The 122,353-nt window shown below is 35.6% G+C and overlaps 2 protein-coding genes and 2 long non-coding RNA genes across 4 annotated transcripts; 1 reads left to right on the top strand and 3 right to left on the bottom strand.

Moving 5' to 3' along the window:
• The first annotated feature begins 18,354 nt into the window (after positions 1 to 18,354).
• On the top strand, positions 18,355 to 20,129 carry LOC127864172 (uncharacterized). Its single transcript, XR_008041555.1, has 3 exons — positions 18,355 to 18,478; positions 19,536 to 19,636; positions 20,012 to 20,129. It is a non-coding gene; the product is annotated as an uncharacterized LOC127864172 (long non-coding RNA).
• Positions 20,130 to 39,871: 19,742 nt separating this feature from the next.
• Positions 39,872 to 43,998, bottom strand: LOC127864821 (uncharacterized). The gene is made up of 4 exons (XM_052404717.1): positions 43,993 to 43,998; positions 43,457 to 43,696; positions 42,761 to 42,935; positions 39,872 to 40,081 (listed from the first exon to the last, which is right to left on the bottom strand). The coding sequence occupies exons 1-4, from the start codon at positions 43,996 to 43,998 to the stop codon at positions 40,068 to 40,070; spliced, it is 435 nt and encodes a 144-aa protein (XP_052260677.1). The 3' UTR covers positions 39,872 to 40,067.
• An 838-nt stretch (positions 43,999 to 44,836) lies between these two features.
• LOC127864166 (uncharacterized) lies at positions 44,837 to 58,508 on the bottom strand. The gene is made up of 6 exons (XR_008041549.1): positions 57,719 to 58,508; positions 56,945 to 57,093; positions 54,659 to 54,888; positions 50,544 to 50,782; positions 49,594 to 49,678; positions 44,837 to 45,057 (listed from the first exon to the last, which is right to left on the bottom strand). It is a non-coding gene; the product is annotated as an uncharacterized LOC127864166 (long non-coding RNA).
• Positions 58,509 to 58,549: 41 nt separating this feature from the next.
• On the bottom strand, positions 58,550 to 98,328 carry LOC127864814 (uncharacterized). Its single transcript, XM_052404705.1, has 7 exons — positions 97,744 to 98,328; positions 85,503 to 86,464; positions 62,405 to 62,491; positions 62,292 to 62,359; positions 61,448 to 61,513; positions 59,665 to 59,846; positions 58,550 to 58,571 (listed from the first exon to the last, which is right to left on the bottom strand). Exons 1-7 carry the CDS (start codon positions 98,079 to 98,081, stop codon positions 58,550 to 58,552), a joined length of 1,725 nt encoding a protein of 574 aa, XP_052260665.1. The 5' UTR covers positions 98,082 to 98,328.
• Between the last annotated feature and the right edge of the window lie 24,025 nt (positions 98,329 to 122,353).

Below are 122,353 nucleotides of genomic sequence, written 5' to 3'. Positions count from 1 at the left end.
TATAACAAAACCTGCCCGAACTATAGTAATTCAAGGGCAAATAACTCTTGCACATCTTCACGTTATTGTGATTAATAAAGTTTTAATTTAATCGCTTGAAATTTTTCTAGGAGAAGTTAGGTCTTAAAAATATATGTTGAAAAGCCGACCGACTGACCAACATACTGACTCAAATACACCTCCTCTTTGAAGCTGTATACTTGAAACCTTCACATACCTATATAACCGTGTAACATAATTCAAATAAGGAAGCGCATGTTTTCATAATTGCAATGCCTTATTACAACTTATTCATAATTGCAAAGCAGTATTACAGGTGTATGCATCCGCATATCTGTGTTTTTATCTTATTACAAGTACTTCTCCATGTGATAGATGTTCTGTTTTATTTTGTTATTACTAGCTCTTGATTTGAGTTTAGAAAAAAAAACATAAAAATTTAATTCTGGGTATTAAAACGCATACAATAAATTAATCCAAAAATATATATCAATGTAAGGACTGATTTGAATTTCAGTTTCCAAGCAGTGATATCATATACATGTATCATATTACCAGTTTGATCAGTGCTTTCACACTCTCTTGAACGCAATCAAGCATGATCTAAATCCTAAAGTGAAACTTTTGTTTCAAGGACAAATCCTCTTAAAACTAGCCCAATTTTCCGGTCTTGTTTTACCGGTATGTCAATGTAGAAATTCATTCATATGAAAACATCTTCATATTACGTGAGTCGCATGTTATAGCAAGCACACTGCACGCCGCATTCTGCCGGACATAAGGTGTTCACAATAGTTGGCTTGAGCTAAAATGTTTTGAAATTCCCACATACATTAAATACAAAACAATTAATGCATGTTAAACATATTTATGAAGAAAAGTTTAGGAGAATATCTCCACACAAGTCAGTGTCTCAGTGCTCCAGCTAGGATTTGAAAATGGCAGGGCGGGGGTGGGGGGGGGGCTTTTTTGTCGAAAGGTCACTTTGAACGCCCAGCATTTTCTCAAAAGGGCACTTTCAAGCGCGTGGTCGTTTCAGGAATGCATGTTAATTTATATGTAATTAGTAATTGTTTAAATATATTATTCCCATTATTATTAAAACATTATTAAACCATTCAAATACAATGTCTACAATGAGGAATAAATTAAATACAATGTAATAAGAGATCTATTAATTATCATATATAAAAAAAATTGAAAAAAAAAAAATAAATTTGTTAAGGGCAGGGGGGGCCTTAGGAAGCGTAGGGCCGAGGTTCGGAGGGGCAGGGCGGAACGCCCTTCAATTAAGGCCTAGCTGGAGCACTGGTGTCTACAGACGTACAGACAGACAGAAACACATGATGATAAAAATATACCCCCTTTAGATTGTAGAGGTGGAATAACACAATCATCACAGCAAACATTTTGTTTATCTATATCAGTACCTTTAATTTGTCCACTCTGTGAGGAATGGGCCTTGTACTAGGCACAGCATCGTCTAAGCCAGCCCTCCTACCAGGCCTCACTCTGAGAGGAATGGGCCTTCTACCAGGCACAGCATCGTCCAGGCCAGCCCTCCTACCAGGCACAGCATCGTCCAGGCCAGCCCTCCTACCAGGCCTATCATCAAATTAGTTCAGAGTTAGATTGATGCAATATGCACATACCATTTCTGAAAATATGTTAATGTATGTGACAAACAACTTTTATTTTTCTGCATTCAATTTGTTGATACGAAAAATCGCTGTTTTTACAGATAATACATGCATGTTTTTACCTAAGTTGGTATATTACACAGGAGAGTTACTTGAAATTGAAATATTGGGCCATAAAATTCCAACACATTCTGTTTTTAATAAAGTCACTTGTATGAATAGCAATAAGCAATGCTGATTGTAAAAACGCCCATTGCATGAATGCCTGTAAGATTCCCTTGTGTGCCCATTAGTCGCCGCTAAGGTGATAACAACATCACTGGTACAGGCTTTATTCTTGATAAAAGGGGCCATTAGGGACAAATAAGGAATAAGCGATGGTAAGCTTATTCAAACAGATTTTGAAAAGCTAGTTTAAGAGTAAAATTATAGAACATAGTGTTTAAACAAATGTCACAACAAATCGTCTCAAATGGAGACAGTGTTACAAACAGCCCAAAAGCAGGACTGTCCCGCTAAAAGGGACATACAGCATGTAAGGTTATACGTGTCTTTGAGTGGTCCCCTTAGTGATTGCATTTGGTTCCCTTCGTGATTGCATTTGGTCCCCTTAGTGATTGCATTTTGTCCTCTTATTGATTTCATTTGGTCTCATCAGTGATTGCATTTTGTCCCCTCAGTGATTGCATTTGGATATTTGTTATCAAATTACTATCATTAACTATGGAAGGAGTTTCAATGGTAGGACTTGTACTTGTTGATGTTTGTTTATTTCATCACGCTTGCTTAAAAATATCTAAAGTTTTCGTTTGGACAGGTTTTTGCTTAGGAATCTTTTCACTTTATATTTCAAATTGTGTGAAATATTTGTTTTCCATTCAGATGAATCACAAAACGCTTGAATCTCAAATATATAAGCAGCTGACTAACAACGGGAATATCGGGCGCACAAATAATGTTGACGTTATCCAAATCGAGGTACAGTATAGTCTAAAACCCGTACCAGACCGGATCGGATTTTTAAAAAGCAAAATTGCCGATGTAATTTGCATTTTTCTTCCCGATTGGGAATATTTAGAAAATTTGGGAAAAAAGTATACTTTATAATGCGATAAGGAATATAGCCTAATTTCGGCTATAAAATTCGGGAAAAGAAAAAACCTGTTGACAATATTCACGTGTCATGGTAAATATTCAAATGTCCTGCCTCATGCTCATAATTGTCTCCTTTTGGCCTACAAACAATTAATGACAATTATCTTTTGAACTTAAATTAAGAAAAAGTTGGCAGAAATCCAGGAAAAGTAGCAGTGTCTATTAAGAATGCAAGAGGTTACGAGAAACATTAACAGGTTAACCTTTTCCATAACAGGTTATTAACTGAAAAACCTTTAGTAGTAAAAATGTTTAAGTAAAAGTTAAACATTTCATAACGCTTGTTAATGTTTTCTATTGACATGAAACTAATTTGAGATTGCTTGTGTTGATAACATATCAGTTTCTTAATAAAAATGAATTTTATCATTAATTTTAATAACTTTAAAAATGTATGCTTAATTTTGGATTAATTTTTATTGCGTAAAAGCATTTAAGTTAAAAGTTATGTTGTTTTAACTAGTCCCCAGCGCAAATTAGTGCAAATTGGTAGTATGTCGCACGCAAACCGTATAAAATCATACAAATTATTCCATGAAAAAGCAATACAAAAAAAATCAGGTTAACCTTTTCCTGAAAATGTAACCCGTAGTAGTTTGGTAGTTTAATCGTCAAAAGATGCGTATAATGGCTATATTAGACTATGGTTAATGTTTAGTATTACTGTTTCCTCACAAATATCATAACTTACACTAAAATTTGCAAATCTGAAACAACTTTTTTCAATTTTGTCAATTTACCAAAATGTGAAAAGATCCTTTTAAAAATGACATTGATGTCCAAGACTTTACAAACACAAGCATTTTTATAAATACCTGGAGTCCACTTTGAATTTTTGTGAAAGGCTGTCTTCTTCTCTGGACACTGGCCATTTCACTCCATGTTCCTTTCCAAGTACATTATGTTTTGTAAACAAATTGTCATGTAAGTCAAGACACTTTCTACAGAAGAAATATTTACACCTTTCACAGTAAAATTCTGCATGAATCACACTATTTTTGTCTTTGCAGGTACTACATAAGGAGTCAGGCACAAAGTCACATCCCTTCTCAATAGAAGACCCAGAAAATGATGCCATTTTGTGAGTTATTTGTTAAACATTAACTGCACTTTCTAATTGCAAGTAAAACTACTTAACCTATCTCCAAATATAGAAATAAATTCTACACACACAGATGTTGCTTAAAAGTTCACTTTTTTATAAAGATTTTAAACTTATCAGGAACAATCAGGAACAAATCAGATATACAGCTAAGATTGCTATGATCTCTCTACTAATATGCGGCCCAACTTTGTGTTACCAGTAAACAATGTAACCATGTCAACTGACTATCACGTGATTATTAAACAAGTTAATATCCTATCAATTTTCACTGAATCTATCATGCATACATTGGGGAGGTGTTGGGTTGCATAAAACTGACAATCACAGATATGAAGTGTTTTGGTTGATTTGATAGTTATACATTTTTATTCACAATTGATCACTTAATTTAAAGGGGCATATTGACATATACTAATTTTAAATGACATATGCATTTACTAAATTATATTATCTTTGATAAAGTATGCATTTAAAATTGCCCTACACATATGTCTTGATTTTGTAATTGAACATAATATCAACAAAAGGACTTTAGGGTTGTAACAAAAGTCTCATTAAAGAAGGCTATTTTTGTAGGAGAGTTCAAACCACTTGAAGAGTGTTACAGTAAAATATTAATTGTTTGGCTTGGAATACATTTTGTCTCAACCAGTTCATAAAATAATTGTTCCTAGATACACATCTGCTTCAAAAGAGGTAACATGAATATAAAATTTAATACATATCTTTATTACAGAGGTGATACGATCAAAATGCCCTTTTAATATTTTAAAAGAGGCCCAGCGATGTCATCTCACAAATTTTGTTTCTAGGCCATCAGCATCATCGGATACCCACGTTCGACCCATTCCGTTACTCTCCATTTATCGACCTTGGGACATTACGAGCTCTTTTCACCGTTTTAGGGCGTGTCAAATCCAGTAAATTCTTTGGATCCCTCAGCGCTTCATGAGGATATTTTTTATCAATGATACAACTCGTACTATAGAGGCTTCGGTTTTGTTGTCAAAATTGCGTCGTCTGTAGAAATGGAATTTCGTCGTGCATGCGTATACTTTAAAATTGAGAATTTAACCGACTATCAGAGTAAAAGTATCTCTAGTCTCTTACATGGACGCGATGCCTTTTTAAGCACTCGGACAGGTGGATGGAAAAGCTTGGTGTATCAAATCGCAATTATCCAGGCGAAGCATTGACACCGCCAAAGCGAAATTCTTTTTGTAAACTGCGATTTCGTCGGTCTACTGAAAGGTTACAGTTAAGGTCAAAACGGTGTGTTTTGTTTATGTCCCACAGCTAATGCTGGAGAGTAACGGAATGAATCAGTCGTGGGTATCTGACGATGGGCCTTCAGTATCATTGCTGAAATAGTGAACATTGACAATAAATAAATACTTCAAAATTGTGCAATTTTTAAAAACCTATGCAATAAATAACCAATTTTTAATAATTCATATCTCCATTTCAAATTTTGGTATTGACATAAGAAATATTATAAACTGCCACCTCACGCCGGGTATGCGAATACTTCATTGATGGATGGCACTTCACTAACAGAGAACAACAAACGCCACGCGCGAGAGGTTAGTTCCTCTGTTTTATTTAAAGTTATATCCTAAAGATTAGTTTTTAAGACAAGACACATGGTCGAGTTGATAAATGGTGTACCCTTCTGTATTGGAAATACACAATTGCACGGAAGAATGGTACAGTTTTGCCCCAAAAAATAGAAAATTCGATCTGAAAACAGCATAAACTGGATGAACAGTAAACATTTTAACAAAATAAAACTACTAAGAATTATTGCAAGAAATTGTTTGCTATTCCAGCATGTAGAGTAATCACTGTGCTTCAAATACTGAAATTTTGATAGTATTCAATGAAATATAAACAAAGATAGTGCATGTTGTAATAGGTGGCATACATAAAGTTGCAGGCACTTTGTTTACTGATAAAGGGCACTTCAGATTACGGAGACTTTACACAAAGCGGGCACTCTAATAACTGAGTTTTATCTTCTACCTTAAATGCATTTATTAATATTATGGCTATTCATACGAAACATTTTGAAAATATTTTTTTTCAAAAATCACATTACTATTAATTTATACTATGTTAATTATAATTGCAATTTTCAAATAAGACAATATTTATTATTAAATAAATGTGTACATAATGAACTTGTTTTTTATTGGTAACTTGAGATTCAGAGAAATGAAAATACAACGGATAATGCGGATCAACACAATCGTGTTTAAATTTACTTATAGCAGACCTCTAGATAACGGTAGTGAAGGGGTCTTTATGAGGCAATTACACATTTGTTCTTCATAAAATCCTATGTCGGTTGTGCTTATTTGAATCGCATCATCAAGACGATACTTATGCGTAGCAACAAAATTAAAAAGAGAATGGTAAAACTCCCTTAATTTTGAGCCCTGCTTATAGGGAGCACTTCCCTTTACGCAACGCTAACGTTTGCTCGAAGTGCGATTCACCTGACCCTAAATCACTGTATTGGTTGAGTTTAAAGAAACACGGGTAAAATTAAATCGTAAAATCAACTGATTCTGGAAAAAAGGAATGCGTACATAAAATGTTTAAATGTCATATTATGTAGTCAGTACTTAGTATACCCCCACAAACAAAGTTTAGGGTGCTATATAGGATAAAACTTGTCCGTCTGTCGGTCGGTCCGTATTAAGTGTCCGCTCTCTCGGTTTTCATCCGATCTTCACCAAACTTGGTCAGAAGTGGTATCTAGATAATGTCTAATTCAAGTGTGAATATTGGTTGTGACGAGTCAAAAACTAGGTAACGGGGTCACTTAGTGCGTTTTAAACATTAAGCATGGTGTCCGCTCTCTAATTTAAGTAGTGTTCATCCAATATTTGCCAAACTTGGTCAGCAGTTGTATTAAGATGATGTCTAGGCCAAGTTTGAACATGGGCCATGCCGGGCCAAAAACTATGTCACGGGGTCACTTGGTGCGTTTTTTAACATTCAGCATGGTGTCCGCTCTCTTATTCAAGCAGTATTCATCGGATATTCACCAAACTTGGTCAGAAGTTGTATCTTGATGATGTATAGGCTAAGTTCAAATATCTCTGTGAGGCAGTTTAAGCAGAGTGATTATTCTTGACATGCTATCTAATATATAAGTAAATAGGCTTAGTAACTTCATTTGGACATACAGATAAATGCTTTAGATCAACCGTTTAGAATGTAATTTAAAATATATGGTCATGTAGATTTTACTCATTAGACATATCCAATTTTTTTAACATTTATCTTTCACATTTATACCAAATCATAATCATATTTCAAAGGGATAAGAACATGCTTCGGTAATTCATTTTTTATTTGCGTACTAAGTACATACATTTTTATTTATTGTCTGCTTACTTTAACAGTATTCCACAGCGAATTCTGCATTTTTGATTCACAAAAAACGAGTGTGTTATATCTGGAAAAAAGTGTCTAGATGTCGGGAAACGAAGTGCCATTTTTTTTTAGATGATCGGTAAACGAAGTGCAGATGAAAAATGTGCATGCGACTCTTAAAACATTTGAATTTTCTCAAATACATTAGTAAACTAAAATGTAACATGTTGTAACATTACTAGATATATTGATGTTTTAATTCGAATAGTAAGCACGTTCTTGATTTATTTCCAAGTATGTTTATTTTGTTAAAATATGAACTAATCATTCAATTCATGATATCGATGGAATTTTATCGTTTTTTTTTAATAATTCATCGTTTTTCCGCGAATTTTTTTCTTCGCAATACGAAGTGCTATACCATTAATCACCCAAACAATGTTCTGTGTCTAAAAACCAAATAAACAGAACATAAATACAAAAAAGCTGAAGAACTCACCTCTCGCGCGTGGCTTTTGTTGTTCTCTGTTAGTGAAGTGCCATCCGTCAACGAAGTATTCCCATACCCGGCGTGCACCTTCATATATAAAACATATAAAATCATCATTTTCAAATATCAAAGTATATACATACGAGTATTCTTGAGATTCAGTTCCAGTTGATGTTTTAAACTGAATAAACACTGAAATCATACAAGAATAATAAAGTCCTGTATCTTTTTTATATGCACATATGGTGGTCTCATACCTACAAAAAGACCGCCATTCTGCAGCAGTACACATCTATAAGTGAGATAGTCATCTGAAGCTGGGAGAGTTGTCTGTATGTACCATTAGGAGAACAAGTTGGCCACACAGTCAAATTGTTACAATTATTATGATGTTACAGATAAAACACCAAACCTCTGATCTTTGTGATTTCAGAGACTTTTAAAGCAATATTTATTAAATTCTATGAAAACAATTTGACACCTGGGCTTGGCAACATTTGATCACTGGGAAATTTTTTGAAAACAAACCGTCATAACCACAATATTAAACTAAAGAGCAAAGATTTTTGTAACTTCCACTTAATACATAATACAAGGCAAACAAGTACTCCAGGACATTGCCAATCTTGACCTCTGTGAACTGTTTTAGAACACTTGTTCTAGAAATTTTTCTCATTTAACGTTCAACAACTGTTCTTTTATAATTCTACGCAGTATGATTACAGAACAGTTCTAGTCGGTGTGTCCTAGAACTGTTCAAGGACATTTTCAGAACTGTTCTAGAATGTTTTTTCCAGACTTATTTGAAGCAAACCTTCGAAACTGTTCTTAAACATAGTTCCAAGTGAACTAGTCATCAGGATTAACCTACTTACCTTACATTATTAAATAAAGTTTATATAAGAAAATATATAAGCTTTATTTAACTACAACAATATACTTCAAATAGTTACAGAATTAGAAAATACGTATAATATTGTTAACATCAATATTATGTATAAACGATAAGCATAATTAATATATGAAAAAACATTTTAAAGGGAAATTCTCCTATCATTTAGGGAGGTAATACGTAGAACAATTGTACAACAATTGTAGACCTTGGTTCTAGACCTGCTCTATATGGGTTCTTATTCCCCATTAGAACTTTTGTAGAACTAACTGGTTCTTAAAGAGTTCTAAATGTGTTCTAGAACTACATTTTAGAACATTTTTAGAAATGTCTTGAACATATTTTGTCCTTAAAATGTTCTAAACATGTTCTTAAATATTATTGGAACAGTTTCAGAGCCCAGCCATGTTCCACAATGTTCTGGATTTATTCTAGAAAACTGTTTTGGAACAATTCCAGAACATACGTTCTAGAACTTCAATATGGAATATTCTAGAACTGTTCTTGATGTTCTAGAACAGTTCCAGAACTGTTCAAATTTCTAGAACAAATTTTCGCAGGGTGTGTAAATAAATCATTATATATCTTATTAGGTAACAGGGTTTTTTTTGCCCGATTTTATGGCCGAAATTCGGCTATATTCCCACTCGCAAAAAGTATATTTTTTTCCCAAAATTTGCTAAATCCCAATTGGGGAAAAAAAGCTAATGACATCGGCTCTTTCGATTTTTAACAAAGCATAGTCCAATCCAGTCTCATACAGTTTTTTTACTATACAGCGAGTTGGATAACATCAGCATTATTCGTGTGCCCGATATTCTCTGTGTTGTTCAGGCGCTTTGTGATGAAATTTAAGTGTTTTGTGATTCAGCTGAATGGAAAACACGTATGTCACACAATTCAAAATATTACTTGTACAAGAGATGTGTTTGTCAGAAACACAATGCCCCCTATTGCGCAGCTTTGTAGCCATATATTTGACCTTTGACCTTGAAGGATGACCTTGACCTTTCACCACTCAAAATGTGCAGCTCCATGAGAAGTAAGTAAGAGATTAAATGGAGATTTTTTATTTTTTTTTATTTTTGACCTTTGACCTTGAAGGATGACCTTGACCTTTTACCACTCAAAATGATCAGCTCCAGGAGATATACATGCATGCCAAATATCAATTTGCTATCTTCATTATTAAAAAAGTTGTGGCCAATGTTAAAGATTTCGGACGGACGGAATATTTGACATTTGACCTTAAAAGATGACCTTGACCTTCACCTTTCACCACTCAAAATGTTCAGCTCCAAGAGATACACATGCATGCCAAATATCAAGTTGCTATCTTCAATATTGCAAAAGTTATGGCCAATGTTAAAGTTTTTGGACGGACAGACAGACAGACTTGACGGACAGTTCAACTGCTATATGCAGTGCTCCAGCTAGGCCTAAATCGAAGGGCGCTGCGCCCTGCCCTCCCGAACCTCCGCCCTGCCCCCCCCCCCCCCCCCCCCCGAACCTCCGCCCTGCCCCCCCCACTCAAAAAAAATATAAAAAAATTTTTTTTTTTCATATGATAATTCATAAATTTCTTATTACATTGTAATTAGTTTAATCCTCATTGTAGACATTATATTTGAATGGTTTAATAATAATGGGAATAATACAATTATTTATAACATATAAATTAACATGCAATAGAAAGCATTCAAGAAACACCCGCGCGCTGGAACGTGCCCTTTTCACAAAATACTGCGCATCGAAAGTGCCCTTTTCACAAAATACTGCGCGTCGAAAGTGCCCTTTTGACAAAAAAGCCACCCTGCCCTTTTCAAATTCTAGCTGGAGCACTGTATATGCCACCATACCTGAGGCATACAAATAATTCGACTATGTAGGTCATTATCAATTATGTGACATTGGAGCATTTCCGCTTAAGAAACCCGGGGAAAATAGCAAGAACAGTCTTTCTAGTGGAACACGTTAGGATTTAACATACGAAATAACAAAGCTGTAGACATTGTGGTTTAACAGAAGAAGTTATTATGCTAAATAAAACCATAAAAAATGTGATTCTTGTGGAATGGCCAATTTGTATCCCAAGATCTCCATCTTAACATGTTTGTACAGATCTACCAGATATGACATATCAAATATTTGGTCTGAGACTTATGACAGAATCATATTTTTTAAGTCATAAGACTTTATTAATCATGGGGCGTGGCCAGTCTTGACATGAAGGGCATGATTCGGACGAACTTTGCAGAGGACAACAAATGCGTCAAAATACGTATCTATGTGGGAAAAGGTTAATTTAATTCTACATTTACATTTAGTTGTGCTGATTTCATTTGCAGCTGCACAAATGCTTTGCTTTTCTTTTACTTGTTCCATGTTTTATTTGCATGACTTATGTATTAATGAGTGACACATGGTCTGGTCGAGGAAGAAAATATTACCAATATTAAATTAAAATACTCCTAAGCATGTTTATGTTACAAATAAGACAATTTAACCTTAGAGCATGAAAGTTTTTTGTGACACATTGTCAGATAGTCAGGAAAATATAGAATATGAAGTGATATTAAAATCCTTCTAGGAATGCAAACATTACAGAGCTGATATTAATTTCAGACAGAATACTCACACACAGCCACACACACACACACACAAACTCTGCAGGCAGAGGGAAGGTGTGACTAATATTTACCCTCCTTTAGGGCCCTTATACCATGCCCAAATATGTGAACAAGTCCCTTTAATGGCTGATCACCAGTGGATTTGTAATTGAAATTTTAAGACAATGTTCTCATATTGCAACCATTACTAGTCCATTCTTCGAGTGATTTGGCAGGTATTATATGAAAGCAATTCAATTGATTGTAGATCTTTTCAAACTGCCTGACACTCACACAAAGAAATTTGCGAAGCGATTATATCTAATTAATATATTACAATTTACAGGTACCGGTATTCACTCGGTAGGGTAATCTCATTGTAGGAGCTATTGAAGCATGGGTACTGAATAATTTTCAAATGTCATAATTGGACCAGAGAACATTTTAAGGAATAACATTTCCATTATAATTATTCAAGTGTGATATCAATTCAGATGATCAAATAAGCAATGTCAGTGTTCTGCCATTAGTATATTCAAGATAAATATGTTAATAGATCTGTTATTATGCGTTTAAAAATTACTTTCACATTCCAACAGATCTACGGTGAGTTAAATTAATATACTCTATGGACATTTCTGTTTTGCAAAATTCTTTTAAAGCTATTGAGTTGGTCACAAGTGAACATTATCTTATGCAACTAAATTTCTTATGTTTATAATCATACTTCACATATTTATGTATAAACCATTAACTGCTACTGACATTCAATTATTAAGTAATTTGAGTTTACAATGATGTATCCATGTCAATTTTTATATGTATTTAAATCAATCTTGTGTGGCCTCCTAACAATGTACACCAATCAAGGACATAAAAAACAAGCAAATTGGTTGAATTGATATCCCCATCAAATAAAGTTTGTTTATGGATGGGTGCTCATCTCTTGAAATACAGTATAATTCTTCAACAAAATAATTAAGTTTAGGATAATTGTTTTTCAGCATTGAAATTTTCCTCCTTAATATCTATAAACCCATGAAGTTGCAATTGTTGAAATCTTATAGCTTATCTGAGACAAAGCCCTGAAAAGTTATATCATACAAAAATAACAAAGGCCAATAACTACTATTTGAGAAAGTGTAAGGTTAGGGCTCTTGTGCAAGGCAATGCTCCGTATTGATATCTATACACCCATATTTAATCTAGAAGGGCAGCGGGGCATGGCGCATGACTTAAAACTAGAAATGGTGCAGCAGAGGCCGACACGTATCCCCAACCCGCATGTTTGACCCAGGGGCGCCCTAGGGTTGGTAATGGGGCCATGCATAGTTGAGATTGACCGTATTGTCATAAGCGATGTTCAGTATCACTTTGAAGTAAATCGGTGTAGAAATAAAAAAGTTAATGTAAATTAACATAAGAGGGCCTGAAAGGCCAAAAGTCCCTCACCTGAGATGACAAGATATTATTGGGACAAATCTTCTGACCAAGTTTCATGAAGATCGGAAAATAAATGTGGCCTCTAGAGTGTTAACAAGGTTTTACTATATCCACATAAGCAAAAATGCCCCGCCCCCTGGCGGCCATGTTTTCATCCAACCAACATCATTGTTCAACTCGTCCAAGATATTATTGCGATCAATCTTCTGACCAAGTTTCATGAAGATCGGACAATAAATGTGTCCTCAAGAGTGTTAACAAGATTTTACTATAGCCATATAAGGAAAAATGCCCCGCCCCCTAGTTGCCATGTTTTTAAAGCACTCAAAACCATTTTCAACCTCATCCAAGATATCATTGGGACAAATCTTAGACTGACCAAATTTCATGAAGATTGGACAATAAATGTGGCCTCTAGAGTGTTAACAAGGTTTTACTATAGCCATATATAGCCATATAAGGAAAAATGCCCCGCCCCCTTGTGGTCATGTTTGTAAAGCAACCAAAACCATTTTCAAACTCATCCAAAATATGATTGGGAAAAATCTTATGACCAAGTTTCATGAAGATCGGAAAATAAATGTGGCCTCTAGAGTGTTAACAAGGTTTAACTATAGCCATATAAGGAAAAAAGGCCCCGCCGCCTGCAGGCGGCCATGTTTTTCTAAAAGGGACATCATTTTTAAATTATTCAAGATATTATTGGGATGAATCTTCTTATCAAGTTTCATGAAGATTAGACAATAAATGTGGCCTCAAGAGTGTTAACAAGATTTTACTATAGCCAAATATAGCAGGAAAAATGCCCCACCCCTTGGCAGCCATGTTTTTCAAGCAAAGGTTATCATTTTCAAACTCATAAAAGATATTATTGGGACAAATCTTCTGATCAAGTTTCATGAAGATTGGAAAATGAATGTGGCCTTTAGAGTGTTAACAAGGTTTTACTATAGCAATATAAGGAAAAAGAATGTGTTTGTCGGAAACACTATGTCCCCTTCTGCGCCGTTTTGAATAATTTTATTTTTACCTTTGACCTTGAAGTTTGACCTTGACCTTTCACCATTCAAAATGTGCAGCTCCATGAGATACACATGCATGCCAAATATGAAGTTGCTATCTTCAATAGTGCAAACGTTATGGTAAATGTTAAAGTTTGCCCAAACAAACCAACGACCAACCAACCAACCAACCAACAAACCAACAGACAGGGCAAAAACAATATGTCCCCCACTATTGTGGTGGGGGACATAAAAATGCACCGCCTCCTGGCGGCCATATTTTTCAACCAACCGGCATCATTTTCAACCTCATCCAAGATATTATTGGGATGTCTCTTCTGACCAAGTTTCATGAAGATTGGACAATAAATGTGGCCTCTAGAGTGTTAACAAGATTTTACCATAGCCATATATAGCCATATAAGGAAAAATGCCCCGCCCCTTGGCAGCCATGTTTTTCAAGCAAACGTAACCAGTTTTGACTTTATCCAAGATATCATTTAGACCAATCTTCTTACTAAATTTCATGAAGATAGGAAATAAATGTGGCCTCTAGAGAGTTAACAAGGCAAATGTTGACGCAGCACAACGGACAACGGACGACGGACAAAAGGCGATCACAAAAGCTCACCATGAGCACAACGTGAGCTAAAAAGATGAAGTTTTGTGTAAATAATGCGTTGTAAAAACGTAAACTTTATCTGCATCTAAGGAGATGTATGCATCATTAGTTATTGTATGATTGACAGAATGTTCTAACAGGTAATTAGTGAGTTATCGTCAGGGATCATATTTGTTCAGTTTTGTCGGCCTTGACCGATTGGGGTCATGAAAGACCGATTGAAAATCCAAAGCAGTAGGTCTGATTCTGTTTGCTAAAATTCCCATGTCATAAAATCGACTGCGAGTTACAAAAACAGTGCACATGCTAACACACCCTAATTACATTCTTATCTCGATTAGCTGTGATAAAAAATCGCCTCAGTCTCTAAACAGGTCAGGACCGGTTCATTACACGTCAGACAAGAATCAAAAACTTGTGGACAGCGGATTACAGATGTGTCCGAAATTAATGAGGGTCAGTGATTTTTTTTTGCTGTTTTTTGTTACAGCCTGTGCCATTTGGATTGGGAAAATTAGCGCGATAAACCATGAAATTGGGAAAAATAGCGCGATAAACCATGAAATTGGGAAACATTAAAAATATGATAATAAGAACAGAATTAAAATTATTAAAGAATGTTTGACAGCATTTTTATATTATAAAGTGCTTATTTAATGTGTTCTTACAATGAAGACAATGTTAAGTTAATATCCTTCCACATGCATATTGAACTTGCAATAATGTATCAAGATTCTTAAATATACCATTTAATCATAACCTCTTCAAGAGTAAGAATTTAATTCAGTATTTTTTTAAATTAAATATCATATGGTGAAAATATTAACAAATATTTTAAAAAATAACGCTTTAGTGGTCTTGCTATGTCAATGATGTATTAAATGGAGTTAAAATAATTTATTTCATTTCTTTACCTTTCAACATCTTGCACTTAACATCCTCCGTTCAATGCTATTTCAGTAAACTGTAAAGCGTGACAAATATAATAAACAGGGCAAGATTAAGCTGTTTTGGGGCCCAAGGCTGCATATGTTTCGGGGGCCCCCTTCCCTCTAGCCCCTTCTGTATATTGAAAACCATACTTGATACTACAACTACAAAGATCAGAAAACTTGAATTTGTATACAACAAAACAACATTGACAATGTTAAACTATTTTATTATCTGAACTTAAAATGCATGTTACATGTAACAGATTCCAGCCTATAAGTTTCTTTTACGACAGCTGTGTAACGTCTAGTTCTCGGAGGACTTGACATTCAGTAGACAGTAGCCCAATGCTGTCAACCTTTCCTGAATCATGGTGTTCCGTAGATAGTTTTTCACGCGTGATTATGTTGAAAATGACTTCCTTGACAGTTATCACTGAAATGATTCGTAAAGAGATCGCAAAGTTGTCTGTAATTTACCGCCATCTAACTTTAACAGTTCACTTATGTGGGTGATGGTTCTGTCTTGGTCCGCTTCTAAGATGGTTTTGAATGAACGAGCCCATCAAAAAAAGACGCCTCAATGTCATCTGGATTAGATTCCAATAGATGCGTTGCACATTCTCGCAGATCATCCAAGGTGAAAGACTCAAACTATGTCATGAAACCAAACAGTTTGTCAAGACCAGAATATGCGCTCAACCGCTTGGGAAGTTCAACAATTAATGAGACAATCAACTATGCATGTCGTATGTGTGAATTAAAAAATTGTCGCGTGCACTTACTCCAAATTTGCATCTGGTGTCGAACTCTCGTCAAGAAATAGTTTCCGCCGTTTCTTATGCGTATTCGCATCCTACTATTCGTTGATTGCTACAGACGCTTTGGTCTTCTCTTCAATGTCGTCAGACATGTCCAGATGTTGGCATGACCATAAGGGCAAGTCGTATACTAAACAGAGAAATTAATGGTTCTGAATGGATATACAACACAGAAAGAAAACTGATAGCATAGTTAATCAAAGCGAACTAAACGGTAACAATTCGACTTACATCGGGAAACTTGTAAAATTACAAAGAAAATTTCTACTGCATTCCCTTTAGAGTCGTTCAATGGCGTAATAAAGAACGACTATACATTGGGAAACTAGTCTGCTGTTAGGGGCCCCTTTAAAATCGGGGGCCCAAGGCTGCAGCCTTGTAAGCCTAGTGATTAATCCGGCCCTGATAATAAAGCAGAATATGCATATGAATCTGATTATACACAGACACTAACATATAAATCATATCATGTTTGTCTCTTTCCATTTTCGAACGATACTCATCTTAAATGCATTAACTATGTGAGTACCCGTAGACTAACTCCAATTTCCCAACACTGATTTCCGTAATGCACATTCACTGTGAAGATTTCTAATAAATATTTGTTGTTTTTATCTCAAACGTTGTATTTTGCGTTAATGGACACACACAATACATTTTTCCGTAATAACCATATGATATCCGTTGTTAATTTGAATGTTATTTATCATTTTCACCGCTCATCTCAAATTTCTTGTCTGCTTGCTGCCATCTTGGACATGTGTAAAAACAGGCGTTTACAATCGGGATACATCGCCTATCATCGGTATCCTCCGCAATATACCCGTCTGTAGATCTGCCATAGTCATTAGCACTTTTCTATGGAATTCCATAGAAAATATTATGGAATTCTACGGAAATCGATGGAAATCCATGGAATTTGATGGAATTCCATCCACTTGCCAATTTTCCATCTGAAGCTGTTATGGAATTCCACGGAATCTTGACTAAAATTCCATGCATTTCCATGGAATGTATGGAAAACACCATGGAAAGTTGGACTTAGCCATTTTTTTCAACGGAAATCGTTATGGAAAATAACTTATACATTTTCTTGGATGGAAATCAATGGAAAATAACTTAGAAAATGTTCGCTGGTTGTCTGAAATGTATTTGTAGTTTAATACATGTATGGATTTATTTGCATCATGTATTTTGTATTTAAAAGAAAATGCAATAAAGATAATTATAAATTTGTTCTAGAAATTGGAACAGTTCTGGAACTGTTCCATATTTGTGTTCTAAAACGTATGTTCTGGAATTGTTCCAAAACAGTTTTTTTAGAATAAATCCAGAACGTTTGTGGAAAATGGCTTAGGACTGAAACTGTTCCAATAATTTCAAGAACCTTTTTAGAACATTTCAAGGACAAAATATGGTCAAAAATTTCTAAAAATGTTTTAAAATGTAGTTCTAGAACACATCTAGAAAGCTTTAAGAACCAGTAAGTTCTACAAAAGTTCTTATGGGGAATAAGAACACATATAGAACACCTTACACTTACAAATAGCCAAATAGACTTCATAGTAGCGACAGCAGCAGCAGCAGTAGTAGTAGTAGTTGTAGTAGCTGTATTAGTAGTAGTAGTTGTTGTTGTTGTAGTAGGTGTTGTTGTTGTAGTAATTGATGTAGTAGCAGTAGTGTTTTTTATATCAGTAGAGGTTGTGGTGGTAGTAGTAGTAGTAGAAGTAGTAGCATTAACAGTTTCTGTAGCTTTAGTAGTAGCAATAGAAGTAGCAGTAGTAGCAGTTGTTGCTGTAGTAGCAGTTGTTGCTGCTGCTGTTGCTGCTGTTGTTGTTGCTGCTGTTATTGTTGCTGTTGATGTTGTTGGTGGTGTTGTTGATGCTGTAGTAATTAAAGTAGTAGTTCTGCAGAAGTAGGAGTAGTTGTTACTTTCAAAGCAATTTCTAGAAGTTTAAATTCCTTAACCCTGTCCAAGTGGTATACACACTGTTTTTTCTCAATATCAAACTCAGCCAGTCCAGGTTGTCAAATAACAATCTATCTGATAAGCCAAGCATGTGTTGTACATCAGATGTTGGGTATGTTTGCTGCAAATCTATTGGTTATAAGATATAACAGCCTTTTCTAATTGGCTGAATTCAAATACTGAAAGTTTACCTGTTAGATTGAAACATGAAACATGGTGGACAATGTACTGGTTTAACTTGTTAAGATAAAGTTAAAGACATTTAACAAACAGAAGAGTCATTATAGTTTTTCCATTAAAAACACTTTCTTAAAATACTTATGTATTTATATCATTTGGAAAGTGACATGAAATATTGTTAAAGAGTGATGCATACAGTGTTTGAGCAGTCTGTCTAGGAATAGAAAAACAACTGAAGGTTTGTGATTTTTATTATTTCTAAATATTCCTTTAAATTTAATCTTCTTATGAAATTATTGTAGACCTTTTTATGTGATATTTGAGGTTTTAGTTTTTTTTTGGCAAATATTAGTTTAAAAGCAGCTGTCACCCAAATTTCCGCTTAGTGGAGTTTGCAGGTTGAAAAAGGAAGTAATAAGACCTATGTGGAGAAATTAATAACGTTGAATGTAGTATCGGAATTTTATCATGCAAGGTTATGGAACTGCAGGCTAAGGAAGTTTTTTACTGTGCATGTTGAGCACTCAATGCTCATTAATGGTGTTAATGTTTATTATTATCCCCCGCCATAGGCGGAGGGATATTGTTTTGGCGTTGTCTGTCCGTCCTTCCATCCTTCCGTCTGTCTGTCTTTCCATCCGTCCGTAGTCATATCTTGGAAGTGCTTTGGCAGATTTCACTGAAACTTGGTATGAGTATGTATATGGATAAGAGGATGATGCATGCCAAATGGCATTGTCCACCATTAGTTAATAACAGAGTTATGGCCCTTTGTATCTTGAAAAAAATGCTTTTTGTGTGTCCAAGGCCATATCCTGGAAGTGCTTTGGCGGATTTCATTGAAACCTGGTTCGAGTATATATATGGATAAGAGGATGATGCACGCCAAATGGAATTGTACACCATCTGTTAAAAACGGGGTTATGGCCCTTTGTATCTTTAAAAAATGCTTGTTTGAGTGTCAAATATAATACTTATGTGTCCAGAAGCATGTTGGCGGGGGATATCAATTCAACGTATTTGCTTGTAAATAAAAAATTAAACCAATGGAATTGGTTTTTAGGTATCTGAGTGTGCATTTTCATACCAATAGAATTACACATCATTCTAATTATAGCAATAATAAATTTGTACTAATCATACCAACAAATTAAGTTATGCTTAGTGCTTTGCGATGTATTCACTTCGTTTTTAGTTCTCTTTCTAAAGACCATTTAACAACTTAATATTTAAAACAATTCATGAATTACGTTCCCTATACATTTTCATTATGTGCTTTATTAACCATTGACCAGTTGATGGAAGATACTGCAGAGTTTGGCAGGGAAATAATCCAACAGCAAAGCGGCTCTTTAAGCGCATTTACCTAGAGGACTTACAGGGCCACAAATTCATGGTAAATATTGGGGTCATGCCCTGGGCTAGATAAATTATTTAATGTTAACCACCTGAAAGTATTTTGTCTTTTTGGAATTCAATATATTAGTCTAAGTCATTTACACTTTTCTGGATCCTGGGATAACTTTAAAAGTTCTAAGTATTTTTTCATGAAACTTGAAACATGAAAATATGACAATAAGGACATTTTGCACGTCATTTCATGTTGTTTATAATGCAAGAATTCTGGTTGCTATGGCAACAAATATATTTAACAAACTTAAAATAGTGCAGTTTAACAGGTAGGGGACCATATTGCTTTGCAATCTCTTGTTATAGTTTGAATGTAAATAACTCTTTGCTTTAGACATTTTTATGATTTTTTATTCTGTAGAGCACATGTGAGCAGTATACAATGTACCTCATACCAAAAAGGACCCGGAGGCAGTGACTGGTGTTCAATATTCTCAGAAGAAAAGGAAAATGGCAGTGGAAGACTTGGACAAACATTTTAAGCCTCTGTGTTAAGCCTGGCAGTCTGTGGCTGGTGACATGTTTTATTTTGGTTACTTCTAGTATAAAAAAGACCAGTTATTTATTTTGTGAATTGTATTTTGTGTTTGTTTTTTGTCTTAATTTATTTGTTTGTTTTTTTTAATTTAGGAATTTGAAACTTGGATAATTGAATTAAGTGCGTGTTCAACAGTACTAAGCATAGTATAATAAATAACAAATTTACAACAGTTGTTAATTTGTTATGTATTATTATTAACTATGGTCAGTACTTGAATACTGGCTGTCTGCTTTGGAATTTGTTTTTTAGAAAGTTGGTTTCAGACTTAAATATTTGAAGTTAACCTTCGGAACTTTTCTAGAATTGTACTGGAACACATCAACTAGAACTGAACTTCTGTAATCGTACTGAAAGTGTTCTAGAATTAATAAGGAACAGTTGTTGAACGTTAAAATTTATGAGAAAAAACTCTAGAACAATTGTGCGTGATGTGTGTGTGCATGTAATTGTGTGTGCTTATGAACATATGTGAGAAAGGAAGTATACTTGTCATTAGAGAAATGTAAAATTCTACTTCTATGTTTTATATTGTGCCTTTTATAAGTTTTTCTGTTCTCACCTGTATATGCGTGCATGTTTATGGATGTGTTTTTTAAAATGTGTGCATGCATGCCTGTGGTTAAGAGAGTTGGTACTTTATGAAAATGTAAAACCACTCATTTTTGAATATGTACTGTGACTGCATGTGTGTGGTTAATGATTGATGCCAGATCTTGTTCTTGTTTAACTTCTATGATGAAACCTTTAGTTACATTCACATTTGTTTTTCAAAATCAATAAAATGCCTTTGATCTATAATCTGTTTTTTTTTCTATTTTATTCCAGCTTTTTATTAAATTCCATAGCTTTTCACGGAATTCCACGGCATTCTATGGAATTCCACGGCATTCTATGGAATTCCACGGCATTCCATGGAATTCCACGGCGTTCTATGGAATTCCACGGCATTCTATGGAATTCCATGGCATTCTATGGAATTCCACGGCATTCTATGGAATTCCACGCCATTATATGGAATGCCACAGAATTCTATGGAATTCCACGGCATTTTATGGAATTCCATCCCATATCAAGTCCCCCTTCTGTTGTTTTTTTCACTTTTCCATTGATTGCATGGAATCGGATGGAAAGTTAGTGCCAATACTCCACGGAATTCCATCTAATGATTTCCATAGAATTCCATATGATTCCACGGCAGATCTACAGACGGGCAGACAGAGATGTGGATAGCAACGTAAAATCGTATTCGGCTAAATTCGCAAACAATATGTAAGTCAGTTGTCGTCGTTCGGCGACGACTCGACAAGCTCAATCGGCACTCGTCCGAAATTATTGCTAAATTACATTGTAATCATATTGGCTTTATTGGGAACATTTTGTCTTTTTTGGGGAAATTTTAATCAAATTTTTGGGAAAAAACGTCTGTTTTTGCAATTGGGAAGCAGCCGAATATCGGCTGTAATTTTGGGCAAAAAAAATCACTGAGGGTGGTCGAAAATTTTGCAAACTGTAAAAAGCGCAAAATAATTTAAGACACTTAAGGCCTGTGATGTACATAGCTATCAATTATTTGTTATATTTTATAGATGTATTGTTATCACTGTGAACTGTAATAAATTTCATAATATCTGAAATAAAAGTAAAAAACAATTATTTGGTTGTATATATTATAACTTATGTTATATGTCAACGGACAACTTAAATCCCAGTGATCGGGGTTTAATGTCGAAGTCGGCTGAAGATGTACGTTATCAAAGCAGACTATAAACCGCACCTTTAATAAAAGTAAAAAACAATTATTTGTTGTATATATTATAAGTTATCGTGATGTTAATGTTAGTTGTTAAATTAACCATAATCATCGCTTTTGCATTAGTTATGGCGACACACTTCAAAGATGATTTTACAATACTTGAAGTTGTAATTATTTTTTAGTTATTACCTTTTTATTCTAGTCTGGTCACAGTTCGCAACAAATAAATGCAACCAAACATAGGATTGCACTCAACAGCACGTATGTGTCTAAGGATGGTTTAATCTCATAGATGTGTGTTCACGTTAAAATTATACCATTATGTATAAATAGTCACATCAAGTTGCATATATTTATGTGTGAATGTATACATATTTAAACATACTTAGTTTTATAACTGAACAATTGATACGTGTGCATCACACACATTAACCCATTGAACATTTACCAGTAAGGTGTACTCATTTATATCATGTTTCAGGTTGTTAATAAAACAACTGTATAATAATAGGATGAAACTTTGCATCACTTGACAGTGTTTTTTTATGGAAATTTTGGGGCCGATATTCGGCCCCATTCCCCTAAAAAAAAGAGTATATATTTTTTCCCAATTTTGTAGAAAAAAATCCCATCCAGTTTAAAAATTTTCTTTTTTTTTTTTTTAGAAAGAACTCTCTAATGATAAATATATCTCAAATTTATTTCACAAACAACTAACAAAGTATTTAACAAATTAATATGATTTTGAATTTTTATAAAGAGTAATATTAAATTAGTTTTTCCCAAATCAGTGAAATTTTCATATGAATTGCATTTTTTTCAAAATGGCCAGGAAAAGGCCTGATGTATCTTTATTGTGTCAATATTTGTTGATAAAATCATTCCAATTTGGTCCATTTTATTGATAAAAAATGCTCAAATTTGCCATTTTATCGATTAAAATATCCAAATTAGACTCAAAATGTCTAGGAAAACTCGGAGACTGTGCATGAAAGCCGAACTGTCTGAAACTAATGTTGAAAAAATCATTGATGTATATTTAAGAAAAAGGACAGAGAAATTCAGCTGTGAATATTACATTCATACATACACGTGTATTCATATGATAAATATCATAACATCATATAAGAGTGAATTTTGAATTTTCCCCTTTTCCTTAAAAACAACGCGTTTTTCCCTTTTGGACGGGCCCCCCAATCATTCCCTATTGGTAAAAAAAAACACTCCTTGATTTACTTTTTCGCAAATAGCAAGTCATTAATACAAACCAGTAAAATGCAATCTCAAATTAAGTTCATTTAATGATTTTAATTAATTTGATATATATTTCACGTAAATAATTATTGTTTGGAAAAATTAGTATCAATATGCTCCTCCCCTTACTGCAAATTCTTCTAAGCGTATGTCTTATAAGAAAATTAGTAAATTTTAGATGTGCAGTTGCAATATTAGAAGCTATTATTTATTCCCTTCATAACTTACCATGTTAACCAGTTCATAACACTATATATCGTCCAACCTCTATCTTCTAACATTACTTATAAATTGTATAATGCATATATACTGAAAGGTTGTATGAACTTAATTGCTGAATAAATGTTGTTGTTATATGCATGTTTTGTTTGTAACAATATTTGTATTATTTGAAAATAAAAACGGAAGATGAGAAGATAACATAAAGACATTGACAATAACATTCTTGATAAACTGAACCGTTTAATGTGAGATTTTTTAAATTATTGTATACATACGGCTGTTTTTCGTCAAGCTATTCATCATATAAAATGTTATCTTGTTCATTAAAAGTACGACTATCCACTTTAAACGAATACATTTTAAAATAAGACTGTATAGCTTTTGTTGGCTTTTACATGTGCAAATATAAACATTTTTATTGTCAGAAAGAGCTGCTTATTGATTTCTAATATAACAGCCCATTGTGTATTAAACTAATGTAATTTAATACCTAAAACAAGGGACAAAATTGTCACAAAACCAGGTTTTCATTGTGAAAAAAAAATCTGATAAAGGGAGAAAACTCAAACTGAACTTTTGAAATGACCAAAAAAAATTAACCCCCTTTGTAAGTTTTTTTTTTTTTTAAATCTATTTTTAGTCGTGGCGACCTTGACATTGGAGATATTGACGTGATTCTTTCATGGGACACACCGTCCCATGATGGTGAACAAATGTGCCAAATGATTTTAAAATCTCACAATGAATGACATAGTTATGGCCAGGACAAGCTCATTTATGGCCAGTTTTGACCTTTGAACTCAAAGTGTGACCTTGACCTTGGAGATATCGACGTAATTATTTCGCGCGACACACCGTCCAATGATGGTGAACAAATGTGCCAAATGATTTTAAAATCTGACAATGAACGACATAGTTATGGCCCGGACAAGCTTATTCCGCCAGCCCGCCAGCCCGCCAGCCCGCCAGCCAGCCAGCCAGCCAGCCCGCCCGCATTCGCCAATCTAATAACCAGTTTTTTCCTTCGGAAAACCTGGTTAATAAAATTTATTATAAACAAAGATACCTCAATTACATCGCCTATATTGTTTCCTATTTTTAATTTTGTTCAAATATATGGTACATTACAAATGCACTTAATACTATATTATTATTGCATGTATTGTCACTCGATATTCATGTTTCTCTTAACTTCATAACTGTTGGGATAAGATAAAAAAGGCATAATATTATTCGAAGTCTGCTGTAATAATACATTGTAAGTGGCGAAAATAGCGACTGTTTCTTTAGAAGAAGTAAAATTTATAAAGGATCAAATGTACTGTGAGTACATAAACATTATGTTATTAAATGAATTTTTATGACTTGCATTTGTATGCAATTTGTTTTCGGTTTTATGAGCGTGAGTACAATTATAAAGGATCAAATGTACTGTGAGTACATAAACGTAATGTTATTAAATGAATTTTTATGACTTGCATTTGTATGCAATTTGTTTTTCGGTTTTATGAGCGTGAGTACAATGCTCTAATTAATAAACCCTAATAAAACAATATAGCTTCATTAATTTTAATGGTACATAACTTCTATAATGTAAAATAGACCTTATAAGCAAATGAGATTGAAAGCTGGTTGCTGCTTTAAAGGGGTCCTTCATTTATGACACCCGATTTATAAGCACGATGTGATCGTTGTCTTAACGCTATTAAATCTGCATAAGAACATGCCAATATTCTTTGGACAAAGATAAATAGAGTTTATAAGTTATTTAATGCAATTGATACCGTATAAAAAACCTTAATGTATCCACTCGATGCAGATTGATGAGGTTTCATTAGCCTATAATACAATTAAGACCATATAATCGTATGTGAATGTTAACTGGGTGCAGATAAATAGGCATCCATCCGTGATTTTTTCCGAATTCAACCGTATATAAGCAGATTTGGGCGTTTTCTGGATGCTGTTGTTAATGTTTGTTGTTTTTGAGGGGAGGGGCTTATAAGTTCTACAATGGTAAAACAACGTATAAGAACTCGCAGACATATGGACGTACATAAATAGAAGATAAAATTAACTTTTAAGCAAATAATAGCATCTGAGCACACTCAATGTGTTGACTCGACGCAGATTGATAGGGTTCTATTAGTAAAAATGTCAGCATATTCTAAAGTAGCCTGAAAATGTGATGTCATACCCTATCCATCTTGTTTTACTGGTGGCAACCTGCCACCTTGTATTACATTAAGGTGTAGCTCAATATTACCAGAAAACTTAAAACACTTGATAGTTTGATGAAAGAGAAAATTTGGCCTGTCTTTGTTACTATTAGCTCTATAATGCACCGAGCCGCAAAATAAACAACCAGAACAGTTCATAACTAAAACACAATCTGCAATATAAATATGTTTTCAAATTTAATCTGGTGTGCACGTCTGCACATATCAAACAGTATTAACACTAACCAAGTTGTGTAGCTTCGGCATGCAAACGGGATCGAACCTGTCGTGGGGCGAATGATCAGTGTAATTATGTGGTAAAATGTCATGATTAAAAATTAAATATATGGTAAAAAACACTATGGATTTATTATAAAAAGGGCCTACCACACTTTCATCGTTGCTGTTGCAGAATTGAGCTTTATGGTCGTTTATTGGAAATACACAAAATATTCCCGCGTTGTTTACTGCATCGAGTTGTGAAAATAGCTTCTTTTAGATCAATTCGTTCCTCAAAATTTCGTACCAAAAATGTAGAAAAATTCCTTATTCCAATTCGGCGATAGCATCGTTGCCATGCCGAATTGCGATACAGCAAAATTAAATAAAATGTTCTTATCGGTTGCTGAATAATCAAATAAATTCACTGAACAAGAGGCACTTTTGATCCCTTCATAATATCGCGATGGATATGACTGAACATGCTGAAGAGCGCAGAGGGCCCATATCCGCAGAAAGGGTTTTAAGTGAACGGAAAGGGCCATAATTATGTACTTTATTTTTGCCTTGTATACAAATTGATCTCGATGATACAATGATACCATGAACCTAGTGTACAGACTAACTCCACCCTGACTGTCGCCTGCCAGGGCATTTCAATTTGACAAAAGAATTTAAGTAAAAATTTGGATTTTTTTAACGCGAAAACGCTCATTTTGGAATTGTTAGCATCTATAAAAATCTTGAAAAAAAAGAAGAATAGATTAATGTAGGTAAATATTATAATTAATAAAAAAAATGCACGATCATATAACAATGCGAGGTAAAAGGTATTGAAACAAAACACTTTTTGGAGGGGTGGGGAGGGGGGGGGGGGTAAGGGAGAATGGAAGCTGGATGCAATTGGAAAAGGGTATGTTTCAGACAATCAGCTTTTCGTTAAAAAAATCGGCTCCCGATTAATTTGTCATCCGAACAATCGGCTCCCGGCCTTATTTTCAACTATTGTGTATATTGTGTGATCTGTCTTGACCGCAAATTGGTTATATGTAAGTCTGACTTTATGATGCATTGTTGCTTTTCTTCTCCATGAAATATCAAACATTTGTGAAGTCAAAAACATTGGTCTTAAAGGTGTTGATTAATTTATTATATTCCATAAAGTTACATCACAAAGTAAGGTTTTTGAAAAGCATTAAAGAGACACCTTGCAATATGCCAAATTAAAAAAATCCCCAGTTGCCCCCCCCCCCCCTCCCGAGAAAAAATCCTGCGTACGGCCCTGATTTACTTAAGAAAATAAGGAATGGTGTATGTTATAGTGTTATAAAAGTAAGACCTCCGTAAACAAATACGATTCCAGCCCATAAGGCATAAGTACGCCATAGGCGGGACAGTCTATTACTGAACCCCAATGGACGGAATGCAATAAGATTGTCGTAGAGTCTCAAGCGATCCAAATACCATTTTTGTGCCGTTCCGCGGAAACCCAGCGTCTGCGTCTCATCGGTGTATCGTTGCGTTCTACCGGGCTGCTGTTGCAAAGACGCCACCAATAAGATAAACTTAGAAATATTTCCCGCGACATAGTGCACTATTGGTTCTTCACCAAGAGAGATGTCCGTTTAACGCAGCGGCCCATACACGAGCCTATCACGTAGGCGACCCGGTTTCGATCCCCGTTAAAGGCCATTGTCGTTTGGTGGTCACCATTGAATGTATTTCAGCAAACACTTTAATACCGAGAAGCTGGAAATTGCAACTGTAATCAACATTTAAACTAACTTTTGCAAGTTTAGTCAGTAAATTAATTATTAGTGCTCGGGGATACTTCGGGTACAATTGGTGTGAAATATATTTATAAATTAACTTTAAAAAGTATTTCATTGTACTCAGTGTGAACAAGCGGATAATAATAACTCCCCAAACACAACAACTGACATATGTCCGTTATGGTCTTTTAGCAATAAATATACCCTTTGTGAAACAATATTAATCAAGTTTATGCATTGGTCAGGTTTGTATCCATTTCAAAAAGGTAATTCGTTCAGTTATGATACATAAATAATTAAAATTATATATGTGTGTGCAGTACCTTGGTTTGGACGTGTTTTTATGCATATGCATACGCAGCGGGGTAAAAATATACAGTAAACGGGTATTTCAAGCAGTTTATGCCAACATCCAATCAGCGCAATTGTATGGTATTTTAAAACCTTATTTTAAACGTTTTTTCTCCCAAATATTTTTGACGAAAGTTTAGACTGAATGTTAGAACATGTTCCTTAATACATTAATATAAAACAATATCAGATGCCGGGCCCTATGAAAACAGCATGATGCTACTGCTTTATGTAATTTAAAGTGGATCAGATTCAAAAGCATACATATAAATTGTAAGTTAGCGCAAACTTGTAACGTTTTTATGTGATTAACACAATCCGTATCAGGAACCGCAAAGACATCGTAAGTGTCACTACACCGGAATGTGGACAATGTATCACTAATCTCTCGCTATACGGACAAGTAGGTATACCGAGTGAGCCTAGCGGGCCGCGTACACAGCTTTAGTTTGGTACAGGGACGAAAGCATAGTTTCATTAAAACACTCACATATTTTTCCATAAAATTAAAGAAAATAATGGGAATTTCAAAATTTAAATCAATTTAGTAAAACAACTATCAGATGCCATTAAACACTTCTTCTCATGTTTGTAATGAGGATTTCTATTTACACTATATCGATGTTTCTTTTTTGTAAATTTACTAAAACTTACATTTCCTCCTTGATAAGGCATTTGACTTTAAAATTCCTCTATGGGAGTGCATTGGTCCATTTTCTCAGGAGTGGGAATATGCCGTGTTATAAGTTTAGCCGCGCTGTGAGATAACTAGGCTTTATACATGTGCGTAAGTCTCTAAGTCTAATCAGGAACGACACTTTCCGTCTAAACTGGATTTTAAAATTGGAAGACACCTCCTTAAACGATAAAAAATCATTAAAAGATGAAAGTGTCGTCCCTGATAATCAGGTGCGGACTTCACAGGCGTATCTAGGATGACACTTTACGCTTTAAGCCCAGTTTTCCCAGAACGCTTCTCATTTGTATACGTGTATGTTATTCAAATCATTTAACTTTTTTATGTATCGGCATCTAAGATTATTTTATTTAATATAAAATATTTTTTTGAATAATGTTTTTTCAAGTTTCTATTTTATCAGGAACACTAATTACATTAATGTGTATTTTTAAATATTCATAATTAAGGTATTGCTTTGGAAGATCGTTTACTTTATTGCTTAATTTGGTCACACAACTCATGTTTCTGAACTAATATGACTTACGCAATAATATGACGTCGTTTAAAGACTGCTCATAAAACGTATATTGAAGTGGCGTAACATTTTCCCTTATTGTCTGTGTTCTTTGGAAACTGTTTTATCAATATTTGGTGGTTTTTTTCGGAGACCGAAACATGTGTTATTAAGGGACATTGATGACGATTTACCGTTGATCATTATAGATGCGATTTTATTAATTGATTATATGCGTGTATGCCATGAATAATTGCCCACGTGCATGTTATTGATACTTTGGTGATCTGTTCCGTGCACAGTACAGAATAGAGCCTCGTTCTGGAAAACCTGGGCTTCATGCATGTGGGTAAATTATCGTCCCAGATTAGACTGTGCAGTCCGCATATTCTAGTCAGGGACGACACTTGGGCTGCATGCATGTGGGTAAATTATCGTCCCAGATAAGACTGTGCAGTCCGCATATTCTAGTCAGGGACGACACCTGAACTTCATGCATGTGGGTAAATTATCGTCCCAGATTAGACCGTGCAGTCCGCATATTCTAGTCAGGGACGACACCTGGACTTCATGCATGTGGGTAAATTATCGTCCCAGATTAGACTGTGCAGTCCGCATATTCTAGTCAGGGACGACACTTGGGCTGCATGCATGTGGGTAAATTATCGTCCCAGATAAGACTGTGCAGTCCGCATATTCTAGTCAGGGACGACACCTGAACTTCATGCATGTGGGTAAATTATCGTCCCAGATTAGACCGTGCAGTCCGCATATTCTAGTCAGGGACGACACCTGGACTTCATGCATGTGGGTAAATTATCGTCCCAGATTAGACTGTGCAGTCCGCATATTCTAGTCAGGGACGACACCAGGGCTTCATGCATGTGGGTAAATTATCGTCCCAGATTAGACTGTGCAGTCCGCACCTTCTAGTAAGGGACGACACTTTCCGCCTACACAAGATTGTCTTTTAGAATCCACTTTGTGTAAACGCAACATTTCATTAAAGCGGCGTCACTCAATAGTCTACCTTTTCGTAATTGCGGTCAACCTGTGAACATTCAATAAAATTAACGATTACTAGTACATCCATAATCGCAAAAATCATGTTTAATTTATAAATAAAAAATGAAGACTATTATTTGCGGTATACCTTTACAAGAAACGATCAAATAACTCGTAAATGGATGGAGCACATAAGTTACAAAATAGTTCCTTAATTATGTCAGAAAGCACTACAGTAGTAAATCATTTTCAACCGAATATCAATCATATTCCGCCGCAATGACTAATTATTCTTAACCTAAATTGTACCATCGAAAGAGTCGCACGCGTCATATGAGGCTAAAGAAATAAACATAACAAGATACACTACGGGTAAAACTCGTCCCCACACAGTGCCGTGTTTCCAAAAGATAACGAAGTTCCGCACAGATCTTTTTTTTATAGCTTTTTTGTCTTACAAAAAAATAGATTGTTCTTGTGTATGTCTAACGACGGAATATTGTCCAAATATTTGAGGCATATTTTAGCGGCGCCATACTGAAACCTTCCGTTTTCTTACAAACGACTACGCAAATAATAAAAGTATTATTCCCTCAATTAAATTAAATGATTTTGTCAATAAAAATTGTCGCATTATAATGGAAAAAGCATTGTGCAGATACTTTGCTCGATATTTGAACAGTTAGCTACGTAATCATATTTACATGTATGTTTAATGAAATTTAAAGAACGTACAACTAAATCTCAACACAGAACATGTTGCGTACGGACACCTTTTTTTACCACATTTATATAGCGCTCTTTTCATACAGTATGTGCGTTCAGAGGCGCTTCACATTTTACCTCCCCCCCCCCCCCCCGATCACTGGGCCTTAAGTCGTTCGTCAACATTCGGCGCAGTATGCAGCCACAGCACATTTATACACCTGGGTGGAGAGGAGCAAATGTGGGATAAATTTCTTGCTCAGGAAATTTCCAGTGGTCAGGGCGGGATTTGGACCTCTCGATCTCTAAGCCAGCGTCCTACCCTTAATCCACTTCTCCCACCTTTACTCTGGTAATTTTTGAAAATGACCGATTGAAATTACTGGAAACAAATTATATGCGAACGAACTGTCAATGTTCTTATCGACAAACAACACATTGATTATCGGGGTCATCCGCATTAATTTGAGGTCGATTACTTTTTATTGGTTAAATGATCGTCAAACATTAACTGAAAAAACTTCAACAAAGATCTGCGGCTCGCTTACTGAAACGTTATTTTCCGTTCTGATTAAAAGTCAAACGTTAAAAGTTGCGTTATTGGTCGACGACATGACAATCATTGAATTTGCGTTGCTTTTAAGATTTGCTTTAAATATTCCTTTATTTTTGAAATATTTAAATCCCGAATACATATTTTAGTTTCGCTAGGAAGCGAAATGGTTTACGAGCAAAAACAAGTACAAAACTAAAAGGCATGTCCTATGATATTTTCACCATACATTGAGCTAAGGCGTAAATAACGGTGTCTTTGCTAGCTTCAAGTTCTCTGCAACATCATAAACAACACGGTGAAGGATCCACTCGCGAAAGTGCATGATCACATAAGTTAAGTCACATATTTTGTTAAAACAACATATTTTCCCATCGCAATTGTCAGAGAATCGTCGTTCAAAACTGTCTCCATTGAGTACTCTGGTGCTTCAAGTCGCAAACAAAATTGTCTTGTACGTTGTGAAACTTATATAATATTTAAGCCGAGCAATAATACCAATATCTTCTTTTTTTCAATAGTTTATTGGCAATCCGGAATTCTGCCTTTGGCCATGAACATAATTATATACACAAAAGATGTGGCCAAGACAGGGAATCATACAATATAACATATAACCTATTTAAGTATCAACAAATATGTCAAACAAAAATACAACGTGTGCATAATAACAAATAACATGTAAGCCTATGCAAGTGTGAAAGGAGTATCAGTGCCCAAGGACTTGTTTAGACAAAACTAAGATCATCAATGGGTCAGGACAGGTTTTCCGCCGTGTGCCTGCTTTCCATTCATAGGGCCATGGACATAAACATTTTAATGTTGTACCTAAGTTGACCTAGTAGGATATCCAACAAGGTTAAATAGGAGGTCCACCCATATACCGTTAAAAAAGTTATGGATAAAGATAATGTCTCCCACCACTTTAGTGGTTTGAGAGACATTTGATTTACCCCAGTGTGTCTGTCTGTCCGTTTGTCTGTCACACTTGATGTGTGAACTCAAGTTCTTATTTGTTTCACATGCACTTTTATCATGCAAAATGCTGATTAGATAGCAGGAAATCGCATCATTTCAAGGTGCCATTTAAAAAAAAATCGACGACGGAAGGGGACACCCCTCCCGCACCCTCCCCTGTTGAGCCCCCCCTCTGAAAATTTTCTGGATACGCCACTTACATTAATGTGTGAAAACATGCAAATATACATCAGCTAAACGGTTTACTTTCTCAGATTCTAGTTTAAAAGCTCCTGTCAAGAATTTTGCAATAGTTTTGTGTTTTAGAACATTTGTGATAGACATAATTGATATGTATTTACTAATGATAGGCCAGGATGTTCTGATATTATATTTTATACGCAATTCGTTATCTAATGGGCAACAAAGTAAAAGTGATATTCAGATTCGCATACATTTTGATAACAAAGTTTACACTTCCGCTCTTCTCGGGATATCTTATTATATCTGCCAACTTCTATTTCAAGACAATGTTAACTTAATCGAAATGTGCTCATTAGGATTCTGGAGTTTTCGTTGGATATTTGAGTTTTCGTTGGATATTTGAGTTTTCGTTGGATATTTGAGTTTTCGTTGGATATTTGAGTTTTCGTTGGATATACAATCAAGGTGTTTTTCATATTAGCTTTTTTAAATTTTGAATAGAATTCCATTTCGGCTGTAAATATAATGTATCACTCCATTCTTGAACAAATTGATCTTTCAGTCTTTGAGTTACCTTGCATTCAATATCGTCTGTTAATTCAGGTGTTTTTAGCATATAGCCAAAGCCAAGGTTGTCTAAACTTAATTATAAAACCATGCACCATAGATTATTTTTCGTACAATTTAAATTGGTTAAAATATGCATCTGCTCCGTAAACACTTGATATAATACTAAAATTCTGAATACTTATTCGTTTCATCCAATAGCGCAAAGCCCTTACTTTGGCTACAACAGCTAAAGGAAATCTACCAAGTTCACTTAGTGCAGCTTAGTTAGAAGTATAGATTGTTTTACACAAAGAATATTTTTGCAAAATTTGTTATGCAATTTATCAATATCAGAGATGTCATAGATGCCCCAAACTCCAGAAGCATACAGGATCAATGGAGGTCACATGATTTAAAATGTAACAGCGAATTATACATGGTAATGTAAAATAAAAACAACTAGGTCGTACATATATTACATAATGCATTTAATAACATTCGCTTATTTGACGATCAATTTAAGTATTTAGGAAATAAAAACACATTTTTTTTAAACAAAAGTTGCAGATTATCCGTTTATGCAATTGGATCGTTTACAATTTCGGATAGTAAGTGGTTTTGAGATTCCAGCGGAACACGCGAGAAATGAATTATTTTAATATATATTTACAACACCACTGACCAAGGCAATACTAACGAGCACAACATACAACTAGCATAAGTACTTCAGAAAAATATACACACAATATAGTTGTATGGAATAATATAAACGACTTATGCACTTGCTAACGTTTAGTGGTTACGAACTGTTGATAACAATATGGAAGCTCACTTGTCCCGAACCTCTTCACAGCTTAATCTTTGACACGAGTGTTCCGTTTGAAAACGCATAAATGGCATTACCAATAACGCCTGTGTTAATACTGAATCAACGCTTGGAAGACTTAAAAGGAGCGAATGCTGATTCCTGAGGAAAATCGGTTCAGCGGTATAGATCGCAGGGCCCAATTTCAAAAATATGCTTTAACATTTAAGCTTGCTAATATTAGTAAATGAAAACGCCCGTAGTTTCTTATTTTTAAATTTCACTTCTTAAAATTTCTTCACCAAATTTATAAACAATGGAAACTTTAACCATGTTTCTAAAATTATATTTGCATATATATGAAATTAGACTGATGTTTATATTCAATAAATAGCATAGTTACGATGTTATTCTATACAGTATGAATGATTGCATCATAGCGTAGGTTTATGTCTTTACATTTGACTTTTTCATAAAGGTCCAGTCTCGCTATGAGGCCGGTGGAGCCCCGGTGCGTGATCCGGGATCTACCGGGGCTCTACCGGGATGAACCAGGGCTCCACCGGGGACGACCGGAATGAACCGGGGACGAACGGGAACAACCGGGGCTCCACCGGGAAAGTATTAAAGGGAAGGACCGGCAACGACCGGCGCGGCCCCGGCAACAACCAGGACGGCACCGTGACAACCTGGACGAAACCGCAGCTCCACCGGGGCCCATACAGACCCCTGCAGAGCTACGGCAACTACCCGGTCGCCGGTGTTGCCCCGGTGAATTCCGGCAGAGACCCGGTATAGCTACGGTACATCGGTAAACCGGCGCTCTGCCGGGACGACACTGGCATTTACCGGGGCTCCGCCTCAGCATTACCGGCGACGCCAGGGTTTAAACCGCGGCGTTTCCGTAGCTCTGCCGGGTTCTGATGCCGGTAAAGCACCGGTGAGTGCAGGTGGAGTTACGGTATACCGGGGCTCTGTCGGGACGCTGCCGGCTTTCACCGGGGTTTCATCTGGGCATTACCGGCGACAACCGGGGCTCTGCCGGGGCTTCACCGGGATAAACCGTAGCTAGTCCGGGACTCTGCCGGATTGTTGACCAGCTTCAACCGGGGCGGCACCGGGAAACAGTGTTACCGCGTTAAAAAATTATACGAATCATTCCGGTTCTCGCCGGCGTTAGCTAGCCGCGATGGACCGGGGCTCTTCCGACAATAGTGAGATTTGTGCTTTATGCTAAAAAATCATATAACGACATTACATATATTGCATATTATACTTTCACTTGTTCCGGTAAAACAGGTAGGTATTACTTAGACGTGTATATTTCGAACGTATTTGGAACCTTCATAAACGCATCCACTGTCTCAATAAATGATGCCGATATTAATTTTATTGCACATTATTTGATGAATGACAAAACTCGATATTTTGCATAACAACGACACATACCGGTACCTTTACAATTTTAAACATTTCTTGATAATAATAATATTCAGCATAATTTCAAATAATCATTGGCTATTCATAAGTAATTGGACTTCCTCTTACCTCTTGGTGTTGGGCAAAAAAAAACAACATTTCAAACAATAATTGTTTTACCACGTATTTATTCGTGCAGAAATCGGGCATACAGTCGCTGACATAGGAAATAGGGCTAACGTCTCCAGGATTGCATTTAATTGCATCAGAACTCCAAATGGTAGTTAATTTGCCAATAAACTAATTTGCTTACATATATTGAAATACGTCTAACTTTAAAAGTTCGCCCATCCGACTCCTTTGACAATTACTGGAAATATCAAATACCGGTAAAAACAATTTACAAATTAAAATCCGATATTCACATATGCGACTCAAGTCAAGTTTAAATTGCTATTTTTGCATTTTTTTTTAAACAATGCCGAACAAAATGCATTGAACTACATTGGAACGCAAATCCACGTAATGATTTCAATGTTTCATTACTCGAACACTTTCAAACTACGCGTGACTTTCAAACTACGCGTGACCTCAGTAAAAATAGTTTATCTAAGTGCTCTCAGTTCACATGCTGGTCAATATGTTTGTAGAGTTTCATCACTTGAGCAGCATTGTTTTTTTTTACTTATGCATACAAAGTTAAAAAGTGATTTAACTTGCTTAATTAGGTCCATAACCCCGCTTATTTGAAAAAGGGCACCAAACAAACTGTTATGTCTTAGTTTGTTGACAGAGGGCCTTAACTCAGCATATGGTTACACAGCTAACATGCTGATAAATATGTATGTACAAATTCATCACTTAAGAAAATGTACCTTTCATGTTACGTGCGACACAAAAACTCTGACGGTCGGCCAGAATAATATACAAGGGCACATCTACATGCCAATTCGCCCCCCTGAACGTGTAGGCATGACAACATTCTCTACAGATACTCTTCTAAAAGAAATCATAATACGACTTTCTGATTGACAGAGCCTTGGAAAATTTCACTCAAGACAGTGTCTGATGTTGCTGAGCAATCGTATGAAGTTATATCAATTATATCGGTTATATAATCAAATAGTTCGTATATAAGTTTCATTTACATCTAAAAAATGTGACCCTTGTGACATTGACATACTAAGCACATAATCAGCAATGGTCTTGTACCCGTACACACATGAAATATGAAAGCTCTGTAATGAATGATTCTCATGATTTTAAACAGAATTAAAGTGTGACGGTTAACTATCTGACATACGAACAAAATTCGTGTGTCTCCCAATTAAGGGGGTGGGGGGGGGCTTTATTCAAATAATGAAAAGTTATATAGAAGTAAGAAAACACATATGTTTTTTTTATTTTGATAGCAATAAATAGTTAACGTACAACAATATTTCCACTCAAGGGATAGCTATGTACATTAACAAAAGTGGAACAACAAATTTTGTTCAACAAATATACATATATACATACACATTATTATAACATCCCTCTACAAACAAACCACTGATTATAGTAGCGGTTGACTCTACACAATGATTAGTATAATTTGCGTTGTCTTAAAAAAAACCAGTTATTGACAGTTATGACAGAACACTAGAGAAAATATTTAATTTAATTACACAGACAGTAAAATAATGATATAGTTATTTAACACGTATGTTTACAGTTTAGAGAAATATCTAAACATGAATAATTAAAATTCACTTACAAGCAGAGACGTAGTTATCTACTATATGAAGATATTGACAAACATGAGACAAAATGATGCAATCAATTGATGAGTCAAAGATCATAATGTGTTAAACAGGCTCTTCTTCATAAAGGCCTTGGAGCTATTTCCATATAATTCACTTTATGCAACAGAGCCTTACCATAGCAAAATGTCACGTTGGTGTTGGACGAAAGATTAAATTAATCATACCAATATAGCCCAATAATCATAGTTTGTACACTTGTATGGTTACCATTTTATTTTAGCTAAACAATGATACAAATTAAAATAAAATGTGTGTTTTGTTCTCACTGTAAATATCAATATAATATGTAATTGAAATATGACATAAAATGTACATACACCAAGGTTATTTAATTGTTGAACAACAACAAAAACATTTGATTTGAATTAAAGTTTGAATATAAACAATCAGATTTTATGGGGAAGTCTGGCTTTAAGATATGTGTAAAACTTTCAAAGCGTCAGTTATATGTCAAGTATAAAATAATTAGCAAGTATAATAATATCATAAAAGTGTATGAATATATTGAAGTGCCATATTATATTGTGAAGTGCATGCTTTAATATAAGTCAGAATTACAAAAATAATTCAACACTCTATTGTCATTCTATCAAATTGATTTTTTTAAATTCATTAAATATGAATTTTGTTATAACAAATACACAAGTGTTTGTTGAGCAATTAGAATTCAATTCAACCTAAACTAATAAATAGGCATTACTTTAAATTGCAGTCATTGACAATTTCAAGCACATCCCATTGCTCTCACTTGATATGAAATTGTTTTCCAAATTTCCACATATTTTTTTTTGACATGATTTCCTTCATAATTAAAAATATTGTCAATATGTGCTGAGATTGTTATTGGATATGTTAAACGTATGATCGTATAAAACAAGGTGTTTCTATTACTTAATATATTTTTGTTTTCAAGATATTTCATTTTGATATAGCTATAAAATCTTACAAGTTACATATGATCATTCACACAAACAAGGTTATTTTTATTGTCTTGCAACTAAAATATGCACGTAAAACATCAGTGTGTTCATCAAATTGAAACAAAACACAAATCATAAATAATTTACAACGGCTATGGATGTGTTTTGCTATATATCAAGAAGAGCATAATGTAAATATATATATACCTGTATACTAAAGTGATTTCAAAATCTTGGTCAAGTTATATCACTCATTTACGCACATTAAAATCTGGTTCCTATACGAGCCTGCACAGTGTATACAAAGCATCATGAACTATTCTGTCCGAATACAAACGTCAACACTAGAGATAAGTACAATATGTTAGTAATAAGTGTTTTATCCACCATTAGCTATTTATAATTATATCATTGGTTAGTATTCATGAATAATCTCATCATAATAAATGGATTAATTGAAAACATTCCACAGAATTATAGTCTTTCCATATCATAAAAAAACATAGCAATTTAAGTTAAGATAACCTTTCAAATTTTCTTCATTTCAAACAATCCTCTTTCAAATGATGACAACAAAGGTTTTGTTTCTATTATCAGCGTTTTGAACATGTATACAGCTTTTAAAATATGATGAAATTGAGTAAATATTTAAAAATAATACCAGTTGTCAATACAGAATTTACAATTTACAGAAGACAAAACAAGTTTGTCGTAAATTAATTAATATTTTGCTTTTTAAATTGTATGAGACTGCACACGATTCTTGATAAAATACTTCAGTCCCCTAAGCAAACAAATAAGTATTGTATACAGACTGAAATATAGAAAGATCAAAATAAGAGTAAGTGCTGGCAACCATATCACAGATGCGCCCACATTCCACTTTTGTCTAAAAACTCCATTAATGTCAACACTAAATAAACACAACATAGCCAAGCGTCCAACTTCAATGTCAGGTTAATATGTTTGGAGATTTTTATCCATAGCAGCATGTATTCCTTTTGTAATTGCAATCATTTTCATTAATGACTTATTAAAGAGAAAATAATTGCAACAAGATCTTAATTGAAGTGGAAGATGTCCCATCACTCCAGTCCATAATGCAAAGGCCACCAAGGCCCATGTGACCTTGAATTTTTCCCTGACACCAAGGTGAGTACTGGGGTGAGTTGGAGGACGTAATGGTATGGCACTGTTGTGAGGGCTGACCTCGCATGGATCTCTTTGAGTTGATGTGCTGCGACATCAAAGCCCACTGATTTGCTCTGAGAGGTGTGGGTCAACCTAGGTAGAAGAGAGGCAAGGTGAAATATTTATGTGTGAATATATTGTTCAACATAACTTATTTGTCTAAGTGTAAAGAAAAAACATACAAGCTAGGTTAAATGCATATATAAGACTAGTAAGGTTTGTTTCCAAATGCACTTTCTTTCAGAATAAGTTATTTTTTTTACAAAAGTCTTATTTTTATTGTTGCATTACTTATTTCATTAGTTATAATGCTTTATAATTCTTGCCATTATATATTGCTTTCTTAGAACCTTTATCAATATATTGTTGTTTCTTAAATGAATAAAGAGAGTGATTATGCATTGGTTTAATACGAGTCTATATTAAGATGAAATACCTCCAATACTAAGTATCACCCTTCACCAAAAATGAAAAATATCTTTCTCAAATAACAATTATTAAGCAGAAACAACATTTAAATTCACAATTTTTCATTCTTAACTTCATAACAAAATATATAAAAAAAAAACTATCCATACTGAGCTTATGTTTCAACAAACTACTGCGTCTTGGCTGACAAAACATGGTTGACGGCTTAATTGACCACTGTTGCTGATGTAGCTGTTTCTGGGCAATAATGGGTTTGTTGCATGGATACTGCTGGTAGCTTAATATGAAACGGTGTTTGGTGATGTGTACAGCTTCAAGCCATTGGAGAGAGATCTGTGACGATGTTTGTATCTAGGGGCACATTGCTGTGAAAGAAAATAATGTGCAGTTACATAACTTTTTACTTAACAAGTACGGTCGGAGAGTGTTGCTGAAACCAAATATGAATTCACTAACCCTGTTTTGTATACCCACATCGTTTTGGATCTGTAAGAGGCCATAAAACAAATTGATGTAACTAAGTATCATTATTTCCACAGCATAACCGGTAAAATAATTAGCTACACTGCATGACATCATCATGTTTATTTCCACGCCAGTTGTTGCTTGCAGGAAAAGTAACTGACCTAATAAAGAAAATTTAATGGTTATCCTTGTGAGCTTTGCTAAATAAAAAACTACCATTTTTTACAAGGAAAGATAGTTGTTGATTTTATAGTTATACTGCATTTTATTTCAGAATTCATTGAGAAGTAAAACATTTCCATGACAGGCGTAGATTTATGCTTTCCATTTTTTAAAATAAAAACAACAACACACAACCTGACATTTGCTAAACTAAAACTGTGAAGACCCCGAAATATTCACATTAAAAGGTAGAACTAACAATTTCATACAGCAATAATTTAACAAGCAAATTCGTTGAATTGATATCCCCCACCAATATGATTTGGACACAAAAGTGTTTTATTTGACACTCAGCTAAAAAATCATTTTTTAAAGATGCAAAGAGCCATCACTACGTTATTCACAGATGGTGTACAATGCCATTCGACATGCATCATCCTCTTATCCATATATATGCTCATACCAAGTTTCAATGAAACCCGCCAAAGCACTTCTAAGATATGGCTTCGGACACAAAAACGCCGGACGGACGGACGGAAAGAGGGGCGGACAGAAAGAGGGACGGACAGACGGACAACGCCAAAACAATATCCCTCCGCCTATGGCGGGGGATAATAAAACATGTTTATTTTATTGTTTAAATCATAAACAAGGGCTGTTTGTAAAACATGCATGCCCCCTATATGGGCTGTCCGTTGTACTGGCAGCCATTGTGTGAATACGACTTTTGTCACTGTGACCTTGACCTTTGACCTAGTGACCTGAAAATCAATAGGGGTCATCTGCAAGTCACGATCAATGTACCTATGAAGTGTCATGATCCTAGGCAAAAGCGTTCTTGAGTTATCATCTGAAAATCATTTTACTATTTCGGGTCACTGTGACCTTGACCTTTGACCTTGTGACCTCAAAATCAATAAGGGTCATCTGCGAGTCATGTTCAATCTACCTATGAAGTTTCATGATCCTAGGCATATGCGTTCTTGAGTTATCATCCGAAAATCATTTTACTATTTCGGGTCACCGTGACCTTGACCTTTGACCTAGTGACCTGAAAATCAATAGGGGTCATCTGCGAGTCATGATCAATCTACCTATAAAGTTTCATGATCCTAGGCATATGCGTTCTTCAATTATCATCCGAAAATCATTTTACTATTTTGGGTCACCGTGACCTTGACCTTTGACCTAGTGACCTCAAAATCAATAGGGGTCATCTGCGAGTCATGATCAATCTACCCATGAAGTTTCATGATCCTAGGCGTATGCGTTCTTCAGTTATCATCCGGAAACCATTTTACTACTTCGGGTCACCGTGACCTTGACCTTTGACCTAGTGACCTCAAAATCAATAGGGGTCATCTGCGAGTCATGATCAATCTACCCATGAAGTTTCATGATCCTAGGCGTATGCGTTCTTGAGTTATCATCCGGAAACCATTTTACTTTTTCGGGTCACCGTGACCTTGACCTTTGACCTAGTGACCTCAAAATCAATAGGGGTCATCTGCAAGTCATGATCAATGTACCTATGAAGTTTCATGATCCTAGGCCCAAGCGTTCTTGAGTTATCGTCTGACAACCACCTGGTGGACGGACCGACCTACCGACATGAGCAAAGCAATATACCCCCTCTTCTTCGAAGGGGGGCATAAAAATAGATATCGTGCTAGTTATCCGTATGTGGTATTTTTTATGGAATATATGTTGATGATAATTACCGATGGGTTATTCAACATTTCACTGTACAATAGGGGTACATACATGATACATATTTAAACAAGTACACACTTTGAAACTTCATATTGGACAAGCCATTAGATATCATCAGTCTAACGATTCTCAATTGTTTTACTTCACTGCAATTCTTTAACATGAGAACTTTGTTAATCGATGTCAAACTTATGTAACAAAATACAGATATTTCATAGATTTGGGGTTCTGTCAAATTGTTCTCCCTACATATATATATATATATATATATATATATATATATATATATATATATATATATATATATATATATATATATATATATACTTTGAACTATCGAGAGTGTGACATCTGTTACGTTGAGTCTTGCTGGTAACAGAGGGCATACTGAGTAAAGATGAGGTCAAAGTAATGACTTAACAGCATGAAACCCTACACACTGTTGACTGCTTATTTTAACTAAAGGTAACCATTAAGTAATGCTTAATTATGGTTAATATGTATACATAAACAGTTTAGTATCAGTTTATATAGTAGATAGTGACTGATACTGGTCAATTTTTTTCCTTTTTTTTTAATTGTTCCTATTTCAAACAAATCTTGCAATAACAATCAATTTTAAAGGAACGAAGCCCACAGGCACCACTTAATCAAATATGTCCATATCGCCATGAACTTCAGACGCACGTGACCCTGAACCTTACCTTTACCCCAAAGGGGGTACTGGGTTGATGTCAAGGATTTTGTAGCCAATTTTGTCGCCATAAATATGGTGCTGTTGACCAGGGAGAAACATGGCGCTTGGCATGATGTGAAGAGGGTCACAGCCAAGGCCCCGGGAACCAAATGGGTTTTGGAAAAAGCAGGTTTACCCACGACCTGAGCAAGAGAAGAGAAGTCTTATAAGGTCGCATTTGCGGAGCGGATATAAAGTCTGCTTAGTGATAATGAGGTCCTGGGTTCAATGACCTTTCAGGTAGTGATCTCTGGATTTTATCCTAACACTCATAGAAAATGTACATGGGAGTATCTCGATAAGCATGAGGTTTTCATTGAAATAAGCTTAAATGAAAATGTTAAAACTAAATATATGGAAATATATTGGTAAACGAACAGTTCCTAGCTTTAACATTAAACTTCGGATAATTAATATGTACAAGTTGATATCACAAGCAACAATTAATGTAAGTGTAAATTGTGATCTTGAAGTATAAATAGGAGCCTGGTTTTGAGAAAACAGGGCTTAATGCAGTCAGCACAGGCTACAGAAATGTACACTTTTTAATCAAATGGTATTTTTCATTAAAGGAAGTCTCTTCTTAGCAAAATTCTGGGACACTTAACACAAAGGCATTAAGCCCCATTTACCAGAACGAGGCTCATATTATAATCATCCATACAGAGCAGGCGTTGTAATGAACTGCTGCCTGAAGGTTGTTATCAAAACATTGAAGACAGCTGAACCGAGTGTTGCTGCTGGTGCTGTTGTTGTTGCGGTGCTGTTGTTGTTGCCGTGCGATTGTGGTCTGGTTGCTAGTATATGGTGGGTTGTTGAACATGAAGCACTGATTTGGCGACGTCTTAAGCTGAGTGCCACCAGACAATGATCTGTGACAGTTGTTGTATTGGGAGGCCCCTTGCTGTGAAAGAAAATAGAGAGAGGATATCAATAAAAGATTGCACAATGTCATAAACGATAATTTCATTTCATTTTTCATGCTGATAACAATGTCATGAACGATAACTCTTTTTGGCACTTGCTTCTGTACATTAACCAACAATACAGCTCTTTCAAGGAATAACAATCTGCAATATCCATTACAAAGCTTCTATTTTTAGTTCCGTGTTCTTTCTTGCTTGATATGCTTTTCTTTTTGCTTGGTAAAGTCACCCCCTCTCCACAAATTATCTAATTAATATAAGATTAATTACCAACATTCATTTTGGATGCCCTGAAAAACAGATTTCCAGCACAAAAAAATTAAACAATAGAAGTCGGCTAAATGTAGTTATTCATACCACAATTGTTTGTTGGGTAAGTATTCATATTTTCATGAGTGGCACAGCATTTTTACATCTTTTTTAGGAGAATAACTTGAAAAATTATTATTTCCAACAGTGACACAGCTTCATGTTTTTTTCATCTGTTTTATACATTGTAATAAATACTTTTTTGTTGAAATTGTGACAAATAAAATATCAATTTTTCATATCACACAGTCCAACACATAGTCTTGCTATATTATTCTATCATAGAATTTCTATGATGAACATGGGTTTAAGAATTTTTTTTTGCGTTGTTAAGTTGGAAATTTCACCATGATATTTGTTTTTCATGGTGATGACAAAGTTGCAGTTTCAATTTAACTGCTTGAGTTCTATTAATTGTTCCACAAACAGATACAATTTTAATCAGACCAACGGACAAACCAACAGACAGTGACTGAGAATGCATTGTGACCCTGTCAGACTTTGGTTGCAAAGTTTTAAAGATGTATTATTTGCTTTAAAAAAATATAAAAAAAAATTAAAAATGTTGAAAAAGTTTTTTGAATATTATAATAACTTAGGTTCAACCTATAGAGTTGGATAGGACAAATAACAAAATGTTCCCTTTTAGTTTAAAAAATATATATATTTGAGACCTATTAGGAAACTTTATATTGGGAATTTTAGGCAGTCAATTAAGAAAAACATGATTAAATACTTTTCAACATTGGGTTTACGGCCGTATACTAGCCAAGTATTAGATGAAACAAACAACCAGCTGATCTGGGCTGCCATGTTGTTCCACTGCTACTGAGAGAAGCCTGGGGAAAGTTGCAAGCCCATGTGCATCATGACCCCTCCCCCTGAGCTCACAAGGCTCAGGCTTGGCGACCGCTGTTGAAGCGACATTGGGCTCCAAGTATACTTGAAGGATCATGTTTGGCGCAATGACACTGCTCATTATCTTGGCGTGTTTTTCTGGGAATGGAGCCACATTCATTGATATGTTGTCCTGTTAAATAAAAACACACAAAAAAACTGTTGAATAAAATATCAACAAAGTAAAGTTCCAGTTGCACAAGCAGGCCATCATTATATTCATCACTACAGGGTCCTTAATTGAAGGAAAGTCACCATTTCAAATAAAATTAGACACAGTACATAGACTATACAAATCATTATACAGTTTTGCAATGTGAGCAGTACACTCAAAAGTGTATGAACTGTTAAGAAAATTATGTCAATTGCATAAATTCTGATGGCATGTATGCTTAGACGAGAACAAATTTTTTAGACAGTTAATACACCAAAGTAACGAAGAACAAGAATGCCAACAAAATACACCCTTATAGAAGACTGGGTTACATTGACAGTCAGTGCAATGTCAGACATGTTAAAAGGTCAATTTCCTCCATTGAACAAGAACATATTTTGGAAGTGCTACAGGCGATATGGCTGGTTACTACACTAGTACAAGATATTATGCCCACAAAAATTGGTAACAACTTTCATGATGATCCGTTTTATATTGGCTTCAAACAGAGAGCCGGAGTAATAAGGGCCATCCACTGCCCAACAGCCCACATGCAGCTGCCCCAGGTTTTCCTACAATACTTGAACCTTGCTGAGAAAACCAGGCTAATCAGATAAGACCTTCTGCTTTTATTTAATTTTTCATTTAAAGGAAGACTTTTCTTAGAACCAGAGTTCCCAGGTCAGAGATATATGACCCCCAAAACAGGGGCGACTTCAGCATCGGGACTTGCTCCATCTCTGTCTATGGCATGGTTGAAGCAGCAGCAGCAACGACAACAACAACAACAAGTATTTGAGCAGTGCTCTGGGCCACGGGGCTTAATGAATGTGCTTAAAGTGTCATCCCAGATTAGCCGTTGCAGAATGCACAGGCTAATCAGGAATGACACCTCTTTTATGGAATTTTTTATTTGAAGACAGCCTTTTCTAAACGACCAACGCAGCATAATCGGTAAAGTTTTGTCCTTGATATATTGCACAGGCTAATCTGGCATGACACTTTATGCACATGCATGAAGTCCTATTTTCCCAGAATGAGGCTAATATAGTTCACTAACATGAGTCATTTTCCTGCCTGATTGAGGAAAAGTTCGTAGCATCAAATGGGAAATGTGTTTTTAAATTGGTCAAATTAGGTGAATAAATAGCTTATAACAGTTGATCAGATAAGTTTTAATCATGCATGGAATACTTTGTCTTTTTTTTTCAGCAGAAATTCAACCACTGAACCAAAAGTTTTTCCTTGCATAAAAGAGATCCGCTTTAATAGAATTGTTGCATTCTTATTAATTTTAGTAAAACAGTTATTTAAATACTATATATAAAATTCTTATTTTTATTTATTTTTAATATTTATTTAAATTGGATTTTGTTTTAAGAGCCAGCTCCTACAGGAACACATGCAATCAAATATCGATATCCAGCTGACCAACAGGCGCTCTGATGATTTATCACTCTAACTCAAACAAGGGCTGTTTGTAAAACATGCATCCCCCCTTATATGGGCTGTCAGTTGTTGTGGCAGCCATTGTGTGAATACGTTGTTTGTCACTGTGACCTTGATCGATACCCAGCTGAACAACAGGCGCTCTGGTGATTTATCACTCTAACTCAAACAAGGGCTGTTTGTAAAACATGCATCCCCCATATGGGCTGTCAGTTGTAGTGGCAGCCATTGCAGGAACCCATGCAATCAAAGATCGATACCAAACTGAACAACAGGCGCTCTGGTGATTTATCACTCTAACTCAAACAAGGGCTGTTTGTAAAACATGCATCCCCCATATGGGCTGTCAGTTGTAGTGGCAGCCATTGCAGGAACCCATGCAATCAAAGATCGATACCAAACTGAACAACAGGCGCTCTGGTGATTTATCACTCTAACTCAAACAAGGGCTGTTTGTAAAACATGCATCCCCCCGATATGGGCTGTCAGTTGTAGTGGCAGCCATTGTGTGAATACGTTGTTTGTCACTGTGACCTTGACCTTTGACCTAGTGACCTGAAAATCAATAGGGGTCATCTGCGAATCATGATCAATGTACCTATGAAGTTCCATTATTCTAGGCGTAAGCGTTCTTGAGATATCATCCGGAAACCATTTTACTGTGTCGAGTCACCCTGACCTTGACCTTTGACCTAGTGACCTGAAAATCATTAGGGGTCATCTGCAAGTCATGATCAATGTACCTATGAAGTTTCATGATCCTAGGCGTAAGCGTTCTTGAGTTATCATCCAGAAACAATTCGGTGGACGGACCGATGGACAGACGGACTGACCGATGGACCGACCGACATGTGCAAAACAATATACCCCCTCTTCTTCGAAGGGGGGCATAAAAGAGCAAATTTTGGTAATAATTGGATTAAAAATTGATGCAGAGTGAAAATTGTGACATTGATAAATCTCTTAAATATTAAGATAATTACCTTAATTTTCTAGGTAGGAAATCATTCAACCTTACATTGTTGACTCTTAAGCTCTTTTTTCACTGTTTTAGGAAAAAGGGCAGAACCCTTCTAATTGGGAAACAAGAGCACCGCCTTGCGGGTGCAGACTGCTCATCTATTTTCTTTTTAAAGGTAAAGGGACTCTCATTTTCAATCACAAAGGAGGGAGGGGTGGAGTGAAGAGGATTGTATAGTGTGGGGGCGTGGACATTTATTACATTATCTTCCAAAAATGCGGTAAAAAAAAAATGGGGGATGGGGTGGGTTGGGGTATAGTGTGAGGGTGTGGTGGTCATTTGTGAGATGATCTTTAAAAAGAAAAAAAAATTAGGGGGGGGGGGAAATTTTGGGGGGGGGGGTTGAGGAGGGGGGTTGGGGGGATATTCTTGGGTGCGATGGTTGGACGGTATTTCAAACATAAAAAAATAAAAATAAATATTTGTTTTTAACCGTTTAAAAAAAAAACAAATTGGGGGTGGGGGGTGGGGGTATAGTATAGTGTGAGGGTGTGGTGGTCATTTGTGAGATGATCTTAAAAAAAAAAAAAAAAAAAAAATAGGGGGGGGGGGGGGGGGGGAATTCGGGGAGGGGGGGAAGGGGACGGGGATGGTTTGGGTGGAGTCTATTGTGGTATGTCAGGTAAGAGTAGTTTTGTCAAAGTATCAATCAAATCTAATCTTAAATAAAGAAGTAATTGCATTTTTAGCAAAATTTAATAATTTGACCTTGAGAGTCAAGGTCATTCAAAGGTCAAGGTAAAATTCAACTTGCCAGGTACAGTAACCTCATCATAGCATGCACGTATTTGAAGTTTGAAAGCAATAGCCTTGATACTTTAGAAGTAAAGTGGATCAAAACACAAAATTTAACCATATATTCAAAGTTACTAAGTCAAAAAAGGGCCATAATTCCGTAAAAATGACAACCCGAGTTATGCAACTTGTCCTTTTACTGTACCCTTATGATAGTTTGCGAGTGTTCCGAGTATGAAAGCAATATCTATGATAGTTTAGGGGTAAAGTGGACCAAAACACAAAACTTAACCAAATTTTCAATTTTCTAAGTATAAAGGGCCCATAATTCCGTCCAAATGCCAGTCAGAGTTACATAACTTTGCCTGCACAGTCCCCTTATGATAGATAATAAGTGTTGCAAGTATGAAAGCAATAGCTTTGATACTGTAGGAATAAAGTGGACCTAAACACAAAACTTAACCAAATTTTCAATTTTCTAAGTATAAAAAGGGCACATAATTCTGTCAAAATGCCAGTCAGAGTTACATTACTTTGCCTGCACAGTCCCCTTATGATAGTTAGTAAGTGTTGCAAATATTAAAGCAATAGCTTTGATACTAAAGGAATAAAATGGACCTAAACACAAAACTTAACCAAAATTTTCAATTTTCTAAGTATAAAAAGGGCACATAATTCTGTCAAAATGCATGCCAGAGTTATCTAACTTTGCCTGCCCAGTCCTCTCATGATAGTAAGTAAGTGTACCAAGTTTGAATGCAATAGCATTGATACTTTCTGAGAAAAGTGGACCTAAATGCAAAACTTAACCGGATGCCAACGCCGACGCCAACGCCAAGGTGATGACAATAGCTCATTTTTTTTCCCAAAAATAGATGAGCTAAAAAAGATCTGACACTCGTTGTCATATCATACCATATTTTATTAAACTCGTCCAGGAAATTGGTTAGAAAGCTCGCCAAAGGCTTGCTTACTAACAAAATTCCTGAACTCGTTTAATAAAATATGGTATGATATGACAACTTGTGCCAGATCCTATATATATTTTGAAACACATATAACTAGTTAATATTAAAATGGTTGAGAACAAATTAAATGTAAATTGACATTTTTGCATTAATACTTATAATAGTTTAATGCATATGCACCAGTGTTGTCGATCCATTGTGTCATATACCATTATGATCTTTACTCAAAAATCCACAAATATCTTCATGAACTCCATTAGGTTTTATTAAAATAATTCATATTATGCTGACATTGTTACAAACTGCTACGCCAAGGTAGCTAAAACATGCAAGACAGCTTACCAAACTGCTGCTGCTGTTGTTTTTTTTTCTGATGTGCTGGTGTGGCTTGGTTGCTAGGATACAGCTGGACACTGACCATTCACAGCTGAAAAACAAGTATATATTGAAAAATTTGGTTCAATGAAACATAATTTATATTTTGCAACACAGTTCCTACATTTAACAAGAAATCGTCGGAGACGGGTGATGCTTCCCAAAGGTTTTTTTGGCACAATATTGCACTATATATTCAGGTAAAAGGAAACGTCTTGAGGGCACAGTAGTTGGAGGGAAAGATTTTTTTTTAGAAAATTTCAAAGGGCCATAATTCTGTGAAAAATCATGCAACCAGAACCCGCTGATAATATGCACATCTCCTCTTGGTAGTGACGCTTTCCATTAAGTTTCATTGAATTCCGGTCATTAGTTGCTGAGAAATAGCCTGGACAAAAATTTTGCATGGACAGACAGACAGACATACACACGGACAAACGAAGCGGCGACTATATGCTCCCCCCAAAATACATTTTGGGGAAGCATAAAAACATAGATCACAAGTGTTTCAAGTGATTTTATGTTTTCTTGAATAATAAAAACATCTATTCACAAACTTCAGGGCAACTGTGGTCACTTTATTATTGTGAATAAAATATAAGTTACACAGCCTCTGAATTCCCATGTATGATGGGATACAGAGACAGTAAATAAATAGTGTGCAAGAGAGTGACTCAGCCAATGATAAGTTAGGGCTTTGTCACAAAATGACCACTAACCCACAAGCAACACTGCATGGGGTTCACAAAATTGAAGTTTGAATGTAATCCCTTGAGAAATGTATGTGTTATTTGTTACAAATCTTTTTACATTATATGAAGCCCCTCAAACTGACCAACTTACAAAATATTGACTCCAACATACCCTCTACAAAACTTGGTTTGTGGGGTTTAATTATCATTTATTCACACCCCCACCTTGCAGTTCATGTTGCTCTACTGTTGCTGTGTTGTTGAGATGTTCAGAGATCATTAAGACCACGGATACATCATGAACCAGTTCCCCACGACTGAGGCTGCTAATGGAGCCTAGATTGCTACCGGTTTGACATTTCTTGGAATCTCATTTCTCTTAAGGGTCACGTTTGGCGCAGTTGAACTGTTCATTAGCTCAGGGAGGTTTTCAGGGTAGGGTGCTTGTTAAGTGACATGCTGTTCTGTGAAATAAAAAAATCAACAATGTGAAACTTGAGTCACCATTTGACATACCATTAGACACAGACATCTACATAGCATTACACAATTTTGCAATGTGAGCAGTACACTTATGAACTGTCATTTTTTTGACAGTTCATACAAAAATGAAAAACAAGAATGCCAACAAAATACAACTGTTTAGAAGACTAGTTTACATTGATTGTGAGTGCAATTGCAGACAAGTCTAAGGGTCAATTTTTCTTCATTAAACAAAGACTTATTTTGGAAGTGCTACAGGCAATCTGGCTGGTTACTAAACTTGGTTGTGATATTATGATCAAAACATTATCAACAACTTTCATAATGATCCGACGTTTTTATATACAGAGCAGACGTAATTGTGGATGCAAAACGCTCGACAGCCCACTTGCAGCCACCACATTTTCACCTATAATACGTCTTTTTTAAAACTAATATTTAGCACTTTTAAGTACAACACAAAGTGAACATTGGCTGTGTAATCAGAAATGAAAAGATAACCATTCTGGCATATAGTGGCATCAAGGGTTTTAAAGGTTTGACCTAGTGACATGATTACCTAGTTTTGGGATGCAAGTGACCTAGATACGAAATCAGCCTAGATTTTGTCCAGATAATCATCATTCTGATCAAGTTTCATCAAGATTGGATAAACAAAGTAAACATCTAGAGTGGTAATGAGCTAAAAGTTGACCACACACACAGCACAATGCATGTCATATAGTTATCACAATTGCTTACCAGATCACTTTATGCTTAAGTTAGCTTTAAAAAGATCTTCAAATATACATCACATATTGCTATAGATACTTCTGGGGGCTATAGCAATAAGGGACATTTCTTATGTAGTCAATACAAAGCTTTTTATACTACTACTACTATCATTTGCATATAATTACAGACATTATTTTTTAATAAAGTTGCTATCCTGATCTCCACAAATATAAAACCCATATAATGCAAAGGCACAAACAATATTGACCCTTTTGTAAAGAAATGGAAGTTCCATTACGATCATTGCATTTGATATGGAACATGACTTTGTCAAGAGTTAAAAAGGCAGTTTTGTTGGTATCTACATATAAAAGGCAGTTTTGTTGGTACTACATATAATTTGTATGTTATTGGCATTTTATATATAAAGCTCTAGATGTTCACTTTAAACCTCAATTTGAGGGTCAACCCTGAAACTGTTGTATCTTCTTCACATTTCTATATGAGATGCAATAGTTTTGCGCTGAACTGTCAAATAAAAATAAGATATACTGGTCAATTAAGGAAAGTGCAGAAAACTGAGTTAGCACTTGGGTATTAACAATTTGTTAAAGCTTAATTGCATCAAAGTCTTAAGGTTATACAAGCCGCTTTCTGGGAACATTGGGCTTAATGCATGTGCAGTCCGCTTATCAGGGACAAAACCTTTGGCCAAGACAGGATTTTCCTGGAGAAGAGACAACCTTAAACAAAATTCCCTAAAAGTGAAAAGTGTTGTCAATTATAAGCCTATGTATACTGCACAGGCTAATCTTGGGCGAGGCTTTAGGCAGCACATGCATTAAGACCAGCTTTCCCAGAACGAGACTTACTATGAAAGGATCGCGGTCACAGCTGTGCAACAGTAATCCCTTTTCCAATGACAAGGGACTACCTCAGTTTTTATATATATATTAAGTTGGGGATGTTCTGCCCCATTCCAAATGTAACAAAGTATACATTTTTCCAAAATGACTGCATGACATTAATAATTAAAGGTTTTCAAAACAAAGAGAAAAAATATTGCAGTATTTCATTCTTTTTCCTATTCAGCTTTACAAGTTCCACAAGAGTAAATATAATACCGAACAAACTTTTATCCTCAATATTAAAGTACGTATTAGCAAAAACAACCGCAACTTCAATTTTATTCATTTTACTCAAAACAACCCAATTTTCCCCAATCCAAATAGCCCTTACCCATTTCCAAAATCAAAGCGCTGAAGGCACTGAATTTGTTCCCTGTTGTATTATCTTAGACGCAACTCAGTTTTCAAAATTATGTTATAGCTTTTTGTAACGCAAGTTTGAAATGATCACAACCCATTCAAATTTATAAAGAGTGTGTCATAAAACAAAGGTCAAGATGTGTGTTTTTTTTTCAAATCATTGATACAGCTTATCAGTGTGCAAAGGCTAATCTTATTTGACATTCAGTAAACACCAGAGAAGAAGTATAAAAGGGCCACAAACTCACAAGATGTCTACTTTTCAGTTGTACACTGGTGTGTCAACAGCAGAAAACAAAAATGATTATTCTCATAATATTTAAGTTGGTATTTAATATTTTCCAATGAAATTTGGCATACATATACTTTAGTATACAAACAACAGTGTGTGAAATTCAGATTTTAAAGTAATAGCCCAAATTCTTATAAACGTATATAAAAAGTAAAATTTCTTACTAGCCCAACTATACAAATTCTTAAATTCCCACCAGCCCGAATGGATTTTCACTAGCCAAAACCCTTCGGGCTAGTGCGAATTTCGCACACTGAAACAATATGTATGTGTAATTTGGTGGTTAAAAGTTATATAGATTATTGACTTACAGAATAAGTTTTTTGTTGTATGCTTGAAATTCAAATTACCCTGTTAATGCTAAGCACCGCCCACTTGAAAGGTTATGAACGCGAATGACTCAAATCAAGTTTACATGTAAATACAGATTCAACAGTATACCAAATGCTGTCTGCTCAAACACGTGTTTCTATTTATAAACACTCTAATGTTAGCAGCAAATCACTGGCAGATAAACCCAGCCTACTAGTTAATGTTGGTTAATATTTTACCATTGCAAAATCAAGCAAGTGAGATTCGGCTTTTAAGCCCCGTTTTCCCTGAAAGCAGCCAATATGTACAGATTTCAATGATAAACACTAGACTGGCCAACGTTGTCTTGCTACAAGTTGTTAAATACACTCTATGCACTGTACCAGTGAGAACAGGTAGATGCAGTTATGAAAGCAGACGCTTAAAGCCTTTTAGCATTATCGTCTGCTAAAGTTCACTGGAGTTATCCACACAGGCAGTCATGGGTTACGGTTCCTGCCGTACCTAACCCCATACTGATCCATACTGATTTGCAAAATTGCGTCTGCATTATTTGTGAGCTTTGCTCACAAATAACTAGTGAAACAAACTATTATTGGGACTCACCTGTTGAGATGTACTGCCTGTGTTGCAGTTGGGAATCATGGTTCTCTGGGTCTGAACTTGTGAGGATAAGGCCCCTAGAACAGATAGATCTTAAAAAATCCCAGAAATGTATTCAATGCAATCAGAAATGGCATCCGTTACATGGACCAAATATGAACCCAATGAACGTTGTTCTTTAGCCCATTTGTTTTAAAGGTTTTACTTGGATCAGTCAATGACCACTAGGGCCAGGTGCATTAATCAAACAAACTATGTAGAGGACCTCTAGATGGTGCTCCATACCAAATATGAAAGTTTCAAACAAAGATTTTTGCTGTCCCTATATATGGATATGTAAAACTAGGAAATCCCAGGGCAAAGCCAGTATTGACCCCAGGGACATAATTTGGTAACACTTTTAGAGGACATACTTTACATTGTAGCAAACCAAACATTAAACCTCTTGGCAATGCAGTTTCAAACAAGAAAAAATTGAACACCCAAGGAACATTTCTGTGAGATTTCATTTAATTCTGTCCAGTACTTCAGGAGGGAATGTCCGTTGACAAAAAGTTGACAGACAAACACAAACATCTCACAAAAGGATGGACAACAGATATCATGGTATCCAAATGCGTCCAATCTTTGAGGCCTCTAGTAGGAAAAAAAGAAGACAAAATCCTTACCTTACCAAAAATTATTTGAACGACTGTGAAACTCTTTGCATAACAATCTTGTAGATGAGGTAATCTCGGCCCCTGAGAAGGGAAGTTGGAGCCTCCTTGAGCTTTGCCCCAAATTCCTGACCCAAGAGCTCACCACCTACACCCAGGAATTGTCGCCGGGCGTCCAGGCCCAGCTGACCAGAGAGCCTCTTGTTGTTCCGCTGTGTACAGATGTGTGATTGCATGGGGTCCTGTAGGAATCGCAAAAACGAGAAAATCCAGGAATTTTATCAATTTTTTATAGACCTCTACACAAATAAAAATGCATTTTAGTCATGAAAGTGTGGTCATTAAGTTAACCTTTTCCTGGATTTACTAAGTGCATATAATAATGCCAGCAACTGACAACTGCCATACTAGAATCATTAAGAGAATGGAGAATGGAAAATAACATCTTCTAATCCATATAAAAATACTTTCAGCTAAAAAAGTGTCATTGCTGTCTAGTCAAACAAGTTTTGTAATAATTGTGACGTAGAATATCCTCCAATGTCACAACTCATAATAATTAATAAATATCTTCAGGGTATATTCTCACTCCAGGGACATATTTGTATATTGAAAATCTAGAAAGGTTGGTAATTTCAATTTATGTAAAAAAAAAAAATTTAGTTAATTTTAATACATATTCTTATTGAAAATAAATGCAGATAATTATTTCATAGAATGTTGACTGCATTTCAATATTTTTTTAATTTAAACTAAACAGCATTTAATAAGTATTTTGTTTAATTAACAAATGGGGAATATTTTAAATACACAAATGAAAACAACAAAAACTTTTGGTTAAGAGGCTGAATTTCTGTACAAAGCAAGGGCTGTTTGTAAAACATGCATGCCCCCCTATATGGGCTATAAGTTGTAGTAGCAGCCATTGTGTGAAAAAGTTTTTTGTCACTGTGAACGTAGGTGGTGGTGGTGGTGGTGGTGGTGGTGGGTGGGGGGGTGGGTGGGTGGGTGGGGGGGTGGGTGGGTGGGTGGGGGGGGGTGGTGGTGGTGGTGGTGGTGGTGGAGGAGGAGGAGGAGGAGAAGGAGTAGTAGTAGTAGTAGTAGTAGTTATAGTAGTAGTAGTAGTGGTAGTAGTAGAAGTAGTAGTAGTAGTAGTAGAAGTAGTAGTAGTAGTAGTAGTAGTAGAAGTAGCAGTAGCAGCAGCATTACAATACCAATACTTAAGAATGATCAAATGGGAAAAGGTAACCTAGCACTGGCAGTAAATATGGGGCTCATTTACAGGTCAGATTTGGAATCTCTGCTGTAAAATGAGATTTTAAATGAATTAAAGGGAGGCAAATGCTGTAATAAAAAGGACATGCATAAACGGTAGTTGTTTCCCTTGTCTGAACCATGCTAAATCCTTAAAATGCCTATTTCCAGTAACTGTGACCTTCACCTGTGACCTTGACCTTTGACCTAGTGACCTCAAAATCAATAGGGGTCATCTGCGAGTCATGATCAATGTACCTATGAAGTTTCATGATCCTAGCCCCAAGCGTTCTTGAGTTATCATCCGGAAACCACCTGGTGGACGGACCGACCGACATGAGCAAAACAATATATTACCCCCTCTTCTTCGAAAGGGGGCATTAAATTTATGGAAATATGCCCTGACCCTTAATGATTAAAGCTGATATTAAATCAACTTTTATTTGTATTTATTTACTAAATTTGACCTGTCGCCTGTCAAAAAAACAAAATTCCTGATTGGTAATTTTCTCTTAATAGATCAGAAAAAGAACTGATTACGTGAACTAAATGTGCAACTCTAAAGTCTTTAAATGGGCTAAATGCATAAGCTTAAAAAGTCGTTCCAGATAAGCCTGTGCATTCTGCGCAAACTCATCAGCCACAACACTTTCCGCTTTGGTGGAATTTTTTATTTAAAGGCATATTCAGAAAGTGTGGTCACTGATAAGAGCGGGCAGACTTAACACGCTTTTGTGGGTAAAACACTTAAGGCACATGCATTAAGCCCTGTTTTTCCAGAGTGCAGCTGAAATACTTCCTGTTTTTGTTGCTGCTGCTGCTTTGACAGGGCCATAGACAGAGACTGGTGAGTCTTGATGCCAAAGTCACCACCCAGAACAGGGAATGTAGGACAACACTGCTCCTCAGGCGTCAGGTTCACATTATTAGAGAGCAACATATGGAGGTCAGTCACGTTAACAGACGAGTCACTCAGCGCCTGCTCCATCTGTAGATCAGATTGTTTCACCTCGAGTGACTCGTCGGGATGAAAGTTGAACTCACCAAGGCTCAGCTGTTGGAAGTGTTGATTTAGCGCCTTGTGAGAAGATGTTAAAAGGTGGCGTGCTGAATTTCCTGAGCAAGTTGTAGTATCAGTGGATTGGGATTGCCTAAACATTCATGATGTTTGTCTTGTTTGCTTATAATGTTTTCTGCAAAGGAAATGGAAAGTAAACTAAAAATAGTGTTTTTAGTGACAAACGAATATGCCTTGACAATGTATGTTGAAACACCTTACTTAACACACCTGCTTTTTAATGCAACACATTGAGTCTATATTTTATATTTAGGATTGCATAATGATTTATTTTTCGCCAGTTAGCCCTCGCAATAGCATTGTAATAATGAATAACGCGCACCAACTTGTTAAATCGAAATTTTGGGGTTTTAAACAGCAAGGAATACATGGTAAAGTACATTATGTAGCAAGTTGCCATATTTATCTGTACATTAAAAAACAGGAATAACTTAAGCACCTTAGACGTGACACTTTACCACTTTAAATATGACGCAATACAACATTTTGCTAACAAATACTTAAAAATTTAGAATCAGTGCTATAAATATAAATTGTACTTATGTTCAACTTATAAAGCTGAATAAGGAAATGAACTCAATGTCACAACCTATTAAAAACAGTATTTGTTTTGGCAAACATTTAATTGGGAATTAAGCCAGTAATTATTGAAATAATATGGAATAGACTTTTTGAGATTAGGAATCCTGCTGAATTGTGGCCCAAACTTTGACCAAATAAATAACACTGTAAGGTCTGACCTGAAGCTCAAGAAGCTGAGACCACATGCTAGCCTCGCTGAAATTGCTAAGGGCCGAGTTTGAGTTCTAACGAACGAACGAACGTCGCGTTCAAAGGTCATACTGGATGACGCATCAAAACTGCTATCTTTCTTCAACACCTTCTCTATCTCCGATTCAATGCCAGGCTGTTTAGGATTGGAGTGGGAAGTTACAAACCCTGATGGGTTCAACTTTAGCACCTTGTTTCAGCTGTTGGTCGGACTTCCCGCCTGAGGCATGGCCATGGTTGCTCTGAGTGTTCACAACGAAGTTGGTGCTGCCTTTCTTTGTTAGCAACTGCGTCAAAAGTTCCTTCTCTTTGGACAGTTTGGACACCTGAGAGGACAAACCGGGATTGTCCAGTATCCCCGCCGGAAAGCGTACGCTTCTGACTTAAACTCTTCAAATATTCCTTGATTTTCTCCTGTTCCTTGCTGTTGTTCTGTTTGTCCCAAAAAGAATGAAACAAGTTATCCAACTTTGTATTATTCGTTGTGATGTTCAACAGCAATAACTGACTGTTAGTGTTACCATAACTGCAGTAATAACTCCTAATGTCTGTAATACTTGTTTCACCTGCAGCTCTCGAGTCTAACAAACCAATCAGGCTCAAGTGTGGATCACTCAACACTGACATTGCAGTTGCTGAGATTAATGTGTGAAAACTCTATGTGCTCATAATTTTTTGCTGGACGGAATTTTTCAATGATGCTGACCCTTTGAGGCCGGAGGTCAAAAGTGGAGGAGCTAGGTGTCAGGGGAGGGGTCGTGCTGGACTGGGGACTGACTGGTGCCATTGCCGTTCCAACTCTATATCAATGCTGGTGCTCTCCTGAAAACATGGGTAATATGAACTAGTAAACAAAGGTTTATATAACAATCAATTACAATCTATAACAAACTATGTATTTTGAAAGGATGTGAAGGCTTTCAATGGAAAAACTTCATTCTCATGAATTTTGAATCTGGAATTACACTGGTTCCTTGTCCAAAATAGAATGACAATTGATTCATTCAAACAATTTCGTACTTAAACATTTAATTTGTTGGTCAATGCTATATTAACATGTCAATTTTTCGAAAGTGTTTTCCAAGATAAGCATGTCCACATAAGCTAATCAGGGGACACAATTTCCGACTAGACTAGATTTTCATAAAAAGGAGACTTCCTTTCAACAAAAAATACCTTTAAAGAGGAGTGTGTTATTCCTGATTATTCTAGGGGGACTGCACAGGCTAATCTGCGACAACAATTTAAGCACATGCATTAAGCCCCATTTTCCCACAGTGTGGCTCATTTCGCTTTTTAGCCAGTTGTTTCCAGCATAACAACAAAATAACAAGAATTCTACTGTTGGAGACATATGCCCCCCAAACACGGCTTTGAAATAGTGACAACTCAGGCAAACCTGAGACGATACTTCCCGCCAAGAAGTTCTCTTAAAATAAAAACTTCCTCAAAAGCAAAAAGTATCATCCCTGATTAGTCTGTGTGTGCACTGCACAGGCTTATCTGTGGATGGCACTTAAAAAGCATTAAACCCCATTTTCTCAGAACAAGGCTCACCATTTATCACCTTGTAAAACTCTTTGACAGACTGTATGCTGACTTACTTTGAGCCTCATTCTAAGAAAACAGGGCTTAATACATGTTGCACTACGTGTCTTCCCAGATAAGCCTGTACAGCCACACAGGCTATTCAGGAACAACACTTTTGGCTAAAACAGAATTATCGTTTAGAAGTGACTTCCTTTATATGAAAAGTTCTATATAAGTGGAAAGTGCCGTCCCTGATTTACCTGTGCAGACTGCCCAGGGTAATCTGTGAGGACACTTTACACACAGGCATTAAGTCCCATTATCCCAGAGCGAGGAACATATTTATTTTGAAAAACATTTAATAACAGACTGGAAGCATATTTACCTTGGGTAGAATGTTGCTTGGTTTCTTACCTTGAGTAAAATGTTGCTGGATTTCTTTGCCTCTGCCTCATTCTTGTCAATCTCAACTGACTGTGACATCTGACTAGACGGGGCGGCCTCTCGTAACTGACTGTGACATCTGACTAGACGGGACGGCCTCTCGTAACTGACTGTGACATCTGACTAGACGGGACGGCCTCTCGTAACTGACTGTGATGTCTGACTAGACGGGACGGCCTCTCGTAACTGACTGTGATGTCTGACTAGACGGGACAGCCTCTCGTAACTGACTGTGGCGTCTGACTAGACAGGACGGCCTCTCGTAACTGACTGTGACGTCTGACTAGACGGGACGGCCTCTCGTAACTGACTGTGACGTCTGACTAGACGGGACGGCCTTTCGTGGTTGGTCAAGCACCTGAAGACCACAAGGCAGAGAGACGGGACTCGTCGGCTTGGGAAATATGAGTAAAACTTAAGTTGTTGGTAAAACAGTGATTGTTTCATTCTAGATCAAAAGCCAATGTTTGTACATGTAATGATTGGATTAAAAATCGTTGCAGAGTGAACATTGGTAGCAATAAGTGACATTATTAAATCTCTAAATTAGAAATTTAGATGGCTTTTATTTTCCAGGCAGGAAAACATTCAACCTTATAGTGTTGCAATTGAATGCATAAAAAAATAATCAACCTTATAGTGTTGCAATTGAATGCATTAAAAAAACTAACACTAAAGCTTTTTTTACTGTTTTGGGAATGAGGCCGGATTCCTTCCAAGAGGGAAAAATTGCATTGTTTTGACCAAAATTGGGGCATTGGTGTTGTTGGTTTTTTGCTCACAAATACTATACAATCAAGAATAAGAGTTTTCAATATTTTAATATTGGTCCAAGTAATAGGGATATTGTGATCATTTTTTTTTCTTTTTCTTCAATTGGAAATTAAAGGCAGACGTTTAAGAAAAATACATAGTTTAAGCATTAGATTTCAGACCCCAAATTTGACAAACAACAGCAACACTGTATACACACCAAAAACATTACAACTCCTCGCAAACAGGCTCTATACGACCAAGGCATTTTATGAAATAGATTCCAATCATATAAGCTTAATTAAATATCTCACAACTTGATAAAAACTCAAGGCCTATATGGGGTTGACAGAAATTCTCAGCAGTTGTGTAACTGAGGTTTCTGTATTGTAAGTTGGAAAGCATTCAGATGAAAAAATGTTTTGAGTTGTTGATCCTCAAGTAAAAGAAGTCGTGCTGTCAACAGGATATACAACAGAAAAGACACCATTTTACCTTCTGTGAAATCATATCATTCTTGTCCTCTTCATCTTTAACATTCTTAATACACAAGTAACACTGTAAAATCATTATTATTTGAGGGACATTATTTTTCTTTGATTTTAAGGGTTGACCAATCCACACATTTTCCCAATTACATGGGAAATTAACTGACACAAATGCCTCATTTATTTTTACAATTTGAGAAACCCACGCATTAACTAATGTGTCCATGAAAGTCATATTTAACCCTGACATTTCATGTGGACAAATATAAATGATTTTACGATATACAAACAATGTAAGAGGATATTTTACTTTATGTAAATTCATACTGTTCATTCCCACTCTTTTTGCATTTTTAATAAACAGGAAATACACAAGTAGGCCTTTTTCTTTTTCCCAAATCAATGGACTTTTTGCGCAAAAAATTCAAATCCCAAAATTGCATCCCCCAAGAACAGGCCTGACAATTAAAGCATCTATTTTACCTTCTGCGTATTCAGGTCATTCTTGTCCACCACATCCTCAGCATCTTTGTCCGGACTCAGCAGCAACTGGAGCAGCAGAATAGCTCGATGTATTTCTTGTATGTATACTTAGGATTCACACACATTTATATAAATGTAATGAAAATTAAAAACAATGTTCAACAGCATAACAAAAGGTAAATAAATAAAGATAAATAAATAAATCTGACATGTGTCAACATTCTGTAAATATTACTCAAAACATCAATATATAATCCTCCAAAGATTTCGACATCTATTTCATATTTTATAAAAAAAAGTATTCATTCATATTCTTTTCTTACATGGCATGGTGTTTAAAGAAATGAAAGTCTAAAAATAGCCTCAGTTGCTATGTACATGTGCATCTATGTACAATTATTAAATTTTCAGTTGAAATGCTTTGTTTTTTTCATGCAAAGTTAACATGACCTTAATTTTAGGACCATAATGACAAAAATGTTATGACAACATAACACAATATGCATAAGATCATCTAATGTTCCAACAAAACCCCTCACATTGTATAAGCGGATAACCATCATTATTTGTATCTTTAACTACACACTTAATGTTGTATTGTAACATAACATACTAAAATGTTCATATGCTTAACAACACATGATAATTTAAATACTAATCACTAATTACAACAACTAATACATACATGTACACACTATTCCACTCTGAACACCAGGATGTTGTCGTCCCCCTGTCCCACAATGATGGATGATGTGGTGCTGCAGTAGCAGACTGACCATGGGCTCCTCACTCCATCCTCCAGTGTAGCAAGAGTAGCCAGCTTACTCTCTCCCTCCCAGCCCACCTGTAGTACAGTGTCGGACAGGAATCCACAGACCAGCAGCTGGCCTGTAGGGGTCACATGTAGACCATCTGGGCGCAGTAGTGCTGGGTCTGTGTATGTAGCCAGGAGTGTGCCATCCCTGGCCAGGGTGTGAAGCTTGTGCTGGGACCAGCTGGTGATGTACAGCCTGTCTCCTGTGGGACTCACAGCACACTTCTGTACTGCAAAACAGAGTAACATCAAGATATTGAATTACTGTCAATGTTAAATAATCTTATTAAACATACTTCAGTGATATTGTATTACGCATATGTTGCTATAAAGAGGCCTTTACACATCTAAAATATATGCATACATTCCAATAAAAAAATAGTTAAGTGCGACAATAAACTTCAGTCTCAGTGTTATTGTGTAGAAGTTTACCATGTTGAAATGTGACTGTGGTGAGTTAGAAATGAAGAGTTGCAAAATTACACAGATGGAAACAATTACACAATAAAAAACAATCGCACAGTTCAATCAACATGTGTACATTATGAATGTTACTATACACAGCAATAATTAATTTCTTACACAGGTACCCATGTGATAACAATGTACTGATACTTCATACATGTGCAATATATACGACTTAATTTGTATTTTTAAAGTGTTTAATTGTCTATATCAAGAAAAATAATACTTCAAACAAGAAATATTGATGCGTTTTTATCTATTTTCTCACAAAACCAATAACAACCGCATAATGCTAAAATTAATTATTAAAATTACACTGTAACTCCAATATAGCGCGGTCAATGGGTTCCAAGCCGCGAAACAGCGTTATAACGGATCCGCGTTATAGGTTTTGAGCTCATTTACTGCAGGGCGCTATAAAAAAAAACAGGTATAGAATAGCCTATAATATAGGTCATGTATATTGCCATGCTGTGTTGACGCAAATACATGCATATAAACCGAATCGTATCGATAACAATATACATACCGCTTTTCTTATGTGCACATTTATCCGATAATCCAATAAATTGCAACAAAAAATAATAATCTTGAACATTAATGACGATATATGTTTAAGAAATTCGTAAACACAACCGAACGCATATATGCCATTTTCAGAAGTGTTAAGAGTACAGTGCATTATGGGGCAGAGCTTTCATTGGACGAGCGACTTTAAATTTAGATTGAATGCAATACGACTCATGTACAAAAAATTGTTTTATTGCGTCATACGCATGCAAAAAACGTGTTTCCCGGGGACTTTCTGATACTGCGCGAAAATGAAAGTGAAACTCTGTTAACAATTACCGGTACACTGCGTTCGCATGTAAATAAATCGTCTGCATTATTAAATTTCTTATACACGGACTGAAAGATTAAATGACATAATACTAGAATGCTAATGAAATGACAGAAAAAGTTGTTTTATACAGTATGCAGTATATTTCACAGCCGCTCATTTAATATAGTCAAACTGCAACCATATCAAAGTAAGAATGTTTCAATCGTTTTGAATTACTTTAATTGTATAACTATCCCGCTTGCACTTAACTTATGGAAATTATCGCACTGAACCGGTCTGATGAGGAATACATGTAATAAACACTGACACGCGAGTTTTTCACACCTTTATTGACATTACACAACAGATTAACACCAATTAGCTGTCGGTGTTGTTCAACCTCGAAGCGATTATAATCGGTTAAACGGACGGTTGAATAAAGCAATCAACATGTGATTGTAGCCATCTTTGAATTGTCTGAAAATACATGAAGTTGCATATAACGGATTTTAATCAGAAATCAAATGGGAGGTTGGAGAAAAAATGGGATCCAAGTACCGTCCGCGTTATATTGGAATCAGCGTTATAATGGAGCGCGTTATATTGGAGTTACAGTGTATTACCTACCTTTGAACACTTTTTACAATCCAACCACTTAAATTTTTAAGAGTACTTATTTATACAATGTTTTGAAATTTCTCAATTAATTGCATACATACGTTTGAAAACTTCTTAAAGGGATCTTTTCACGCTTTGGTAAATTGACAAAATTGAAAAAAGTTGTTTCAGATTCGTAAGTTTTCGTTTTAGTTATGATATTTGTGAGGAAACAGTAATACTGAACGTTAACCATGCTCTAATATAGCCATTATATGCATCTTTTGACGATTTTAAAACCTAAAAATTATAAAGTGTTGCAACGCGAAACGATTGAATAATTTGGAGAGTTCTGTTTTTGTCGTTAAATTTTGTGAAACTACGAAGATTGCTTATATAAGGTATAAAATACGTCATGAACGTGCACTCGGCGGAATAGCTCAGTAGGCTAAAGCGTTTTTACTTCAGGACTCTGGCAGGACTTCAGGGGTCACTGGTTAAAAACCTGCTCCGGGCAATGTTCTTTTCCTTTTTTTTATTTTTTTCTTGATTTTTTACTGGAGCTTTTACGATCCAATGTTTACATTTATCAATATAAAGCATTTAATGAATAAGTTAAAAAAATGTCAAAATCTGTGAAAAGGCCCCTTTAAAATCCAACTATAGCTATTTTAAGAGTATCTATTTTATATAATTTGTTATTTGTTTATTTATAAAATATATTGCACTGTACAGTTATCTGACAACCACACAAATGCAAACAAGGTCAGAAAGTGTCTCTTTCCAAGGAACTCAGTTTCTATTTATAGGCATGCCATGTAGTGACAGTCAAAATACTTTATTACTCATATTTATAAATCAATAATTCTGAAAACATGTATTATCTTGGCTACTGTAGCAATAAAATGGCACATATACATTATTGAACAATTACTTTATATTATATCAGGGAGGGTTCTGCTATGTAAAAAATGCCCTAAAAGGTACTCGATTCCAAACCAATATTGAACAAAAAAAATCCCAATTTCCATTGTTGTATTTTTTTTGTTTTGTTTTTTAAAGAAAGAAATGTCTAATGCTTATTATAGATGAATTTTATTTTATAATAACCTTACAAAGTATATAACTATACATTATATGATTTTTTCCAAACTGGCAAGGTAAAGGCCTGATGTGGGACAATTTGGCATATACTGGTCGTGTACGTAATTCCAGCCACTTTTGGGACTATTTTAACAAAATCTTTTGTTTTAGGCAACTGGTTTAAACTAAACTTCACATATATAATCCTGGGTTCAAAACTCACCTAGCATGAAAATTTCAATAGAATTAGATCAGTGTATGTTACTTTTATGAACAGAAATTAATGACATATAAACTATCAATTTTCGTAGGGCAATTGTACCTAAAAAATCGGCCACTTTTCAGTTTAATCTGCAGGTACAATTACAAAGCAATTTCTTAAGACGAATGTCCTCATTTAAAGAGTATTAATAAAGGTTTACACAAACACAATTTTTGACTAGAATCTTAAAAAATATGCGACATTATTATACCTATTTTAATAAATATTAACAGGCCTGCACGGTTAATGGGGAACTGCAAATTCATAAAAAATATTTATTTTCAATAGTTTTAATCAATTTATACTAACATAACTAAGAAAGTAAAACCATTTTGTTTAAAAAGTTGACTTTAGTGTCGATTTTTAGTAAACGCTTATATTTAATTTTACAACATGTAAACTATTAATATTCAAATCAAGGGAGGTAATTCATATATTAAAAGTTTGTATTTAGGTCCTAATTTATTTGTTTTAAATGTATGTTTTTATACAATTAATAAAAAATACCTTAATTAAAGTTTATCAGATAGAAATAATAATAATTTTATCAAATATATTTGTTTCTTATATGAATATGATTTTTGCAATGTATAATGACGTCACTTTTCCCATGAGAGAAATATCTTGTGTTATGTTTGAGACATTTTAATGCAAACGTTTACAGTAATATGCTTCTTTAATTTGCAAAATATTGAGATTAGGGTTGGTTTTCAAGTTGATTGTTCTAAAAATAATCAAAACATGTGTGTTTAGGTCATGAAAATGATTAAACACAGGTGGCCGATTTTTTACGTACAGGCCGGAATTACGTACACGACCAGTATGGTAAGCATGTAACGCTGCACAAAATGCCTAGAAATCATGCCACGAAAACCGCATGGATTAGAGCTATAAGCAGGCAAGATGCAACGCCAAACGGGTAGGTATCATTATTGTATCGATATCTTATATGTCGATGTACATTAATATCGTATTTGTAGGAGTATTACACCATGTAGATGGCAAGCAGTATTATTATGAACATTTTATTTAGTATTAATCGGTAAAAAAATGAATTTGATTTAATATGGCCTAATGTGTTGACATTTTACACCATGATTTGCTAATCACAAACGTGAATGATTAATTTGAGCAGACTGTCATTGAATATTTATGTTACCAGAACAGACCAGTGTAAATACCAACAATCATTTCTTCTATTCGATGAATGCCCAAAATTGTATTATAATAAAATTAAATGCCATTTATAATGAAAACGTGTTCTTATTTAAACAACATTGAACTATTTTTTCAATCTATATTGCTTGGTACACTTACAGTAGATACAACACCAACACCCTGCCCCACTGTAACATATTAAATTTGTGGCCATGTTACACACAAACTAACATTTTTCATTTATCACTATGGCAAATTTAAGGTGTGCTGGCTGTTAATAAATTTAATTTTTTTTTTTGTATTTATTTAAACCCTTGTGCGTATATTGATGTTGTAGATACACCAGGGTATGCTCTAATTATTGGTGGATAGAAATGGTCCAAACTCCATGAACAGGAACAAGGTGCCAACAAAATACCACGGGAAAAAGATCATTTCTATCTAGAAAGTAAAGACATGTAAATCTCTTAGAAGGTGATGAATTGCCATTTCAGCCTTTCAACCCGTTTTAAATTATTTATGCATCTCATGCTTTTCACAGTATCTGAATATAATATAAACAAGGGCTGTTTGGAAAAAATGCATGCCCCCCATATGGGCTGTCAATTGTAGTGGCAGCCATTGTGTGAATACGTTTTGTGTCACTGTGACCTTGACCTTTGATCTAGTGACCTGAAAATTAATAGGGGTCATCTGCCAGTCATGATCAATGTACCTATAAAGTTTCATGATCCTAGGCCTAATACTTCTTGAGTTATCATCCGGAAACCATTTTACTGAGTCACTGTTACCTTGACCTTTGACCTAGTGACCTGAGAATTAATAGGGGTCATCTGCCAGTCATTATCAATGTACCTATGAAGTGTAATGATCCTAGGCGTAAGTGTTCTTGAGTTATCGTCCGGAAACCATTTTACTTTTTAAGTCACTGTGACCTTGACCTTTGACCTAGTGAGCTGAAAATCAATAGATTTTATCTGCCAGTCATTATCATTTTACCTGTGCAGTTTCATGATCCTAGGCATAAGCATTCTTGAATTATCAGCCTGACACTATTTTACTGTTTGAGTCACTGTGACCGTGACCTTTGACCTAGTGACCTGAAAATCAATAGGGGTCATCTGCCAGTCATGATCAATGTTCCCATGAAGTTTCATGATCCTAGGCATATGCATTCTTGGGTTATCATCCAGAAACCATTTTACTGTTTTAAGTCACTGTGACCTTGACCTTTGACCTAGTGACCTGAAAATCAACAGGGGCCATCTGCCAGTTATGATCAATGTACTTATGACGTTTCATGATCCAAGGCCTAAGCATTCTTGAGTTATCATCCGGAAACCATTTTACTATTTTGAGTAACAGTGACCTTGACCTTTGACCTAGTGACGTGAAAATCAATAGGGGTCATCTGCCAGTCATGATCAATGTACCTATGAAGTTTCATGATCCTAGGCCTAAGCGTTCTTGAGTTATCATCCGGAAACCGGACAGACCGACAGACAATCTTGTGCAAAACAATATACCCCCTCTTCTTCAAAGGGGGGCATAATAATATATGCAATCAAAATTAATTAATTATAGACCATGCATTTTTACTAAAACTTTTCATTACAAAATAGTGCAAAAAACAACAACAGTTAAAAAAAAATTGTTATATGACACTCAGATCATGCATATTCATACATGTATGTAGCAATATTATTCAAGAACATTTCAAAACATCAAACCTTTATTTCTAGCTTATCACTTAGGCACTTGGTTATTTGAATTTGAGTATGAAGTACCTCCTTTAAATTTAAACTGTATTGTTATTTGCATTTAATCAGCATATTTGTTTGGTGTTGTATTTATATAAAAGAAACATGCATTTACATCTTGCTATTACTTTTTTATAGGTGTTTGAAAGTGCTGATCAGTCATGATGATTCTTCAAGTCCACCGAGTTAGAGTAATTCCAGGGATCAGATTGAATGATTTCATGGGTAATGATATCAATATATATCGTCTCCAAAAATGGCTATTTATTCTTTATAGGGTTTGGCATTTATGTATAATATTTATGTAGATATAATTTTAACTCAACAGTAACATGCCTCTAGTTCAAAGATTCTTAAGATTAACAACCACTTTTTTAATATGGACGTGATTTGTTTTTGTGAGAACAAAACATAACATACTTTATGTGGTAGGACTAGGAAATTAATATTAACTTTATTGAAAACCATTCAAATTAACATTAAGATTAATGTATGTATAATAATAAACTTATTCATTTTAGCATCCAGGCTTATTGAGATACTCTCAAGTCTGTTTTCTGGGAAGAACCAGTACAAAGTGTTTTTGTAAAGATCATGAGAACCCTCCCCAAGTAGGGATCAACCCTGTGGCCTCCCAATGGCTAGGCAGGCACCATATCTACAATGCCACAACAAGATTATTAAACGATACAATATATAAATAAATAAATAAATATATATAAGATTTATGTATTTCATTTATGCCAGGTCACATGCTTATGACACCAGTGTGGGTGATCATGCAGCTCTGGAAGTGTCGGTGGGCAGGCATCTCCTGACGAGCATAAAATCTCCACAAATAACAAACAAAAGGGCCCTGATAGCCCTGTATCACTCCACTGCTGAATAAAAGGCTGAAACAAATATTCTTGGCATGTGCAAATACTTAAATATAGGCCCTATTTAAGCACATGTACACTTTTGTGACCCCCTAGGTTGGGTCAAATTTAACCTCAGGGGCATAATTTGAGCAAACTTTGTAGAGGACTACTATATCTCACTACATACAAAATGTGGTAGCTCTAGGTCCTAGAGTTAAGGACAAGAATATTTTAAAAGTTTTTTCAAAATAAGCATGATATGAGCATATATAATGTTCAATGTTGTGACATGTGGGTCAAATTTGACCCAAAGGGTATAATTTGGACAAACTTGGTATAAGAGGACTATAAGAATGATGTTACTGCATACCATATTTGGTAGCAATAGTCAGAATGTTTTTTGACAAGAAGATTTTTTTTAAAGATTTCACAAAATAGGCGCTTTATAAGCGTTTATTCAATTTTGTGACCCCCAGGTGTAGGGTCAAAGTTGACCCAGAGGCATTATTTGAACAAATGTGGTAGAAGTTTATTAGATGTTTATACACACCAAATTTGGTAGCCCTAGGCCCAATGGTTATGGACAAGAAGATTTTTAAAGTTTTCACAAAATAGGCCCCATTAGTGTATGTTCAGTTTTGTGACCCTCGCGCAGGGTCAAATTTGACCCAAGGGGCATAATTTGAACAAACTTGGTAGAGAACTATTAGATGTCACTTCATACCGAATTTGGTAGCCCTATGCCTTGTAACACTTTTGTCCTAGTAAGCTGACTGATTCCAATTCAAACTATCATACATGTAGGGATGCTCTTAAGCCTTGGTAATTTGGCGGTCAGACCGATGTTAAAACAGTCACAAACTGCTTGTTTACTGGGGTTAGGTAAAAATACTCCAATTTGACAGGATGATGGAACGTTTTGTTTACTTGCTGAGATCACGTTTTCTGGAACATGACCGTTTATATAAGCATTTATATAAGCATGAGTATAAAAGTGGGGTATTTTTAAAACAAATCAAGCCATTATTGATAGCAACTCGCACAGTAAACATTATAATTTTACGGCTTTACAGTAAGTGCAGGAGAGACGGACATTTACTTTCTGGACGGATTATATTTGTGTTGGAGTATCTTGTTTCTTTCTTGTTTTGATCTTGTTCAATTTCTTAATAAGAAGTACATACATTTACAATACAAATAAGAATAATATACATTTACCAAACAACATATACAAACATTTTAAACAAGAATAAAAGACTATATATGCTATAAAAAGACTTGTTGCTTTCTTTCGCAAACTGATGAGTAGTTAAACGAACCTGGAACATTTAAGTCAAAACAAAAAATTACACAACGCAACTTAAACGAACCTTTGAACACTAATATATTCACATAAGGTTAAAAGTGCCACAGCCTTATGGTTAAAGGACAAGAAGATTTTTAAAGTGTTCACAAAATAGGCACTATAAAGTATATAATCGATTTTGTGGCCCCCAGGGCAGGGTCAAATTTGACCCCTTGGGCATAATTTCAACAAACTAAATAGAGGACTATAAGATGTCATTACAATACCAAATTGTGTAGCCCTAGGCCTAATGGTTATGGACAATTTTTTTTTTAAGTTTTCACAAAATAGGCATTATATAAGCATAATTATGTTCAATTTTGTGACCCCCGGGGAAGGATCAAATTTGGCCCCAGGGATAAGATTTGAACAGATTTGGTAGAGGACTATTAGATGTCAATACATACCAAATTTGACAGCCCTAGATCGGATGGTTATGGACAAGAAGATTTTTTAAGTTTTCACAAAACAGACATGATATAAGCATATGTTCAACGTTGTGACCCCAGGGCACAGTCAAATTTGACCCAAGGGATAAAATTTGAACAAACTTGGTAGACACTACTATAAGACGTCACTACATACCAAATTTGATAGCCCTAGGCCCGATGTTTATGGACAAGAATATTTTTGAAGTTTTCACAAAATAGGCTCCATATAAGCTTATGCTCAATTTTGTGACCCCCAGGGCAGGGTCAAATTTGACCCGAGGGGCATAATATAAACAAACTTGGTAGAGGACTATTAGATGTCACTACATACCAAATTTGGTAGCCCTATGTCAAATGGTTATGGACAAGCCCTTTATAAGCATATATTCAATTTTGTGACCCCCGGGGCAGTTTTAAATTTGAACCCAGGGGCATATTGAACAAACTAAGAAGAGAACTATTACATGTCACTACATACCAAATTTGGTAGCCCTATGCCATACGGTTATGGACAAGAAGATTTTTTTTTAATCCCACAATAGGCCTTATATAAGCATATGTTCAATTTTGTGACCCTCTGAGCATGGTCAAACTTGATCCCAGGGGCATAATTTAAACAAACTTGGTAGAGTACTATAAGATGCCACTACATACGGAATTTGGTAGTCCTATAGGCCCAATGGTTATGGACGAGAAGATTTGTAAAGTTTTCACAAAATAGACCCTTTATAAGCATATGTTCAATGTTGTGACCCCTGGGGAAGGGTCAAATTCGTCCCCAGTGGCATAATTTGAACAAATTTGATAGAGTACTATTAGATGTCTCTACATACTAAATTTGATAGCCCTAAGCCCAATAGTTATGGACGAGAAGATTTTGAAAGTTTTTACAAAATAGGCCTTATATAATAATTTTTTTTAATTTGTGACCCCCTGGGCAGGGTCAAATTTTACCCCAGGGGCATATTTTGAACAAATTTGAAACAGGTTTACCCCAGGAACATTCCTGAGAAATTTCATCAGAATTGGACTTCCCAACTTTCGTTATTTTTAATTCTTTGTTTTTGACATCAATTGAATTTGCCTACGAGTTATGTTCTGAAAAACTGAAAACTGTTAAGATTGCGAAGGGCGTTAAAAAAAGTTGACCAGTTGATGAGTTTCAATGACATAATAAACAAATTATTTGAATTGTGATGCAACAAAATGAAAAAAACCTCTTCGTTGCAAGTACTGTATTGATAAATAAAACATTTGTTAATTTTGAATGAGTTGTATCTTTTCATTGTATTGTTGTTCTTTGAGTGCTTTGTACAGTCACATGTGACAGTAACATATACTTTCAAATCACATATATCACAGGCCATATCAAGTATACATTGATATATTTATCACAACAGTCCATATTTATTTCCCAATTGATTAAAACTAAACAATTGGCCATGTGTTTATATAATGAACCAACAAAGACTTGTAGAATAATATGAAAATAGTTTTTATTGTTACTGTCCCCATATGAATTTATAAGTGTATTTCTTTGATATCAAAATGAAACACTTCAGGTATCTGTAAAAAAAACTGTTGGAAACTTTTTTGGTTCATAATATAAATGAGCATATATCTAATAACATAATTTTGCAGACATTTCTAAAAATTATGGGATACAGAGATATTGCTCATTTTCAGAATTTTCCACTTTTACCACAATTATTCCATAATTTTTATTGTATCTCTCAGTCAATCTTGTATTAAGAGACCACTCAAGGGAGTAATCAAAAGTGGTCTCTTAATAAAATGGTCTTTAAATAAACAAGAGGGCCATGATGGCCCTGAATCGCTCACCTGACTCATTAAGATCAGATGAAAACTATGACCTCTATTGTCTACACAATGTTATTCTATGATTTGACCTAGTGACCTAGTTCCTGACTCTAGATGACCCAAAATACAATCCCAATCCAGATTTCATCAAGATAAACATTCTGACCACAGTTCATAAATATTGGATGAAAACTGTGACCTCTATTGTCAACACAAGGTTTTTCTATTTATTTGACCTAGATTTTTACCCCAGATGACCCAAATACAATCCCACCCAGATTTCATCAAGAATTCTGACCAAATTTCTTAAAGGTTGGATGAAAACTGTGATACTGTGATCTCTAATGTCTACACAAGGTTTTTCTATTATTTGACCTAGTGACCTAGTTTTTGACCCCAGATGACCCAAATAAAATCCCAACCCAGATTTCATCAAGATAAACATTCTGACTAAATGTCATAAAGATTGGATGAAAACTGTGACCTCTATTGTCTACAGAATGTTGTTCTATTATTTGACCTAGTGACCTTGTTTTTGACCCCAGATTACCCAAATACAATCCCAAACGGGATTTCATCAAGATAAACATTTTGACCAAATTTCATCAAGATTGGATGCGAACTGTGACCTCTACTGTCTACACAAACAAATTGTTGACGGACGGACGCACGGACACACGCAGGCACGCACAACGGACATCACACGATCACATAAGCTCACCGTGTCACTTCATGACAGGTGACCTTAAAATATGTGTCGGAGATAAACATGAACAGTTGTGGTTAAAATCCCATAGAAACAAGGGCTGTTTGTAAAACATGCATGCCCCCCTATATGGGCTATAAGTTGTAGTAGCAGCCATTGTGTGAATACGTTTTTTGTCACTGTGAATGGTGGTGGTGGTGGTGGTGTAGTAGTAGTTGTAGTAGTAGTAGTAGTAGTAGTAGTAGTAGTAGTAGTAGTAGTAGTAGTAGTAGTAGTAGTAATAGTAGTTGTAGTAGTAGCAGTAGTAGTAGTAGTAGTAGTAGTAGTAGAAGTAGTAGTAGTAGTAGTAGTAGAAGTAGTAGTAGTAGTAGTACTAGTAGTAGTAGTACTAGTAGTAGTAGTAGAAGTAGTAGTAGTAGTAGTAGTAGTAGTAGTAGTAGTAGTAGTAGAAGTAGTAGAAGTAGTAGTAGTAGTAGTAGTAGTAGTAGTAGTAGTAGTAGTAGTAGTAGTAGTAGTAGTAGTAGTAGTAGTAGTAGCAGTAGCAGTAGCAGAAGCAGTAGCAGCATTACAAGACCAATACTTAAGAATGATCAAATGGGAAAAGGTAACCAAGCACTGGCAGTAAATATGGGGCTCATTTACAGGTCAGATTTGGAATCTCTGCTGTAAAATGAGATTTTGAATGAATTAAAGGGAGGCAAATCTGTAATAAAAAGAACATGCATAAACTGTAGTTGTTTCCCTTGTTTGAACCATGCTAAATCCTTACAAGTTTGGAAAGAATTGGATGAAAAATTTGGACTTTATTGCATAAACACCATTTTCTCAATTCAAGGGTAGGTAATTCTGTACTTCATGGACCAATAATGCTCATTTTTTGTAGGGTTCGTGTCCTCATTGATATAAAGACACTGTGCAAATTTGGAAAGGATCGGACAAAAAATGTGGAAGATTTTTGAAAGTTTTCACAAAATAGGCAAAAACAAATAAACATGCAAAGTTCAACGAGCTCCTGCGGCCATGTTTTTTGACGAATCAAATTTCTTTGAACAATTTTTTCAGGGGAGCCTTCAAAGATCATCCCTGTGAATTTTTTTGAAAATCTGATGAGCGGTTTCTGACAAGAAGATTTTTTAAGGTTTTTACCATATATGGTCATGGCGGCCATCTTGGTTATGTGATCAAATTTTTTTTAACAATTCTTTTGTCCCATGACCTAGGGATGCTCCACATGAAATCTAGTTGAAATTGGCTCAATGGTTTAGTAGAAGAAGATGTTTACAAATTGTTTACAGACAGACGGACGGACGGACGCCGGACGCTGAGTGATCACAAAAGCTCACCCCGAGCTATCACTCAGGTGAGCTAAAAAGGCCATTCTGGAAGAATGTTTACCCTCAATTTTAATCTATATGAAGGATAATCTCTTTTGTCAACAATGATTTTAACTTTTATAATAAAATGAATATAAACACAATACATAAACAATATTTTAATTATAATGTGTTTTATTTTTTCACTTATTATAAATTATCATATATATTATAAATGAATTGTGTGTTCATATTTATTTGCAAAAACAACATAGACAAGGAAATATTTTTCGCGTTTTTTTCACCTGACACATAATTTTCCACGTCTTCAAGCACCTAGGCTTTACGCTTAAGAAAGTTCTGAATTTGAGTTTTACCGACTCCAAACTCATCTGCAATTTTACGTGCACTTTTACTCAGTATGACAATTCCAAAACCCGAATTTTCTCGTTCAACGTTAACACTTTTCGTTTTGACATTTTAATTTCTGCATGTATGCTTAAGGAAATCTGACTCGATTATGATACATAATGAGCTGAAAAAATTAAAACACGTCAATTGAAAACAAACAAACAGACTTGATTGGAAAATTTATTAAGTAAATAACAATGTGATTGGCTAACAAATATCTACTAATTAGCATAATTACAAATTGGTAATGTACGGATTTCGACAGATGTTGCCGATTAATTGTTTATTTTCTGCACTTCTCAGGAAATGTTTGTTGCGTACAGTGCATTGTTTCTGCACCTGTTATCTATACTCGAGAAAAATTGGCGTTGTCTCTTAACATTCCACATAGTAAACTTTTTAAGCTGTAGACTGTGCGTAAAACGTTCCTCTATTATTGAACTCAATAAATTGATATGCAGTCTACAACAATACCGGTCAGAACCAGTCAACGAGACAAAGCATAATCATAATGGTTGGTGTGAAAACAAAGCAGCGGTGTAACAGTACATCTTATCGGCTTAGATAAACAATTAACACGGATTTGTCCCTGAAAGATCAATACATTAACCACTTTTTCCTCTTAATTCAAGATTTGGACATCAAAATACATAGAAATCAGCGGTCACTGGTCGCGTAAGACAAAAGTCGCTGAATACAATATCATTATATAGCGAAAAAGCTCCGTGGGATTTCAAAATGGTCGCATAAGACAAAGGTCGCTTAATACAAGTGGTCGCATCCACAAGATTGACTGTATGAAGAACAAAAATAAAGGAGACACTCATCGAAACTTTTCATAATCCAAGCAATTTAATTTCACGTGATTAAATCATTATCAGTAAAAAGCATTTATATTAACTGACTGGAAATGAAATAAGAATCTTAAAGCAAGCAGACGAATAAGGCACTTACTTAATAAATTAACTCTTTTTGGGAGGCACAAAACATTTGATCTAGAAAGACATTCTCCTAGCACAGTTGTTGTTCATGCCTCAACATACAACATCTCTGCCGCGGGCTCAATAAATTCCAGAAATCTTGGCGAAACACATCGAAGTAATTTTACGCTCTTTCATGGAAATATCTAGGACACCAAGCATTATATTTTCAGTAGTTACCTTTAAAAACTGCATTTATTGTTAATTTATCGAGATATTTAATAACAATTATGAGAACAAATTTCATGCCCATTTACGCAGATAGCATCACTCCGCTAAAATGTAAACAAAGGCCGAAATTGTGATGAAAAGCAAGTGTTAATCTACAAACACATTGAAAGTTTCGTGTATGTTTATATAAATGTGTAATCAAATGAATTAGCTAATTATGGGAACATATCGTAAGTTTGCAATTTGAATAGATAGATAATAATTATTTTTGATAATTAATAGTGTATCATTGTATGAAGATAGTGATCAATGTTTTTGTTTTGTTTTGTTCTGCTTATTTGGCTAGGCTGGTCTTGGTTATTGCTCTGTCATATATTTGTATACTACCATGTGCTTAATAACCATTTGCAATGCTTATTTTGTGTCTTTAATTGTCTTCATTAATTTGTAAGCTTACTGTTTAGATTAGCGCAAATCTCTCTGTTATTATTTACTTCTATTAGTTGCTTATCATTTTGCTTTATCTTTTGCTTTGTGTTGCTTATTTGGCAAGGCTGGTCTTGGTTATTCCTCTACCTCATATATATATATATATATATATATATATATATATATATATATATATATATATATATATATATATATATATATATACTACTATGTGCTGCTAAGGCCAGCATTTTTTTAAATATTGGTTTTAAGGGAGTGCCTGACCCTATTTTTCGACAAATAAAAATAAAAATAAAAGTCACTTCGTTTTATTTATTTACATTTCACCCGCCTACCTGGCATTTTATCCAAAACTAGAAAAGAAATTGCGGAGATTGCCAAAAGTGTTGTTCAAAATTTGTTTACAATACGGGTTGTTTCGTTGTGCCAAGTCGACTTGTAAAGTGTCAGCGATTTTCATTGGCTATTGCAGCCAATACCACACGCTATTAGCCAATCAGTGAGTATTTAACAAATGATTTTCATATTGCATTTCTGAAATGACGGACATTAACAACAACTAGACAAATGTAGCATATTTTAAAATCAAATTAATAAAAAACGGAGCAGAAACAAGTCAAGTTGTGTTTTCCTTTTTATTTTTTTACCTTTGACCTTGAAGGATGACCTTGACCTTGAACTTCCACCACTCAAAATGTGCAGCTTCATGAAAACGCTGCTTTGAAATATATTTTGTTTACCTTTGATCTTGAAGGATGACCTTAAAGGATGATCTTGATCTTGAACTTCCACCACTCAAAATGTGCAGCTTCATAATAACGCTTCTTTGAATTAAAAAAAAATGACATTTGACCTTGAAGGATGACCTTGGCCTTGAAGGATGACCTTGGCCTTGAACTTCCACCACTCGAAATGTGCAGCTTCATGATAACGCCGCTTTGAATTTGTGTTTGACCTAGAAGGATGACCTTGACCTTGAAGGATGACCTTGACCTTGAACTTCCACCACTAAAAATGTGCAGCTTCATGAGATACACATGCATGCCAAATATCAAGTTGCTATCTTCAATATTAAAAAAGTAATCCCCAATGCTAAAGTTTTCGGACGGACACACACCATATATTTGACATTTTACTTTGAAGGATGACCTTCAAATTCACCTTTCACCGCTAAAAATGTTCAGCTCCATGAGATACACATGCATGCCAAATATCTAGTTGCTATCTTCAATATTGAACAAGGGCTGTTTCTAAAACATGCATGCCCCCCATAAGGGCTCTCCGTTGTAGTGACAGCCATTGAGTGAATATGTTTTTTGTCACTGTGACCTTGACCTTTGACCTAGTGACCTAAAAATCTATAGGGGTCATCTGCAAGTCATGATCAATGTACCTATTAAGTTTCATGATCCTTGCCATAAGCGTTCTTGAGTTATAATCCGAAAACCATTTTACTTTTTCAGGTCACCGTGACCTTGACCTTTGACCTAGTGACCTGAAAATCAATAGGGGTCATCTGCAAGTCATGATCAATCTACCTATCAAGTTCCATGATCCAAGGAATAAGCGTTCTTCAGTTATCATCCGGAAACCATTTTACTATTTCGGGTCACTGTGAACTTGACCTTTGACCTAGATACCTCAAAATCGATAGGGGTCATCTGCAAGTCATGATCAATGTACCTATGAAGTTTCATGATCCTAGGCATAAGCATGCTTGAGTTATCATCCGGAAACCATTTTACTATTTCAGGTCACCGTGACCTTGACCTTTGATATAGTGACCTGAAAATCAATTGGGGTCAACTGCAAGTCATGATCAATGTACCTATGAAGTTTCATAATCCTAGGCATAAGCGTTCTTGAGTTATCATCTGGAAACCATTTTACCATTTCGGGTCACCATGACCTTGACCTTTGACCTAGTGACCTGAAAATCATTAGGGGTCATCTGCGAGTCAATATCAATATACCTATAAAGTTTCATGATCCTAGGCATAAGCGTGCTTGAGTTATCATCCGGAAACCATTTTACTATTTCGGGTCACCGTGACCTTGACCTTTGACCTAGTGACCTGAAAATCAATTACTGGTCATCTGTCAGCCATTATCAATCTACCTACGAAGTTTCATGATCCTAGGCATAAGCGTTCCTGAGTTATCATCCGGAAACCATTTTACTATTTCGGGTCACCATGACCTTGACCTTTAACCTAGTGACCTGAAAATAAATAGGGGTCATCAGCGAGTCATGATCAATCTACCTATCAAGTTTCATGTTCCTAGGCATAAGGGTTCTTGAGTTATCATCCGGAAACCATTTTACTATTTAGGGTCACTGTGACTTTGACCTTTGACCTAGTGACCTCAAAATCAACAGGGGTCATCTGCGAGTCATGATCAATGTACCTACGAAGTTTCATGATCCTAGGCCCAAGCGTTCTTGAGTTATCATCCGGAAACCACCTGGTGGATGGACCGACAGACCGACCGACATGTGAAAAGCAATATACCCCCTCTTCTTCAAAGGGGGGCATAAAAAGTTATGACCAATGGTAAAGTTTTCGGACGGACAGACGCCATAAATTTGACATTTGACCTTGAAGGATGACCTTGACCTTTCATCACTAAAAATGTGCAGCTCCATGAGATACACATGCATGCCAAATATCAAGTTGCTATCTTCAATAGTGAACAAGATGTGTTTGTGTGAAACACAATGTCTGCCTATATGACGTTTGACCTTGAAGGATGACCTTGACCGTTTGAAGGATGACCTTGACCATTCACCACTCAAAATGTGCAGCTCCATGAGATACACATGAATGCCAAATATCAAGTTGCTATCTTCAATATTGCAAAAGTGTTCATAAAATAAACGATTTGGGCCACATATATTTGACCTCTGACCTTAAAGGATGACCTTGACCTTTCACCACTCAAAATGTGCAGCTCCATGAGATACACATGCATGCCAAATATCAAGTTGCTATCTTCAATATTGCAAAAGTATTCATAAAATGAGCGATTTTGGCCACATATATTTGACCTCTGACCTTGAAGGATGAACTTGACCTTTCACCACTCAAAATGTGCAGCTTTATGAGATACACATGCATGCCAAATATGAAGTTGCTATCTTCAATATAGCAAAAGTTATTGCAAAATGTGTAAGTTGGCGCAAACAAACCAACAGACCAACAGACAGGGCAAAAACAATATGTCCCCCACTACTAAAGTGGGTGACATAAAAAGTTTTTAATTTTTTACCTTTGACCTTGAAGGATGACCTTGACCTTTTATCACTCAAAATGTGCAGCTCCATGAGATACACATGCATGCCAAATATCAAGTTGCTATGTTCTATATTTCAAGTTATTGCAAAACTTAACCATATTAAAGTTTTAAATTTTTGACCTTTGACCTTGAAGGATGACCTTGACCTTTCACCACTCAAAATGTGCAGCTTCACGAGATACGCATACATGCCAAATATCAAGTTGCTATGTTCAATATTTCAAAAGTTATTGCAAAACTTTACTGTAAGGTTAAAGTTTTGGGACAGAATGACAGACAGAAAGACAGAAAGACAGGCCAAAAACAATATACCCCCGATCATTCGATACAGGGGCATAAAAAGTATTAATTAAGGACATTCGAATTTACACCCCACTGTCCCTTTTTCTCGTATTGCTTTCTATTAATCAACTCATCCTCTACACTTTTGAAGAATGCCTAAAAAATCCTGTTATATGTAATCTTGTTTGTTTAAATGTGTGTACTTTGATGCATTGCTGAAACTTCTGAATATCCTGAATAATGATATTGACATTGAACAAAACAAGGACATGCACTACTGTATCAGCATTGCAGGTCTTTCTCCAGAAATTTGCACAGGTGAAAATATGTGGGATTTACAGGGTACTGGGTTACTCCTTTGAATTTATTTAATGTTAGGCACTTAACCAAATGTTACTGTACTTAAGAAAGTGCAATAATGGAACAAATTTATATTTAAACTAATCAGCCTTTTAAAACCTGATAAATCTTTAATGTCTTTCATGATATTGAATAATTACAGCAACACATATTGGTGAGATACAGTAATAAATTAAAGATTCAGGCACTAAGGTGCTTAAAGAGCCTGGGAAAAGGCATGAGTATTACAAGTATTGCAATTTATTATTTATTTAAAACATACATGCCATACGTCCCGCATTGTCCGGGACATTCCGGAAATGAAGAACTTGTCCCGCTGTCCCGGTAATCTGTCAAATGTCCCAGAATTTACAAAATCCATATATAACATGTACCTTATCTTAGGCTTAACTGCACCTCGAATCTGTGTATATCTGCAGCGTCTCCATTAGAGCTGCAACGATTCGATCCGATTCATCGAAAATCGATTCAAAATGCTTCGATTCGATTACGATACTAAACCTACCAAATTCGATTTGATTCTTTAACATATATACATAAATATACATAGATACACATGTACGTAAAGCACGCTGTATTCTGACTATTGATAAGGGAAGGTGAAGGTTTTATGTTTACCTGTAATTACGACCCGCGCGATTGGTTGCTTATTACTTAAGTCATCCAATCAATAAGCGGGTTACGGTCTACTTTCGGAAAAAGCGTCAAAATGGCTGAACAAGTTGTTGCCGACAAATTGAAATTATCAGATGCGCCTAAGAAGCTAAAATCAAAAGTGTGGCAGTATTTTGGGTTTCGGGATGGTAGCCCTACGGATAAAGCAAAGTGTAAACTGTGCTTCACGGATGTCGCGTACACAAAGTCCCGCTCAACCACTAATCTAATGCAACATGTCAAACGCAAACATAACGTTGATTTAGCAAGACTAAGAGGTCGCACAAGTTCAACTACTGAAGTCGCGAGCCAGAAAAGTAGTTCTATTTCTGTTGAAATTTTGTTAAGTTTATTAGAGAATATGATTTGTCCAACAGGTAACAGGTGATGCTGTCATGTCACAATGGTAGACATGCTTATTGCGGTTTTGGATAAAAGTCGTATGTGATAGTACTACACTGTAACTCCAATATAACGCGGATGACGGGGTCCAAGCCACGCAACCGCGTTATAAACGGACAGCGTTATAAGTTTTGAGCTAATTTATTGCAGGGGGATATAAAAACAGGAAAAGTATAGCCTATATTATAGGTCCTGTGTATTGCCATGCTCTGTTGTCATCCGAAAATACTTGCATATAAACCGAATCGAACGATAACGTAATACATACCGCTTTTCTAATGTGCACATGCATCCGATAATCCAATATAATTACAACATCAATTACAAAAAAAATAATCTTTAACATTTATGACGAGAAATAGGAGATTCATAAGCACATCCATATGCCGACGCCAATTTTCAGAAAAAGAGTACAGTGCATTATGGGACAGAGCTTTAATTGGGCGAGCGACTTTAAATTTAGATTGAATGCAATACGACACATGTACAAAGAAATGTTATATTCCGTCATCTTTCTCTGCTTGCACGAGTCTCTGGCTGCGCAGTATACTAGTTGTACGCAGTATAATTCACAGCCGCTCCTTTCATATGGACAAACTGCAATCAAATCAAAGTAAAAATGTTTTAATCGTTTTGAATAACTTTAATTTGATAATTATTCCACTTGCACTTACCTTATTGAAAATAGCGCACTGAGCCGCTCTGATAGAGAATACATGTAATAAACACTGACTCGCAAGTTTTCACACCTTTATTGACCTTTATTGACATTACACAAGAGATTAACACCAGTTAGCTTTCTCGTGTCGTTTAACTTCTAATCGATTAAAATCGATTAAAATCGGTTAAACGGACGGATAAAGCAAGCAGGCTGTGATCGCCGCCATCTTTGAATTTTCTGAAAATACATGAAGATGCATAACATTGGTTTGAATCAGAAATGGAAGGTTGGAGAAAAAACGGGATCCAAGGACCCCCCGCGTTATATTGGACACAGCGTTATAACGGACCGCACTATATTGGAGTTACAGTGTACCATTCAACTGATTCCAGATACGTTCTTATGATTATTTATTTATTTTTTATATTATTGTGTAATCAACACAATCTTCTAGTCAGAAGTTTTTATATTAAAATTCCTAATTTGCTTTTCTTTTTTATGTTTTTTATTGAAATCACATTTGATCAGAAATGTTAATTTGGAGGCATAAGAGTGAATATATGATAAAACTAGGTTTGAAGATGAATCGAATCGAAAAAATCGGTATCGGAGTGTCTGAAATCGAAATTGAATCGAGCTGTTGGTGAATCGTTGCAGCTCTAGTCTCCATGACAATGCCTACCCGAATAGGCAGACCACGCTTCGTGTCAAAATCGATCAATTAACAGGGGTCCTGTTATCATATCGATTGTCTCACGTTCGCGGTCAAACCAAAAAGGCGGCATTGTTTAATGTGGTTGTTAATTGACTTTAATCAACTACGTCATTATTTCCCGCTGCGTGAGGGCAAAGGATAGTTGTTCACACATCTGAAGTCCAACAGCGCTGAGTAAAAAATTAAAAGCAGTGTGACTGTCCGGATTTTAAGTTGACGATCTACCGGTACTGTTTTGTTGTATTTTTTTTTTGTGATTGGTTGTATGTATTGTGAATTGATTTGAGTTGACGATCTAACGGTACTGTATTGTTGTATTTTTTATTATATAAATGTTATAAATGAATAAAGGCGTATCAACAACTACGCGTTACACACCGGTCTTAATAACAATAACGCAGTGACGTCACCATCTATGTTTAGAACGCTTACACTGAAAACACGTGGCTTGTATCTAGTAACGGAAGTAGTAATGCTTAATTTGACCTTAATAGATCAAGTGTATTTCGGATAGGCTTTCGAACTTTTGCAATTAACGATGCGAAACAAAAAAAAACGTACCAAAATGCAAATGTCTATAAATATCGCTACATTTTATACATGTCCCGGAAAATCGGCAAAAGTCCCGGACAATTTAACTCAATGTCCCGGAATTGGTCTGAAAAATTATGGCATGTATGTTTAAAAGATCATGTAAAGGTTAATTTGATTCTGTGCAGTTTTGATTCTGTACTCTTTTGACAGATAGTCATATTTCTCTTATATAATTTTGTATTTTTAAACATTATTCCTGAATGAACTTGTAAGTGTATGATAGATGCTTCCAGTTGTCCCCTGTCAGGAAAAGCATGGGACAATGAAATGTATATTGTTAAAACAACAATAACAAAACAACTGTACTGATGTTGGCCTGCAATTTATTTTAAGATGTGTATTTTACCATAGAATTAGTTTGAGTAAACATCTTCAGGGTCTATGTGTACAAAACTGGCATTGCATTGGTAAAACATTAACAGACTGTTTACTTTGGTCAATATTTATATTTAACATCTAATTCACTCAATATCTTGTCAAAGCAGCAACTAATTATTGATGCTTCTGTATAGTTTTATATTATTTTCTAATACAGATATACAGCTTTGACTCATTGTTAATATTGCAAAATGTTCATTTAGTTAATAAGTGTGCATGAAATAAAATTTAATAGCACGCGCCCAGTTGTAAACGTCAAATACTATCAGATAAAGCAAAGCCAATGGGCGCGGCCATTTTGAATATGCGACTATGATCATGTGACTAAAAGTCACGTGTGGTAGAAAGTAGTCCGTGAGCCCACGACAGAGGTGAATGTAATACACCGTAGTGCAAGAGAGTGCTAGAAGGAGTGCTGTATTCGAAGAAGAACCTGGTCAATTAATTTTGTCAGTGGACATTCAAAATAAACAACACAACACTGAACTATGACCAATCACAACACTCTCACACAGTATTATCAAGAAGATATTTAAACAAAAAAATCAGTTGAAAAACATCATAATGTATTTATTGTAAAATCAAGAAAATAATGTACTTAGTTAACTGGTATGAAATTACTGTTAAAACAATTTTTCTTTCAGAAACTGATAGTCAAGTGTGACAGTGACAGAAGAATATCAATCAATATTTAAAATAAACCCACATTACTGAGGTGAATGAATCAATGAAATACTTGACAGGAACGTAATAAATGTTGGGAATCAATTGTATAATGCAACAGGCACAGTTTTAAGAGCATAAAGCTTAATTATCAGTGGTGCTTAACTTTTACTGATGAAGAGCTTTTGGTTGCAAAGTTATATGGCAATACAGCATTAAAATACTAATGTACACAAACTAGTATATAAGTATATCAATCAATAAAGAAATAACTGTATACGTAGATTGAAATGAACAGTAAATATTATGATTTCAGAGATCTGAGAAGCATATGATAACTTGTTTTCTTTTGGTTCGTTTACTTGTTACCCGATACCTACCTGAATGCGAGACAACTCTTGTTTGCCCTTAGTTTCAAAAAGACCGAATATTTGTTGTTAAGAAAAAATCGGTCCATTAAGTCGATAACGAAATTCCCCAATGTGCCATTTTATCGATTTTAAAAATATCAATTTGACAAGACTCTTTTTCTTAAAATGGCTAGAAAATCTCTGTACATATCACACATGTTATTAGGATGAATCCACCATGATTCTTACCTGTGAAATCAGCTGATGAATCTTCATAAAGTCTGCAGACCAGTTCGCCACTCAATGTGAACTTGTACAGAGCAGTACCAGAGCAGATATATAGGTCACCATGGTTGTGGGCAATACCTGTACAATAATGTTGTAACTTAAGCTTCCTGCCTTTGGCAAGCTGGCTCTGGCTTACTGTGATAAACTGGACCTCATTAAACATAGCCACTGCAGCCTCAGTGGGTGTGATAAGACACATGTCCCATGGCCCATTCCACACATCCAAGTGGCTCACCACCTGGTACTGCTGGCTCAGAAGCTTGACTCTCTTATTATAGTAGTCTGCAACCAGGACCTGTCCATTTGGGAGAGCACATACTGCTGTGATCCGACATGTGCCTGATTCACTTGGCATGTTTACATTGTGCACAGACTTCCCATTCACAGTGAAAACATGGTTTGGAAAGTTCTCTTTTATAAATATATTAGACTGTTGTATATTTTCCAGACATTTTTTACTGGCAATAAAAGAGAGTTCTTTACCCAGTACTTTCGGTATGGCTACATGGAGATGGAACAATTCATAGTGAAGTCTAATGCAGCTGTTTCTCACAACCTTGAGAGGAGCTTGTTTCAGGTTTAGCTCTTCTTTCTTCTCCTTAATAGTGCTTTTCTCAAAATCTGCTAATAAATATTTGATTTCCTCACGCATTTCACTGATTGGGTATTGCATATATTCATGTGTTGTATTAACTGTGCTGGTTTCACATTCGCGTAAATACGATACTATATTCACACGCAAACCATCCACAATAAGCCTCTCATGTTCTTTGTATGAAACCTTAAGAGACTTCATTCTGTCCTCCTGATATGTCTGACATTGTTTCATTTGTGAAAGAGTATTTTCCGTTCTGACAGACAGGTTCTTGAAGTTGGTTAACTTCCCTCTGGCAGCCTGAGGTAATGGAGTTACTTGGCATAGTCTGAAAAACAACCACACAGGAGACATAAAGTGATTGAATAGTAATCAACTGACCAATAACCAATTGTTTACCCCGAAACGATATTAATTATAATACAAATTTAAAGGGGCATTTTAACAAAAAAAATAATTTAGGCACATACAATAACAATGCATGTTACATGTACATCAATTCACATGTGACTTTTCTAGAGGCAATAATATATTGATTATTATTAAAATAAAAATATATAAATAAATATGTATCTATCTACTGTGCGTTTGAGAAATAATGCAAACCGCAATGAACAACAAATTGTGCATTTATTAATTATATTGCTATTACCACTCTTTAGTAATGTCATTACTAGAATGCATGTGTATAACATAATTTATGTATATTTAACTCATCATTATTATACTGATTAAAGTGCCACAGGACAAAGTGTGTTTTTATTAAGACATTCAGTGTTTTCAGTGTTTCAAATTGAAATAATTCTTATGAAATGGCAATCTAAGTATAAAATAAAATCTGTTTGTGCATAAGCCGTTAATATGTCTCTTTTACTATAATATTTTTCTTTTTTAATGTTATAAATTATGAGAACTTAATTCCTCTTTACTAATTGCTTTCTTGCATTAATTGGCATTAGCTTCATTAATAAATAGATAGAGAATGTTGTGATAATTCATACTTATTGTTAAATACTGTACAAATTAACAATGGACAAGCACATACACACATACACTCAACCATTTCAACACAAATCACAAGTATATTGACAAATATTGAAACTCCATAATTTTTAATCAAGAGATAAATTCTTGTTACCGTCCAATGTAAAGCAATGGACGAATTTCAAGTGATTTTTCAAAAGTATAATTTGCCCCCTTGGTGCAAAAAGGTATCATATCACATTGAAATGAGAAGGCACATAGCAATTTTTGCACCAACATGGCGAATTGATCTTGCATTTAAACATGTTATCATTTATGAAACCATTTCTTTGAATATAATAGTTTCAAAATGTTTAGCTCCCATCATAATTTGTTGCATAATAGCCCACACTTGACTTTCTTCTGAGTATTAAGAATGTAGCCATCATGTCATATTATAATTAAACAAAAAACATAGTATGAATAAAGAAGGCCATCATGGCCCTTAAAGGGACTGTCAACCACGACGACAAAGAAAACAAAAGTTGTATAATACCGCATTTTTTTACAATTATTAGTTTATATTGATTAAAAAATCACGACTGGTATATTGCATAACTTGAAAAAAGTTCATATTTTCAGTATATTAGGTAATACAATTTCGCGATGGGATATCAAAAGTACATCGCGAAAATATGTGACATAATGGTATACACACTATAAATAACGCAAGTATATTGATCATTTTATATATAAAATGTATACAATTCACTACGCATGCACAATTTGCATTCCTGAGTTTACCACGTGACGATGATGTTCAATCTACTGGCGTTATTTATATTTTTGCCTAGTAGTTACCTGGTAGACATACCCAGTGTGCGAAATTCGCACTAACCCGAAGGGTTTTGGCTAGTGAAAATCCATTCGGGCTAGTGGGTATTAAAAAATTATATAGTCGGGCTAGTAAGAAATTTTACTTTTTATATATGTGTATAAGAATTTGGGCTATTACTTTAAAATCTGAATTTCACACACTGCATACCCAGTAAAATTTATTACCGAATATACCGAAAATATGAAAACTTAACAACTTTTTTCAAGTAATGTAATATACCAGTCTTGCTATTTTAATCAATATAAACTTATAATTGGTAAAAACATACGGTATTTTACAACTTTTCTTTTCTTCGTCGTCGTGGTTGACAGTCCCTTTAAGGGCTAATCGTGAGTTCCTGGACATGAATTGTGGAAGGCTTCAACTGGCGGTCTATTTTTTGATCCCACTAGAGTGTTAAGAATTTAGTTTAAGATTTGACTTGGTGACATTGTTTCTAGACGCATGTTATCCACTTTCAGACTTGGCCTAGATATTGTCAAGATACCGGTACACATTCTGAGTTGTTTCCAGAATGAGTCATGAAATATGGTCTCTGTAGTTGCACAAAGGATTTTCTTATTGTTCATCTGGTATACTACTTTCAACACACAAATGACACAAAATTTGAACTCGGCCTTGAGCTAAAAAGTGGAGGGGGGCGGAGGGGGGTATGGGGGTTAGAGGGGGTATAATGTGGGGTGTGGTAATTTATTCGATGTTAAAAAAAAAATTGGGGGGGGCAGAGGGGGGGTATGGGGGTTAGAGGGGGGTCTAATGTGGGGTGTGGTAATTTATTAGATGTTTAAAAAAAAAATTGGGGGGAAGGGTGGGGAGGTAGGGGGATGGGGGTGAGAGAGGGGTATAATGTGGGGTGTGGTAATTTATTAGATGTTAAAAAATGGGGGGGGGGGGGTTGGGGGAGTAGGGGGGAGTGAGAGGGGGGTAAAATGTGGAGTGTGGTAATTGATAAGATTTAAAAAAAGAAAAAAAAAATTTTTGGGGGGAAGGTGGGTAGGGAGGGTGGGGGTGGGAGGGGGTAATAATGTGGGGTGTGGCAATTTAGATGTTTAAAAAAAAATTTGGTGGGGGGGGGTTGGGGGGGGGGTAGGGGGAGTGGGGGGTGAGAGGAGGGTATAATGTGGGGTGTGGTAATTTATACGATGTTTAATCCCAAAAAAATTGAAGGGATGGTAGGGGAGTGGGGGGTTAGAGGGGTCAAAATGTGGGGTGTGGTAATTTATTAGATGTTTAAAAAAAAAATTGGGGGGGGGTAGGGGGGTCGGCGCGTGAGAGGGGGGTATAATGTGGGGTGTGGTAATTTCTTAGATGTTTAAAAGAAAAATTATTATTTTGTTTGGGGTGGGGGGTGGGGGTGGCCGGGTAGGGGGGGCGGGGGGGCGGGGGGTCTCCTGTGGGGTGGGGTAATTTCTCCGATGTTCCCCCCCTATCTCTATTTTGTTTGGGGGCTGGGGGTGGGGGTTAGGGGGTGAGAGGGGTAATTATGTGGGGTGTGGTAATTTATTAGATGTTTAAAAAAATGTTTTCTTTTTCTTTTGGGGGGGGTGGGGAGTAGGGGGTGAGAGTGGGGTATAATGTGGGGTGTGGTAATTTATTAGATGTTTAAAAAAATGGGTGGGGGGGGGTAGAAGGGTGGGGGGTAGGGGTTTGGGGGTGAGAGGGGGGTCTAAATGTGGGGTGTGGTAATTTATAAGATGTTTCCCCCTAAATTTGGGGGGGGTGGGGGTCGGGGATGGGTGAGAGGGGGTATCCTGTGGGGTGTGGTAATTTCTAAGATGTTTCCCCCCCTGGGGGTGGGGGTCTGGGGGGTCGGGGGGTGCGCGGGGGGTCCCGTGGTGTGTGGTCCTTTCTTAGCTGTTTCCCCCCTTGGGGGAGAGTGGGGGTGGGGGGCCGGGGGTGGGCGGGGGGTCTCCTGTGGGGGTGGGGTCCTTTCTCCGCTGTTTAAAAAAATTGGGGGGTGGGGGGTCGGGCGGGTGGGTGAGCGGGGGTCCTAATGTGGGGTGGGGTAATTTATTAGATGTTTAAAAAAATGTTTTTTTTGGGGGAAGGGCGTGGGGGTGGGGGGGGTAGGGGGTGAAGTGAGTGGAGGGTATAATGTGGACTGTGGTAATTTATAAGATTAAAAAAACAATTGGGGGGGGGGGGGGTAGGGGAGTGGGGGGTAGGGGGAGTGAGAGGGGGGGAATAATGTGGGGTGGGGTAATTTATTAGATGTTTAAAAACAAGATGCGTTTGTGAAACACAATGTCCCCCTATATGACGTTTGACCTTGAAGGATGACCTTGACCTTGACCCTTCACCACTCAAAATGTGCAGCTCTATGAGATACACATGCATTTCAAATATAAAATTGCTAGCTTCAATATTGCAGAAGTGAAATTACGTGAGCAATTTTAACCCATATATTTGACCTTGAAGGATGACCTTGAACTTGACCTTTCACCACTCAAAATGTGCAGTTCCATGAGATACACATGCATGCCAAATATCAAGTTGCTATCTTCAATATTGCAAAAGTATTAATAAAATAAGCGATTTGGGCCACATATATTTGACCTCTGACCTTGAAGAATGACCTTGACCTTGACCTTTCACCACTCAAAATGTGCAGCTCCATGAGATACACATGCATGCCAAATATCAAGTTGCTATCTTCAATATTGCAAAAGTACTCATAAAATGAGCGATTTTGGCCATATATTTGACCTCTGAAATTGAATGATGACCTTGACCTTGACCTTTCACCACTCAAATTGTGCAGCTCCATGAGATACACATGCATGCCAAATATCAAGTTGCTATCTTGAATATTGAAATACTGCAAAAGTGTACATTAAATTAGCGATTTTGACCCATATATTTGACCTTTGACCTTGAAGGATGACCTTGACCTTAAGCTTTTACCACTCAAAATGTGCAGCTCAATGAGATACATATGCATGCCAAATATCAAGTTGCTATATTCAATATTGCAAAAGTTATTGCAAATGTTAAAGTTGGCGCAAACAGACCAACATACCAACCAACCAACCAACAGACAGGGCAAAAACAATATGTCCCCCACTATTATAGTGGGGGACATAAAAAATTTTTTTTTTGGGGGGGGGGGGGGGCGGGGGGTAGGGGGGTGTTTGGGGGCGTAGGGGGGTGGAAGTGAGAGGGGGTAATAATGTGGGGTGAGGTCATTTATTAGATGTTTAAAAAAAATGTTTTTTTTTGGGGGGTGGGGGGTGGGGGGGGTAGGGGTAAGTGATAGGGGGGTATAATGTGGGGTGTGGTAATTTATTAGATGTTTAAAAAAATTGGGGGGGGTGGTGGGGGGTAGGGGGGAGTGAGAGGGGTTACAATGTGTGGTGGGTTTATTTATTGGATGTTTAAAAAAAAATTGGGGGGGATGGGGGTAGGGGGGTGGGGGGCGTAGGGGGGATGAGAGGGGGGTATAATGTGGGGTGTGGTAATTTTAAGATGATGTTTGAAAAAAAATTTGGGGGTGAGGTTATGGGGGAGGGATTCTGGTAGGAACGTGAGGTACTGTTTGGGTGGAATCCATTGTGGTATTCAGGTAAGTGTTGTTTTGTCAAAGTAATAATAAAATGTGATCATAAAAAGTAACAAATGATCTCACACTGACATGATCAATATCCTCTATTCATTAAACATAAATTCAAACTTATTGAATTTGTTTCCCCTGTATATAAGAAAGATATAATAGTGTATTACCTCCCCTGTCCTGCTTGTATTTATATTAATCAACAAAATTAAACATTTAATATTTAATATACAAAATATACAAAAAATTTCATATTCTGATAATATTTTTACTGATCCACTTTATTTTACTCAAAAGATGATGTTTCATTGGACTGATAATTATAGATTTAGGATAACATACCACAGACCAGTTGCTTCAGTTATATTTTTCAGAGTTCGCCCTGTTGGTCGCGTATGCATTCTTGAGTTTTCATCCGAAAACCATTTTACTATTTCGGGTCACCGTGACCTTGACCTTTGACCTAGTGACCTCAAAATCAATAGGGGTCATCTGCGAGTCATGATCAATGAAGTTTCATGATCCTAGGCCCAAGCTTTCTTGAGTTATCATGCGGAAACCACCTGGTGGACGGACCGACAGACCGACCGACCGACAGACCGACATGAGCAAAGCAATATACCCCCTCTTCTTCGAAGGGGGTCATAATAAGCCTTTGTTATTGGCCAAACATATGATGTGTAATGAATTCATATACACGGTTGTGCTGCATGCAACGTGAAATCTTGGCACCAATTTCAGGCGTATTCAATAATGAAGTATTGTATGCGCCGGCCGCGCACATGAATCAGATTCATATTTGGCCTTAATACTGTCTATATAAACATTTAAACAAAGTTTAAAGTTTTATTGATAATATATTATAATGTGAATCTAAAGTGGTAACAAAGACGGTACAAAACGGACACCTAACACTACAGCCACACACCGAACTACACCGAAAAGGGTGATTACAATTATAGCACTTCCTGGTCTGGTGATTAAAACAGCCCCAACATCTGGTGTACATTTAAAAAAAAAAGTTTAATGTTTATGCAGAACAGATATTATGACAGCACACTTTATCAATGTTTTGAGCAAGTTTCATTAGAAGCGGGTCACACATGCGACTTCTTGTGTGAAAAAAAAAACATGTAATTTTAGCAAAACTACCGGCCGCATTGAAGACTTGTTTATTAATTGACTTAAATCATATCTTATTTTGTGGAGAAATAACTCAAATAAATGTTCAGTAAGTTTCTAGGATATTGAGGAAACATATAAAACTTCTACTGTTTGTTCATAATATTTTCTTTAAATATGACCTAGTGATCTAGCTTTGAACTCAACCTTAAAATCATTTGGACAAATGTCATTACTTCAAAAGTTTTAAAATGGCCGAGATATCATTGAAACAAATGCTTTTACCAGCATTATAAAATCAATTTGGCCTCTAGAGTTCACCCTACAGCACCCACTTATCATTTATGATCTAGTCTGAGATATGATTGGGACAAATGTTCTTACCAAAGGTCATGAAAAAAATATGCAATAAATGTTATCTACAAGTATGTCAACAAACCTTTTCTTCAATTTTACCTAGTGATCTAGTTTTACAGCCAACATCAGTTTTGAACTCCACTGCCATCATTTGAACAAAATTTAATGTTATTACCAAGTTCCATAAAGATGGACTATACAAGTGTGTAATGTACTTCGTTCGAATGAATGATTTGTTTTTTACCAAGAACATGCATAATTATTGTCAGTTTGTATTTATTTGTATAAAATATTTGTATAATTTTATGTCGCTGGATATGGACTTATATATTATATTATATTATATGGATATAAACAAGAGGCCCATGAAGGCCTGAATCGCTCTACTGCTAAAACACTGTGCAAGTTTGGAAAGAATAAGATTGAAACTATGAACTTAATCACGCAAACAAGGAGAATTTTCTCAAGGGCAGATTATTGTGTACTTATTTCTCCGATACTGCTCATATTCAATAGGGTTCAAGTCCTCATTGATATAAAGATACTGTGCAAATTTGGAAATAATTGGATGAATTAACTGTGGAATTAATTACGTAAACAAGCGGGCTTTCAAAAACATTTCATATTCAAGGGGAAGTCATTCTGGACTTATTGCTTCGATATTGCTCTTTATAAACAAGGGATGTTTGTAAAACATGCCCCATATGGGCTGTCAGTTGTAGTGGCAGCATTGTGTGAATACTTTTTTGTCACTGTGACCTTGACCTTTGACCTAGTGACCTGCAAATCAACAGGGGTCATATGCCAGTCATGATCAATGTACCTATAAAGTTTCATGATCCTAGGCCTTATTATTCTTGAGTTATCATCCGGAAACCATTTTACTGTTTTGAGTCACTGTGACCTTGGCCTTTGACCTGAACATTAATAGGGGTCATCTGCCAGTCATGATCAATGTAACTAAGAAGTATTATGATCCTAGGCCTAAGCATTCTTGAGTTATTATCCGGAAACCATTTTACTATTTCGAGTCACTGTGACCTTGACCTTTGACCCAGTGACCTGAAAATCAATAGGGTTTGATTCCTCATTAATATAAAGACACTGAACAAGTTTGAAAGGAATCGGATGAAAACTGTGGGCTTTATCTGATAAACAAGAAAAAGTAACCAATTTATTATTTCGAGTCACTGTGACCTTGACCTTTGACCTAGGGACCTGAAAATAAAAAGGTGTCATCAGCCAGTCATGATCAATGTACCTATGAAGTTTCATGATCCTAGGCCTAAGCATTGTTGAGTTATTATCCGGAAACCATTTAACTATTTCGAGTCACTGTGACCTTGACCTTTGACCCAGTGACCTGAAAATCAATAGGGTTCGAGTCCTCATTAATATAAAGACACTGGACAAGTTAGAAAAAAAATCGGATGAAAACTGTGGACTTTATCGGATAAACAATAAAAGTCTAACGCACGCACGCACACACACACACACAGACAGACAGACAGACACAATGCCATCCCATAAGTATGTTTGCTGTGATAGACCATGAATATGTTTAAGCGATTACATATTTATATTGTATTGGTCTGCAAAATATGGTTGCTGGGCTTAATGTCAGATACTCTTCTTGAGCTTTCAGGAAGATTGCAATCTGGCTAAGATTTTAATTGGATTATGGTACTAAGTTTCATTAGACAATAAATGTGGTCTTTTAGTGTCCACATGCTTTTTTATTTTATTTACCAAACTAATTGTTTAAACCATACGCAACCCATTTTAAATGCATCGGGTATATCATTCTGACAAAAAGTTTCATAAAAAAAACAGGGCAATTTTTTTGTCCTCTAGAGTGTTTACAAGATTGTTCTTTCATGTAACCTAGTTTTTACCTCACATGACCAGACTTGAAACGTGGCTGACATATCATTAGGACAAAATGTTCTGAATGAATTGTATGAAGATTTTCCACTGAATTCCGTCCTTGGGTGTTCAAAAGGCAAATGTTGATGATGGACAAAGGACGTCAAAATTTCATCAAAATAGTTCACCATAGTAATGTTGTGCTCAGGTGAGCTTTTAATGTGACATATAGAGTATTTGCAAGGTATCACCATCGGCATGTAAGAAACATGTCCCTCTGTCCGGCATGTATTTAAAAAGCTGAAACTAGTTTTCAACCTAGTGGCTATATGAATAGAAATAAACTCTGAAAAAGTTTAATGAAGATCGGACAAACCAGACATTCCCAAAAGTATTTTAAGGTCACAGGATATTGGGTCAAAGACATATATTTCCCAGTCTGGAAATTTAACATGAAATCTCAGATTTAAACTACAAATGTCAACAAACCGGCCACAAAATTATAATCAAAGCGCTGGAGGCACTGAAGTTGTTCGCTGTTGTCTTCCTTGATTAGCTTGTGCGCATTGCACAGGCTAATCAGTGTGCACAGGCTAATCGGTGTGCACAGGATAATCTTATTTGACATGCATTAAGCCCTGTTTTCCCTGAAAGCAGCCAATATGTACAGATTTAAATGATAAACACTAGACAGGCCAATGTCGTCTTACAACCTGGTAAAAACACTCACTGAGTAGTAGAGCAGACGCTCCTAAGTATTCGTCGTCTGCAGTGCAGACAGGGAGCGGTAATCGTTCCTAGCATAGTGAGTTACGGTTCTTAGCATAGCTAAGGCTTCTAAGCACATACTGATTTGCAAAACAAGGTCTGTAAATTTACTCGACCAATCTAACGCGACCAACTAAAAATCGATGAAAAGGCACTATTGAGCGTATATTTAAACTACACGAACTGTTAATACAAAGTTCCATGAATATTGGACAAGACATGTGGCGCCTCTATAGTGATCATATGCAAATTGTTGATGACAGACAACAAACAACCAACATAAAGAAACAAAACTGAGAAAAGGTCACGATGAGAAGGTTAAAAATGCAGGCTCAAACAAGCAAACATCACGTGTGAACTATCCTCCATAAATAGAGTAAAGGAACATATACATGAGACATTATACAGGCAGGTTGATTAAAGCCTTAAGGTATTGCTATACTATATACTACAATTGTTGCTGAAATGTTGCCAATGTCTTGTAATCCATATGCTTGAACTTTGAAATGTTATTTCAAACAAACACAAATTAACAAAATAAAGCTCAAGAAAAAATTGCACACAAGAAATGATTTTGAAAACCTTATATAACTTAATAGAATAATCCAAGCAAATTAACATGGATGATGGTAATTGCACAGAAGCGTCGGAGCTGGGGCGGCAGCATATTTCAGCAAAAATGAAATTTCGGAAAAGACCTTTAAAGGGGCCTTTTCACAGATTTTGGCATTTTTTAACTTATTCATTAAATGCTTTATATCGATAAATGTAAACATTGGATCGTAAAAGCGCCAGTAAAAAATCAAGAATAAAATTAAAAAAAGGAAAAGAACATAGCCCGGACCAGGTTTCGAACCAGTGACCCCTGGAGTCCTGTCAGAGTCCTGAAGTAAAAACGCTTTAGCCTACTGAGCTATTCCGCCGAGTACACATATTGGACGTATTTTATACCTTATATAAGCAATCTTCGTAGTTTTACAAAATTTAACGACAAAAACAGAACTCTCCAAATTATTCAATCGTTTCGCGTTGCAACGCTTTATAATTTTTAGGTTTTAAAATCGTCAAAAGATGCATATAATGGCTATATTAGACCATGGTAAATGTTCAGTATTACTGTTTCCTCCCTAATATCATAACTAAAACGAAAATTTGCGAATCTGAAACAACTTTTTTCAATTTTGTCAATTTACCAAAGCGTGAAAAGATCCCTTTAAAAAAAATCATTTCAATACACGTATATTTGAAAAAATCTTTACCACGAAGCAAGGTAATCACCCTTTCGCGGTTTTGACACGTGTATTGTTGATTGTCATCACCCGCCTGCGGAAATGTACGTGTCAATTATGTTGTTACCGGGGGTAATTAATCGGTCTCTTTTATAACGATAATCCCTTAATTATTAAGTAATTAAACCTGGGAATCTTTAATTGTCAGTATGATCTAAGCCTTTAATTGCTTCTTTCTATTAATAAAAAGGAAAGTATGACATGAAACAAATGTGCCGACATCCAATAGTCCTTAATTACCACAGAATTAAAGATACCTCAAGATACCTGAATTAATTGTAATAACTCGAAGTAATTCTATAATTTTTAAAACTTATTTAATGTTTTTTACCACTTTTTGTGTCATTTCAATATGTGTACTCCAAACCTGCAACCAACAAATTTCTAATTTATAAAATGGAATTTCGGCACAAACAAATCCTGAAGAAGGTTCATTCAACCTAAGATCCCTATTGTTGTGTCGCCTGCTACAAAGTACAAAGTGCGACATATAGTGATCACTTCTCCATCGTGTGTCTGTCTGTGACAACTTTTGTCATTCAGAAAATGCCTGCAATAGACGTGTATAAGGTCAGGTATCAGGCATAGCAACGCACCAAAATGCGCCATTTGATGCTAAAATTTGAAAAAAATTCCAGGGTACGCCGGACCCCCACCAATGAGAGGAGGATACCCTCTCCATACCCACCCCATCCGCCGCCCAAAATTGTAAATGTGCTTCCGACGCCCCTGTTGCATACAGGTAATACAATGCAATAATGTATACTGATATAAAATAAGTAATAATAAGCTACCTGTGATTAAGCTCAACACATTTAGAGCAGCAGAGCTGACTGTGGTCCGGGCAGTACATTGTTAACTTTTCACCCTTGTGTTTGACGCATGTTAAAAGAGAAGTCTCCATCTTCTTAGAAAGTGGCCACTTCATTATTTTATCCTTTCCATAAGGAGATTTTTTGAAAAACAACCAACCATGCTGTCTGTGGAAGTTTATACATCTTCTGAAGAAGTATTTAAGACATGTTTTACAGTAAAAATCTGCATCTATTTCTACAGACCGTTCTTTCTCGCAGATTGTACAACAATAATATTTAACCAAATCAAAATTTCTAGAAAATGCAGATGTCGCCATTTTGATAATTCACTTTCAACAAACAAGATTATACAATCTAAAATCAATTGAAATATTTATGTCCAAGTATATGTTTACAATAAATATCCCAGAAAACACACACAATTATTATTTAACACAGGCAAGTAATATGAAATTTTGAACTGAACTGAACAGCAACCAAGTTTACTGTCAAATGGCGCTTGTATGATAGGAGCAAACAGTGTAACTATGTATACTGTCACCTGACTATTGGGTACTGAGTGTATTGATTACTTTAAACTGCACAAAGAAGCTGTGTAGATAAAAACTTTATCCCAAAGTGTTTAACACACCACATTTTTAATTGCTCTAATAAATGCCATGTTATGAACATAGAATTAAAATGACAATAAAGTAGGTTCTTACATAAACCAATTTTAGTATAATATATCTGATCATTTTCCTCAAACAGAATTTAAAACTGACAGTTAATATAATGATGTACATATATGGAAGGGAATATCGGCCAGTACATGCATGCTGTTAGTTGATATTCTTATTTTAACTACATATGGCATATGCTTTCTGATACATGGCAGTTGCATTTTTCCTAGTTATCCACACGCTTTTTGAAAATCTCCGCCGTCTGTCTGTCCGTCTGTCCGTCCTGGCCACCTGCTCCTCCTACACTATAGGCACTAGAACCTTGAAACTTACACACATGGTAGCTATGAGCATATGTGCGACCCTGCACTATTTGGAATTTTGATCTGACCCCTTGGTCAAAAGTTATGGGGGTTGGGGTGGGACCGGGTCAGAGATTTTCATTCATTTTTGTTAGGTTATTTTACATCAACTTCTTCATTTCTACACCGATTTACTTCAAATTGATACTGAACCTCTCTTATGACAATAGGGTCAATCTCAACAATGCATGGCCCCCATTACCAGCCCTGGAGCGCTCCACCCACATAGACCTGACCCACCCAAAATTGCCTTTTACTATAACTTCTTCATTTCTACACCGATTCGCTTCAAATTGATACTGAACCTCTCTTATGACAATACGGTCAATCTCAACTATGCATGGCCCCATTACCAACCCTGCGGCGCTCCGCCAACATAGACCACACCCACCCAAAGTTGCCTTTTACTATAACTTCTTCTTTTCTACACCGATTTTCTTCAAATTGATACTGAACCTCTCTTTTATGACAATACTGTCAATCTCAACTATGCATGGCCCCATTATCCACCCTGGGGCACCCCGCCCACTTAGACCACACCCACCCAAAATTGCCTTTTACTAAAATTTCTACATTTCTACACCGAATCACTTCAAATTAATACTGAACCTCTCTTATGACAATACGGTCAATCTCAACTATACATGGCCCCATTACCAACCATGGGGCGCACCGCCCACATAGACTACACCCACCCAAAATTGCCTTTTACTATAACTTCTTCATTTCTACACTGATTCACTTCAAATTGATACTGAAGTTCTCTTATGACAATACGTCCATCTCAACTATGCATGGCCCATTACCAACCCTGGGGCGCCCCTCCCACCTAGGCCACACCCACCCAAAATTGCCTTTTACTAAAACTTCTTCATTTCTACACTGATTCACTTCTAATTGATACTGAACCTCTCTTATGACAATACGGTCAATCTCAACTATGCATGGCCCCATTATCCATCCTGGGGCACCCTGCCCACTTAGACCACAACCACCCATAATTGCTTTTTGCTATAACTTCTTCATTTCTACACAACTTATTGACAACTGAAGTTAAACTTTCGAAATTTGTATTAATGCTATTTCTAAAGATGTTCTTTGTTCTTTGTTTTACTATGTGCATTTGGCTATGCTGCTACTGAATTGAACTAGCTGTTAACATCTTTGTGGATCTATAGTACTTCTTAAGTCGATTGCTATTGCGTCTCTGATTCAGAATTAGTCTTCTTTTCTGCATACACAGTCATTAAATATTATTTCATGTTACAAAAAAAGGAACCAGTATTAAAACCCTAAAATTCCAGCACAAATTACTATTGATGGGTGATCACTCTTAACATCAAAATCAAACCTCCGATATCAACCGTGATACAGCGACTATATCCGAAATCCTCCGGAATGCGGTGAGCTAGTAAAAAACGTCCCTGTCTACATAGTGTCTATTGTTTTGACCAAAGTGATTTAAATCCCACTCTCAACACCTTATTATTGTCAAATTGATTTGATACTTTTGATAATTGTACTTAGGTACACTTATGTAATTAATATTATATGGCTATTTTATATCTTTGTTTTGAGCAATTATCGATGTTAAGATAATGGGTAACTCGTCTTCTCTAAAATTTGCATTAGCAAAGGAAAAGACAGTTACACATTCAGCCTCGTTATGAAATCCTATATAGCAGAATTACTAATAAATCATTATTATTTGAACTTGATTTTAAATAGGACATCAAAATCCATTGAAGCTATAGCTTGTGAACTGATATTATTATCTGATAAAGAGTATTCCATTTCATAAACAGTTATTCAGGTGGTATATCAAAATGCTGAACCTACATTTTTTTGACATATCGTGATTTTTGCACTGTGTAGGGCAGGAAATCAGTGCGCACATGCCCAGAAAACGGTGAACCACCTAACCAATCAAAACACGCCAAACTGGCCATATGATAAAATGCTGAACTGTGATTGTGGAAATAAAATTATGAAAACATTCGAAGCTGATACTAAAAAATGGGAAGCTGAATATTATTGTAAAATGCGAAGCCGAATAATTTTTAACTGCTGCTTTTTTAATATAGTTATGAAAATGAAAAAATAGCCCTCCTGGAAAGTTGTGTTTTTGTAAGTTCGGCATTTGAAATGGGGACCTGATTGATATGCAAATGTGAAGTTTACAGTACATATCAAACTAAAAATAGTATAAATTATTTTTAAATAAGCAAATTTACTTTCATACATTTAATAATTCAGTTTGTACAGCAAATTATACATTAAAAAAACGTTACCGTTAGACAACAACTAATATTATGATATATTATGTTCAAGATGTTTACCATCAGTGTTCTAGTTTTTCATACAAATTTTATCGCCCACCAATGGCAGAGGGATATAGTATTGACGTTGTCAGTCTGTCAGTCCCTCCATCCGTGTGTCACAAACCTTTTAGTTATAGCCGTGGATATCAATTCAACGAATTCACTTGTTATCCCTCGCAAAAGGCAGAAGGATATAATTTTGGCACTGTTTGTCCATCCATCAGTCCGTCCGTCTGCTGTCAGCCCATTTGTCAGCCGGTCAAACACTTTTTAGTTATGGTGGAGGATATCAAATCAACAAATTTGCTTGTTTCAAATTGCTCTCAGTGTATCAAATACCTATCGCAATACCGGTTAACATTATTCAAATATATTACAATATGGATTTGCTGAATTTTTTTGCCCGTTCAAATTATAAATCAGTAAATTTTAAAAACACGAACTACGTTTGTGAAACACAATGCCTTCTACTGCACTTTGAAACTGCGCAGCAGCTAGATCTATTATAGAGAAAAGTTTCAAGTCCAAGTCATGTTACTTCGTCAAAAATCTATGTTCAAGAAGGAAACTCAAAGTTGATATGTAAGTCAATTATGGGTTTTCCTGCTATGAAAAATAGGCCGTAAAACAGACCCGATCCCAAAGCAAACGGACCCAATCCAAACCCGATATTTAAAAAAAAATCCCAATTCCCCACTCCCCCCCTTAGACACTTAGAAATATGTGTCTTATGATTATTAGACTCTATATCTCAATTTAATTTTTTAAACATCCTACATGATATATAAATAAAATTTATAAAATGTTGTCCCACAATGGCCCCGGGAAATAAATGTTGTGTCAATATTTGATGATGAAAAAATCCCGAAATGGTCATTTTTGTTGATACAAAAAATCCCCAAATTTGCCACTTTTCTCGATAAAAACAAAACTCTATTTAACCAGATTTCTTTTGCAAAAACGGCTAGAAAACTCCATGGTAAGTAAATAGGTAGACTAGTACACCAAAACTTAGGTCAGTGTCTGAAATAGTTTAAAACCGATTCCAGACAGACAGACTGACAGACAGACGGACTGACGGTGAACAGTGAGACTGCCACATGCCACTCTATTGGGGGCATCATACACACAATTGACCATTCGCCAGCTGTCAATCAAACTCAAGCAATACTCAATCAGATTTCGTTTATTGCGGCCACAGTGTACAACAAACAAAGACTGTCGGAGTAATGGATAAAGCGTTTTATGAAAACACAACTCAGTGGGCGGTGCAATCGCGTGTTTGGCGACTGGTCAATTATTTTTCATTTGAAATTTATTTTCATTTTAGTAACCTTTTAATAGGTATAATATATCTTATATTGAGCTTGCATGGCCATTTATCTGAACGGAATTCGCTGGGGAGAGATATCATGTTTAAAATATTCAAGGCTCTCAACAAGTACGTTTCTTTAATTCTCAATGACAGGATCAAAAAAGCACCGATGCTTTGTATGAAAGACCTAATGAAGAACTATACATGCACTTAAACACTAATGGCTGCTTTTTGTATGATATAATATCTTTTTAAATTTCAATTTAAAGTTGCAAAGTCATTTGAAAGTGACATAAATTCAATTAATTTGAAAAGCAACTTAGTAAAACAATAGTTAATTAGTTACACTAATTACGATAACAATTAAGGACCAATAATGGATTAATAGTTCATGTTATCAATATAATTTTAAAAACTAATCATTATCGGTCACATACTTCTTATTTAAAATACTCAAACATATTGAAAATCCACAGATTATAACAAACAAGATGGTCTGAAAAGCCCAAATTCGCTCACCTCAGATACAAAGAAACTGACATGTTCTGTCCAGCCCAATTTCATGAAGAGTGAACTATAAATGTAACTTTAATAGTGCTAACAAGATTTTAATATAGCCATATAAGGATAAATTGCAAGCCCCCCTTGTGGCCATGTTTTTCAACAGACCAGAACCATTTTCAAACTCATCCAAGATATCATTAAAACAAATCTGACCAAGTTTCATGAAGATTGGACAATAAATGTGACTTTCAGAGTGTAAACAAGTTTTTACCAAAACCATAATTATAAGGAAAAATGTGCTGCCCACTGGCAGCCATGTTTTTTAACAAACCGGAACCATTTTGGAACTTGACCAAGATATAATTGCGAAAAAAATTCTGACAAAGTTTCATGAAGATCAGACAATAAATGTGGCCTTTACAGTGTTAACAAGGTTTTACGAAAGAAATATATAGCCACATTAGGAAAAATGCCAACCAAAACCATCTTTCTAACTCATCCAGGATATCAAATATTCTGATAAGTTTCATGAAGATTGGACAATAAATGTGACGTTTGGAGTGTTAACAAGTTTTTACTACGGCCATACATGTATTATGAAAAATGCCCCAACCCTCAGGGTTCGACATAAACTTTTTTTTACAGCCAGACCATCGGACCAGCTCCTCTTAAAATGTACTAGCCCGAATCTGATGTCTACTAGACCATTAATGACATAGCAAATAAACAGAATTGTGTCGTGTAACTGTTTAATCAGGTTTCATCAGAAAATTAATAGTGAACACAAGAAAGTTATTTGATGCACAGAGTAAAAAATAATATAAAACTATTTAACAACATAAATTGTTTGTTATAATTTCACTGTTTATCACCAGTTAAACAAATGATGTCTGTACAGCAGGTGACATTTATTAAACGTTATCAAATTCTAGCCTCCTTGACCGCTGTGCTCCATGCTACCACAGCTCCAAGGCCCTCTTCCATCATAATCTGTGTCAGTTTTACCGTCTGATTCTTCTTTATTAACTTATTTGTCGGACGAAAATCCAACCTTGAACAAAGCCATTCTTTAAATTACATTCTCTCGTCTGCTACGCGGTCACCAAAATGTTTAAATCGACGATAGCGATTTTGGATAGAAGTCGTAAAAACATGATGTAAAGTTCTATGACACTGTAGAAAATCATTAACTCTTTCAGTGCTGGAACGGAATTTTGAAGGTCTTTGCAAACAGTTTGGATCCAGATGAGACGCCACAGAACGTGGCGTCTCATCTGGATCCAAACTGTTTGCTATTCTGATAGTATTCTTTGAAAAAAATTGAAAATGCTAATTTTAAAAATTCAGCAGACAACATTTTAGCAGACTACAAATTTCCCAGCATGCAAAGGGTTAATATTCATGACAACCAATGGAAACAAGCTATTTCTGCGGGAAGCTCTCCTTCGCGTCTATAAATAGCGATGAATCATGTGAATGCTCCGCGTTTATTTATATACGCTAGTTTTGTTCTGATGTAAATAATGGATACAATAGTTATTTTACACATCAAGAGAAAAAGGTTTTCGGTTAGTTATAGTTATATGAATCAGTATAGATTTTGTATGTACGACCAGTCGGACAAGCTAGCCCACAGTTTTACTAGCCCGACCACCGATCTTACTAGACAATGTCTGTCGGACGTGCCTTAGTGTCGAACCCTGACCCTGGTGGCCATATTTTTCAACCAACCAGAACCATTTTCTAACTCGTCCAAGATATGATTGGGACTATTCTTCTGACCAAGATTCATAAAGATAGGACAATTAATGTGGCCTCCAGAGTGTTACCAAGCTTTTAATAAAGCCATTTAAGGTCAAATGCCCAGCCCAATGGCTGCCATGTTTTTCAACCAACCAGAAACATTATCGAATTCGCCCAAGTTATCATTAGGACAAATCTTCTTACCAAATTTCATGGAGATCGGACAATAAATGTAACCTCTAGAGTGTAAACAAGGCAAATATTTACGCCCCACGACGCCAAACACACAACAGACAAGGCAATCACAAGGTGAGCTTGTGCTCAGGTGAGCTAAACATGTACTTGAGAACCTCATTATTATCAAAGATGGACCACGTTTGACCAACTCTTTGCCAAACACTTTTTAAATAACTTAAGTGTTCCTTAATATTGAAATTATGACACTTCATTTGAACTTGCATATTCAATAAAATCACTATTTCACACCAATAACTCTAGCCCCTTCTTCAGTTATATGCAAGTAAAAATCTATTAGTAATATTGATTTTTTTTTACTATCTGTAAACATGCAATTAGTTCAAAAGCTATTATTATCACTATGACGACATTACCAAAATGTTGATCTTAAATGGATTGTACAGATTGCACATGATTTAAGTTATTTAGAGGAACAAATATTTCTACATCAGTAAAATTGACTTGAGCTAAATTGGCCAGACCAACACCAAGTGCAATCCACAGTGCCACTATAAAAGCATACATCGATCTAAATTTATAGAAAGAAAATCATTTGCATATTAAGAGTAATACTCTTTAAATTTACCATGAATTCAGCCAACAACCCAACATGAATTTATAAGCAGGATCATAATATAAGGTTTCTAAATTTCAATGAATACAGTTGCTTAATTTGTTGCAATTGAGTAATTCCGGATTTTCATAATTCCGTCTTGACATAGTTGTCGTTCGTGTGGGACAGTATACCTACTTCTGGTTTCAATATAAACACTAGGAAAATACTACTGCTGCATCTTTGAATGCCACAATTTTATAAGCAGAGTCAGTACATTTTCTAAAAAAAAAATTTTACCAAGGGACTAATATAGTAATTATACAAAAACAGACTGGGAAAGAGCAAATAGCCAGACGAATTATATTCCAATGTTTTATAGACAGGTTTTTTTCAGACCACTTCCCAGACGGTATCATGCCAAACTTTGTCGACCTAAAGAATCTTCAAAATGAGAATTTACCTCAACAAAGAGTTTTACTACAGCATGAACAAATCAGCGTTAATTTCTACAACCCCATCCAGAACTTTAAAACATTGTTTGTCTTAGATCAGGATGAATTATAACACAAATTGGGACATACAATTATGATTTCAACAAATAAGCATCTTGGTTGGAACACAGTTTGAATGAAAAATAACAAAATTATAACAATATATATATTTGATAGTGACGTATTATTTTCAGAGAAGTTGACATTTCGTTATAATTTGATTTTTGTTTTTTCAAAATGATGTTGTCACTAATTAATATCATTAATTCACACGCCACCTGTGATTTGGAATGAGTATATACCAATGTGTATGTACCGGTAATTTCTTTTGGTCATATTTTCATTCACTTTCGAGATACACTTTAACCGTCAACAATGATGAAATTAGTAAAGGAGTGAAATAAAGTGTTGTAAAATATATATCTTATATTGTACTTAAATTAAGCAATTTCCAACAGCCTTACTGTTTAGCTAGCTGCTTAGCGACGCAGCTAGAGTTTCTGGTTACCACTTAGAAGACCGTGGTTCAATCCCCAGTTGGAGCTCAGGAATTTTCACTTTACTATTATTAACATTCTACATTTGAATCACAATAATGGAGTTTATTTTGCAACAAGATGAACATGAAAGTTATTTTTAATGTTTTGAGGGGGGGGGGGGTGAGGGGGTAGGGGGGGTGAGGGGGGGTAGGGGGGTGAGAGGGGGGTATAATGTGGGGTTGTGGTAATTTATAAGATGTTTAAAAAGAATTAAATTGGGGGGGGGGTGAGGGGGGGGGTAGGAGGGTGGGGGGTGAGAGGGGGGGGTAATAATGTGGGTGTGGTAATTTATTAGATGTTTAAAAAATAATTTTTTTGGGGGGGGGTGGGGGGTAGGGGGGGTTGAGAGGGGGTAATAATGTGGGTTGGGTAATTTATTAGATGTGTAACAAAAAATTGGGGGGGGGGGGTGGGGGTGTTGGGTAGGGGGGAGTGAGAGGGGGGTATAATGTGGGGTGTGGTAATTTATTAGATGTTTACAAAAAAATGGGGGGTGGGGGGTGGTAGGGAGGTAGGGGGAGTGAGAGGGGGGTATAATGTGGGGTGGGGTTATTTATTAAATGTTTAAAAAAAAGTGGGGGGGTGGTGGGTAGTGGGGGTGGGGGGGTAGGGGGAGTGGGGGGTAGGGGGGTGGGGGTGAGAGGGGGGTTTTATGTGGGGTGTGGTAATTTATTACATGATGTTTAAAAAACAAGGGAGGCAACTGCTGTAACAAAAAGAACATGCATAAACGGTAGTTGTTTCCCTTGTTTGAACCATGCTAAATCCTTAAAATGCCTATTTCCAGTAACTGTGACCTTCACCTGTGACCTTGACCTTTGACCTAGTGACCTCAAAATCGATAGGGGTCATCTGCGAGTCATGATCAATGTACCTATGAAGTTTCATGATCCTATGCCCAAGCGTTCTTGAGTTATCATCTGACAACCACCTGGTGGACGGACCGACAGACAGACAGACCAACAGACCGACATGAGCAAAGCAATATACCCCCTCTTCTTCAAAGGGGGGCATAAAAATATCATGGGCATATACATGTATTTATTTCTGGCTACAATTTGTAACAGAACATTAACTGTACACGATGCGCGCACACCACATTATGTTATTTACGCTAGTTTGAATACCATAATGTCCCGATTGGACACCTATTTCATCAAATCTTTAAATAGAAACATATGCTGAAATTTATTTGATACTTAAGAAAAATGACGGACGTTTGTGTTTATGAGTTTTCTTGAGCACTTTTGTCGTCAATATCAATCAGAATTTGCATTTGAAAATGGACATTGGGAATATACGGGATTATCGGGTAATGGATAGAGACAGAAAAATTCACATGTATGCAGTAATTGATTAAGACGGTAATAAACACATGTATAGGGGAATCGATGGACTCGGGATTCTATCAGGGAAAGGGTTATGATCTGTCACAGTTAAGGAAAATTAAACATATACGTCCACCTGATCATATGTTTAAATGTTTTAAATTTATTAAAACAACTGTCAACGAGAGGGACTTATTTCCCAGTGTCAAGTTTGACATAATTAAAACATTGTGGAAAGTTTTGTATTTGGATCAGATTATTTGCCATAAGTGTTGGTAAACTACAAAAAACTACATTACTTTGTAGACACGAATTGGTTTTCGTGCAACACAGCAAAACAATGATCCTGTCATGAGCATAGCTGTTATTTTTTGCTGTTAAACTCTTGAGGTGATCCGAAAATGGTTGTTCGAGGATATAACAAAAAGACAACGCAGTCTGTCGAAAATGATGTTCACACTGTGTAATTGTTATAAATCATGGTATAATGCATAATTATTAACCAGTAACTCGACATTAGTCCGAAGAGAAGAGCTGCTTCCATCGAGTATTCTCTTCCTCTAGCAGGGTATGTGAGAGTAAGTCATCCTCATATGCCTCCCCCAGTTCCATGATGGCATAACGATAGGCCGACTCGAAAACGGACGGAACCAAGACTAGTAATTTAGAAGCGGTCGCTGCATGTGTTAGCTGTTTTACACAGATCCAACAAAGCTTTTCGTTTCGTTGGAGATTGAACCCCTTGTTTCATTAGTTGGGTGCAACTTGCAGTACAAACTTTATTTACTCGTCAAAAAATGTTGAGTGCGAACGCACCCAACGCAGCCCCCTTGGCTACGGGTATGGACCACCAGCTGACCTGGTCTTGTGGTATTCTGCAGCCGCAATTGACATCTCCCCTGGACGTTGATAGCTCCTCCCACTTAGTCACGTGGCTTAGCGGTTAGAAAACCTAGATAAGCTAACATCAAAGTGGGTTCTTTGTCTACAGATTGCCTATTGATTACGAGATTTTCCGGATGATTTTATGGACTTTTCTCACACCCTATAACACTTGTAAAAGAGGTTTGTGTAACATATTTATAATGCAAATGCAAAATATATTTACTTATAAGAACATTAGCTATCAACCCCCGGTATTTCTGTACTTAAAACATGCTTCCAAACGCTTGCGCCCTGACCGAAATCTAACCTGTTACTACGTGTAATGGTGGTTTTAGTAATAAATTAATACCTCTAAACTGGAATTTACCCATGTTTTTTACGAAAATACTAAAGAAACATTTTGTCCACATGTATTTGACACGAATAACGTTTTATAACTGGAATTTCGTTTTACACGCTTTCTGACGCCCAGCGGGAACCGAAATACCCCATGGTACATGTATTATGTATAAAAAAAAGTGCAGACCAACAAAACGGTGGCATTGATACGTTTTTATTGAAATAATAACATAAAATAGTTTTCGCTTGTTTCTGAATTAAAACCGATTTATAACGTTGATTTCGTTAAGTTACACAAATACCAATATTCCCTATTACTTTACAATACACACATGATATAATTCATACTTAATATGGCTTATATGACCTTTCCAGTTTCTGAAATAAATTATTTTCTATATGGGGGATTTTGGTAATTTTGGTAATTCTACGTATTGAAGCTTCCATTCGGACTTGTCAAGACCACATTTCCCGCATTGGAAATTGTAGAAATTATATTCCTCTAATTTATCTATCTGGAGTAACATGTACCACTAAGCTAGAAATACACATATTTGCAATGAAAAGCTTTAGAAAAGCTTTATAATTATCTATTTTTATTGATGATAAATCCATAACTGAAGCCTTAACACCGGTTACATTTATTTTTTCAGAAGTCGTTATTTTTTGGCTTTAAGAGAAAGATGATAACCTACATGTTGTGTATTTAAAGGAGCAGTTCATCTTTTTAGTTTTTTTTCTAATTGTTCATATATTGTAACTTCATATTCAATAATTGAAACCAAAAACTGCCCATGAATTGATTCTTTTGCAGTAAAATTGTCACATATATGTATAATAGAACAGACCTGTATAATTATGTACCATTAATACGGACATAGCCCAGGGGCAATTAAACAACCATCGTTGTTTGTTACAGTTCACTGATTTCACCTTCAATGTGGCATATTTAATCACCACTGTGGTAAAGGGTCTAATTTGACATTGAAACCTTCACCACTGACATACGTATTTTGACATGTGTGTAGTCCCTTAGAAAGTTACATTTAATTAAATACCTTTCTAACTTAATTCAAGTGTGTAAGGCTTCATTTTAAACACTTAGATACTAATGAGCAGCAAACAGCATATTACCTGAACAGACTGCCAGTTAATCGAAGGCTGTTATGGATTTATGCTGTTTACACTTAGCCATTTTCACTTTGCTTCTGATTGTGGTATAGGGTCGAAGTTGACATTTAAGCTCCTCAGATCATAAATTAATTGAACAGTTGCAGCTTGAAACGACATCACATACTAAGTTGACCTATTATTGGTTTATACTTTTGTAGTAAAATTAGCAAATGGTGACATAGTCTGATTGATTTCACATGTATATAAACAGATAGGTTGACTAAAGTATGTGAACTTGTATCAACTTTAAATTCAACCGTTACTTGATTTAGAACTGTATGCATATTAAGATATAGTAATAGTAATATTTCAATTTGTTGATTCAAAATTCACCAAAAATTAAAATTTAATACTAAATGTATTGTGATGTGACTTCAAATTTTGCAACAGAGTATAAGAATGGCAAAAGTTGTCAACACAGTTTTTCACTTGATTATAATGCTTTAAAATTTTGAACAATCATGTTCGACAAAAAAACTAGAGGAAGATATCAATAAGAAAGTAAGGAATGTAATTCCACTTGATAAAAGTGCAAAGTCATTTTTACTAACTTGTGTCATTTTATAGTCTTATTATTCATAAGCACCTGACAAGGAAAGTATGTTTCATTGTAAAGTCCAATTATTAATAAGCACCTGACAAGGAAAGTATATTTCATTGTATAGTCCAATTATTCATAAGCACCTGACAAGGAAAGTATATTTACAACAACAATGAACACCACTCCCATTGGGTGCACTACGTTTTTTTTTACTGGTCATGCAATTGGCCGGTACAATAAAACTGGGAGAAACAATGCAATATTATATTTTGCTGCAGCAATACTGTATGGTGTCTAATAACTAATACTATTTACAAGGAATATAAAGGGTGTAAAATTCCTTTCACCGACTCGTCTGAAGCGGGTAATTTAACCATTGTACAAGTCACAATTTCATGTCAACCAGTCTGCAGACAAATGCAATATTGATCTAATAAAACGATCAAAATGTTTTGATGACAGAGATGTGAAAGTAGATTACCACAAATCAATCCTATGCAGAGTGACCGACCAAGTGACGCCAATAAACAATTGCAGATTTGGAAACCTGAACACTGACCTCAAGTTCAAGGTCAGAGGGGTAAAAAAATTGTATGCGCACGGAAAGGTGTTGTCAAGATAGACATGCATACCAAATATGAAATCAATATCTGATGGGAAACAGAAGTTATGTCAGCCTTTTTGGAATCGCAGTCGCAGATTTTGAAACCTGAACACTGACCTAAAGTTCAAGGCCAAGGTCACAGGGGTTAAAATTGTATGTGCATGGAAAGGTGATGTCCAGATACACATGCATACCAAATATGAAAGCAATATCTGAAGGGACACAGAAGTTGTGAGCCTTTTTCGAAAAGTGTGACGCCGCAGATGCAGACAACGCAATTAACACATATATGTCCCCGCCCCATAGTCAGGCGACACAAAAACCTAAGTAACAATAGGGCTGTTTGTAAAACATGCATGCCCCCCATATGGGCTGTCCATTGTAGTGGCAGCCATTGTGTGAATACGATTTTTGTCACTGTGACCTTGACCTTTGACCTAGTGACCTGAAAATCAATAGGGGTCATCTGCGGGTCACGATCAATGTACCTATGAAATGTCATGATCCTAGGCAAAAGCGTTCTTGAGTTATCATCCGAAAATCATTTTACTATTTCAGGTCACCGTGACCTTGACCTTTGACCTAGTGACCTCAAAATCAATAGGGGTCATCTGCGAGTCATGATCAATCTACCCATGAAGTTTCATGATCCTAGGCGTATGCGTTCTTGAGTTATCATCCGGAAACCATTTTACTATTTTGGGTCACCGTGACCTTAACCTTTGACCTAGTGACCTCAAAATCAATAGGTGTCATCTGCAAGTCATGATCAATCTACCCATGAAGTTTCATGGTCCTAGGCGTATGCGTTCTTGAGTTATCATTCAAAAACCATTTTACTATTTCTGGTCAACGTGACCTTGACCTTTGACCTAGTGACCTCAAAATCAATAGGGGTCATCTGCGAGTCATGATCAATGTACCTATGAAGTTTCATGATCCTAGGCCCAAGCGTTCTTGAGTTATCGTCTGACAACCACCTGGTGGATGGACCGACAGACCGACCGACAATATACCCCCTCTTCTTCGAAGGGGGGCATAAAAATTGATCCAACCATGCGACCAGAATCAATTTACTGTAACCAAGAATCTACAGGGCGAATCAAGGATGTTTGACAGGAATGATTTTGGCGGAAACCAGATTGGTAACTGTGGAGTAGTTCATGCTTTTCAAGATATGATTTTAGATGATTTGTGATGTGTCTCTCAAATATCTTCGAAATTGTTGGGAGAATAGAAATTGGTCTATAATTGTTAAGATCACTTTTATCTGCACCTTTATGTATTGGCAAAACATATGCATTTTTAAGCTGGTCAGGAAAAATTCCAGCATTTATACAGGTATTAATAATAGAAGTAATCGGACCTACAATGGTATCCCCACAATATTTGAGAATTTTAGCGCCAATATTGTCTATTCCGGCAGCTTTAGATATTTTGAGAGAGTCTATTATTTTCCGAACGTCAAATATCGTAATCTGAGGAATGTCAAATACATGAATTCCTATTTTTTTGTCTAAAAATGTTTTGAAAGTTTGATAAATGTTTGGGTCATATTGTCTTTTCGAAACAATATGGGAAATGTTGATGAAATGATTGTTAAACTCTTCTCAAATATCTTCAACATTTTCAATATCTTTATTATTTATCCTTATCTTTGTTGGGAGAGTTAGTGAAGTTTGTGGTTTTGTTAAAGCATTAAGAGTATTCCATAGATACTGAACTGATGCATTTTCCTTCACCGATTGGTTATAAAACTGCCTTTTACTTGTTCTTATTAGGAATGTTACACGATTTCGCTGTTTCTTGTAGTCATCTATTTTATGTTGCTTTTTTAACCAATCGCAAATTTTGATTTCTTGTCTTATTTCTGCTGTAAACCAACTGGGTAGACGATCAGATTTTATTCGTTTTGTTTTTAATGGTGCGTGAACGTTTAGCGCTTCATTAATTTTCTTTAGTAAATAACTATATAAGTGAAGTATTTGGATCTGCTATTGTTTCAACATGTTCTACATTTGACATTAACAAATAATTTTGAAAGTTTGATTCATTGAAATTTTTGAATTGCCTATATTCCTTTGTTAAATGCGTGTTTTTAGATAGTTTATAACGTGTCTTTCGAGTGAAACACACTGGAAAGTGGTCACTTATACTATAGGACGATACAAACATTTCCATGATTCGAACCGGACGATTAGTATACAAATGATCAATTATAGTGTTTGATGTTTTTGTTATTCGTGTTGTTTGTTGGAGTCCATTTGTCATCACAAAAGAAGACCATTTATTATTACTGAACACATCTTTGTCAGAAAGAAATTTTTTTGTTAAAATCTCCTAATATATAAAATTCTGTATCCATTAAGTTATTAGCGTTTTTAAAATTAGATTCATATGTCGATATCCATTCAATTGTAGAATCCGGTGGTCTGTATACAAAGTTTTTTAAGAATGATTTTGTTTGAGGAAACATTATTTCAATCCAAACTGATTCTAAAAAATTTACGTTTAAGTCCAATCTATGTTGGAAAGGTATGTTAATTCTTTAATATAAATTAATATGCCTCCACCCTTTCGATTGTTTCTGTCACGGCGAATAATATTATAATTTGAAATTTGTATATCATTATCTAATATTTCAGCATTTAAAAATGTTTCAATAAGTCCTAATATGTGAATATCCGAATTATAAAGTACATATTTGATTTCGTCAATCTTTGGTAATATGTGATGAATGTTTAAACAAACAGCATGTAATCCTCTATTAGTGAAATTAAAATCCAAAGTTGATTCTGTAATTATACTACACTTTTCATTAGAAAAACAATTATCTTGTTCAATGGTAGTGCTTCTTTCTAATAGAGAATTTTTATCATTAATATTTGATACTAAGTAGACAGCTTCATTTGATACAAACGTATTTAAAGTTCTAGTGTCAGAATCACATTTGCATACACAATTATTACATTCTATACATAAGTTATTCAAAACATCAAATCAATTAAATCATGTTAAATCATCGTTATAGTAAATGGGTTCAGAATATTATCATATTATAACTAGTGATGTCACGATGATCGAATACAATCGATTCATCGTTGTTGGATAAGAAAGTCACCAATAATCAAGTCTCTACCAGCACAATCAATGCAACTGACAGGGCCCTCAATCTATTAAATCTGCCGCCGAAATATGGCGGCAGTCCCCCACCTGAAAAGTATTCTTTTTCCCCCTTTTGGGGGGAAAAATTCCCCCTAAAAAAAAAAAAAATAAATAATTTTTTTTTTTAATAGAAAGATGTGTCTCATCTCATGATTCTTATATCTCAATTCTATTTCAATTTAATCTTTGCAAACATACTAAATTATGAAAAATGCAATGAATATAGTGCAAACATGTACAAATGTTATAATGAGAGAGTAAGTAAAAAAATCCCCCTAAAAGGGAAACGCCGTGAAAATTCCCCCTCCTAAGGGCTGCGGACCCCTTCCCCCAAAGTAGTGTGAGGGCGCTGACTGATTAAACAGCGAATAATTGGAAATACTCTGTCGGCAGTCAGTGGTTACCATCTCTGTCCATTTATTACACAGTTTAAAATACGTCCCTTTGATTATATTGTTTACATGTACATATAGCCTGTTAATTGTGATATGAATATCATTTTCCGCAGGGTGACCTAAGTTTTGAATACCTATGACTTAGATTTGATCTTTGTTATGATATTATCATTATAAAACTTTTGACCAAGTCATAAAGTGGTACAAGTTCTGTGTTACCTTTAAGCTGCTGACCTGGTTTTTGACCCCATTTGACCCAAATTTACATTGACCTAATTATTGTGCAGAAAACTACTTTGACTTCTAAAGTGGTAAGTATGTGCTTTATACTATTTTGAATCTAACATTATTGTTAACATATTATAAGGCTTTTTTCAACAAAACGATACATAAATGTGTTTTAATGATGTCAACACACCAACACAATCATAAATTATGATGATTCATTAACATTATTTCAGATAAATACATTTAATACAAATATAAAACTAATAATGCAAATTTGCCATGTTACCAAGTGAACAATTCAAAAACATGTTTGGGACCTTATTTATGAAAATTGTACTACTTATGTGGTTTTACTGTGCCGAATACAACAAGAGCACCACCTTGCGGGTGCAGACCGCTCATCTATTTTTCTTTTTAAAGGTGAAGGGACTTATCTCTATACTTGAATCAAAAAAGATGGAGGGGTGGGGTGGAGAGGGGTGTATAGTGTGAGGGTGTGGTCATTTATTACATTATCTTCCAAAAATAAGAAATAAAAATGAAAAAAAAAAATGAGCGGGGAAGATTCTTTGGTGGGATAGTTGGATGGTCTTTCAAAAATAAAATATTTTTAAAATACCACAGTTTTTGATGGCTGACAATCAAATACCATGGTCAACCATCAAAAACCATGATGGTCATCATTTTGCCTGAGATGTTTGGACGCGGTCAAATTTAATCTAATAAATATTATAACCAAACAAATCTTCTTAATATACTTAATACTTGAGCAAAATACTACAAAGTGTCATAATTTTGTGAAGCACATATATATGTCTTAACACATGAAAAATGACAAACAAACATAATTTGCAAAAATTTATCATCACCATCTTTGTACCGGATTGCAGAATTTAGAATTTTAGATGTTCAGTTTGCAGAGTCATTTTTTGCCAATTCCCAATTGGCCCAATATTTATTATTACATTTATTTACAATGTAGTTTGCGGAATGCATATTCTCGATTTCCATGGTGCCGACTTATTTTCATCGTGAAAAAAGGTGAATTATGGCGGTTCGCGGTGATTCGCGCTGATTGCCTCACAGCGAAATACATCACGCGACAGTCACCATGAATCACCGAGACATCACCCAACTTTTCTTGTCGCTCTGAATCACTGCCATTCGTTACTTTGCAGCGATCATGGTGATGCGAGAATCGCGGCAAAACACACTGGTCGCGTAGTGTAATTGTAGGGCGTACAGTTAAAAATTATAACTGTATGCACATATTAATGTGTCTATATGCCTTCTCATCTGTTATTATAATGTACACATTCTATTCTGTCTATACACACTAAATGTTTTTTTCCTTCTTTATGTTTTTTGTATATGTACTTTTCAACACATAACTACTTCATGTAATTCTGATGTTTACAAGATACTTCACTAACATCAGGGATCATATTTTCCTGCAACATCAATCGGTCTGGATATAAATGGAGAAAAAGTATCCCAAAATGTATGTCCGAAATTCTGACAAATTACGTGAAAATATATACCATTGATTTTGCCATTCATGAAGGTGGTATAATAAATGTACCAGTAAAATTCCCTTAGTCATTTTTTTAACGGAACAAACTATAAAGTACACGAATTATTTCGATTCTATAATGCGGTTTTTACTAAAGATTTATACAATGTATATTATTTTTCTTGTGTACTGTCTTATGTGAAGTTCCGCCCATAAACATAACTTTCGGCTGTTCTGTCGATCAGATCCGCGACTTTCATTCATAATAATATTACCGGATTATTACGCTGGTGGAAAATGTATCGGCATGTTTTGTTTAGTTACAGCGCGTGCTTTCAGTGTATAAGGTGCACAATTTTCGACCACCCTCGTTAATTTCGGACGCGTCTTTAATCCGCTGTTCACAAATTTTTTATTCTTCGTCTGACGTGCAATAAACCGGTCCTGACTGGTTTAGAGACTTCAGCGAATGGTTTATCACACCTAATCGAGATAAGAATGTCATGAGGGGGGTGTTAGTATGTGCACTGTTTAATTGATTTTCACTGGAATTTTAGCAAACAGAATCAGACCGACTGTTTAGGATTTTCAATCGGTCTTTCATGACCGCAATCAGTCTAGGACCGACAAAACCGAAAAAAATATGATCCCTGACTAACATATATGCTATGTTATTGATGACTACTATAACAAATAACTTTACATGTAGATACGTGTTGGATGCATAACATGTATTTTTGTTGCTGTTTTTTATGTCTGATTGCAAAACATTATTGTAAGTATTCAAATTGTATGAAGATGCAATTGCGAAACAAACTATGTTAAACATAAAATAATAAAAAACAAGAGATGTGTTTGTCAGAAACACAATGCCCCCTACTGCGCCGCTTTGATACATGTTTTTTTGTACCTTTGACATTGAAGGATGACCATGACCTTTCACCACTCAAAATGTGCAGCTCAATGAGATACATATGCATGCCAAATATTAAGTTGCTTATTGTGAAGGGACATAGAAGTTATGAGCATTTTTCGAAACCTAAACGCGAAACCACAACGCAAAGTTTGACGGAAAGACGGACAGACGAACGGACGGTCCGATCACTATATGCTCTCCTTCGGGGGCATAAAAATAAACAAGAGGGCCATGATGGCCCTGAATCGCTCACCTGACTAACCTTGCTTCATGAACTTAAATTTTATTAGACCCATATACAATCCCAAGCCAAATTTTATTAATTAATACATTCTGACAAAATTTCATTAAGACATGATGAAAACTGTGACCTCTTTCATCTACACAAGGTTTTACTAGAATTTGCCCGGTTACCTAATTTTTGACCCCAGATGACCCATATACGATCCAAAATCAGATATTATCAAGATAAACATTCTGACAATATTTCATTAAGATCATATGAAAACCAGGGGGGCACGCGTATACGGGAGCTTACCGCGTTTAAGTGAGAAAGTTGTTGCAAAACTTCAAAGTTGGCGTCGTTTGTTGGATTTTCTTAAAGGAAGGGAGGATATTTTCACCCGGTAAGCCCCTTTGTATTTATAATTATTTTAAATGAATACGCCGTTTCGGCTCTCCGGTGTTTGTGCTTCCCTTGGTTTTTTGTTTCAAGATCGTAGATGTCGGGATAAAAAAGTTATTGAAGGAAAACCGTCCACAAATATGTTGTCTACTTACGGGACGTTCAAGAAATGGGATGTACAAATATCAATTTTTCTTATAATACACAGTATTGATACACGTGAACAGTAAAATATAAATAAAATCATGATTATTTCATTCTACCGACGCCGTTTTATCTCTGATAATTAATTTATTGGCAAACATTATTGGTTTAACCCCCTTATTTGGAACTGACTTCCTTTTAAGCACATTTTGGGACCTGACTTCCAAATGACAAACAGCTCTTTCATATGTAAAAGAGACATGATATACCTACACATCTTAAATAAAGTGTATATGTGTACTTCAATATTATAGTTTTATAGCATGTTACGTGGTGCAATATAAGTGTTTTCTTAATCACGTCACCGTGCCGACCAATTGAATCAATTCACCTATTTTCAAGAAGATGGTTTGTGTGATGACTGATGTACGAGATAATAGAACGTTTATCAGCCCTTTCAGTAATATTATAATTAATTTTATGTATTTTATGACGCGTCGACCTTATTCTGCTATGAACTTTTTTTTAACCATTCTTTTACTGTCTTTTCAGATGATACAGGTTAAAGGGCGAAATAAGTGCATCTTTCGGTGCAGTATATGTAATGAGGAATTTTACATCAGGGGAGGATTGTGATACCATGCCCCATTCATGGACCACATGAGTTTAAATGTAGAATATGCAAGAAAGAATCCTTCAACAGAGCCGGACTAAAACAGCAAATAAAAAACACGAACCAAACAAAAGATGTACAGCTGATGTTTGTAGTGTTTTTGTTTTATTTATAAAGTCTACATAGACACGTCTGACATATAATTGCTATGAGTGCTACTTACTTACACTTTTTATTCCGTATATGTCATGGTGCTAGTTTCTCGCTTTGTTATGAAAATAAACCATTATCTGTGTTACGTCATTTCTTCCTTTGATGTCTCTGCATAAATTTTCAATTGTATTCAGCACTTACATACATGATAAACAAAGATTTGGGTCGGATTTAATTCGCTATGCATTTGACATATTAACATTACTTACGATTAGAAGGCAATGTGACGAACAAACGAAATAATCTTTCTAAGTGAACCAATACTTTATTCCCTCAATACAACAGTCTTAAATAATATGTATTCACATAGGTATAAAAGAGAAAAAACATACATGTATAGCAATTATATTGATCACTTCTACTGAAATCATATCGGGTATTGCATTTGCACAAATCTTTCTATCCACTACAAATTCACTTTTTGCGATTATAATATAGTGACCAACTCAGAACTGGTTTAAAAGAAGGGCGTCCAAAATGTGTCACATCAAAGTCACATACATGTATCAGTATCGTTATGGTAAAACGCGTCAAATGTCATTGTATTAAATAAACAATTAATATTAAAGTTTTCATTAAAAAAATATCCACCGATATGCATCGTCTAAGCAGATGTCAGGTATTCCAAATTGCTTCATGTATTCCGAACCGCAACAATGGCAGTAATTGGTTACATCAACCTTATACTAGTATCAAACCGGCTTAACCCTCTTCTGTTTTTCATTACACTTTTATTGCACGTATATGTGATTGTTTGGCAAGGTACTTCGACGTAATCTTTTTTGTTTGATTGGTGGGTTTTCATGTACCTATCGCATTCTAGAGCGGTACACACTTCGTTACGCCGTCTTTTTTAATCTTGGCATCCTCAACATATATAACTGGCGTCTTGATATCTGAAAATAGTAAGCATAGTATTCCGTTGGATGCATATTCAAACATAAGTATGCCCATGTGTTAAAATAAACAGGTAAGAATTACACTGTGTTAATAATACCATCGAATGTCTTATGTTACACACACTAAATGTTAGCGTTAAGTACGCGATAAAACATATAATAATAAAAATTAATAATATAACAATTAATAGAAAAAAAGATAACTCTTGATTTCTTGAAGTGAAAATGTATTCCAAGACATTCGCACCAATGCGGAATTCATTCACGAAAGTTATTTCGCATAAAACCTTCTAACATAGAAAAGAACTGTTTATCATTTGGAAGTCAGGTCCCAAAATGTGCTTAAAAGGAAGTTTAGTTCCAAAAATGGGGGTTAACCCGCTATAATTCGGCATTAAATGAATTAATAGACATAACAACGCGTCGAGATAATAAAATATTCGTGATTTATGTTATATTTTACTGTACACATGCACAAATACTGTTTATTATGAGAGAAAATGATATTCGAACATCCAACATCTCGAAGGTCAAGAAATTAAACAACAAATTTGTCGACGGTTTTGCTTCAATAACTTTTTTATTCCGACGTCTACGGTATTGAAACAAAAAACCGAGGGGAGCACAAACACCGTAGAGCCGAAAGGGCTAATTCATTTAAAAGAAATATAAATATAAACTGGCTTACCGGGTGAAAATATCCGCTACTCCTTCATGAAAAACACTTAAACGACGCCATCTTTGAAGTTTTGCAACAACTTTCTCACTTAAACGCGGTAAGCTCCCGTATACGCGTGCCCCCCTTGAAAACTATGACCTCTATTGTCTTCACAAAGTTTTACTATGATTTGACCTAGTTTTTGACCCCAGATGACCCTAATACAATCCCAACCCAGATTTCATCAAGATTAATATTCTGGCCAAATTTCATAAAGATTTAATGAAAACTGTGACCTCTACTGTCTACAAAAGTTTGTTTTTTTAATCTGACCTAGTTTTTGACCCTAGATGACCCAAAGTCAATCCCAATCCAGATTTTAACAAGACAAACATTCTGACTATATTTCAATAAAATCTGATGAAAACTGTGAACTCTATAGTCTACACAAGGTTTTTCTATTATTTGACCTAGTGCCTAGTTGCTGACCCCAGATGACCCAAATACAATCCAAACAGGGCTCCTCTTGCCCAAATATTTCTGTAGCCAACATTTTAGCCAAATGGAATTTGTGTAGCCAAATTTTAGAAACTGAAGCCAAAGTTTTAGCAAAGCATTTGCAGGGGTCAAAGTTGGATATTTTGAAAATCCTGAACTTAAAGCTGGGGGCCAGGGGGCCGCAGGGCCCTCGGTGGGTCCAGGGGACAAGGGGGCCAGAGGCCCCCAAAAGCTCCTGGATTCGACACATTTAAAGGGTGCCTGTACCTGTTCTGGTGATTCTATTTTCTTAAAAAAACAACATACACATATATTTAAAAATCTTCATGTATTTGATAAGGAACACACAAAACTTAGTCAAAAGGCAATTCATTCACATGCACCCTCTGTCTGGCATGGACTCGACTGCAGGTGTTGCTTTTGAAGAACCAGATAAAACCTGTAACAGTGGTTACAAATTATATTTTTCACACATACTTTAAAAACGTCAATAATATATGTTTAATTAATGCAGAATCAAATGTCACCATTTATATTCACAGAATCATGCTGCCAGAAGCCTCCACATACACCTAAGAAAATTGGGTATGGTGGCTTCTGCTAAACAGTTAAAATTGAAAATTTCAGCATGGGTTCACCTAGTTTTTATCCCAATCGTTGTTTCAATGCTCAATAATTGTATCCTGGTGTGACCCAAATTTGACGATGTAACGGTAACATGAAGCAATATTTAGCAAATAATTTAAGAAATAATGAATGTTTAATAGCACAAAATAATAATTTTAAACTCGACTGTATTACTTTGAAATGATTCCAAGACAATAATCATCCATCTAATCGATAAAAATAGAACATCGTCGAATTAAGGTGTCGGCGAATTTGGATTACGGTAGGTTGCCCATATTTGTTTTACAAAAAGTAAAAAAAAAACATTTCTTGCCTCTGGGCTCTTATGTTGGGGACAATAAAACATTTTATTTAACTAAAAAAGACCTGTCCCAGTCAGCAAAAATGGCGTATTTGATCGTATTTTCAATTACTGTTAAAATTCTTTTCCTGATTTATGCTTTATTCAAAGGTAAAAATGTTTTAAAAGCTCACAATCAATGAATCATACGTTAT

This window comes from Dreissena polymorpha, chromosome 1 (assembly GCF_020536995.1).
Source record: "Dreissena polymorpha isolate Duluth1 chromosome 1, UMN_Dpol_1.0, whole genome shotgun sequence".
NCBI lineage: Eukaryota > Metazoa > Mollusca > Bivalvia > Myida > Dreissenidae > Dreissena > Dreissena polymorpha.
Note: the sequence above shows the minus strand (reverse complement) of the source record. Positions and strands in the feature narration are given on the sequence as shown.

What these genes read in the sequence shown, in the direction of transcription:
- LOC127864821 (XM_052404717.1), bottom strand. An exon ending in TTCATTACAACGCCTGCTCT is followed by an intron (nt 42,936 to 43,456) that starts GTATGGATGATT and finishes TCTCTTGCTCAG; the next exon opens with GTCGTGGGTAAACCTGCTTT.
- LOC127864814 (XM_052404705.1), bottom strand. Translation starts at nt 98,081, where the DNA reads ATGGCGACATCTGCATTTTCTAGAAATTTTGATTTGGTTAAATATTAT. An exon ending in TGTCCGACACTGTACTACAG is followed by an intron (nt 61,514 to 62,291) that starts GTGGGCTGGGAG and finishes CTGCTGCTCCAG; the next exon opens with TTGCTGCTGAGTCCGGACAA. An exon ending in CAAGCAACATTCTACCCAAG is followed by an intron (nt 58,572 to 59,664) that starts GTAAATATGCTT and finishes CCATGTTTTCAG; the next exon opens with GAGAGCACCAGCATTGATAT.